The sequence below is a fragment of the Anolis sagrei genome, chromosome 5, assembly GCF_037176765.1.
Source record: "Anolis sagrei isolate rAnoSag1 chromosome 5, rAnoSag1.mat, whole genome shotgun sequence".
In the NCBI taxonomy this organism is placed as follows: domain Eukaryota; kingdom Metazoa; phylum Chordata; class Lepidosauria; order Squamata; family Dactyloidae; genus Anolis; species Anolis sagrei.
Genome location: NC_090025.1, coordinates 138,349,171 through 138,493,349, shown reverse-complemented (window position 1 = coordinate 138,493,349; position 144,179 = coordinate 138,349,171). Strand labels below are relative to the sequence as shown.

The 144,179-nt window shown below is 39.1% G+C and overlaps 1 protein-coding gene across 2 annotated transcripts; it reads left to right on the top strand.

Moving 5' to 3' along the window:
• The first annotated feature begins 93,433 nt into the window (after positions 1-93,433).
• SLC38A4 (solute carrier family 38 member 4) lies at positions 93,434-137,935 on the top strand. Of its 2 annotated transcripts, none has more exons than XM_060777562.2 (16): positions 93,434-93,539; positions 119,538-119,785; positions 120,730-120,820; positions 120,913-121,028; positions 123,817-123,890; positions 124,880-124,972; positions 126,045-126,126; positions 126,223-126,305; positions 126,399-126,457; positions 127,613-127,891; positions 129,946-130,025; positions 130,918-131,018; positions 133,390-133,514; positions 135,044-135,188; positions 136,631-136,728; positions 137,037-137,935. In XM_060777562.2, the coding sequence occupies exons 2-16, from the start codon at positions 119,667-119,669 to the stop codon at positions 137,136-137,138; spliced, it is 1,647 nt and encodes a 548-aa protein (XP_060633545.2). In that variant the 5' UTR covers positions 93,434-93,539; positions 119,538-119,666; the 3' UTR covers positions 137,139-137,935. The 2 variants fall into 2 exon arrangements, with proteins under 2 accessions (XP_060633545.2, XP_060633546.2); XM_060777563.2 differs by lacking the exon at positions 93,434-93,539 and adding an exon at positions 109,333-109,441.
• Positions 137,936-144,179: the final 6,244 nt, after the last annotated feature.

The window sequence follows — 144,179 nt, the reverse complement described above, 5'->3', positions numbered from 1 at the left end:
CTTTAAGAGCAGAGGTTATAGCCTCTCCATCACATCTTGGCCTGGGGATTTGGTGTTCAAACATTAACAGAGTAGCAATGATAGGTGAACAATGAAAATCCAGCTCTCCAACATGACTTTGGACATCATCAGATTTGGAAATTTACTCATCATAGAACACTTCACCAACACAGTCAGCACAGAGCTCATCGGACCTCATCACATGAAGCACAGCTACTTATGGAGGGGCTCCGTGCTGGCTGCATCAGTGAGATGTTCTACAATGGGAAATTCTGAACATGGGCTGACTATCTGTGTTCAGATTAAAAATCATGGGGAAAGCATGGGTGCTCTTCAGAAAGGTATGCTTTCTATGTGATAGGCAAGTGGGTGATGCAGGCCATGCAGGGCACTGGGTGACTAATTTGCTCTGCTGCCCCATTATTTGCCCTGCTGCCCTTCAGATTCTCCAAGTGAGAATCTGAAGGGGTCGTGCTTAAAGGGGTCATTAGAGAAATCTGCATAGGAGTTTGGAAGATTTGGAAGGTGGTAATTTGTGATACTCGTTTATAAAGCATTGTTTCAATCCTCAAGGTTTACCAAAGTCTTGTCTAAATGTGAAATGCCTCAGAATGAAAACTTTGCTTCTCTAGGTAGGAATGGAATTCTGTGTGGAACCCATAATATATTACAAGTCAGTGTAGACAATAGGAATGTGTATTTTTTTCATATCTCATCATAAGTTGGAACTAATTAGTTTTCTACTTATGACACAATATCCAACATGGCTCTTGTAGTTGTTTTTTTTAAAGGGTTTTGGTAAAAACCAAAAAATTAATCCCTAAAATCAAGCTGCCCTGAGTCCCCATTGGGTGTTGAGAAGGACGGGGTATAAATCTTGAAAATAAGTAAATAAATAAATAAATGGGTGAAATGTTCTGAATCTTGGGGGCTACAGTGCTAAACATATTCCACCTATGTAGCAAGTTTCAGCCCAATAGCCATAAAAAATTAGGGAGAAAGGAGCCCTGGAAGCCCTCCCACATGCACAATTATGTCAATGAAATCATAAGGAAATTTCGTTACTCTCATATAGTAACAAAAGTTTTACTAATACTTTAGAAACACTTTAAAAATGAAACACCGGTGGCCCCTAATTTTGCAATGACTTTTGAAAGATTTTTTTATTTATTACACAGTGAACAATAGTAGACAATAGTGAACTCAAAGGATCAATGGTCTCACTCAGTGGAAGGCAGATTTCTATCTTTCTAAAGAGGCAAAACTATTCCTAAGGAGCCAAAACTCTGTCTTTCTGTGCATAGCTTCAAGATAGTGAAACTTAGTCAGCTGAAATTTGGCATGGATACTAAGAAGACCTGTCAGTGTTTTCCTTTTGAGATCCTCGGTGTTTTTTAAGCTAGACATTTATTTTAATGAAGTAGATTCTGCCTGTAGCTTGCAGTACCATCTTGAGATACCAAATATCCTTAGTCTGTCCTCAAGAGAAGGCAAAGCTAGGAGACATGTTTCTTCATAGCACCTCTTCTCCAGAGAGCACCATATGTTAGCACACTTTTCTGGGCTCTGAATTATCCAAGCAGTTTGTAAGACAGGGAGGAGAGGGAAAGGATGCATGAACATTGGAGTGGGATAGGTGTAAAAGGCAAAAAAGAGAATAGTGAGAAAGAAAATGAAAAAAAAGCACTTGTAGGGAAAAACAGAGGGGAAAAACATGGAGAGGAGCAATAACAGATTTCTAGGTCTGATGAAAACAGCACTTCTGCTAATAATATATAAAATAAAATAAAATATCCTTTCATTCATCTACCGCAGAGCTTTCTAAATTGGGTGTTGTGACACATTAGTGCATTGTCTGCAGTATGTTACGCAAATGTAATCAGAAATGAGAAACACCTTAGAAACATATGTTATTACCTTGCAAATCATATATTTTTTTAAAATACAAATGAAAGGTTTTCATAAGATATTTTCTGTTTCTATATGTTTCATTATTACAATTCATGTATGTATCTCCTGTAAGGAGTTGGTTAACCTTCGGTTTGTCAATAAAACTGAATTATTGTGTCACAAAATGATGCATGGCTAAAAGTGTGTCACCAACATGAAGTGTTGGAAAACTCTCATCTATAGATCTACCTTCTGACTTTCTATCCTGCAAGCTGAAGAAATAGGTTGCAGTATAGCATATTTTAGATAACTTGTAATTATGTGTAAATATCACCAAAATAGCATCCATCTAAACTAGTTAGAAACCATGTAGTCCTCTTGATAATCTCTAAAGCTTCTAGTATTCATAGCCATTGATGGAATATTCCTTTCTAAGAACATCTGTAAGACTGTCTAATTCCCACCTCTGTGCTAGATGTTGCCATCTGCCAGTCAAAAATAGTTTGCCACTTTCAAATGTCAGGAGGTTGGATTGGATGGCCCCAGTGATCTCTTCCAACTATATGATTCTATGAATGTAGATTTCACTTGCGCAACTTCATAAAAAAATCCATTTTCTCCTTTAACTTACTATAAACAAATTTGGAGAGAGACTAACTTCATCAGTATGTCATAGAAGAAAAGCTGCACACGTGATTAGTTAATCTATTTATTCCCTAGTGGATATTACAACTATATAGTACTGTACTCCTCTGTGTGCTGGGTTTTTCATCTGAATCTCATATTTAGCAAGGACATGTGCGAAAATTAATGTAAGCTGACAGCCTCTTATTAAATGCATAACGAAAGAGTCTCAGGTGGATTAATTATTCCATCCTGATTAAGTCTGAACCTATGCTGTCTAAATTTGTCATAGTCATGCCTATTGCCGAGTAAGATCCAAAAAAGACATAACCTAATGGAAGCACACAATATATTCCACAGCTCTCCCACCTATCCACCCACCATCACTCTCCACATAGTGAAATCCATAACAGTTCTGATTTGCAGCATAAATCTCTAACTATTATGATGTGATTTTTTTCTCTTTCTCTTTCACACACACACATGCATAGATAAAACCCCAAAGTACATACCATTGTGTCACAAATAAACCTCCTCTGAAAGTGATATGGCATGGATGGGAAACGACGTATTGGTTTTGTGATGGCTTTTGCAAACTCAAGAGAGAGAAGGGTGTTGGGAAGCAGGAGAGGTTGGTATATAGGGCATAGAGGCCTAAAGCAGCAAGTGTCAATGCTGTGGAATAACAGGAGTTGCAGTTGTACAAGGTCTTTAGGCTCCTCTAACAAAAAGTGCTGTTACCGCACCAAACTACAAATTCCAAGATTCTAAAACATTGAGCTATGGCAGCTAAAGTAGTTTTCAAACTGCATAAATTCTACAGTGTAGAAGCATCTCTAGTTGCTTGGCCGGATGTATGTGAACTCTCAGTGGGCCATATTTAACCTGTGGACCAGAGGTTCTGCAGAACCAAACCCTACATAAGGCTTCACAAACCAGTATATAGTTTTGGAACCTTCTATTGACATAACCGCTGTAGAATAGCCTTAGAATTATCTTTCATGATGGAGCCCCCGGTGGTGCAATGGGTTAAACCCTTGTGACGGCAGGACTGAAGATCAACAGGTCAGAGGTTCGAATCTGGGGAGAGCACAGATGAGGTTTCTCTGTCAGCTCCAGCTCCCCATGCGGGGACATGAGAGAAGCCTCCCACAAGGATGGTAAAACATCAAAACGTCCAGGCATCCCCTGGGTAAAGTCCTTGCCAATTCTCTCACACCAGAAGTTTCTCAAGTTGCTCCTGACATACAGACAAAAAAAATCTTCCATGACAACTTTAGGATTTTCATCCTAATTGCCATGCTAAATAAAAACAAAAGTCCATTTTGTCCAGTAATTTATTTCCACTGACAAGGACAGTCCGCCAGATGACTGGAAGATTTTCAAGCAGCACAAATCAGAGATAAGTGTTCCGTATTTGCCCCCAGCATGTGGTATGTCTATGTCTGATGCTTTTACATATGAAAATTCTATTCTTAGCTAATCTCCATTGCTAGCCATATTTTCCATGAATTCTTTAGATAAACTATTTATGCTTCTGGTCATCGTCACATCGTGACTTCTGGCAATATCTGCCATCAAGCTGCATGAATGCTCAGGTGTCCCATTAGGCATAGCCTTTCTAGGACGCTATGACTCTGGTTCATGTAAAATTCATTGTAGCTGCAGAGGATTAGATCCTAGGCAGATTTTATTGTTCATATCTGGAAATGGAAACTAGTCATCACCACTGTGAGCTTGGCTTTCTACTTGAATCATCTTAGGGAGGGGTTTTTTTTGGTACACAATATAGTACATATGATGGAGCACTGAAAGTTAGCAAGAATATAGAATAAAGTTCCAAAAACCCTTTGGAGGCATACGTAAAGCCTGATTAGCTATTAAGCAAGGTGATAATAATATGAGAAAGAACAATTTATGAATTTTACATGTATATTGTTACAAAATATGTAAATTGGTTGCAAGGCATATAAAGAGAATGGGGGGGGGGGGGAGTGGAACAACATTAGAATTAGCCTATGGTGCACTTTTTGTATACAGTTAGACTCCAGAACCAAAGAACCCATATATACATGGCTGGGGGAAAGGTATCTCTCTGGGAATTTGCTAGATACTCCAGGTAATTCTATGGTATGCATCCTCCAGATATTACCATAGTCACCCTGGAGGACCTTGCACTGTAGAATTAATGTAGCTTGACACTTCTTTTACAGCCATGGCTCAGTGCCAGTTAATCATAGGAGCTGAAGTTTGGTGAAGCACCATCACCCTCTGTCAGGGAAGACTAAAGCCCATTCCATAGGATTGAGATGTGGCAAACTGAATTAATTCTACAATGAGGATGCACATTCTATAATATGCTAGGACTGGAAGTCTGGTAATTTAATGGTGTTTGGTCATATTAGTGGTTACAGATTTGTCCAAGAACATATCTCCCATGGGTAACAAGTCTTACTGTACCATTAACTACCCAATGATGCCATCTTTCTGTGTATTTGAAAATTAAAACAGTTAGTGATAAGTAGACAAAATGAGTAACTGCAGTAAATTAGACATACTTCAGCACTTGAACAGCACACCATGCAATTATGCAGGCCACATGACCTTGGAGGTGTCTATGGACAATGCCAGCTTTTCGGCTTAGAAATGGAGATGAGCACCAACCCCCAGAGTTAGACACAACTGGACTTAATGTCAGGGGAAAACCTTTACTTTTTTACAGCACTTGAAAGCCTCAACTCTCTCAATCAGCTTGTGTTTCCCACGTTAGCACAAGTGTAATTTTAACCAAAATTATTCAAAGCAGCTGAAAATGGAAAAAAGGAAAGCTATTTGATTCAATTTAACTAGTGTCTGCCGCTCTATATATTGGGGGTCATGGTACATTTTAACGGAATCATCTAGTTCATGATCCATAAGGTGATTACAGCAATATGAAATATATATATAGTTTGTTTTTGTTTGTTTTCTTGAGTGAAAAACACACACACATATACACACACACTTTTCTTTTCAAATGTTATACAATAAATTGTCCACAACTATTCAGAAATCCACCTTAAATTGCTTTCATCTTTGAAGGAAAATGTGTACAATGGTTCCATTTGGGGACATGCATATCAAAATATGCACAAATTTCTGTTCAGGAAAGGAGAAAAGGTGTAAGAACTTAATACCAAATTAGAATTTGTCGATAATGTTAATGAGAGTCAAATATGAAGGAGAGGGTGACAGATTTTCACAATCCAAGTCTGCTTGAATAATGATGATGATGATGATGATGACTATTATTATTATTATTATTATTATTTGATTCACAACAAGATTAGTACACAGCAAACAAGATCACTATGCTGGCTTTTGTATTTGTACTTCCCAAGTGTCTAGGACTGTGTGATGTATCAGTGAATAATGTGTGCAGATTCAAGTAGGGTGGCCTTTTGTAGTTGACAGATGGTAATTTTGTCAGCGCCAATTGTTTTTAAGTGCTGACCAAGGTCTTTAGGCACTGCACCCAGTGTGCTGATTACCACTGAGATCACCTATACTGGCTTGTGCCAGAGTCTTTACAATTCTATCTTTAAATCCTCATATCATGTAAATTTTTCCAATTGCTTCTCTTCAATTCTGTTGTCACCTGGGATTGCAACATCAATGATTCATACTTTTTAATCCCAACAATCGTGAGGTCAAGAGTATTGTGCTGCAAAACTCTGTCAGTCTGAATTCAGAAGTCTCAGACCAAGCTGACATGTTCATTTTGTGTAACATTTTCAGGCTTGTGATCCCACCAATTTTTTGTCACAGGCAGATGGTATTTGTGACACAAGTTCCAGTGGATCATCTGAGCAACGGTATTATGCCTCTGCTTATACTCCATCTGTGGATCTTCTTGCAACAGTTGAGTATGTGATCCATCGTTTCGTCTGTTGTTGTCCCATCTCTCCTTGTGTCTTGAGGTAGAATACAACAGAGATAAAACACAACACTTATTAAAATACATATAACAACATACACACAAGACCACACCAATGAAATGCAGGTTACAATTCATAACCTACAAAGCCCTAAACGGTTCCGGCCCAAAATACCTTGAGAACCGCATCTCGGCCTACGAGCCCACGAGGACCTTGAGATCATCTGGGGAGGCCCTTCTCTCGGTCCCGCCTGCCTCACAGGCACGCCTGGCGGGGACAAGAGAGCGGGCCTTCTCGGTGGTGGCCCCCCGGCTATGGAACTCCCTCCCTGCTGAAATCAGACAGGCGCCTTCCCTCATGGCCTTCCGCAAGGGCCTGAAAACCTGGCTCTTCGATAAGGCCTTCAACTAATTGCTATGTTTTTGGAATGACCACCGGAATGGACTATGACTATGAGATTGTTTATGACCCAAACAAGACGAAGCGGATTTTTAGTTTAATTAGCTGTGTATTAGTAGGATGTGTGTTGTGGTCCTGATCCATTGTAAACTGTTGTCTTCTATGTTCTATGTTCTGTACACCGCCACGAGTCGCCCTCGGGCTGAGAGTGGCGGTTAACAAGTGCAAATAATAAATAAATAAATAAATAAATAATAAATAAGCTAAAATTGACAGGGTAAGCCTGCCAGAAGAGAAAGGTCTTCAGTTGCATCTTGAATGATCCATGTCTGGTTGATATTTATTTTCTCCAATCCAGAAGTGCATTTTCCCTGATATTTACCAGGAATCCAAATGTCTCTGTGCATTCATGTAGACATTTGTTTTAAATGTACTTATAACTGAAGTATCTAGATACATCATTGTTTACATTGAATTGAGCAGATAGTATGAGCTAATAAGCAGAAAAATGCTGGAAAATATGACACAATTCATGGGAAATCCATCTGAGGAAAAGCAGTATTGCAAAGATTACAATAATACTTTAAGCAGGGCAGGATAAGATATATTGAAGCCTTACACTATGAACAGTTTAACAACATAATCCTGTTTTAAATTTTGGGTTTCTAATAGAAAATTAAATGCTCCTCATAATCTGAGCCCCTAAACTTTGTGGTATTTATATATTTTGCATAAATCTAATAGGAAACACGGGCTATCAAATAATGAGAAACAGAATATACAATGAAAATGAAAGAATATCCCCAAAAACCGAATGCTAGATTTTTATCTTAAGAGATATTAGGGAGCCTTGAAACCAATCGATATTGTAATGAAGCTGGAGACACTTCATGGAGAATCATTGTTCAGTGACAGAATAAAAAATGAAAAACTGGAAATGTTTTGTATCTCACCAAACTAGCACAGAAAATTGCTAATGAAATTACAAATCCCGATGAACAAACTACATAGGAGGAAAACATGTTGGTTAACATGTAATCAAACTGCTACAGAAATTAAGGGACCATAGAATATTTATTTCTCAGCATTTCAGCCCCACAGACTATTACAGAAAGATTGAACTGTGTTGTTTTTCAGGGTGCAAACTGAAGATTTTTCCCTAACTGTATTTTTTCAGGCAATTAATCTAAAATTGTTTTGTTCCTTGTTTTTTTTAACTTTTGGTTTTTGTTCTGTACAAATTATACATGATTGCAATCTGTAAACAAAAAAAACACATTTGCGTTATTTAGACAGTGTGCTTAAATAGCCCAGGAGAGTTCCAAAACATCTGGAGACTCAAAGCTTCAGACAAACATTAAAACTATCGCCTGATCCTCAGACGTATTTGGCTAATGCATTCTACTTTACCTGTGTGCAGTCACACCTAGGCACTTTAAGGTTGAAACTATGATGTGCTTCTTTCTTTAGCCGGGTGGACTGCGGGGGCCTTACTTTGAAGCTCAGGAGTCCCAGCAACTAAGACATCTCCAGATTGAACATCAAACAAGATTTTTATTTTCTCAACGTCCTTGACAGGCTTGGCACAACTTGTTGAGGTTACAAATACAAACAGTCAACTTATAAAATCATGTGGATGTTCCTTTCTTACTTTTCCCTTCAGCTGCTGAGTTAACTTCTTCCAATGGTGGAGAAATTCTGGAATACTCTCTACCCTAGCCCTGAGTTGCTATACCAGAAAGAGCAGGTCTTTCCCTATCTAAACTCAAAGCTAGCTTGGAGGTGAAGTAGTTAGAGCTTCTTCCAATGGCAGAGAAATCCTGGGATATTCTCTGCCCTAGTGCTGAGTTGCTATTTTAGAAAGAGCAGGTATTCCCTATCTAAACTCAGAACTAGTTTTAAAGGCAAGAGGTTAGTACTTACGATGGCTTGTCTGAGCTGGCCTGACTTGACCCCAAGCACATCTGAGTCTTTTGCTATACTGTAGAAGGCAGAAGAGCTTCTCAAAATGGAGATTTCATCCCCAGGAAAAGTCTCAAAATCAAAATTATACATTTGCAAGCCAACAGCAGCAAAGGCTTTCCAGGCTGACTTTAAGCCTCTGTTAATGGTTAACTATCAGGGTGTTGCTGAATCTGTAACAACCCTGGAAAAAATGCAAAAGGGGTGCTATTTCCTACAACTATGGGGCAATGCAAATCAAACTCCTGGGAGATGGAACAACCTGCTTTGTCCCAAATGAATGCCCACCACCCTACACAGATTGTTTCAGACCATGCACTGATTTAATATTCAAATTAGAAATCAAATGCTTTTACAACTGTTATTAACTTATGTAAGTCACACCTGAAGGATGGTGCTTGAACCAAAGACAAACTACTTAAAAGGATCACCAACAGATGTTACACTCACTCTGGACCATCAATACTTCTTACACTTCTGCCTACAAACATTAGTTTCCTCTAATTAAAAACAACAATCTGCTGCAGACACAATTTTCTTTCTTGCAAGGCAAATGTGTCATCTTAGATTAACCTTGCCAGCTCATATATGTGTGTAAATTCCCACAAGCATGTCCTCTAGTTGACATCACGCAGCAACACAGAGAGAGTCAAATTCAGATCCATGTATGGGAACTAGTTCCTTTCTGAGAGACATCACTTTGCTTCCTTTTCATCCAAAATTCAAATAACAACATCAATTTTTCAAGATTATTTTTAAGAACTAAGATAGTTGAAGAAAGACAGGAAAGACTGGAGATAGGAATGAAGACACAGGCATGGAAAACTAGCCCAGTTCATTCCAAAATAATTATTACCCAGAAGGTGTTGCTGGGGAACTGCTCGACCTCACAACCATTGTCTTGTGGGGTCCTGCAGGGTTCTATACTGTCCCCCATGTTGTTTAACATCTACATGAAGCCGCTGGGGGAGATCATCCGGAGTTTCGGGGTGCAGTGTTATCTGTACACAGATGATGTCCAACTCCGTTACTCCTTCCCACCTACTACTAAGGAGGCTGTTCAGGTCCTGAACAACTTGGCCGCTGAATCAGACTGGATGAGGGCTAACAAATTGAAATTGAATCCAGACAAGACAGAGGCACTCCTGGTCAGTCGAAAGGCCGAACAGGTCATAGGGTTACAGCCTGTGTTAGACGGGGTTACACTCCCCCTGAAGATGCAGGTTCGCAGCTTGGGTGTGATCCTGGATTCATCGCTGAGCCTGGAACCCCAGGTTTCGGCGGTGACCAGGGGAGCATTTGCACAACTAAAACTTGTGCGCCAGCTGCGCCCATACCTTGGGAAGTCTGACTTGGCCATGGTAGTCCATGCTCTGGTTACATCCCACATAGATTACTGCAACGCACTCTACGTGGGGTTGCCTTTGAAGATGGCCCGGAAGCTTCAAATGGTCCAGCGTGCGGCAGCCAGGTTGCTAACAGGAGCGGCGCTCAGGGAGCACATAACTCCTCTGCTGCATCAGCTCCACTGGCTGCCAGTTTGCTACCGGACCCAATTCAATGTGCTGGCTTTAGCCTATAAAGCCCTAAACGGTTCCGGCTCAGCCTACCTATCCGAACATATCTCTTCCTATGAACCCTCCAGGAAGTTAAGATCATCTGAGGAGGCCCTGCTCTCGATCCCGTCTGCTTCACAAGCACGCTTGGCGGGGACGAGGGACAGGGCCTTCTCTGTGGTGGCCCCTCGGCTGTGGAACTCCCTGCCTAGGGATATTAGATCAGCCCCCTCCCTCCTGACTTTTCAGAAGAGAGCAAAAACATGGTTCTTCGAGCAAGCATTCAGAACCCCAGAATAGATAGTCAAGCTTGAGATGGAGAATGACCCAGGAACGGCCAAGACGATGAAACGGATGAGGATTGGAATGAGAGGATATAGCTCTTTTTAAATTGTTATTGCACTGTCTTTTTTGTCTAAATGCACTTAATTGTTTTTGCTTTTGTATTGTATTGATGGCATCAAATTGTGCCAATATGTAGACCGCCCTGAGTCGCCTGCGGGCTGATATGGGCGGGATATAAGTGATGTAAATAAATAAATATTATCATCCTGCCATTTTTCCAATCTGGCAGTCAAGGCATCTTATAAAAGTTAAACCATATACAACTAAATTTACATCCTAGAAAAATTTACAATATAATTAAGTCATCAATAAAATTAAAAAATATTTGAAATTGGGCTGTTTTTTAAAAAAAAGAACAACAAAGATAAACAAAGCACAAAGCTAAAGAAAGCGCCTTCCCCTTCAATCTAAGCATCCATTTCTCAAAGACCTACTGCAACAACAAAAAAACTCTTAAGCTGTCTATAAATTTAATTAATTAGTTAATTGTCTTAAGTTTGATATGTTTTTAATTATTTGGTTTTAATGTATATGTTTGGTTTTATCCTATGTATGTATATATGGCATCAAATTGTGCCTTTTTTGTGAGCCGCCCTGAGTCCCATTTGGGGTGAGAAGGGCAGGATATAAATGCAGTAAATAAATATAAGAGGGGTGCCAGTCTAACCTCCTCAGAAGAGACGTTTTCTACCTCATCACATGGGCAAAATTGCCCATCCTATGATAGTTCAACCTCGCTTCCCGTGTTCCATAGAGAAGAACAGGGGGAAGCCAGGTGGCAACGCTTTCCCCATGGGATGAAGTAAGGGCAGTGTGAGGTGCAGGGTGACAGTTTCTCCATGCTCCATGCTGGATTCACCATGATCCATGGTAAATCCTCTTGCTATCACCCAGCTTACTGACCTCAATGTGATGAGGTCCCTAGAGTCTGGGAGCAGCCATCAAGAAGACTCTCTTATGTGTTCACAAGAAATGTTTATGTGACGTTGGTGGGACAGTGAGGAGAACTTCTGCAGGAAGATTTCTAGATAGAAGCAGACTCATGTACAAATCTCAGACAGCTAGTTGTTGTTTTGGTCATGAGCAGAGCTATTTATGGTCTCCAGACCCATGAATATATGAAGTTGCCTGAGCTGTGTATAAAGGCATGAAGACAACTTGAATTTCTTTAAGGAGTCAGTCAGACACTATTGACAAGGAATAGAATCATCAAGGGAATTTTCTATTCTCTGCACAATTCTCAAGCTTGAAATAAGCAGAGAACCAATTTGCAAACATATCACCACTCAACCAGACTTTTGCATTACTCTTAATTACTCTTACATTAAGCTGGGAAAACTAAAGTGTGAATAGTTTTGCAGGGGTCTAGAATTCTCTGAAGGACCAATAAGCATTAGCTTTAGCTTGCAGCTACCAGTTGCATTAGGTCCTAGCAGCAGTACATAATGCAAATTGGACCTTGTCTTAAATCTATGAAAACTGCTTTTTCAGTCTTCAGGACATTAAATAGTAGTGGGACATCAGCCTGGATTGTGTCTATGCTAAGAGGAATATTATGACTGATTTGGTCTTGAATCTACAAATTCCATTACAGCATTTTCTAATAACTTCAGTATGCACTCACATCATGTTTTTAATTTCATCTAACATTTCAGATTTATTCTTAATCATTGTTGAGCAAGGTATGTTAGCTTGCAACCTATATAAGTAATGCCCATAGTTTCTCTGTATGGGCCACATAAGACAATGCTGAAGCTTGGATGCTGCCAAATTGCATCCAAGAATTCAATCAACCAAATTTTTCAAATTTAGAAATCAAAAAAGCAAACACTGTGTAGTTCACTATTTTATATAAAGGCACCGTTTTATTGCACCATTGCATAATGGGACATGAGCATCCATAGATTTTGATATTCATGGAAAGTAATGCTGATGCTTGGATGTGTTTCTAGGGATCCATTAAATATTGTTGCTGTTGCTATGTCTTGGTTTCACAATTTAGCAGATCTTACTGACTGGAACTTTGCACAATCAGTGATCCAAACTGTACCCAAATTAAGATTCAGGGAGGTATCACTGGAGAACAGAGCATGTTCTAAGCAGTGTTGTTTTCTGGAATGGTGCTACTATGATCCTATTTATAGCAATTTCATTCAAATGTTTTGCCAATCTGTTCAGCATTGCTCCCACACCCTTACTGCTGCTGGAACCATTGTCCCCCCCCCCCCCCCCCCAAATGCACTGAATGTTAGTTTCCAAGTCTTGATATTTTATCATCTTTTCTGTCTCTTAGTCAAAAATATGAAAGACAGAGAATGACCATAAGGTCAAAGTTAACACAGAGCCATGCTGAAGGTAAAATTATCTCCAAACAGGGAAATTTTATGAATTGCAAGGTTCTTGGATATCAAGGAAAAACAGATTGAGCATTTCCACAGTAACTCCTATTAATTAACTGGTACTTTCTACCAGTAATAATAATAATCTGTAAGGGAAATGTTCTACATGAATAGCTTTCTCTTGGTGCTGGCTTTGTAATTTTTCATTACAGCTTAATGATTGTTGTTTAATTATTTATTACAGCATGCTGTTAGGATTTGCTATATGTTATTAAATACTGCTGCCAAGTACACTTTTCAAAACAGCTGTCAATGTTCAAGCGTATGTTTGCTCTGATATGGGATTGCTCAGCTTTCCTGCTGACATCAGCAACGGTCCTGTGAGATTAGCAAATGATTGTCTTCAATTCACGATGCCTCCATATTTGAACTCTAAAAGAGGTACGTTGCCCCCATAAATGACAAAATTAAAACCAGATTAAGACCTATACATTAAAAGGCTTAAAATCCAAACATTAAAACCTAAATAGTTATAGACAGTGAAGCTATACTGTATCAACTAAAATCCAAACACCTGCTCAAAATTAGTTGTGCCTCTGGTTAACATGGTTTTCAATATACCTTCAGGCTTGTGTATGAGGTGTATATGAAGCATAAATGAATTTAGAATGAATCTCATCTATCTTCAAGATATCTCATTATATGCAAGTATAAGTATTCCAAAATCCCCTGAAAGTCAAACACTTTTGGTCTCAAGTATTTCACATAAAGGATATCTGTAGAGAACTTTGGTTTTAATTGGGACTCCTACTGAGCTCTGCATGAGAAATCAGGCTGCCATTTTTAGATTCTACTGCAGAGAAAGAAACAAACTTCACGTGCTGATCATTTATCTAAAAATGCCCAAAAGAGCTTATTCATCCAATACATGGTCTCTTCTTGTTGGAAAACAGTGCTGTCTGGGATAGAAGATATGAGTGATTGTCAGAAGTCCCACAAATGCAGAAAACCCCTTTTAGAAGGTTTGAGATTGCTATATCCACAGATATATAAACCCCACCTGCCTTGTTTCCAACAGACCTCACAACCTCTGAGAATGCCTCCCACAGATGTGAGTGAAACGTCAGGAGAGAATGCTTCTGGAAAATGGCCATGCAGCCCGGAAAATTCACAGCAACCCAGTGATTCCAGCCATGAAAGCCATCGGCAACACTTTGAGATTGCTATTGGCCATATATGGGGCAGAAAAAAAATTGAACCCAAAATTTGAGGGCCACAAGGGACCCTTTGAGGGACTACATAAAGGAATTTGGGGTGGCAAATGTCATAAACTCATACCTTTTCCGTAGACCGCAGCCTGGTAGACAGTAGGCTGGCATCCATGTTAGGACAGGCAGAGAGGCAAGAGGAGGAGTCAACTCTCTTCTGATTGGGTCTGACTCAAGGGGGAGGAGTCGTAGGAGAAATAAGTAGCTTGCCAGCTCTGACAGGGGGAGAAGGAATGTAATCTTGAATGAAGCAAGATTAGAGAGTGAAAGGAGAGAGATTAGGATTGCAGTAAGGGAATAGTGGGTATGTTTTCTAAGTGAGCTAGCCTGAATGTGCCGTCGTGCTTGGGGGCTATTAGTCTTAATGAAGGAGGGATGGACGTGGCACCTTTCCCCCAAGGGATTGCTTCTTGCCCTCCTTTAGGAAACTGGAACTCCCAAAAACCCAAAACGCTGTAAATAGCTCAAGATAAGTTTTATTTATCACGAAGTCATTTCTTCAAAGCAATGAGCTGGAAAACTTTAGAGGGGTGAAGGAAAACATACGTTACAGTCTCAATTTGTCCTGGGTTCAAGGGGTTTGAAGCTGAGAAGCCTCACCAAGTTTCCTCCTTCCTCAATGGCTGTGAATGCCGGAGCAAATCACAACCCCAGTTCAGATGGCCTATGTTTTGAAGACTCAGGATCTTCCTTTGGTGCCAAAAGAACCGGCTTGAAGGCGCCTGGGTCTCCTCAATAATTGTCCAGGACGATCTGGACATAAAGCATGAGTCCCAGGGATAAAAAACCTCAGAACTGTTGCTAAGAGGTAACTTAAATCAGGGTACTTTAGAATCAAGTCTTTTACTCACGTCCATCTGGTACGAACTTTGATGGCAGAATGAAGAAGAAAAAGGAAGTTCTCCCCTCTTGCAGGAAGAGGTGGAGCCAAACAGTACTGATTGACAGCTACAAGCAACCAATCCATACAACTATACATAATCAGGGTAAAAAGGGGCAGGATTAAGCATGATACAACAGTTTAAATCTTACAACTAACAGTTCTATACATAGGTGGCACCACTTGCACCGTCACACTGAAAGAGATTGGTTTAGAACAGGGGTCTTCACAGGAATCTGACTAGAGAAGTCAGAGTGAGAGACTGTTTGCTTGTGCTAAGGCAGAGTACAAGTGGGAATTATCTCTCAGGTGCCAGAGTAGAGACTCTGTGACAGCCAGGGGAAACTGGCTGGTGAAACTCACTGCTACATAATATTAAAGGGTAGGGTGAGGAGAAATTAGCTCTAGTTATAGAAAAGTAACCTTCCTGAAGAATCTGTTTGTTTAAGAATAAGATTGTGCTTTAGAAACCAATTAAGCTTATGTGCCTCGTAGTAGTCTGTTGTTTACCTCATGTTCTTCAATAAACTCATTCTATATTTTCATCGTTAACTAGCCTCCGCCGTGATTCCTTATATAGCCTCAGCTCTGACAATTCTATACACTTTTACAGCCCAGTCCCATTTCACAGGGAGCCAGAAGAAAGAAGCAGTGTATTGGGAGAATTCACCTCAAGGACATCTATCAAACAATTCCTCATAGTTTAACATTGAGGTGGTGGCAGCTTACCAAACATTACACACGCACGTTACAACAACACACGTGTTGAATCGCTTTTGGTTGGACAGCAGGGAATAGAGACGGTGTTTTGTCCCCCTGCCTGTAATAACACATGATCCTCATTACATTGGTAGCAGCGGTGGGATAGAAAAGAAAAATCTCCCCTGCCACCGGTAATTCTCATTCCTCGTTACAGCAAGCAACCCACAATGGTTATTTCTCTCATCTTTGCTCTACAGTCTTCAATGCTTTGGCATTTTTTCCTATTGTATTATATTTATAACAGGTAATAATGACAAATAATGCTTCAGGATTTCCATATTTTGTTGTCTCCTACTAGTGACAGTATTTACCCAGCCAAATGCAGGTTGCATGAAAAACTGAGTTTTTCGGTCTCATGGTTCTTGCTGACAGGTAAAGGATTTTCAATAAACAGTTTGAAGACTTTAATTTGGTAATTCATTCGGTCCAATTTTTGAAACATAATTTGAAGTCCATTTTTTTAAATAGCAAAGAGCCTCAGCCTTTGCCAATGGAACAGGGAGCTGGAACATTTTCCATTACATTAGTCTAGGCACCACAAGTCCATCCCTTTTAATCAGCTTTGGGATTAAAATCCAGTGTGTCATATAAAAAGTCCTATCTTGAAGCTGAACATCATTGTAAAAGCATCTTTAGCTAAAATGAGCAATGGTTTGGTAAATGACTCAAAAGCACCAAATCAATCTTCTCCTGTTACCATCAAAAATGCTGAACTATGGTTCCCATCATCAGGTTAAGCCTTATCCTCCCACAGTCAATCAAGGTACTATTAATGTTTACCTACTATTTTTTGTTTCTACGCCATGACAAAAGACAGATTCAAAATCATTCTTAACAGGCCCGTAGCCAGGATTTTGTTTCAGGGGGAGCTGAGTTTGATTCGGGGGGGAGGGGGGGTTGAGTCTGAGTGAAAGAGGGTCTACCCTAGCAAACCTTTTGTATCGTTACCCCAATACTCCCATGTATATGGGATATATTGAGCATGGTGATCAGATCATGATATGAATATACATAACAGTTTAAATAATGTACCAGTAAGGCCTTCTCGCAGACCACAATGAGAATTTCGGGGGGGAGGCTAAAGCCCCCAAGCGCCCCCCCCCCCCCCCCCCCGGCTACATGCCTGATTCTTAACTATCTTTCCTTGGGGTTTTATCTGTTCGGCCTCATACTTATGCCATTAGTAAATAAGATCTAACAGAAAATCATTGCCATCATTATCATCATCATGATCTAATTAATTTCAGCAGTAGAGTTAAAGAAATCACACCACCATACACTTGAAATCAACTTTATTGTGATGCTAGATTTGAAGAGAACCATCAGTTTTGTGCATTCGGTCACGAGAGATGGAAATCAGCTCATAAAATTTCAGTACATAACAAGGGGAAAGAAATTATACACAGAACTATAAGCTAATTCTGTAATCCCAGGAGAACTGTGTGCAATTCTATTGTACCTGGGAAGATTGCACTACTGTCTGAAAATGTCTGAACTGTCTGGGACTGTTTTGAAAGTAAACCAGAAATGACAATTTGGAAGATGAAAGATAGTCAAGCATTTTGTTTAAATGTAATAATTCAATGTTTTCAAGATTCTTCTTTACATGGAATTCATGTGAAATAGATAAAAGTTTCAACTGGATTTTTTTCCAGTTTGGGTATCTGTGTGAAGTCCATAATAGCTGTATTGGTTTATTAGGTTGCTGAGAGCTTTCCAGGCTGTATGGCCATGTTCCAGAAGCATTATCTCCTGATGTTTTGCCCACATCTATAGCAGGCATCCTCAAGAGTTGTGAGGTCTGTTGGAAACTAGGCAAGTGGGGTTTATATAACTGTTGAAAGTTCAGGATGGGAAAAAAAACTATTGTCTGCTTGATGCAAATTTGAAGGTTGCAACTGGCCACCTTGATTAGCACTGAATGGCCTTTCAGCTTCAAAGCATTGCTGCTTCCTGCCTGGGGGAATCCTTTGTTGGGAAGTGTTAACTGGCCCTGATTTTTTCCTGTCTGGAATTCCTCTGTTTTTCTGAGTGTTGTTCTTTATTTACTGTCCTGATTTTAGTGGGTTTTTTTTAAATACTGGTAGCCAAATTTTATTCGTTTTCATGGTTTCTTCCTTTCTGTTGAAATTGTCCACATGCTTGTGGTTTTCAGTGGCTTCTCTGTGTAGTCTGACATGGTTGTTAGAGTGGTCCAGCATTTCTGTGTCCTCAAATAATATGCTGTGTCCAGGTTGGTTCATCAGGTGCTCTGCTATGGCTGACTTCTCTCGAATTAGTCTGCAGTGCCTTTCATGTTCCTTGATTTGTGTTTGGGCAATGCTGCATTTGGTGGTCCCTATGTAAACTTGTTCACAGTTTCATGGTATACGGTAGACTCCTGCAGAGGTCAGAGGACCTCTCTTATCTTGTATTGGTTTTTTTTTTTTGCATGCAAATAATTGTGAGGAGAAAATTTATTTCAATGCCAATATAACAAAAGAAGAAGTAACCGTAATATCTCTCATAGCAATTCATCAGGACAATGGGCCCCATTCCATTATTTCTCCCACATAAACACCATATGGGTCCAAACAATTATTTTCCTCTCTTTCTCAGTTTGCAGATACTATTATTCTTATCTAAACAAGTAATTTTGACACAGTAGGCTTTTCTGAAGTCAAGCAAAGTGTAACCTGCCACAAAACCTCTGACAAATTAAAAGTGTTTTAATTAAAGTAACCAGAAAATGCAATTTGAAGAAAAGATACAGTCTGTGGAATCTCTAAATATATCAGTTGAGGAATCTATTGAATTTAATGACCAATGTCTATGTTCCTTCAAGTTGCCTGCCAATTTATGTGACTCCATGAATTCCATAGGGTTGTCATAAATCCATTATATACAATAGAATAATAAAATTGTGTACCTTTTATCAAATTGTAAAAATTAGGTTTTTAAAAGTATTTTCAGTCAATGGAAGATTGAATCTATTGGATACAGAGGGTCAACTGTACTTTATAAAAGACAAAGGAAGGGGCTGGGCATGGAGATAGAAATAGCAGGTGAATTATTTTCATTTGTGTCAGATAAAATGGAACAGCAAGTCATTTAGTCCATGCTTGATTCGTGAGAACTGTCTTCAGAGTTCTTTGGGTTCTCTTCAGATCGGAACAGAAAATCAAGATACATTTTCTTTCAGAAGTGCTAGAAGCTGCTGTGAAATCTTTTAATACCTTTTTATAGGAAATCAGAACAACTATACGATAGACTGGACAATGTTTTAATGAGGATTTATTGACTTATGTTTTATTGCTGTTGTTATGATTTTGTTAATGTTAATGTTATGATTTTGTTAATGTTTTTGAATTGTACTTGTGCTTTTGTGGCATTGAATTTTGCCTTGCAAACTGCCTCAAGTCACCGGAAGGCTGAGAGGGGCGGTATACAAATACAGTAAATAAATAAATACCGTGCCTCCAGGTTTAGTTTAGTAAAGGTAAAGGATGGTGAAGACCTGGCTGTGAGACCAAGTCTTTGGGGCACTGCAATGAGGCAATAATAGAATGGTGTCCTGAGATGGTTTTTAAGCAACTGATTTTAAAGTAGATATAAGTTGGGTTGTTGTAGGTTTTTTCGGGCTATATGGCCATGGTCTAGAGGCATTCTCTCCTGACGTTTTGCCTGCATCAATGGCAAGCATCCTCACTACCTCTGAGGATGCTTGCCATAGATGCAGGCGAAACGTCAGGAGAGAATGCCTCTAGACCATGGCCATATAGCCCGAATAAACCTACAGCAACCCAGTGATTCCGGCCATGAAAGCCTTCGACAATACATTACATATAAGTTATTTTAATGTTTGTGTATATTTATGGTTTTATATTCCAGCATTAAATGTTTGCCGTATATATGTTATGCTTTGCCCTGAGTCCTCTGCAGGGTGAGAAGGGCGGAATATAAAAGTTTCAAATAATAATAATTTAAATAAGAAAACAACAATAGATTTCTAATTTTGACTTTACAGATATAGATTATCACTTTGTATAAGGCAAACTGGGATCCTCCTTCAGGCTGACCTCTAAATGGCTACCATTTCCCCCATTAATAAGAGTTCTGCCATTGTAGAAAGCCCTTGAGATGTGAAATTGAGCAATGCAGAGGTTGAGCAGAGACGGATCTCATGCTCAGGACCATTTTTTCAGATAGAAACATTCAGGAGGTGAAGTCACACAGTGTTCCTTTCTGTAAACAATAGGGTTGAGAATTTTATATCAGCTTCAGGATGGCATGACAACATAAACCATCCAATATAAATTCCATGGTATAAACTCCCATAAATAACACTAGATGAAAAAGATGAGTAAACAACAATACTTTTCACCATGGCCAGCATTGTTGAACAATGCATTTATCTCACATGCAGACATTTGATGCACTGAGATAAAGCTGCTCACTCCAGAAGGCACACATAAGAATAGTATAAGTGGGTTTGCACATTCAGTGCCACCCAATCACAACATCCTAGATATATTCACTGGCTTCTGTCTTGTGGCATCATTCTGAGGTTTACAGCTGCCAACATTCACTGGCTTCCATTATGGTTTAGATTATTCATTTTTCAACTAGAAGCCAATCTCTAACAGCTTCTGCATGCTTACCTCAGCCATGCTAATTCTTGTTGCCAACATCTACCTACATGTCAGAACACACATATATCAACAGTCAATGTGACTAACATGCCTCTATGCATACATGCAAACACACCCCAGGCAAAATCCGCAATGTGGGATCCACTCTGGCTATAATGCACCCTATCTGGAATTATTTCATTTTTATATATGCCTCAATTTCCATCCACAAATATTCAACAAGCTTCCATCAGCTGGCTTCAGAAGGCAAACTTATCCCATCTTAGATTCATAAATATTCATCAGCTGCTGTCATGTGACATCCACTAGCTTCTGGATGTGAACTGCACCAGCTTTCATCAGCCAACATCTACTGCCATCTGCCAAATACATCCGTTAAGTTCTGGCTCTGGATATATGTTGGCTTTGGATAGCAAAGTTGCCTACTACCTAGTAAGTCTGTGTGCTTTTGCTAGTAAAAATGCTTTCTTATGCCATGCATCACATAACAGACTTCACTTTGTTGGATTTGCCTTCTTCCCGTCTGTCAACTCTCCTTGTCCACCTGACCTCCATGTTGCTCAGTGCTTGACTTAGGGCTCATCTCCACTTACCAATTATTCCACAGCCAGTTCAAAGCAGAAATACTCTGGACTGACCCCGGAGGACATAGAGACACTCAGACCCATGGCAGTGGCAGGGTGCTGTTTTCACAATACAGGTAGACTGAAATCAATTCACTCCATCTGAATGGTCACCCATACTTTTCCTGTCTCCTCCCCTACACCACAGCATATGGCCACAAAGCACTGGAGTGTCCCTGGCCATTGTTGGGTACCTTCGTCGACATCAGCAAAGGTACTCACATGACCAGGGATAAATAAGAAGAAAATGGATGGTTTGAAAGAAGAAAAAGAATGTTCTATGCTGAGTTCTGTTGGAGAATAGAAAATGTAAACTTGGGACTGGGTAGCTAAGAGTGTTCTAGATCTCTCATTGGCATCACACCCATCATTACTAAGATCACTATAGCATTATGTACTTTCCAGCCATCTTGACCTGATAGCTGATCATCCAGATCCATGGGGATTTTTTCAACTTTAATGGGCATAGATATCATATCACTGTGCTCCTACTTTTATGAAATGATGTTTTGCTTGATTTCCTCTTTCTTGTTGCATCTCAATTATTCAGCTTGATTTTTTTGATCCCCTTATATTTTCCATAGATAAATGCAGCTGTTTCTGCTCTGCTGTCACTGCTATTCCTGCTAAAGGCCTCTAACTGTTTCTTTTTCTGAAGCCTCTGCTGATCCAAGTAAGTCTTTTTGACACCATAAATACATGACAGCCAATGGCTAAAGAGGAAGTTGATTTTAGGTGTTGACTGTGATGGCTCTATGATTTCAAAGAGGTCCAATAGGTATCATAATATGCAAACTTTTTTAAAATGAAAAAGAAAAATATTCAATAGGAACATGTATTAATTTAACACAAGGCTCGAGGATTGGTAAACTCCAACAATATCAACTAGTTCCACAACCAATATCTAGTGGTGTCCACAATAGAAAACAGGGGCTGTTTTAATCACAGAACTTTACTATGGATAAGCAGCAAAAACATTCAAAAGAATGGGAAGAACAATTGCACAATCTTTGAATAAAAGAAAGATTTTCAGATTACCAGTCGCAAAAATACCTTTTTCTGTCAATTGCCATATGTTTCTCAGAGTCTTTCTGGTTTGAGTGTTGTTTTGGGGTCTGTGTAGAGTTTGCCATGCAAGCAAGAACACATACAAAATATCCAGTCAGTTGTGTCAAGCATGAAATGACATAACAATATTGTCTCTCTGATTCTGGGCCCAGTTCAATGTACACTATGTCCTACACATAGCTCAGAATTAACCTGCTCCCAAAATCATAGTCGTACAAATCGCCACGAGCTGAAAAAATCTTGATATACTTTTATGTAAAGTGGCAGTAATGCTTTTGGAAGAAATACCTTTTTTAAGTAACATAGTTGCCAAAAAGGCATTCCTATGGGGAAGCAGGACTTGAAAAATTGCAACATTCACACTTGCCTCAAGCAGACAAGACTTCTTTCTCCCACCCTGGACATTCCACAGATATACAAACATCACTTGCCTAGTTTGCAACAGACTTCACAACTTCTGAGGATGCCTGCTATGGATGTGGGTGAAACATCAGGAGAGAATGCTTCTGGGACATGGCCATACAGCCCAGAAAACTCACAGCAACCCAGGACTTGTAAAGTTAATGTTTGGGCTACAGCTCTGAACTTGTGCTGGCTGAAGAATTCTAAAGGATATGAAATGTTTTTCTAAGCTGTGCAGCAAAGCAATCTGTCATAAACTGCATGCTGGCAGTAAACAGGAGCCAGAGCCAAAAAGTGAATGAAGCAAAACCCAAAAATTGGGAAGAGTCACTTCTTTCTTGCTGCCTTATTCTTTTCTTACCCTCTCCTTTCCTGAACTCTTTTCCCCCATTCAGTAGAGATCACCCATGTCAGTGATCTGAATGGATCACTTGCAGAGTGTTCCTCCCCTTTTTTCATCACTGTCCACTTCCATTCACCCAACCTTGTTTTCCCTTTCTTGCCAACAGTTTGCATCAACCATAGAAGTATTTTACTTTCACCGCTCCATCTATTTTGTCTTTCCCTACTTCTCCGTCTATTTCTTACTCTCAAGGTTCCTTCCATTGGCATGAATTTACGTCAACAGTTACTTGAAAGAGCATGGGAAAGTATCATGGGAAATATACAACCAGATAACATTCAAAGCACAATATTTATCATGCCATGCTCAGCTTGTTCTTGAATGACTGTACAAACTTTGGATCAGCCTTAGATATGGCTGGGAAGTAAAAACTTGTTAAAACCATTTGAACTTTGGAGACTTTTCTGGAACTTGTCACTCGGATGTCAATTTTTTTGCCACAAACACAACACAGACAGATGGTATAGTTCCTGCCTGAGTGATTTGTTTGCCTTGAGATTCAGTTGCAGCTGGATAATCTGAACAATATTTAGATCGGCATAATATTTCCTAATATGTTTCAGAATGCCAGAGGCTGACAGAGAGTTCCTCATTTTCCTGACCCAGTTAACCACAAATAGGCAAGAAAATACATGTCATTGTTAAAATATACTATAATGACTAAAGTATTTTCAGACACGCCACTTGATTCATATTTAAAGCAAGCATAGTGAAATATTCATAGCAGCTATGCTTGCTTAGTTAACATGGCCGTTCCATATGAAAACGAGTGTGTGTGTTGATTTGAAGGTATCAAAGTTAGCTGTAACACAATAATCCTAAACTTGCTGTTGCTAGAGCGTGCCCTTAGTTTGACTCAAATCATAAGGATCCTGTCATATGGTTTTCTTAGCAAGAGTTAGTCAGAGGGGATTTGCCATTATGTTCCACTCAGGCTCGGAATATGTGACTTACACAATTGAATTTTCATGGCCAATATTCAAACCCCTGTCTCCCAATATCTTAGTTGGTTTGAGCCCCGTCTATCTTCACGATCGCATCTCCCTCTATGAACCAGTGCAAACTTTAAGATCTTCCAGGGAGAGCCTCCTCTTGCTCCCACCACCGTCACAAGCACAGTTGGTGGGGATGAGAGAGAGGGCCTTCTTGGTGGTGGCCCCCTGCCTCTGGAATGCACTTCCTAGAGAAATAAAACAGGTCCCATCCCTCCCCTCCTTTCGTAAGAGCTTGAAGACTTGGTTGTTTAAACAAGCCTTTGAGAATGACTAGTTCTAGCTCAGCCCCAGATATTGTTGAATATGGCCATATCTTTTTCAGCAACTTATCCAGGTCACTTCCTCCTATTAGGCCCTGGATATGAACAGCCATAGGCTATACCTATTATTGTTGTTGCCTGCTATAGCATTGCACCTAATTTCCCAGGCCCTCTAGAAATTGCACTAGCCTCAGCCTGGCCTTTTTAAATTGCCTTGAACAGGCAGGATTATTTTAAATATGTATGTGCTATTGTGATTTTTTATGCTTATATTGCTTTGTTAATTTTATGTTTATGTTGTTTACTCTGTATGTGTTGATGATGTTACTTGGAAACCACTCCCCTTGGGGAGACAGAGCAGTATATAAATAAAGTTTTGCTGTTGTTGTTGTTGCAGTCCAACACTCAAGTTGTTACATCACACTGGCTAGCATGGAATCCTTAATTAAATGGAATTTGAATTTGGCTATCATTGGAAAGTTTTAGCTGTTTCTACACTTAACTTTATGTACACATCTGCTTAAAAGGGGGCTTGGAGCCTCATACACAATGGAGACAGCTTAGATTTCAAATAGGGACGGAAATTTATTCACTGCCTTACACTACCCTTGTTTTCAGTTCCTCCATGTCCAACCTAAACAAAAATCTCAAACAAGATTTATTTATTTATCGTATCAGAAGCGAACCAAGGGTACAGTTGTAATGTATTTTTAAAACTTGGCATTGCAGTAAATCTCCTTTGACCAGTAGCTGGCCACTTGAAGTGCCTCTGGTGTTGCTGTAAGGAGGTCCTTCATTGTGCATATGGCAGGGCTCAGACTGCATTGTAATAGGTGGTCTGTGGTTTGCTCTTCTCCACACTCGCATGTCATGGACTCCACTTTGTTGGATCTGCATCTTGTGGTGCCAGAGTTCAACCTGTTCAGCACCTTCCAAGGGGGACATGAGATAAACCTCCCCAAAGGATTGCAACACATCTGTGTGTCCCCTGGACGTCTTTGTAGACAGCTGATTCTCTCACACCAGAAGCAACTTGCAACATCAAACAAGATGCAACTTGATGACTCTGAAACCATCACTTTTCCAATCCTGGATTATTTTCTTTTTTAATGAAAATGTAAGTGCCCTTTGAAAACTAGTATAATGTATTTTTTAACCTTTTCATTGGCCTAATAAAGATATTGCCATGATGTATATTGTGTATTTTGTTATATATTGCTGTGTGGCCGACATAACTGCCGCTGAATATAAGTGGAATTATGACTAACTTAAATACTGTTTAGTGGATATCCTCTTATCATAGAATCAAAGAGTTGGAAGAGACCTCATGGGCCATCCAGTCCAACCCCCTGCCAAGAAGCAGGAATATTGCATTCAAATCACCCCTGACAGATGGCCATCCAGCCTCTGTTTAAAAGCTTCCAAAGAAGGAGCCTCCACCACACTCTTATTATGATTAAGTCTGGTCATCACACACAGGACTACATGACTCCCAGTGGCAGCTGGAATTGGATCCAGTGACAGCTACGCTTTTTTATGAACTATATTTAAGATAGGCATAGTACCTGCAACCTGGTTCATAGTAAAACATGTCTGTCATGGTCTGTGGTTCAACCTATTATATTATAATTTGTGATATATTATTTTAGTGAAAGGGGTACATATTAGGTATCACAAATGAAATATTCATACAACAAAGCAGCAGAGCTTGTGGAAATTCCCTTTGGAATAAAACTGCAAGTTGACCACTGATATTTACAGAGTGGAAAGTTGAAGAATTTAGGGAACTGGGTACATCTTTATCTAGAACTCTATTCTAGTAGCTTTCATTTCCAGAAGGAGCTCTTTTATAAAGGTAACAGGAGTTAATGACCTGATAAGAATCAAGCCATGCAAAATCTTTTTGCATTGCAATGGGGATAAATCACAAAGGTTTTTGTTCATTTTTGCTAAGAAAATCGACTTCTGCTCCCAAATACACTAGTGTGAAGATTGCACACAGGGGGTGGTAAAAGGGGTAATCCCCAGAGTTATAATGCAGCAAGCCCTGGCTCTGTTGTAATACTGACCCATCAGTAAACAAATTCTTACAGAGCAATCTTTACTGACAAAAATACTTTTCTACTTCCCAAAATAATTCCATTCTGACTGCCTAATTCAGTGATGGAGGGAAGCTGACAGAATAAGATCAAGTGTGACAAATCGTGTAGGTATGACTCAGGCAGTACCAAGGGTTTGTTCACAGCCTCTGGTGGGGGCTGGTCAGCCAAGGAGGAGGAGGAGAGCCTTCTTCTATCCAAATGAGGTGAGATGTCTGCTTCAGATATTAGTTCACTGGCCTAGTTGTTGCCAAGCCAGACTAAATATGTGTCTGCCTTTTACTCAGATGCTCCTTTGAAGTGCTGCCTGTTGTAAAAATGCTGATTTTTCTTCCAGGTCAGTTAAACTGTTGTCTTGGTTTCACTTCAAATTGTACTCTGTTAAGGAGGGATATTTCTTCCTTTCCTTTTCTGCTAGCAAACATAGGCGTGAAGTGAAGTTTTCCTCACTTTAAAAAGACTTTAAAAGTGGGTTTCCTTCTTTCTTCTTTTCCCTCCCTCCTCTCCTGGGTGTTCAAACTGCAAGCCAGCCTTCTCTTTCATAAAACTCTTTAAAGGAGTGCCATTTCTCTGTATATACAAATCAGTCCTTCTACTATTCTAAGGCAAACTTCTTCATTGTATATCCGTTTTACCAGGTATTTGTGTTCTTCCTACTTGTTTCCAGCAAAAGCAGGTCTAACAGAACAAGAAGCGCAGAGAAAAATAGGCTTCCCTCTGTTTGTAGCTTGGTTCTTCAACATTCATGTTGAGCAGCAGCAGCTAATTAACTGCTGGTTGTTTGCTCTCCATTTGTTTTCCCAATTACCCAAGGAAGCGAAGCAAAGGCATATGATCTGCTCTAAAACAAATCTGCTGACAGGAAGGTGCACAAACGAATGAAGCTCTTCCTTCCACCTGATATGAATGTTTTCCCTTCCTTGTGACCATTTCTCCTAATTTCCAAATACACAGATTATAATTTTAAAGGATACTCAGCGAATGTATGCACTGTAGAGTTAACTAACACCCATTTTATGAGCCCCAGAACCTAATATTCTAACAGACCAAAAGTCTTTTACCTAGACAAGGCACAAATGCAGTTCCTTGTAGTTCACAGTCTGGCAAGCCATCAGCTAGAATGCCATGTTGAACTTTGGACTTCATTGTTTCTGTCAGCAAACAAGGAAAATTCTCAACATGCTCCAAACCAAGCTGAATGCATTAGGCACACAAAATTCTTGTTCTTGCCATCTTTCTTCAGCAACACCATCATGGCAGGTGCCTTTCTTCTGTCTGTGTTTCTATTCTGTTGCTTCTTCAGGTGCCCCTTCATCTCCTTCTTCTGAGAATTCTGAGAGCAGTCCCAAATCAGGTGATTTGCAGCACACACTTGAAACAGCATCTCACAGTGAACAGCTTTGAGCAATCAGCTGAGAGTTTGAAGCAGTTAGCTTTTCCCTGTCAGCACAGTGAAGGTCAAATTTCTTATTTTTCTCTTGTTTGAGCAATCTTTTACATTCTACATTATAAAAACAAACCTATCCCAGGAACTGTCCAAGGAAGAGAGAAGAATGTACACTTTTTGCTGCTCTGAGAAAGTAATTTGTCTATCTTCTATCTCCATAAACACCTTTCACAGTTGTTGGAGATAGATACACTTTCTCTCTCACACACTTCAGATTATACTGCATCTCATCAATATTATCTTGATTCCTGCTGTCTCTGTCTGATAGACATCTCTGAGCTTTTTCCAACATTCAGCAGCCATCTCGGCATTCTGAAGATGAATTATTTGGGAGTAATCTACACCTAACATTATGGTTGCCTTGGCTATTGGGTCAGCTCTTATCTCTGCACAAGTTTTGTTCCAAAATCAGAAAGGCAGTTCAGTAACACAAACATGAACAGCTCTGTAAAAGAAATCACATTCTATCCTTCTGTTACTCTAAGAATATTATCCAAAGTAAATCTCTCACTCCAACATCCATCAACTACCAGCAACAGCACCAACAACCATGTTGGTTTTCCTGCTTTTATACAAGACCCAGCCAATCATATATTGCATTGCATCATCCCTGGTGCTTTGGCATAACCTCATGGTTTCCACAGACACTTAAACTTGCATTGTCATTTTGACCTTGCAATTAGCCACCAAGATAGGCTGTCATACCTGGTTTCTTGCCAAATCCTGACTGAATTAACTACCAGTTCTATACAAGGAGGTACAGGCAAAAGAAAGTATGGAAGAGGAAGATTATTATTATTAGTAGTAGTAGTAGTAGTAGTAGTATTTGTATCCCAATTTATCTGTCCAAAGTGGACTTTAGAAGGAGAGATGTGGAAATAGGAGTAAGAAAGATATCCAGGAAGTAGACAGAAATTAGAAGAAGGAATGAGACAGAAGGAGAAAGAGGATGAACAGAGAAATAGAAAATCTGAAGACAATTAGCCAGGAGTGATGAGAGAATGGGGCAAAGGGATGAAAAAGAGATAAAAATGAAATCAAAAATTAAAAAAGAAAGGAGTGAAATACTTCAGCAGAGCTGAAGCAGGAAGGTCTTCATACCAGGCTTAGGACTTCATCATCCGAGCAGAGGGAAAGAAGGAGGAAAGAGGGAGAAAGTGGAGGGAACTGTTCTCCCCCATTCCCTACTGTCTTTCCCTGTCAGCTGGGATGACCACCCATCCCATGTGGTTTCCCATTCTTTCCCTGTCCTTTCCCCCTTCCTCTAGTGTTCTTCAATTAGGAGTTGGATAACCCTCAACTCCTCCAAACCACGCTGGGCTCCATTTCACAATGCTGCTGAAACAGAGCCTCATGGAGTCCTGCCGGAAGTTTTCTTACGTCATGTGATGGGCTCCATGGGACTCCATTTTAGCAACGTGGAGAAATGGGGAAAAGATGCAGAACAGACTGCATATGAAAAGATCCTTAGTGCCCATGTGGACTTCAGCCCAAGAAAGAAAACTGCACTGTATTTTGGATACGGTGGAAAAAGCTGGAACATAACTGGAAAGTGAACAAAAAGACAGGAAAAGACACAATGCTATAATACTATGCAATTAGATTGAGTGCTACTGAATTTTTTAAGCCAACTAACAATGCTATGATCCTTGATGCCAGGTGTGTTGTTGTTTTTAAACAACCTGCAACATTGGGGAAGTGGGCAGAAGCACATGGTATTTTTTAGAATCAAAATCACTACTTCCCCCCTAGTTTCCTCTCCTAGATTGGAGACTCAGATAGAATCATAGAATCATAGAATCAAAGAGTTGGAAGAGACCTCATGGGCCATCCAGTCCAACCCCCTGCCAAGAAGCAGGAATATTGCATTCAAATCACCCCTGACAAATGGCCATCCAGCCTCTGCTTAAAAGCTTCCAAAGAAGGAGCCTTCCAAAGAAGGAGGCAAAAAGAGGCCCTGAAATTCATGACCAAGCCCTGATATGTTAGAAGCCTATCATGAAGCCACTAAGTCCAGATTTTAAAACTACCCAATTGACAATGTGGAGGTCTTTCAGTGATACAACCATGTAACTAGGAGTAAATGTGTTGTATAGAATCATAGAGTTGGAAGAGACCTCATGGGCCATCCAGTCCAACCCCCTGCCAAGAAGCAGGGAAATTGTATTCAAAACAAAGTATAATATTCACTTCAAAGTGTGTCTGAAGAAAACATGTGAAATGCATGAAAGCTCATGCCAGAAAGGTCATGTTTGTCTTAACAGTACTACTAGATTCATTCCCTCCCCACCTCACCCAACTTTTTATTTTCAGTGAGAAGCTAGATCAAGACTCACACCTGGGATCCTGCATTAGGAGACATAGCTACAATGCTGGAACTCCATTATTGTACAAAGCTCCAATGCAACTCTTCAAAATCTACTGTAGAAGCCAGGCAGTCACACCAACATAGAGGTTTCAGAGGCAGGGTGGTGGGTAAAGAAATGTCTACCTTTCTCCTAGCAACAAGGTACTTTCTGACATGCAGCCACAGGACTTCTACTGACTCCTATCTCAAATGCTTGTTGCAATTTGCCTTAATGTCCTGCCCTTCAGCATTTTGGAAAATCCTAAGTTGGTGTGTCTACCTGGCTTACACTATCAGTAATTGCACTGGTGCAACAAGCATAAACATCATTTCCAATATTTACAATGTTGTAAGTTGAGCTCAATAGTGAACTCAATGCCAGATTCCCATCATTAATGGGTCCAGTTTCCTGCCAGTTCAGTTCACAGTCTTGTAAGGAGAGGGGATGAAATCATCATTTTATTGCATAGAATGGTCAGGTTGCTATGGTAGCAAGTGATGTTTCCTAGCAGCTTAAAAGGCCTTCCTTGTAGACTCAGCTCTGGCAACCACAAATCGAATAATGGTAAAATAATAATAATAAAAAGAGCCTAGATACCAGGAAAACCACAGAAGCATTAACAGCAATGTAGTCTGATTTAGTATTTGAAACAGAGATTGCCATGGAATGCTAGGGGACAAATATTCACAAACGTTTGAAAATGTTTGACAAACATGCTTTTGAGTGTTGAGAAATCCTGAGAAGAATCCTGAACTGATGAGAATCTTCATCGTTTGGGATGTGATATTTTCTGTGCAAGAAACAGCATTTTACATACAAATTATGAATAGGCTTTGAAAACTATATGGTTTGCAAAGACATTCTGGTAATGGGGGAGAAAATTGCTAAAATTGTTTGTTTCTTCCTTTGAGAAAAAAACTCAGTGAAGAATTACATCCATAAACAAGCATGTCTTCTCCTTTGTTTCACTGCCTATAGTAGATACTGCAGTATTTATGGATGCTTTTTTATTTTCTGCTCATGATAGGAAAAGAAGCATCTCTTCAATGTCTCTCTGTTGTACTGCTGACAGATACAGTGTACCTAACTATATACGTAAGATCGCTACCCATTTCTTGACAGAGACAACATGCCTATATGCCAGGCAGATGTTCAGAAATTCTAATCATGAGAGAAAAATTGATGGCTGAAAAAAATGTCTGTAATCTAACCTGACAGGGTGAAGAGTGATTGAATTATGACTAGAGTTATACTAAAATGCAGTCATAATTTATTGATAAAAACAACACAATGTCAAGTAAGGTAAGACAAAATAGGTGTAATAAATAATATCAGCAAATGCACTCAGTGCAAACCTCAAGGATTAAAAAACACGTCAAAATGTTTCATCTGACTTTTTATTCCACTGTTATTGTAAGAGGCCTAGTCAATAACTATGCTGCTTTTCACTGCAGTCAGATCAGAATGTTTTAAACAATGTCTATAGACAGGTGAGTATTTTGTTGTCACTGAGTTTCTCTACAAAAAAAAATCATCACACCTCCTATTCTGAGACAAAATACAAATGTTCACATTTGTAAGGTTTGCTGTGCATGTTGGAGAATTAAAATCCAAAATTATGCTTAAATTTGTATTGTATCTATGCCTATAAATTAATACAATGAAGGTCAAACAAATACAGGAACTTTCTTCCACCTTTGGTGGATGTGCGAGAGAGCCAAAAAATTCTGGAAGAAGATCCACACCACAATACAATCAATTCTAGATGTAAAAATGGAACTAAAACCAGAGTTTTATCTTCTAGGCATATTAGATCTTGAAATTGACAAAAATAAGGGCATACTCTTCTTCCATATGGCTACTACAGCGAGAATAGTCTACACGAAGAAATTGAAATCTAAAGACTTCCCAACAATTGAGAAATGGTCACTTAAAATATCTGATACCATAAATATGGACAGTTTAACACAACATCATAGGGCAAGGATGGATTGGTCTTCAATTAGACGTTACCTCAACGCACACCAACCACAAAGTAATGAAAATAAGCCTCGTCACAGAAGGAGGAAGATGAGTAGACACCAGGGGTTAATGGGAAGATCATACAACACATACCTACATCTCAATGCGCCTTTTTTCTTTCAATTTTATTATATGTAAAGTAAATTTCACAAATAATCTTCACAACCCCTTAATAAAGATTATTCAATCTTGACCAAAAACTCATTCATAACCCTTTCAGTACTAATGTTGAAGAGTAGTCCTGGTCAAAGTCATCCCAGGTCAAAAGGAGGTTGGAAATAACTGGTTTAGAAAATTGACCTTTTTTTTTGTCCAAAACAGAGCTACCCAGAAAACTACCCTGAAATAAAGTCATGTGCAATCCATTCTATAATCAGGCACAGCATTAAAGTTCAGCTTGTTAAGAAATATTGAAGATTATCTTAAAATGGACCTGTTGGAAACTTTGGGAAAACAAACTTGGGTGAGTCTTAAAAGCAATTGCAATTAAATTCAATGGACAATTCTGCCAAGTAATTGTGCACAGTATTGCAACCTCTTTGCCTAAAACAAAATACACATAGCAAACCTGTAAAGATGGAATTTTCCAGTTTTGTGGGGATTAGGAGTCAGCTGCCCTAAAAGTGGAAAAATCCCAAATATCTCAGAAAGGGAAGATGGATGCCACCACTGCGGTCTCTACGAAGGACACCCCCCCACACGCATGATCCTAGGGGTCTCCTTTGCTCCCCTACCTTTTTCTATGCTGTCCACTCATCCTTCACCTGCTCATCCATTCTCCCCACCTTTCTCTACTCACTCATTGCCTCTTTCTTTTTCCACCTGGCCAATTGCTCACTGCCTTTTCCACACCGCTTGTTCATGTTTTTACACAAACTTCTTCAACTGGAGGGGAAAATGTGGCAAAAAATACCCCCACACCCCCTAGAGAGAATTTGGGGCCAAAATGTTTAGTTCCTAAACATTTTTTATGTTATAAAACATGGTTGTGCCATGATACAAACAAGCAATAATCACCTAAGGTGGGAGATGCTGGAGGATAGCAGTACCAACTCCGTCTTCTCTCTCTCTGCCCTTAGAACAGTTTGCCTTTGTGTCTGAAATTAGACAGCTGTCACTGTGTCATGAAGATGAAATAACACCCAATTGCAAGACCAGTCAGCCTCTTTGTGTGAAAATAGTGATCTGACACCATTTTGTCCTTTCCATCAAATAGCAAAATGCCTGGCTCCAGCTTTGATAAACCCTGTATTCTTTTGTGGTGCTGCCTTGCTACAAATCCTTCTCTTTACATTTTGTAAGAAACAGATATATTGGCCCTTGTGTCATTCTTGATGAAGCAGAATTCAGTCTGACAAGAGGGACATGGTAGCATTCAGGCTGCCAAAAGGAACCAGTTATGTCCATGAGCCATAACAATAGCATCAGCCGCTCTGAGGCTCGGCAAACCTTTCTGCTTTCATCATTTCTGATTAGTTTCCACACTGTCTGTTTTTAGGGGAAAGCTGGAGATGCCACATTGTATCCCCTGGCAAAGCATGTTATCTTGTCTCAAGTTCTCCCTCTGGAGCTGCTGTACCACAAAAAAAGCTGGCACTAACAAATCATCTGCTACACCAAAGCTGTTTATGCCTCAAAGAGCCTGAAATCTTGTGCTCTCCTACCAGCAAAATGGAAAAACAACATCACACACACACCAACACACACACATCCTGGCATTTCACATCCCTTGCTTACTGTGTCAACATAATATTCATTCTCATTTGACAGGGGCAAAATATAACCAGCAAGGCAGTGGAGGGATACAGTTAAATAGAAACTCTGCATAAAAGTCATGGGGCAGAGGAGAGAAAACATAATTGTAATTGTCTCAAAAGGGAAAAGCAGAAGGAAGATCTAGCTCAGTGGTTCTCAACCTGTGGGTCCCCAGATGTTTTGGCCTACAACTCCCAAAATTCCCAGCCAGTTTACCAGCTGTTAGGATTTCTGGGAGATGAAGGCAAAAACAACCGGGGACCTACAGGTTGAGAACCACTGATCTAGCTCTTCAGCCTGAGAGTTGCAGCTCCCAACAGCTACAAAACTTGGAGCTGAAAGTACCAGCTTCTGAGCCTGAGAGTAGCTACCCTCAACAGCCTCAATACAAAGTCACAGAGGTACCTACTTTATTGGGATGCAAGCAAGACAGATCCCAATGCCTTTATTGGAAATACTTGGCTATCAGGATACAGTTGTGGAATGCTGCTGGATTAGGAATCTAACAGCTGTAGCTCTGGGAGTTTTGTTGTTGAAAACTAACCTTTGTGGTGGCAGCAACTACATGGCTCTCAATCTTTGGCTCGTGTATCTTGTATGATCCGACCTTGGCTTCATTATAGAACTACTCTTTCAGACTTTCCCAGAAATATTCCTTTGACTAATTTTCTTTCATGTGGATCTCCTTATACATTGCCATATATTGGATTGAACTGCATTTAATGAGTCTACACTGATCATATAATGTCATGTGGATCTCCTTGGACATCACCATATATTAGATTGAATTGCATTAAATGAGTCTACACTGACCATATAATGTTACGTCGATCTCCTTGTATATTGGTATATATTGGATTGAACTGCATTTAATGAGTCTACACTGATCATATAATGTCATGTGGATCTCCTTGGACATCACCATATATTAGATTGAATTGCATTAAATGAGTCTACACTGACCATATAATGTTACGTCGATCTCCTTGTATATTGGCATATATTGGATTGAACTGCATTTAATGAGTCTACACTGACCATATAATGTGGTTTCAAACTCAATAGGGTCCTCAACTGCTTGACTTAGCAAACACACACTTCTGCTCTGCTGGTAATTCTGAGTTGGATTTTTGGGGAAACATATTATTGACTCTGGCTGCTTGGCAATTTTTGCAAAAAGCCCTGCCTTGTCCCCTAGAATAGGACAGTGATGCCTGTAAGTAAAGTTCAATGCTTCAAAAAAAAAAACCCAAAATGCAGAATACAAATAGAAAACCTGCAAAGTTGGGACTTTTTATATCATACCAGGTGTACCCTTAATACAGCACAATACAGCAGTTCCTAAAAACATACAGTTGAATGAAGACAAGTCATAATCATTAAATTCTCAATAAGCTCATTAAAGTAAATGGAACTTAGTAAGACATGATTAACAAGAATCCCATGTGTTTTCATGGGCCCATCCAGACAGCCATTAACCCAAGACCTGCCTCAGCTTTACTGGGGGTGTCCAAATGACACTCTGGTAAAGCTGAATTAATTTGTAACAAAGCGGGATTTCCCTACTTTGTTCCAAATTAATTAGATACCTGATAAGACCAAGATCTCAGGTAATATCTGTGCCTTACCAGGTGTGGGCCCTGTATGGATTGGGCCCGGAGATCGCATCACGCAATCCCTGAGCCCAATTCACACAGCCCTCTCAGTTTTTTGGGGAAAAAATGAGAGGGCACCCACCCCACCTTCAAAACCCCAAATTTATATCCTGAAAGATTTTTTTTACTTATCAGGCTGCCATTAAGGTGGTCCTTTTGTCCTCCTGACACATAGAAATGATGCACCAGGAGATGGGGTGAGGAACAATTTTCCTCCTTGTGCCACTCCCCAGTCTCCTGATGCATCCCTTCTACACACCAGGAAGACTAAAGGACCACCATAATGGCAGCCCAGTGAGTTTTTATTAATTTTAAGTCCTCTTTTTTTGCGAGGGGGGGGGGCGGACTTCAGGTTGGCTGGATGTTATCCAGGTAGTTACCAGGACGGCATCTAGACACACACCCATGGGAAAGCCTGGCTTTGGTAGGGGCACCAAAGCATGTTTTAAAAACCTATTTTGGCATGCATTCCTCTCATGTGTGGAATCACCCCATGTGGCTGCTCTAGATCCAACTATGGACATATCTACACATACAATATAAACAGGGCCAGGCAACAATCTACATCATAGTATCCATATATTGTAGAGTCTCACTTCCAGCACAAGATAAGGCCAAGTGAAATAGTTTTGTCACAAGTTAGGTAAAGTCAATGAATGTTTGAGAGCTTCCCCAAAGTTCAGGAACAGCCCTACACTTCAGGATAGTATAAACCAGGGATCCCCAAACTCCAAGGTTATTTGCCCATCCCCTGCCCTATACTTTAGACTTAGGATTGTCCTAAGTCTGAAACAACTTGAAGGCACACAACAATAATCCTAATTAACTTGACTATCTCATCAGCCTAAGTCCACACTTCCCATTGGTGTCACCAAAGCACGTTTTAAAAACCTGCTTTGGCGCACATTCCTCTCTGTGTGGAACAGGATGACACCTACCTTGGTAGCTCTGTCACCATTATTGCAGTGACTATAGAACTCCAAAAGATGTGTGACTCAGAGGGAGTTCAGCCCCATCAGACTGTCAGGGATCTGTCCCACCGCTGCAGCGGAATGGAGACAGACAGCAAAGTGTGGAGCCCCAGAATTTCCTGTCTGTGTAGATATGCCCAAAGAGGGGATCCAACTCTTTGAAAAAATGTACTCATTCCTATTTCTTCATACCTGTTTTTCTAACAGGGAAAGTTCATGAACCTTCATTTCATTTTAATAAGCATTTACTTGTCTTTTTTCTTTTTATCATTCATCAAGCATAACTGAAATGAAATGAAAATCAAATACAGGCTGAATATCCCTCAACTGAAATGCTTGAGACTAAAATATTTGGGGGGGTTGTATTTTTTTCCCATATTTTGGAAGAACTGTATTTGCTGTATAAAAATGAAATATCTTGGAGATGAGAAGTCGAAACACTAAATTCATTTATGTTTCATATAAACCTTATACATATAGCCTGGAGATAATTTTCTACAATATTTTAAATAATTTGGTGCATGAAATAAAGTTTGTGTACCTCTAACCTTCAGGAGGCAGAGGTGTCATTATCTCAGCCCTCTCTTTCATGTAGACAATGTAAGATTGAGGAGAGGGATTTCAGATTTCTGGATTAGGAATGCAAAATATGATGTTCTTATACAACACAACATGAATGACAACACTTTAGGGCAAGGCTGCCTTGAACAACTGTATTAATACAATTGAAGGGGAGAGGATTACATGAACCAGAAAATAATGAGTACTTGGCATTTTAGTCCTTCTAACCTGACTTCAGTTACACAATCATTGCTTTTTTCTCCAGTGTTATTTAATGTTATACTTCAAGCTGCATCTCATATTTGGTAAGTCAGACATAGGAGGGCAACTAGGAGGAAGGGAAAAACCTTTATTTTACATAAGGTCTTTGAAAACACCACCATGAGACACAAAGTGTTTTAGAAGGGGTTTAGGTCCCTCTAGTGGTAGCATACAATTAGAAATACACATAAAGCTAAAGCATTACGAAGAGTATTATGAAATCAACTTTGGCAATTACAATTCCTGTACTTGCTGCCAGATTCTGGGAGCTATGGCCAAATGCTCTGACCACAAAGTTGGCCAATGTGATTATGTTACTGTAAGTGGTGAGGCTGGTATAGGTATTGGCACAGTGGCAGAGACAAGAGGAAGTGTCATGGTGATGGGAGAAAGAGCAGAGGAAGCAGACTCAAGGTGGCTTTATATTGTGGCCCCATCCATACTGCCATATAATTCAATTTGAAAAGATGGCTCCATCTACACTAACACACACAGAGAGAGAGAGAGAGAGAGAGGTGTAGACTCATATAATTCAATTTAATCCCATTGAACTGCATTATATGAGTCTGTACTGACTGTAGAATGCAATTTCAAACTGTGTTATATGACAGTGTAGATGGGGCCTGCATAATATGGTCAATGTAGACTCATGTAAAGCAGTTAAACTGCATTATATGAGTCAATAGTCAATGTAGACTCATATAATGAAGTTCAAACTTTTGTCTGTTCTTCTTGCTCATGAGGCTCACTGTAGACTATTTGTACGTATATATGTTCTATCAAGACTTGCCTATGGAAAAAGCAGACTGCTCTTTGAATCACTTTTAAATGCATGCAAGAGGGGTTTTTTTTAGCTTTCAATGGTGATACATAGTGTGTTATTTATGTTTTTCAATGACCAAAATTCACCTGAAAGCTGAAATAACCTGAGTTCCACTTTTCAACTGATTCAACTTTCTCAGTGTTCCTAACCCATCAGATAAGTGGAGGCTTCCTGTACAAAACTTTCTCATAGAATTGCATTATATAAAATTATAATGAAAAACTTTATTTATATTCCACCCTATCTCCCCAGAGGGACTCACGGTGGATTCCTTAAAAGGGCTCTACAAGTGCATTATACGTGCATCTCAGTAGTACAGCAATCTTGGGGAAAACATTAAAGCCCTACAAGGCTGTATTAAAGTCCTAAATAGTGCCTCTTAAATCCACTTTGAGAAATTTACTCTTTTCTTCCAACCCTAATTCATAAATGACTATCCACTATCATGTTCAAAGTGAAAGGGGCCTAATCCTTATCTCTAACAAATGGAGCTCATCTCTTGAGAAACTTCCCACTTATTCCCATCTGAATAAGAACAGGCTCTGCTTTGTGATTTCCCTACCCTCTGGGTCAAAACTTACCACCAGCGATTTTATAGGAATATTTAGCCATATTTGTGGCTACTTGTGTCACATGATGTGTTTCTTTTTGTGTATTGGATCACTCAAAAGATATACAATCGTTGCTCACAGATTTTACTACCCATAGCTTGAGAATATTCTCCCCAAAGGAATTTCAAACAGCAAACCTTAATTTGCTATTTCATATAAGGGACATCATTTTACTACACCATTGTATAAAATGGGACTTGAGCATCCATTGATTTTGCAGAGCCCAAGGACCAAATCCCAGGGTATATCAAAGCCTCACTGTAACTTACATAGGTGTATATGTAAAATTAATAATAATAAAAGGGAGGCTTTTTCCTTCTATAAATAATTGGATATATAACTGTGTTGTTGTTTATTCATTCAGTCGCTTCCAACTCTTCATGACCTCATGGACCAGCCCATGCCAGAGCTCCCTGTTGGCCGTTACCACCCCAGCCCCTTCAAGGTCAAGCCAACATAACTGTGTAGGCATGTTTATATGTGCACATGCATCTAAAATGCATGTACCATGCTTGTGATCATATAATCATAGAATATTAGAATAGGAAGACCAATATAACCCAGCATACACACACATACTGTCATATAGGAATATACAAGTAAAGGATTCCTGAAAGATGGCCATTCAGCCTCTGTTTAAAGAAATTCAAAAATCTTAGTGAAGAAGTTTTAGGTGAAATCATTTTTTTCAATTAGAATCCACAGCTTCATCATCTAGTCTCTGTTGTTGTTGTTTATTCATGAAGTTGCTTCCAACTCTTCGTGACCTCATGGACCAACCCATGCTAGAGCTCCCTGTCGCCCGTGGCCATCCCCAGCTCCTTCAAAGTCAAGCCAGTCACTACAAGGATACCATCCATCCATCTTGCCCTTAGTCAGTTCCTCTTCCTTTGTCCTTCCTTTTTCCTCAGCATCATTGTCTTCTCTAAGCTTTCCTGTCTTCTCATTATGTGGCCAAAGTACTTCATCTTTGCCTGTAATAACTTGATTACAATGAGCAGTCAAGCTTTATTTCCTGAAGTATGGACTGGTTGGATCTTCTTGTGGTCCAAGAAGTTTCTGGGGTGGCAGAAAACAAGCTTTCTTGATCTTCCAGGTGACACATATTCAAATACTAAAAGATTGCTATCATGGTACATCTCAGTCTTCTTTTCTCCAAAGTAAACATACCCAGCTTCCTAAGTCATTACTCCTGAGATGTAGTGTCTAGACTTTTGGTTATTACTGTTCTCTGAACACATTCCAGATTTTTGGTATTCTTGAATGGTTGTATCCAGAACTGAGCACAGTATTTCAGGTAAGGTCTAAACTAAAGCAGAATAGAGTGGCACCACTGCTTTCTCTTTCTGGACCTCATATCCCTGTTGTTGTAGAATCACTGTTTTTGGACACAGATATGAGATTGGGGGAAAACAAAGATGTGAGAAGAAGAATTCATTACATTTCTCTGGAAATAAACAGAACAATCTATTTTGGAGAAAATGTCCCAGAAAGAAAAAGTACAATTCAAAATAAGTGATGAGAAAAATGCCATGATAGTACATATGCATAAGCCTTTCCCAGACCACAATTGTTATTTCTCTGCTTCTATTCTTGCTCTGGCCATTTACTCTTTTTAGGGTTAGGGTGTTATAGAGTGGAGCTATTATCTGCTAATCATCCTAGTTGCTCCAGCAGAATTCTGGGAAATGTAGTTCAGGTAATTCTCAGCTAGAGAGGTCCTTGGCTTCCCTAAACTACATTTCCCAGAATTCTGCAGGAGCAGATCAGATTAGCCTCCATTCTATAATGCTGGGGAAACCGTCCCAAGTCTTCTATATTTTTATAGTGTAAGAAGTGTCCTTTGTTGTGTCAACCATTAGAGATGTTGTTATATCAGGTGATGAATTAGCCTCCATTCTATAATGCTGGGGAAACCGTCCCAAGTCTTCTATATTTTTATAGTGTAAGAAGTGTCCTTTGTTGTGTCAACCATTAGAGATGTTGTTATATCAGGTGATGAATAAGAATCACACATAAATAAATAAAAAGGGCAATTTACAGCTGACTAGCTAAAACTTTGGTTTAATAATGTAATTGTTTGCCAGATTGAATTTATGAAGCCTCTCAGTAGACACCTTCATCTTGCAATTAGTTTCCAAACATCTGACAGAAAACAATATGTATTTGGTTGGAGGAGCAGCACAGAAATGCTAGTGTAGCTGTTGTTCGGGAAGGTGTACATCACTGGTGTGTCTTTGAAACTACAGATGTAAATGAGAGACTACAGCTCACTGTTTGAGAATGGAAAATTGAGCCCACTGTGACCAATTTTCCAAAGAATGCATGTTGCTTGGATCCATTCCAGCTGAGACTGTAGTTCTAAAACTGACAGCGCTTATTCTTCTGCCTCCTTTTTGTTTGGTTTTGCTGGTCACCTTTCTCTTTGTAGATGCTATTGTTGTTATCGCTCTCATTGTTGTTAATATTTTCTACCTGCCTCTCTCTCTTGGATCAAGGCAGGGATCAGAAAATGATCAAAACACTAGAACATGTAACTAGAACATAAAATTATTACAGTACATATTCCAGGCAGCATGATCAACTCCAGCTTTAATTCAAAATGTCAACAATAATAGGTTCAAAAGTAGAGGTAGATTGCAAACCTCTTATAAAAAAAATAATGGCAGAGGAGAGAATTAATTACAATGGAGAGTGAGCAACTTTAATTTAACAGGGAAAATCCCAGTCCATTTCTATTGTCCCATTTCTTCTGATGTTTATAAAATCTCAATTTTTTTTCTCCTCCTAACACTTTCCCCCTTTATCTGTGAATTGCTTAAATTTTGACAAAGTGGGCTCAAACTGCAAAATTGTTTGCACTCAATTCAGTAGAGAGAGTTCTATGTGTTTCCTTGTTTTCAGAGGCATATTAAATACAATTTTAAAACCTGATGAAATTTCTTCCTTCAGGAATCCATATATCTCATTTGTTGTAACCAATGCTTTTTGCCAGTTACCACTTTTCCAGTTTGACAAGGCTTGAAATCATGCCAGTGGCACAATGGTTAAGCCCTTGTGCCAGCAGTTCGAATCTGGGGAGCAGGGTGAGCTGTCATCTGTCAGCTCTAGCTTCTCATGCAGGGACATGAGAGAAGCCTCCCACAGGATGGTAAAACATCCAGGTGTCCCCTGGGCAATAACCTTGCAGACAGCCAATTCTCTCATGCCAGAAGCAACTTGCAGTTTCTCAAGTCGCTCCTGACATGAAAAAAACATCATGACAAATGCTTAAGAAGAAAAATTAGAATCTTTTTCTATAGTCCAATCAAACTGATTTTGTATATAGAAGCATGAATCAATGTCATATCCAGAACACATGTGTACAGCACTCTGGTATCTTGGAAAGCTCTTTTCTGATATTTGGGTACTTCATCCAAATTAAAACAACAGTTCAAGACATTAAGTCTGTGCCATTAGAGTTCTAAAACCTTTTTCAAATCAGAGCTTCATAAAGGCACAAGAGTGCCTTTGTTGAATGCTGGCCCAATCAATAAAATGAGATTGTAAGAAATCTGTGAAATCTATTTTCCTTTGCTAAATCCATGATAAACTAGAGAGAACAGCACATTCAGAAGTCCCCTTTAATAATGAGCAATATTTGTTTTCTTCGTTTTACTTTTTTTTTTAGCCAGGAGGCTGTCAGGACTCCCAGTCCAGTGCTAAATGTTTGCTGCTATTCCTTTCTTACTTGCTCTCAGCCAAGAAAAGAAAGAACAGAACCTAATGATGTATTTGTGTAGTTTTCAGTGGTCTGCTGCCTACTATAACAGATGAGATTTAGATGTACCGAGAGGCCAAGATCATTGTGTATTACCTTTCTCCCAATCACAAGCAGCAATTGGGTTTCCGGATAGACCTGATGTACAAAGTATTCCCTTCCAGATGTCTGTGCCAAGAGTGCAAGAGCAGCAGCCTTCCAATATGCCCCTTTCCCAGTACCATTTGTTCTTTTCTCCTCAGTGTCCTGTGCATTCCAAAAGGAATTGCCATGTTTCATGTATAAGCCAAGTATTACGCTTTCAATATCTCCCCCTATCCTCATTTATTTTAGGAAAACAAGCTTATTTGAACTGAGAGTGCAGAGCAAATTCCCTATGGGAAATTGTTCATTCCCTTCCTTTCTTCTTTTATGGAGCTCCAGCATTGTCTTACTACAAATAAACTCTTCTAACAACTCAGATGCAAGGGCAATTTCACATATAATGAGTGGTCAAAGATTTGGTTTGAAAAGGAAGGAAGAGAAGACACATATGTGTGTCTTCGAAGCAACTATGACTATTTTTGACATTACTATTCCAAGTGCTGTATCTGGATTAATTCTTATGAGGAGAACTAACATACCTCAGTTAACAATGCCTAGACAAAAAAACCCTCCAGTGTTGCATTCAAACTCTAAAATGTAAAAGGGGTTTTCTTTAACCACAACACACACACATGATTAAGGTAATCCAAACGAAGAGCTTCTGGAGTTTAGTTTGATTTTTCCAGCATGCTGTAAGAATTTGAGTATTGCCATCTCATCAGACGGGCCTTTTTCCCCATCATACACTGGTTCTCCTCCCTTTTCGGCATGGAGCCCTTCGCACAATGTAAAAGAACTTCTTGCTGGGCTCCATGCCAAAAGGCGAGGTGAACCAGCAGGCACAGCAGCCGAAGCAACACTGGAACCTTCTTATGTTTCCTTCAATGGGAGGAAGCCAGGAGGCGATATTTTCCCCCATGAGATGAAAAAGGAGGTAAGATGGGCGATGTGGGGCATGGAGCAGCAGCTTCTCCATGCCCCCCATTAGGAGCCCATGGATTCACCCTGAGGTGGGGTGAATCCATGGGCATTTGTGATAAAGTTGTTGGACTGTGACTCTGGAAGACCAGTGTTCAAACTCTTATTCAGCAATTCACTGGGTGACCTTGGGAAAATCATACTTTCTCAGCCTCCAAAGAAGGCAAGGGCAACACCCCCTCCCCAATAACACTAGCCAAAAAAGCATTAAGATAGACTCACCATAAGTCAGAAATGATTGAAAGCAGGCAACAAACAAAACATTATTGTGAATTTTGGCTATCCAGAGGATTCAAACATGGCAGCTGTCTCCATTTGTATTCACTATCTGTTCTACATATGTTCGTCATAACCAGGAAGCAATTTTTCATCAAGCGAATGGCTCTTGATTCTTATGGAAGATCAAGTCACCCTAAAATACTTTACATTGCAAGAGAGGTAGTTCACAACAATATATTGTGTAGGTGGAAAAACCGACTCCTTCTCCTGTGCCCAGCTACAATATGGAATCCCCTTCAGAAAGAACAAGGGAGTGAAGCAGGGTGGGAATGGGGACTGATTATCCATCATCATTCCTACTCAAAATGGCCCAGGAAAAAATCCCCCCCCCCCCAAAAAAATGGCCCAGAAAGTAGATGCTAAGAGTCCTGGTTTCCCTACACAGATTGCATGGATTTATTTTTTAGCCAAATTGTTCTCATTGACTGTGGATATGTCGTCCCCACTTTAAAAGGCAAGGGTTTACCTTAAGGAATTGACTTTGAGGTGAAATTATCTCAGAGTACCTCTGAGGAAAATTATCTGAGCTATCCATAAGGATAGCTGTTTGAGAAACCTCAATGCTGTTTTGTGCTATTTGCTTAAAAGCAATCTAACTTTTGACTGAGCTCCTGAATAAAACAAATATGAAAAAGGCATGCTAAATCTCCAGTGGTTTCTCATCTAAAGGAATCAGAACCCTGCAGCATTGTCTCTGGAACAATAGAGAATGCATAATAAAATGATTATTTTAAACAAATAGCATACTATCTCCACAATTGTGTGGAAACCCACTGGGCGACCTAGGGCAAGTGGCAATTTCTCAGCATCAGAGAAAGGCAAAGTCATACTTTCTTTGAACAAATCCTGCCAAGAAAGCCCTGTGATAGATTTACCTTAGGGCAGGCCTGCATAACCTGTGGCCCTCCGGATGTTTGTACCTCCAACTTCCAGAAGCCAGGAATTCTGGGACCTAAAGTCCAAAACACCTGGAGGGTCATAAGTTGTGGAGTCCTGTCTTAGGGTCACCTTAAGTCAGAAATGATTTGAAGGCCCAAAATAAACTCACCCAAAAGTATTCCTTGATTGCCTATACATGCCTTTCACCTCCTCGTTTGATTACTTTGCCCATTTAACATTTTGAGCCCCTCTTCCCTCTGACTTTTCTTTATCCACTTGAGCTCCCTCTATCTCTATGAGTTTTGGCCGAGGCATGTAGACCAACATGACACAGAAGTCTATAAACCTGCTCTCATAAGTATATTGTTTATTTATTTACTTATTTTTGTCCCACTTTTCTCCTACAAAATAAAGATAACTACTTAGTACAAAAAACAGTCATTCCGCCCACATCCAACATAGATTTTTTAAATTTATTTTTTGCAGTACTTATATTCTGCTCTTCTCACCCATAAGGGGACTCAGGGTGGACCACAGAACACATATACAGCAAACATTGAATGCTGATTATACAATGACGAGACAGACAACAGATAAAGATATATTTAGGCTTTTTCTCATCATTCAGCATTTTTTGGAGGCTGTGCTCCATCTCCTTCAGCAAGGAGATGCTATTGCTCCATCTCCTTGCTGAAGATCTTCATCAATTTTCCTACAAAATGCTGTGCCTAAAATACCTCCCAACGTAATGCAGTTCCTATTCATCCACTCACATTGCTGTTTTCGATCCGCTGGGCAGGGGAGCTGGGCTGAAGGTCAGGAACTCGCTCTGACCTGGCTTCAAACTGTCAGCCTTTCGGTTGGCAAGATTTACTGCAGCTATTTATTTATTTATCGTGTCAGGAGCAACCAGACATGTGTATTACATTTTTAACAAAACAAACAAACAAACAAAACACAAAGTTTGCAAGCTTGGTAGTTGATTCAATGTCCTTTGACCAGTAGCTGGCCACTTGGAGTGCCTCTGGTGTTGCCGCAAGGAGGTCCTCCATTGTGCATATGGCAGGGCTCAGGTTGCAGTGAAGCAGGTGGTCTGTGGTTTGCTCTTCTCCGCACTCGCATGTCGTGGATTCCTCTTTGTAGCCCCATTTCTTAAAATTGACTCTGCATCTCGTGGTACAGCTGCAGCTGGTGATTAACCTGCTGTGCTAAAGCCAGCCCCTCTGTACTAGAATATAAACAATAAATCTAGACATTGCATAAAAATGCAAGTCACATAAATATAAATAAGCATTAAAATAATCACATAAATAATTGTCATTAAAATCCCTCTGCCTCAGACCACTGTCCTAATCCCTATCTATTTCTTAGAATATTTGTTCTATGGATTTTATTTGGTGGAAGAGTTGTGTACTGGAATTCAGTCATGCCCATCTTTAGCTATAGTAGCTTAAACATGGATGATCATTGGCTCCATACCTCTTTTCGGCAACCAAAAATCAAGATATTTGGAGTATCTTGCTTCTTATGCCACTAGATGGCACACTAATGGTTCTATAGTCCTTGTTTTCAAGAAGATATACTGTAGTATTGTAAAAGGCTGGTGGAACATGAAAGGGGAATACACATTCACACACACACACACACATGTTCTTCATCTAGTACTTGCCAAGCATGCGTTGACATAGCTTTCATGATGAAACATTAGCATGAAACTAAAAATACAGTCAGTAGCAATATGTTCTCTGTCCTTTTTAAAATTATAGCCTTATTGACAATCTTTATGTAATTCATTTATTGGAATTATTGGAAAAAAGAAGCCAAGCTAGATGTGTGAATTACATCATTATGTACTGAGCAAAATGAAACTTTACAGCATTGCTGAATTTTCCTGACCAGTTGCACAAAATTTTCTGAGGCTATAGCTTGTTGCCATGGATTTCAGATGGAAAATTAAACTTAAAGACCAGCTTTTTATCATGTATAAATCATGCTTCATGTTTAAAAAAATGTATGCCAGCATAAATTAATACCACATAAAGAAATCACATTTCTATTTTACAAAAGTGTTCACCTTACGCTGTAATGCCTTGTGATGTTCCATAAAAGCAAGATGATAACACTTCCGTTTTATGAATTTTTGAGCAACACAGTTAAGGATAGTGTCCCATGTGTCTTACAATCATATTTTAAATCACAAGAAGCATGATAGCCCTCTGTTCATACGTGCCCTTAATGACATGGTTATTCTCTGACAGTACCATTTGGCAAAGTGAGATGGCCAACTCAGATTTGCCAGGTAAAGATAGCAAGTTGTTATGTACATTGTTATTGTTATCCTGTTACTGCCACAGATGGAAAGAGGCATTTGGGGAGAATATTTTGGTCTCATGTGCCAAAATATCTTGACTGCTTACCTCAGGGTGGTGTAGGTTTGGAACTGTCATTTATTGCACCACCTCAGAAAAATATCTAGGGCCTATGTTGAATTTGAAAGTCTTCTTTGATCCATCTGTCACCTGAGGTTCAGATACCTACAGTGCTTTTCATTAGCTTTAACTGGTATACCAGTTGCAGCCTACCATAGCTAAGAAATGCTTCACTTCCAGTGGTCCCTATGTTCAGGTGATATCCTACTTAAATACTGTTGTGGGTTCTATGTGATCTTCGCATGAAGATCTTTCACATGAAGATCTTTCAGGAGTTTCAACCTATTCCTAAATGCAGCAGCCAAGATTTTGATCAGGATAGGTCACTGGAGACTATGTTAGTTTTGAACTAGTTGCAAGGTGGTTTCAAGTTGAATTGAAAGTGATTACTTTGACCTATAACATTCTTCTCAGTTTCAATCCAGACATCTTAAGGACTAGCTACTCCCACTTGAGTTTTCTTACATATTAAGATCATCCACTGAGGCACATTAGGTGCTCTAAACGTCAGAAATAAGGCAGGTAATAACTAAACAAAGTCAGATCCGTGCCCACCCCCACCCCCACCACCCCATTGACATGCAATAAGTTATGAAAGAGCCTCTCCAAAGCAACATGCCAGCTGAGAATATATTGTGTCTTAAATGGCAAGCTAAGATGCTTTTATTTTCTGTACAGCATTTCAGTAACGTTTATGTTTCGCTATTGATAGTGTTGATGTTTTGAATGCTAATGTGTTGATATTTTAAAAAGAAGGCTGGTACACAAATAGCTTGAAAGCAATACTAAACTGTTCTTCAGAAAGGGCTATATAAAACTTTATATGCATTTTTTTAAATCTTGCAAGTAAACATTAGGAAGAAACAGATCCCATGCAATAATGTCATGTTCTCACTTCAGCATCCCTTGTTATAATGAAGGGAGCAACCATCTACCTGAGAGGAGCCCTTTCGAAATCCATGGGAGATGTTTGCAAGCTAGGACTGGTGGACTGCACCAGAAGTGAGTAACACTGTGTTTCCAAGTTCATTGCCCTTGTCTTCTTCAAAAACTCCGGGAATCTATGTTCTTAGTGTCCACTGGGTTTGGTTCCAGGTCCCCCATGCATACAAAAAATGTGGATCTTCAAATCCCATTATAATACAATGGTGCAGTAAAATGTCATCCCTTATATAAAATGGTAAAATCAAAGTTTCAATTTTTTGGAATTTTTAATGCTGTGGATGGTTGAATCCATGGAATTGGACAGCCAACTGTTTTCCAAAGATGGAATAATCTGTCATTTGAAAAAGGGGGAAAAATTAGCCGTACAGTTAACTACAGCCCTATTACCCAATAAATGAATGTTGCCTAACATAATATCTTTGTCTTATATATGATCTCGCAGGCAATGCACAGAATTATGAAAACAACATCTCAAATCAATGGAAAATTCCATGACCCTTGTCCCAAACTCTGTGTTTCTTTCCCTTTTTTTAACTTTGCTTCTCTTCTGTTCTGTGATTTGCCAGTGTGATGTTTGCAAACAGTCCTCTCACCAAGTGGAATAGTTCCAAAGCGCTCGGTAGGCTTTCGGCAATCTTTTATCGTATGGGAATGAAGAATTCAAAGGAAACAAGTAATCACAAAAGTAGTATTTAGAGATAGGGACTAAATGCTAGCCCTGAGACTTGGTTTGGATTACAGTAAATGTATGATAATATTCTGTTTCCCAGATTTTTTTGCCTATGTTTCAAGTTTATAAGACAAATCAATTTTATCCAATAACACAAGATAACATGAGAAAATAATAAATAATTCTAATGTTGAATGCTTCTTAAAACTTGCTGCTAAATTAGAGAACTACACCCAACAGTAATTCCACACAAGTAAAATGGGGTCTGCACTGCCATATAATGCAGTTCATGATTAATTACATTGATGATATGACTCTACACTGCCATATATTGCAGTTCAATCCAGTTAAACTGGATTCTGAAATTCCATTATATGGCAGTGTAGATAGTGCCTTAGTTATGAAAAGATGGCTGCATTCCCAATTTCCTTAGTGTAACATTAATATGCACATGTGTAAATACATTACACCAGCACTGTGTCACTTGCATGCAGAATAGCAACATGTTGCACAACCAGACACAAAGCACTGGAATCAAATTACAGAAAAGGAGATTTCATCTGAACATTACGAAGAATGGTTAGAGCTGTTCATCAGTGGAATATACTGCCTCTGACTGTGGCGGGGTATCCTTCGTTGGAAGTTTTAAACCCAGGTTGTATAACCATTTGTTGAGGTTGTTTTGATTGTGTATTCCTTCATAGCAGGGAGTTGGATGGGATGATGATGATGATGATGATGATAATGTCCTCTGGTGGCACACTGGGTTAAACTGCTGAGCTGCTGAACTTGCTAACCAAAAGGTTGGTGGTTCGAATCCAGGGAGCAGGGTGAGCTCCCACAGTTAGCCCCAGATTCTGCCAGTTTGGCAGTTCGAAAACATGCAAATGTGAGAAGATCAATAGATACTGCTTCTGCGAGAAGGTAACGGTGCTCCATGCCATCGTGCTGGCCACATGACCTTGGAGGCATCTACAGACAACTCCAGCTCTTCAGCTTAGAAATGGAGTACCATCCCCAGAGCCAGGCACAACTAGACTTAATGTCAGGGGAAACCTTTAAATTTACTTTAATAATAATAATAATAATCATAATAATAATAATTCCCTGCCTCTCCTCACAACTTGAGGCAGGTTGCAACATTGCTAAAATATATCATCATTTTAAAAATACACATATTAATATTGAAGCATATTTCCACAGAAACACACATTAAAATACACAAACAAAATGTAGACATAACATGGAAGTTTAAAATTGGCAAGGATGGCCCTTGCAGTCTATTCCCTCTGTGTTTCTATATCAATGACTGGATGCCTTTGTAAAATGCATAACCACAATGTATAATGTGCAGCCACAACGCATGGCATTGTTGTATGAACAACACCAGTTCTGAAACTGTCAGCAGAATATTTGCTGAATAATTGATCCCACATGTATAACATGTCTTACATATGTATATGTTAGGAACAGGATGCCAGTCAATATCATATTCGTTTCAATAGATTTACTCTAAGCAGAACTAACACAAGAATTCAGTAGAAAGCCAGTGTGACTACAGAAAATAACTGAAATATTCTTTCAACCCTATAGGATGGGGAAAGCTACAGTAATTATTAAGATTGAAATTATAGAGGACTTACATGCCTAATAGAATATATATTAGACATGTAAGCTATAGATACAGATACACATATAGACAGAAATAGAAATATATAGGAATGAAATATATCTATATGCATCACACACAAGGGTGATTTAGCCAAAATGGCAGCAGGCTGATGCAAGAAGACATGCTTGGAGGAAACTCAAACATGTAGAAATCTTGAAAATCAGGAAGAAAAATATGAGGAGTAACCTTTAATTCCAGGCAGCTTTTTGAGGACTGAACATCTGCAGTAGTCATAGAATTCTGACTATAATACACTTTATTATAATATATATAGTGTATTATATTATCCCAATATAATACACTATTGGGAAAGCAGAAACAAAAAGAGGGGAGGTGTAGCACACTGAAGAAGAGTGGTTGGATTCTTGAACTGGTGCACAATTTTCTTGTAAATCCCATTAGCATGTGAGTGGGTAGCTGAACAAATTAAATCAGAGGATGAGACCCTGTCATCACCATTTCAGCAGGACTACTCTTTCCTCTATCTCAGCACTTCTCAGCCCTTTTGAACTACAACTTGGCTTTCTTCCCAATTTTATATTACCTCCTAGGGTCACCCACACACCGTCATGTATTTGTTCCAGAGCTGAATGTACACAGATTTTTTGCAAGTGTGCAACTCTTAGTACTGCTGCTGCTATGTGTGTGAAGTAATCTATAAGGGTGTTAGGAAATGAGTGGAGCCTTCGTAAAGATAAATGCAGAGAAAGGCAAACAAAAAAAATCTTTTCTGAATTTCTTTCCTCCAAAAACGAATTGGTATAAGGAGTCAGTATGAGTGCCCGAAACATCATAATCAGCACTTAGAACTGTACTAAGAAACAGACTAGCAACCTGCTGAAGCCATTGTAACAAACTACAACAATGTATGCTCTCTGTAAATATAGTACTATGGGTTTCTTGATGGGGGAGAATAGTTATGGTGTGATTAGGAGGAAGGAAATCAAGGGTAATTAATCTGGATAATAGGAATTACAGTCAAGAAATTAAAAGAAGACGAGGACATGGAAGGATAGCTATAAAGAAACTATAAAAGATCTTAAAGGTGAAGTATATATCACTGAATAGTAAAGTTATTTATTTATTTATTTATGCCATATTTATACCCCACCTTTCTCTACCCCAGCAGGGGAACTCAAGTAGGCTTGAAATGGCACATACACAGTGCATCAAAACAACAAATTCACCTTGAAATAGTTTAGAATTACAACATATTAGACATGGTTAAAATACATTCAAAGTTAAAAATATTCCATCCAAAGTTCAAGGTATAAGGCCATTCCAAAGTAAAATTGCACATAATTATATATTCAGCATACTGCATTGCCCTAATTTTCAAAAGCCTGCTCCCAGAGGCAGGTTTTGATGCTCTTCCTGAAGGCTAGTAGGGAGGGGGCTGATCTGATGTCACCAGAAAGGGAGTTCCACAACCAAGAGGCCACCACTAAGAAGGCCCTGTCTCTCATCCCCACCAGCCATGGTGGTGGCAGGCGAGACCGAGAGCAGGGCCTCCCCAGATGATCTTAGTTTCCGAGCTAGTTCATAGGGGAAGATATGTTCGGACAGGTAGCCTGTGTCAGACCATTTAGGGCTTTATAGGCTAAGGCCAGTGCTTTGAATTGTGCTCAGTAGCAGACTGGCAGCCAGTGGAGCTGACACAACAGTTAGGATTACTCATTCCATCCTAGCTGCAGTTTCGATGTATGGTTGAGAAAGATGGAATGGAGAGCCAATAGGAAGAGAATCAACTCACTTGAAATGTGGTGCTAGAAGACTGTTTCGGGGATGCCATGGACCAAATCTATACTCTCCCTAGATGCCATGATGACTAATCCAAGACTGTCCTAGTTCAGATATATCATAAGAAGCCATGACTCACTAGAAGAAGAAGAAAGAAAGCAATAAGATATATTACAGGTGACTAGGTTCAATCAAGGAAGCTATGGTGCTGAATCTGCAAGACATAAAGCATGCTTGTTGATTATAGGAGGAAGTCAACTTGAAAGGAGTAAACAGCAACATTTCTTTTCCTGTCATCTGCAACATGTACACATGTTCTTTAAGAAGCATGGTGAGTTGACCAGAGAGAAAAGTATCTGTCAGAACTATACTAGGAAATCAGCACAACAGTGATCAGTGCTAATACTAACATCTTGAGTGAATGGTAGAATTTTGAAATAATTGCTTTTCTCTTTCCAATTGATTGCAATCAGACTGCTGCAATTAACAAAGCAGAATGGTTGTATTGTCTTTTTTAACTAAAGCAATCAAGTTCTATTATTTCAGGATGTCATTCGAACTACTTTGTGACTCATAAGAAAATATCTTTTCACAACTAAACCACTAATGAAAGATATCAATTAAAAATCATTTATTTTCTTCCATAGGCTCAATTAAGTGGAACAATCAAGAGAATATTGTATGGATCCATTCATGGTGACATTTTTGGAAAGAGGTATGTTGAGTAGACACTGAAAGTCCCTCTCCACTCCCATTCACAAAACATTTTAAGAATGAATAAGTTAGTGTGGATATCTATATTTTGTGATCAATTCTTCAATTCACACTTTTTTAAAAAAAAAAAGACAATTCTAAAACATTTTTAAAATCCTGTAAATTTTGGGTCAATAATGAAATACAAGAATAACAAGCAAATCAATGTCTTATTTCAAATGGAAAGAGAGAGAAAACACAATATAACCAAGCTGAGGTGCAGATTGAATGTTTTACTTGTATGTGGTAGAAAGGTCTTAACTGTTTGTCTGAAGAGGATAAGTTCTTCAGCCTCATGGATCTCAAATAGTAAAGTCAGGGAAACCATTTACAATGCTCTATTAGGTATCAGAAAAATAAATTTGCCCACCTACCATGGAAGAACAAAAACAGTAACAGAAAATTGGGTTGAAATGGGTCACTTTATTTTAACTGAGTTGACCCCGGAAAAGAGCAAGAGAGAGGAGCAACCTAGCACAAGATCAGCTGAAAGTAATGTCACTCCATTACTTCCTTCTCAGTCTTCTCCTTGCTGCATCACCTTAGTTTCCCATCATGACATCTTCTGAAAGGCAGACCCAAGGAAACCCACACTCAAGTCTCAGGACTTACATGAGAGCAAATCCCCCAGGCTAGCCACAAGGGTAGTCTCCATTCCACTCCCTCCAGGTCACAGGACCCAAAGAGTCCCAGTTCTGGAGCCCTTCCCTTCATCAAAAGGTTGCCAACTCTTATGACCTCATCAGACTCTTTTCACCGTCATACACCTCTTGCTCTCCCCTTTCCCAACAGAGTTCATTACATGACTCATGTGTACTTCCAACCGGCCTCTTTCAGGAAAGGGGAGAGCAAGTGGTATTTGCCTCCACCATAGCAACACAGGAAGCTTCCCATGTTGCCTTCAGAACAACGGTGGGAAGTTGGGTGGTGGTGCTTCCGCCTCATGTGATTTGGTCCTGTACAATGCGGGGCATGGAGCAACAGGTTCTCTAATACCTGCTGAGACCCCACAGATTTGCTACAATGCTTGGTGAATCCATGGACCTTTGTGATGAGATTCTAACCCCACCCCACCCCGCCTCCAAACATACACATGCACACATAGACTAATTGCTAAGTGATCACCTATTAAGGACACCGCCCTAAGCCAATTGTCAAAATCACCCTAATGTTCATTAAACACTGACTTGGCAATCCACATTGATTAAATGTTCTTTTTTTTCTTTCTATTCTATGTTTTTGCTAATACGTTTCTCCTGCTTGACTTGACAAGTGCTCGAGCATTATACGTTTAGTAGATAGCAAAGCAAATTGCAACATTAAGAGCTGGCATAATTCCTCAAGGCCTTGCTCCTTGTGCTGAATATTGACATTGCACTGTATAGCTGTCCTGAAATTACCCCTCATTCAATTTTAAAATCTTGGGGAATGGGGGGAAATTTTAAAATGTTCCCAGCATGAAAGTCTACAAAGGAAAACAAGGCCATATTCCGTTTTGGCACAAGATTTTGCTGTGATTCAGCTCTGCAATTAACACTCCAAATGTTGATGTTGTTCAGTCTAGCTAAGAATCCCTCTCATTTGGAGATAATTGAGATATTTTTACAGATATGATTTGCTAAACATAATGCAGAATGATTTATTATTAATAATATTATTCAGGACTCATATGGTGATACATTGACTAAATGATGTTTGTGTGTCTGTGTCTAAATCAGGGAATCATGAACTTTGAAAGGACAAAAAGACTTTCAGCAAGAATACACAACTAACGCACACGGCAAAGATTCTCATCCAGCCCCTATTTAAAGTTTTTGAGTCCACCATTCTCCAGTTGAGCTGATTACATTGTCGAACAGTGCTATCAAGAAATCCTTCTAATGGTTAGGTGGATTTGTATTGTCAAAGGCTTTCATGGTTGGAATCACTGGGTTGTTGTGGATTTTCTGGGCTGTGTGGCCATGTTCCAGAAGCATTCTCTCCTGAAATGTTGCCTGCATCTTTGGCAGGCATCCTCAGAGGTTGTGAGGTCTGTTGGAAACTAGGAAAATGTGGTTTATATGTCTGTGGAATGTCCAGGGTGGGAGAAAGAACTCGTCTGTTCAAGGTAGGTGGGAATGTTTCAACTGGCCACCTTGATTAGCATTTAATGACCCAGCAGTTTTGAGATCTGGCTTCTTACTGCCTGTTAGGTGGATTATTTTAATTCGTATGCATTGACTCATATCCTGTTTTTTTTGGAGGGGCAGAATACAGGCTCATCTTCTGCATGAGATCCCTTCAAATGTTTAAAGATGATTATAAGATCACATCTCGGTCTCTTTTTGTCCAAAGTAAATGAGACAGAGTAATTAACACATTTCTGATACAGATAGTTGCTTCTGTTCAGTATTTAATAATGTTCACTGCGAAAAGTCAATTACATACAATGATAATATTATTTGGGGGGAGGATTTTGAAATGCCTGCATTTATATGCAGCTTGGATATGGGACCCAACCCAAGTCTAAACAAGACATTCATTTATGTTTCATATACTCTTTATAGCCTAGATGTTTCTAAGGATTTTGTGCATGAAACAAAATTAGGGTACATTGAACATCAGGTAGCAAAGGTGTCACAATCTCAGCCATCCTGTGAACAATTCTGGATTTTGGAGTATTTCAAAAATTGGCTCAACCTTATGGTGTGTTTATTAGTTGTTTACTTAGCAATTAAATCCCACTCTTCAGCTGATAAGCCTTCCTAGAGCTAAAAAAATTGCAGATAACGTATGTGGCACATAACATCTTATTATTTCTCGCTATGCAAATCAACATTCCTTCTGGAAACTCCTAATTCGGTTAGATATATGAACCTGGATTATGACCTGGATTATATGATTTTAATTGTTGTTTTAATGCTATGTTGTAATTGGCTGGTTTTAATGTTTTGTTTATTTATTGATGATATGTATACACACCGCATCGAATTGTTGCCTTTGTAAGGTCACCCTGAGTCCCCTTCAGGGTTGAGAATAAGTGCAGTAAATAATAAATTATAAGTGCAGTAAATAAATAAATAAATGCATACATACATTTTGGAGTGACACTTTTTGACAGACAATAATTCTTATAGATCTTGAAGCTAATGACAACTATTCCATGGGCTGCATCCATTCAATCTTTTTGCTCATATTTTTTTATTTATATTCTAAATATGGCTTTTAAAAGTTCCCAGAACATATTATAGATTAATTAAAATATATTTGCAATCTCAAAAGACATGAAATGAAATGGACAATAGAAAATAAGAACTTTGACACTGTTTCTGAATGTTAAGGAATTTTGAGAATGGCTCGATATAAGGTTAGCTTATAAGGGCAACTTCAAAGAAACAGAAATGTTAGTTTTTATTGATATACAGAGGAATTGTGTTAGCATCTTCGAGACTGGGAACTGAAGGGTCTGGAAATATCATTCCCTATCTGCACAAATTCTTTCATGAAAATGTGTTGTTGAAGGCTTTCATGATCAGAATCACTGGGTTGCTATGAGATTTCCAGGCTGTATGGCAATGTCCCAGAAGCATTCTCTCCTGATGTTTTGCCCATATCTATGGCAGGCATCCTCAGAGGTTGTGTGGTCTGTTGGAAACTAGGCAAGGTCTATATATCTGTGGAATGTCCAGGGTGGGAGTGGCAAGTGTGAGTGGGCCAGCTAATACCTCCCAACAAAGGATTACCTAATGCAGCCACCAGCCGGGCTTTGAAGCTGCAAGACCATTAAATGCTAATCAAGCTGGCCAATTGCAACATTGCAACTGGGTGAAAAATTGAGGAGCCAACAATCACATCAAAGAAAAAATACAAAGACTTTATCAGTGGCTAGATCTCCAAGATTAGAAGAAGTATACTGTGGTTGAGGAGGGAGGGAGAGGGAGGGAGGGAAAATATAGAAAGATTTGGAAGGTAAAAAATATATACAAGAGGATTTTAATTGGTCAGTTTTCAATTTCCTGTGAAACGGAGGGTATCCAACTTTATACAGGTATATCAGCATTTCGGATCATCCAGTAATCATTAACTGTTCTTTCCCAAACTGGTACTTCTGATATTTGTCTTTGTTTCAAAAAGGGGAACTAAGATCAAACAATTCAAAGACAATCTTATATAACTGCCAGGAAAGATGGGGGGAGGGATTTCCGACAACTGTATTTTTTCAAGCGACTATTTTAAGGGGGGGGGGAGTGGAAGGGAGCAGTAGAAGGAAGGTAAGACATGTGTAGTAACAGCTTTGTTTTTTGTTAATTCTAAATATGCTCACCAATGTTCATTCATTCCTTATTTGTGCCCTTTGGGACAATGAAGTTGCCACAAGTAAGACTTGCATCTTTCCATGCTAGCTAAACTGTACAGTCATCTGCCATCAATACATTAACATGTGAGGCATTTATTTCTGATAATGGGCAAATACTGGGATAAAATTATTCTGTGGACTTCACTCTGAAAGTGATTGTGTTAATTGAACAGCTTGAAAACATACCTGCAGTGAATGAAAAGCTGGCGCAAGACTGGTGGAAACTAAAAGATGAGCTTTAAAAAACCACAAACATTTATAGATTTATGTTTAGAGGTACTAAAACAGACAAGTTTCCACAAATCAATGTATATGTTGATTGTTTTAAAACTTTTTTTTAGAAAGCTTCACATAATTGTTGCACCCACTTTTTTGCCAAAAAAAAAAAAAGGCACAAAATCTGTAAAAATCATGCTGTGGAATATGGTATACACTGCAACTTCATCCGAAGCATATATCTCTAGGTAGTGGATATTTTTAAAATAAATAAATATACAGTACAGTTCAAATTCTATGCAGCAGCTATGCATAAGAATGACAAGATATGTTAAAATATTTCTCTAAATTTCAGGCTTCTACACCATATACAGAACTACACTCATTTTCCTACACTCTAACGCTAGCTAGTAATTCAGGCACTGTGCACATTGCCAGTTGCTAACATATTTAATTGCTTTGGCCAAATCATTACTGCAGCATGAATATCTCAAGCTGCCAGAATAGCTTTGGGGAACCATGAAAACTCACACAGGAACAATCTTTGCTAAGCCTGGTCAAAAATGTTTTTTCATGAGAGCTTGTGCCTATTATCAAAAGTCAGAACAATTCAGACTGCATGAGCAGAACCGGATGCTAAAAACAATAATAAGTCTTCTATTTCCTAATCATGTCAAAGCCAAGAGCATACATTGAATGAATGAGAATTGTGCAAGGAATGACATTTAAAGGCTGATAGAAGGAAACACTAAAACTGTTGGTCACATTTTAGCTGTCATTTGGATCTAGCAATCAAACCTGGCTTCTGTATTCCATCTGTAGCTTCTAAACGTAATCTGAAATAATTTCAGTTCTGTAGCCATCCTGTTGTTACTGAATATTGGTCAAAAAATCCCATGCCAGCCTTTCCTTGCAGCAACAGGATTAACCTCTGAGGATGCCTGCCATAGATGCAGGTGAAACATCAGGAGAGAATGCTTCTGGAACATGGCCATACAGCCTGACAAATTTACACACAAGCTTTTGTCAGTGAGAAAATGTACACAAGGATGAGCGCTTTAGAAAAATGAATAGAAAAATATGGGCATTCTGGGGGAAATGTACAAAAATATGCACAAATACACACGTGTGTGTGTGTGTGTGTGTGTGTGTGTGTGTGTGAACCCAGTGCAACCCATTATAAAACTAAGACAGAAGACAAATGCTATGGGGTTCTGAGGAATATGACAATGAGACTGACAGCTTTTCTTATTCCAGATTTGTTATGCCTGGCATTCAGCTAAGCTCTTTCCACTAGTATTTTTATTCATTGTGTCAGAAGCGAATTGAGGATACAGTTGTAATGTATTTAAAAACACAAACAAAGTTAAAAAACTTGGCATTCTATTAAATGTCCTTTGAACAGTAGCTGGCCACTTGGCTCCCATTCGGTACCAGCCATGGCTTGAGGATTTCCACTCGTTAGATCATTTCAGTGATATTTCCCCATGCATTTTCAGTTTCACCCCAAAGCAACAACAAGGAAGTATCATGTGCTACTACTCAATTTCTAAGAGAGAAAGAGAGAAAGAAAGTCATTATGGAGATTAAATCATATGCCCCAACTAATCATAGATGTTGCAGGAGACAATTATTGGTGGTTACACAGGAATGACAACATGATATCCATTTCTTACTTATAAGTACAGGTTAAGGGCTAGGGCCGCACCTTTATGTTGTTGTTGTTCATTCGTTCAGTCGTCTCCGACTCTTCGTGACCTCATGGACCAGCCCACGCCAGAGCTCCCTGTCGGCTGTTACCACCCCCAGCTCCCTCAAGGTCAGTCCAGTCACTTCAAGGATGCCATCCATCCATCTTGCCCTTGGTCGGCCCCTCTTCCTTTTGCCTTCCACTTTCCCCAGCATAATTGTCTTCTCTAGGCTTTCCTGTCTCCTCATGATGTGACCAAAGTACTTCAACTTTGTCTCTAGTATCTTTCCCTCCAGTGAGCAGTCGGGCTTTATTTCCTGGAGGATGGACTGGTTGGATCTTCTCGCAGTCCAAGGCACTCTCAGAACTTTCCTCCAACACCACAGCTCAAAAGCATCAATCTTCCTTCGCTCAGCCTTCCCTAAGGTCCAGCTCTCACATCCGTAGGTGACTACAGGGAATACCATGGCTTTGACTAGGCGGATCTTTGTTGCCAATCTGATGTCTCGACTCTTTACTATTTTATCGAGATTGGACATTGCTCTCCTCCCAAGAAGTAAGCGTCTTCTGATTTCCTGGCCACAGTCTGCATCTGCAGTAATCTTTGCACCTAGAAATACAAAGTCTGTCACGGCCTCCACGGTTTCTCCCTCTATTTTCCAGTTGTCAATCATTCTTGTTGCCATAATCTTGGTTTTTTTGACGTTTAGCTGCAACCCGGCTTTTGCGCTTTCTTCTTTCACCTTGATTAGAAGGCTCCTCAGCTCCTCCTCGCTTTCGGCCATCAGAGTGGTGTCATCTGCATATCTGAGGTTGTTAATGTTTCTTCCAGCAATTTTCACCCCAGCTTTGCATTCATCCAGCCCCACACATCGCATGATGTGTTCTGCATACAAGTTAAAAAGGTTGGGTGAGAGTATGCAGCCTTGCCGGACACCTTTCCCAATCTTGAACCAGTCTGTTGTTCCGTGGTCAGTTCTGACTGTTGCTACTTGGTCCTTGTACAGATTCCTCAGGAGAGAGACAAGGTGGCTTGGGATGCCCATCCCACTAAGAACTTGCCACAATTTATTATGATCCACACAGTCAAAGGCTTTAGAATAGTCAATGAAGCAGAAGTAGATGTTTTTCTGAAACTCCCTGCCTTTCTCCATTATCCAGCGGATATTGGCAATTTGGTCTCTCGTTCCTCTGCCTTTTCTAAACCCAGCTTGAACATCTGGCAACTCTCGCTCCATGTATTGCTGGAGTCTTCCTTGCAGGATCTTGAGCATTACCTTACTGGCATGAGAAATAAGGGCCACTGTACGGAAGTTTGAGCAGTCTTTCGCATTTCCCTTTTTTGGTATGGGGATATAAGTTGATTTTTTCCAGTCTGATGGCCATTCTTGTGTTTTCCATATTTGCTGGCAAATGGCATGCATCACCTTGACAGCATCATCTTTTAAGATTTTAAACAGTTCAGCTGGGATCCCGTCGTCTCCTGCTGCCTTGTTGTTAGCAATGCTTCTTAAGGCCCATTCAACCTCACTCCTCAGGATGTCTGGTTCTAACTCATTCACCACACCGTCAAAACTATCCTCAATATTATTATCCTTCCTATACAGATCTTCTGTATAGTCTCGCCACCTTCTCTTGATCTCTTCAGCTTCTGTTAGGTCCCTGCCATCTTTGTTTCTTATCATACCAATTTTTGCCTGAAATTTACCTCCAATGTTTCTAATTTTCTGGAAAAGGTCTCTTGTCCTTCCTATTCTGTTGTCTTCTTCCACTTCCATGCATTGCTTATTTAAAAATAGTTCCTTATCTCTTCTGGCTAACCTCTGGAATTGCGCATTTAACTGGGCATATCTCCCCTTATCCCTGTTTCCTTTTGCTTTCCTCCTTTCTTGGGCTACTTCCAGTGTCTCAGCAGACAACCATTTTGCCTTCTTGGTTTTCTTTTTCTTTGGGACGTACTTTGTTGCTGCCTCCTGAACAATGTCTCGGACTTCTGTCCATAATTCTTCTGGGACTCTGTTTACTAAATCTAGTCCTTCAAATCTGTTCTTCACTTCCACTGTATATTCGCTAGGAATGTTAGTGAGATCATATCTAACTGGTCTGTGTATTTTCCCTGATCTCTTTAGTTTTATTCTAAATTGGGCAATAAGAAGTTCGTGATCTGAGCTACAGTCAGCCCCAGGTCTTGTTTTCACCGACTGGATGGATGTCCGCCACCTTTGGCTGCAAAGGATGTAGTCAATCTGATTTCGGTGTTGACCGTCTGGAGAGGTCCATGTGTAAAGCCGTCTTTTAGGTTGTTGGAAGAGAGTATTCGTTATACACAGCGAGTTTTCCTGGCAAAATTCTATCAGCCTGCGTCCCGCTTCATTTTGTTCTCCCAGACCATGCTTGCCTGTGATCCCTGTTGTCATTTGACTTCCCACCTTGGCATTCCAGTCTCCTGTAATGAAAATAATGTCTCTTTTTGGTGTATTATCCAGTAGGTCCTGCAGATCCTCATAGAACTGATCTACTTCTTCTTCTTCAGCAGCTGTGGTTGGGGCATATATTTGGATCACTGTAATGTTGAAAGGCTTTCCTTGCACTCGAATTGAGATCATTCTGTCATTTTTTGGGTTGTATCCAAGCACCGCTTTAGCGAATTTCTTATTAATTATGAAGGCTACTCCATTTCTTCGATGTTCCTCTTGTCCGCAGTAGTAGATCTGGTGGTCATCTGATGTGAAGTGGCCCATTCCAGTCCATTTCAGTTCGCTGACCCCCAGAATGTCTATCTTTAGTCTTGACATCTCACCAATAACAACATCCAATTTGCCCTGGCTCATAGATCTTACATTCCAGGTTCCTATGGTGTGTTGATCTTTAGAGCATCGGATTCGTCGTTCACCTCCAGTACCGTCGGCCGCTAGCCTTCCTTTCGGCTTTGAGCTAGCTGCGTCATCACATCTGGGGCTAGTTGAACTTATCCTCTGCTCCTCCCCAGTAGCATTTTGGCCATCTTCCGACCTGGGAGTCCCATCTTCCAATGGCATACCGACATATCTCTGGTTGTACTGGTCCATTTAGTTTTCTTGGCAAGGATACTGGAGTGGTTTGCCATTGCCTTCCCCAGGGATCACGCTTGGTCTGACCTCTCTGCCACAACCGTCCCGTCTTGGGTGTCCCTTCACGGTTTCGCTCATGACATCATTGAGGTGCTCAAGCTCCAGCGCCCCGACAAGGCGGTGATCCTTTGCTGGAGGCACCTTTATAAGGTCAGTCTATTTGACTGATTTATTTTATTCCAAGAAAGAGAGAGAGATGGATGTGTGTGTGTGTGTCTTTCTAAGAACACCATTAGTTGTATAAAACCAACTCAAGCATGAATTCAATTAGATATGTGATGAAAATATATTCTATTAGTATCAGTGTGGGACTAAAATGTGATCACTATAAACTGGGACCAATCCCTGTGTGTTAGTGTAACATTATTGTGATTGTAGGTCTGTAAAATGGCAAACTAATTTTTAAAACTACATTTTAAATCAATAATTTTTATTTATTAAAAAAAACTATTCCCACAAAAGTTCACATGTACCTTTTTATCTGTCTGTATATTTCATTGAGGGGCCCTGGTTGCGCAGCAGTTTAAACCACTGAGCTGTTGAACTTGCTGACTGAAAGGTTGATTATTCAAATCTGGGGAGTGGGGTGAGCTCCCACTGTTAGCCCCAACTTCTGCAAACCTAACAGTTTGAAAACATCCAAATGTGAGTAGATCAGTAGGTACCGTTTCTGCAGACAGGTAACAGCATTCCATGCCATCATGCTGGTGACATGACCCTGGAAGCGTCTATGGACAATGCCAGGTCTTTGGCTTAAAAGTGGAGATGAGCACCAACCCCCATAGTTGGACACAACTTAATGTCAGGGGAAACCTTAACCTTTACACTTAATTGATCCATCCTTAATATCTTACTATATATCAGGATATACAATAATATAATATAAAACTTTATTATGGTCACTGACCAGCACAAAGCGGGGCACAAGTGCCCTGGGAGGGGAAGGACAACTCCCCAGTGAGGCAGTTATTTAAAAGGATATAATCATTCGTAGAATATACAGATGAAAATCTTCAAGATTGTCTTTATTGTCTTTTCACATTGCTCAAAGTGTGTTTAATCTCATTTGGTAAAAGAGAATTTTGAGATACAAAAAAACAGATACTGTTTTCTTATTCTATGTTATCCTTTTTTTTATTTCCCTTTTCCCATGACTGTAGAGGTTCAGGATTGTTCCTGTATCAGGGTCGTCACTATTCAAATAAGATTGTTTAATGGCCATGCTAAAATCTTGGGTAATATATGCATTGACCACCCATCATCAAAGGATTCATTTTACTAAAGAAATCTCAGTTCTAATTTTTTATGTTGGTAAATTAACTTATTTTTTCATATATATTCTAATAAAATAATTAAATTGACAGGAGGAGAAAAATGAATTTTTAAAAATCTTGGCAATAAGCCATATTTTTACCATACAAATCCTATTAACATTATGCTTATGGAGTTAGAGTTAGTAGCATTGAATTTATAGAGTTATACACTTTGTGGTAAGTAGACATGGAACTTGTGTCTAGGTAAGTTTCAATGAATGCTAGATCCAGTTTTAACATCTTAATGGGTATACCTTAATGGGCAAATAAAAACAGAATTGAGCAAATGGAGTATCAAAACAACCTACTACATATTTCTTAAAGTGCAGCTTTAATTGCTTATAGCCAGCAGTCATCACAAAGTGAGATCAAGGAAGTTATATAAATAAGTTTTTCAACAATTTATGTTACTACTGATCTTACTATTAAGCATTAAAATACCCAAAATAAAACAATAGGGTGGAAAGGGATCATAAAAAATTTCTCAGGCAGAAAATGGCTGCAAGTAAAAAAAAATAAACCCTGATCTACTGCCACAGTGACTTAGACACGACCCTTCTACACTGCTATATAAAATCCAGATTATCAGTTTTGAACTGGATTATATAACAGTGTTGACTGATATAATCCATTTCAAAGATGATAATCTGGATTATATGGCAGTATAGAAGGGGGCTCACTGAGACAAACAAGGGGAAATTGCACTATACCACTGGATCTGATGCTAAATCCATCAACCAGTGGTGTTCTGAATCTGAGATTCTTGAATCCAAGATCTCTTAGGCAGGAAGCCACCCATCCTTACCATAACCTTAACATGGAAAGCAATTTGAAGAAATGTTTTTCCAAGCTCCCTGTGTAATGGCAGCCCTAAGTTAAACCCAGTTTACTAGTCACTGTCATTCTTAATGTCCTTCATTTTTAAATATGCTATTTCATTTAATGTGTTAGCTTTAAAATACTGCTGCTGCAAATTGAGTTTGATGTTTCATAAGACACCCCTGAGCTATTCTTAGTTTCTGGCATCTCCTGGAGAGATGAAGTTATTTCAACGGAAGATCTTATCTGTTCTTATAGCCAGGTTCTTACCGTACAAATACCTTGCATAGTTGTGTAACTATTTTGTGGATATGCTTATCTACATACACACTGTACAAGTACTAAATTGCACAAGTACTTCATTCTCCTGTCTGTTCCACCCCCGTCCCAAGCATAGCTGGTGGGAATGACAAAAAAGGCCTTCTCCATGGCTGTCCCCCACCTCTGGAGCTCTCTTCCTAAGGAGTTAAAGATGGCCCCCTCCCTCCCCACTTTCAAGAAACAGCTGAAGACATACCTTTGCTCACTGGCTTATAAGGAGGAGGAATAGTAGCTGGTAATGCTACCATTATACCTCTGATTAATAGTTGCCATACGTATCTGTGCCCTGCCCGCCCACCCCTCCAGCTCAATAGATATCTTGAGCTGCCCCAAGGAAATGGGAAATAATTGTTTCCATTCAATGTTTGATGTTTTGTCTTATGTCTGTTATAACAGGCTGTACTTTTTATTTTATTTTAGTTGTTAAGTTATAATTTGTGTTTATATGTTGGGTTGTTTAAATTTTGTTAGTATGGATGTTTGCCTTTTATGTTTGGAATCCACTCTGAATCCCTTTGGGAAGATAGAGTGGAATATAAATAAAGTATTATTATTATTATTATTATTATTATTATTATTATTCTGCCCAGGTTTATTTAGAAAAGTAAACAACAGCACTCAGAATTCATATCTAGGACTATGTGAATTAATATCTAGATCTCTCATTCATACTGATCATCTGTAAAATGCTACATGATCTACAGTATTATCAGACCTTGGGGACCAGATGTAAGTTTTAGAGCCTTGGATTTCTCTGGTTTTCAAAGAAAATCTCAGAAAAAAAGGACTGATTTGCAATATGTGTGTGTGCACCTGTGTGTATGCTGATGATTACTATTGCTACACTAGACATTTTTGCAATCTACCTAGTAGCTGCTAGACTTGGTTGATCCCAAAAAAATGGTTCAAACCCCATTTCGGATGTAGGAGGCGCTGATAGTTTGATTCTAAAGTCACTTCCTTTAAAAAAAAACTCAAAACTTTCTGAAACTTCGGAATCACTTTGTTAATGGCAGACACACATGCACAGTAGGAAAAAAAAACAGCACTATCCAACCCTAGTAGCTACCTCCTTCCCTTCCCTCATGTCAACAAAAACATTAGTCAGTATCCTACTGATTACTCCCAACCTTAGACTCGTTCATTGAATTCTGAGTCAAAATTTGGATAAGTCATATTGATTCATTTAATTGGGAATAATACTTTCATTCAGATCATTGTGTGGTGTCCTTACATTTTACACTTTAGGAATCCTGTGGTGTGGTTTCATTAAAGTTTTTTTTTCTAAGTATAATGGCAAAAAAGCTAAGTTCCAGCAAGTGTATCCTAATTTCAACAAATATATGCACAAGCCTTTACACTTTGTCACTTCCCTCTTCTATTCTCAGCCAACAGGCAGGCAAGAGTCCAAGAAAGTTAATGCCACAGGAAAGTTAAAAATGTACGGGCCATATTCAATTATTAATCCCAACTAGTATGGATCCACTCGAGCAATGGGAATTTTGTAGGTTTTCTTTGATCCAATGGTTCTACTCTTGTTGGGACTAAAAATTAATATAGGTCTAAGATGTCACAGAGCTCTTTGTTGGTTTTTCTGTAACAGAATAACACAACAAACTTTTCTTTCTCTCAAATATTGTAGCAATTAACCCAGCACATTTTCAGTCAATTTTCTATAACACTGGAACTGAGAAACTACAGCTAACAATAGCAAAACAAGCCAAGATCTTAAGAACATAATTTGAATTCCATTTAAAATCCTAGTGTGGTCAGAGAAAATGTTTACTTTTTAAAAAAATATGAGAGCCAACTGATTAATTGAAGACTTTATACATTAATTACAACAAACTGACAATAGAAATCTAGAAACAAGTGACTGCCCATAGAGTACTAGGGCCTGGACTTTGAAAATGAACCTATGGTTAAAAACAATGGTATTCAATAAAGCTATGGTTAAGAACAATTGAATTCAAGATCAAATAAAGATATGGAAACAAAGTGATTTTGATGATGTATGGGGGAAATTTATTGAAAAGGATTCCAAAAGAAAGACTGAAAGTTACCTCCACAAGAGGAAATGACATCTTGGACAGATGATATATAAAAGCAGTGGCTCAGGGGGAGGGGAGTGCAGTGGTGAGGAATAGAAAATATGTATAAGCATAAAACTAACAGTAGATGCCAAAAGTTAATGTATGGTAGGCTGTATTGAATATTATGCATCTCCTCTAAAGCAAACGGTCTATAGCAAATGTATTGAATTATGATAAAATAAATAAAAAAAATTAAATGGTATTCAAACTGGGAACAGGTTTACTACATCACCTCCCTTATGAAGCCTCCAAACCCCTTTGGGTGTGGAGGACTGGATGAAAAGTAGCCTCAATTGGACTATCCGCATCCCTTCCACTCCATCTGGGACTCAAAATGGTGAAAGAATCCTTGAAGCAAAGGTTGTGGGACATTGACTTGGGAGAGCTTAGATCCCACTCAAATTTACCATATTCTCCCAGAGTCTTAAGTTTACCACACAGGGAGCCATTTAAGACATGTGAATACCTAAAAAGTGTTAGAGTGACTAAATATCACAGACTCTTTACAAAGGCGAGATTAAACGTATTTCCCTCAGAGCAGCTAAGAGGCAAAATGTCTGGAATTCCTTACTCCCAAAGACTATGTCCCTGTGGAAGAAATGAAATAGAAACAATATAACACATTTTATTACAATGTCGCTACTACACAGTGCAACGTAGTATTACTTTAAACATTTCTTGCATATATGAATACAATCTTAGCTGGTATCAGTTTATTTACAGAAAATGCTGGGCATTTGTAATCATTCTAGAAAATGAATGCTACTTGACGATATAACCAAATGGTATGTTACTTCACCATAGTAGAGTATAACATCCTTAAAGACACAAAGACATTCTTTATGAGTTGTTCTACTGAAGGAGAAAACAACCAGGGGTGGAATTTCAGGAACTCTGTGTTAATATCTTGTCATTTAGTAGCAGAACAATCCTAAAGAGATATTTCTGCTGCAACAGAGTAATAACCCCTTGCCTGCAACCATCGCCATATAACTTTGACCTTCTTGCCATGGAAAACTACTAGGTAACCACTTTTGTACTTTACTGCTCTAAACAGATAACACTAGAAGTGTAATGGAGATCAAAGGCCTTTTCAAGGGTCTTTTGGATCAGTGTTGACCTTTTGATGTTTGATTCTCCATGCCATTGACTTTCAAGGGAAAAAAATAACAAAACAAAACATAAAGACAACCTTTGCTATGTATAGTACACTCTATATTGGGTTTTTTTCTTTTGTTGTTGTTGAAATTATAGTCAATTGCTTCTAACAGACTCTCAGGAGATGAATTATCACATACAGGTTTTATGCAAATTTGTTTTTCTTTGTCCTCTTTTTGAAGATGTGTGCTTTAAGCCACATTTCAAATAAAAAAGTAACTTATTCAAAATTTGGCTGGCATATTATTTGAAGGCACATTCCGGTTCATCATTAGTTGCAGCACTTTTTCCGATTCCTCTCTTGTGATTGTTTTCAGTATCTGCAAGCTGCATCATCTCTGATTTCTTGAGACTGGGGGTTCAGCCAATGCTCTCAGTCAGGGATCAAGAAAGCAAATAAGCACTTTCATCAACCATCTGGGATGTTATTAAAATGAAAGAAAACCAAGTCTCATCACTGTACTGAAAGTGTTGCAAACCAAATCATATCATCTCTCCTAGAAACCTTGGATCCATGCTGTGAAGGAATGGTGACAGGCTAGAACCCTGCTGAATTCTATACAAAGAATGTGTTTGCTTGAACTGTCCTTCCCCCAGGATCCTTCTATGAAGGTAGAGAACCTCATAAAAGCACATCTGGCTATCCAAGAAAGGTTCTACTGGTGTGTTAACAAACAATTAATGATCAAAGAGTTCCTGATGTTGCTGATGAAGCTAACAGAAATCAGGGGGAATTATTAAGCTTTGCCCGTTATAAAATTAGATCTAATTTAGACCCCCATGCATGCCCAAATATCAAAATCAAAATGATAAAGGACAAAGCAACATGGAGAGGTTATGTCAAAGCTTGAGTTCAACACAGCACAAATGAGAAACAAAGGCTTGATAGTTGTATACAAGTAATGACAATGATTGGATATGGGATTTCAAGAGAGACATCATGATGTTTTGTGACAATTGGACAGGAGTTGTTACTATCTTCTTTTTATGTATATGTGTTAAAACCTATCAGAACTTATCACTGTCATTGTTGTTTTGGGGAAAAACACCTGGAAAGGTACAACTGGTATTACAGTAATTTGTGGGAGTAGTAATATGCACATGAATCCCAAGGATATAAAGCTATTTCTGGGCCATAAGCTAACAGGTAAAGGTAAAGATTTTCCCCTGATATTAAGTCCAGTCGTATCCATCTCTGGGGGTTGGTGCTCATCTCCATTTCTAAGCCGAAGAGCCAGCGTTGTCCTTAGACACCTCCAAGGTCATGTGGCCAGCATGAATCTTCCCACTGGAGCAGTACCTATTGATCTACTCACATTTGCATGTTTTTGAACTGCTAGGTTGGCAGAAGCTGGAGCTTCCTGGACTTGGTAAGAATGTGCAAATGTGAAAGAATGTGCAGATTATAGTGAATGTTTTTTACATGACTTACTTCTGGCCCTTAAATATCGTACAGGAGGACCTAGAAAATGCCCACAGAGGGCACATTTTGTAAAATATGGATAAAAGTCAGTTTGGATACTGATCCTGCAGATAAGAGAGTTGTACTGTGTACAGAAGTGTTTATTATAAAGTGTTTATTATAATGTGTTTAAAACTGTATTTGTGTTTTACATTGGTGGCCTATGGCCCAGCTGGGAGAGATAGGTTGCCATGGAGACAAGGCTGAAGAGGAGGTGGGCGGAGCTTAGAGAGAAAAAGGTTTAGAAAGTGCCAGTTAGTTTCAGTCAGGAGGAAGAGACCCTGAGAAGAGGAGCAGAGTCAGATAAGGACTCTGGGAGAGTAGCAGAGTCAGATAAGGACTCTGGGAGAGTAGCAGAGTCAGGAAGGGACTCTGAGAAGTGAAGCAGTGTAGACTCAGTTAGTTTTTAGTGTTTGTGAATATTTCTTCAGCAAGGGAGCTGAAGGGAAAACCTCGTTAGATTACTTTGAGTAAAAAGAATCTAACAGAGGCGTTTTAGGATCGCCAGTAGTGGAAGACTGGAGATCAGTGGTTTGATCCAGTATAGGACAAACAGTGAGAGTATTCACAACAGGGAACACTGAAATAATAAAGCGCTTCACTAAAGAAAGAGTTTATAAGTTGTAGCATCAAAAGCCTGAATTGTATCTCAACCAAGCCATATTGTAACCATCAAGCATATGCCAAGCTCAACATCTTCATATTGCAACATAAGCTTTGTTCAACAATAAACTTGTTCTCTTTGTTATTTTAAAACTGCCTCATCTCCATTGATTTTACGTTCGGTGCAGTCCACTCTACCAAAATCACCTCACAACGCAAATAGGGACAAACAGAGACTTTAATACCAGCGTCTCTATACATATTGGTGGCAGTTTAATTTAGCATTCTCGGAACTTCTTTACAATATTTGGTGGCATTAATACTTCTTCGCATATTTTTGGTGGCAGACGACGGGATTCGTTTAACAACTGATCGAGTGCCTTAAGATTAATTTAGGAATAAGTTGTGAGGTAAAAGTTGTTGAAATATGGCTACCAGGAGACAGAGAAAGCTTGCTGAGGAAACAGAGGGAGACCAAGAAGGAAGTTCGGGCTCTGAGGCAGAAACAGAGCCAGTGCCTATGTCAGTAATGGCTTATAAGTACAAACTAGAGATGAAACGATTGGAAATAGAGGCAAAAGAAAGACAAAGAGAGAGAGAATTGGAGATGGAGAGAGAGGCGAAACAAAGAGAATTTGAAGAAAAACAAATGGAAATAGAGGCGAAAGAAAGACAAAGAGAGAGAGAATTGGAGATGGAGAGAGAGGCGAAACAAAGAGAATTTGAAGAAAGACAAAGAGAGAGAGAATTGGAACAGGAGTTAGAATTGAAGAGAATGGAGTTTGAGCTGCAGAAGCAAAGATTAGCTTTGTCTCAAACATCCAGTGACATCCAGGAAGGGAGATCTGGAGTGGATTTGATGAAGAAATTCCCTAAATTTACCAAGGACGATGATCCAGAGAAATTCCTAATCTCTTTTGAGAGATGTTGTAGAGATTTTGGGGTGGCTAAGGAAAAATGGATGACATACCTTAGGCCTCAGATAAGTGGGAAACTCTTACAGATTTATGGACAATTGCCTGAGGAGTCTTATAGAGATTATGATCTGTTTAAGAAACAGATTCAACAAGAGTTTAGATTGGCTCCTGAATATTACAGATTTAAGTTCAGGACATTAAAGAGAGATAAAGCCCAAAGTTTTGCTCAGGTGGCCTCAAAATTGTTTCAACTGTTCGATAGTTGGCTAAGGACGTCTGAGGTGGAAGATTACCAACAGCTGAGAGAACTTTTAAAGCTGGAACAATTTTTCCAATTAGTGCCTTATGATATTCGCTGGGTGATTCAGGATCGCAAACCATCCACTATTGTAGAGGCAGCGGTTATGGCAGATCAAATAACAACCCTAAAAGAAGGATTCAAAAGGGAAGATCTGCCAAGTGACAAAAGAACAAACAGGCAGCCATTTTATCAACAACAAACGCGCCCACAGCTAGAAAAGGGTTCTGACATAGAAAACACCATCTATAGGAGGCAGGGTGTAACAAGACAAACTGCTCCTGAGGTAAAAAGAAGGTGCTTTCAATGTGGAGAATGGGACCATATAAAGTATCAATGTCCCCTGTTAAGGAAAGAGAAAACAACCCTATTTGTGAATAAAATAAAAGAAACACCAAAGGCAGAACCAGATACTGTGTCAAAGGAGAGTTCAGGCTCAAAGCCTCAAGAGAAACAATGTTTGTTCATCTTGTCAAACAGCCCATCTAAAGATTACTTAGAAACCATTTCTATTGACAACAAAGTCATGAAAGGACTTCGAGATACAGGCTCCGAAGTATGTATAGTGCACCCAGAAATAATACCTCAGAAATTTCAGCAGCCAACCTCTGAAATAAGATTAAAAGGTTTGGGACCTGCGATACCAACAGCAGTAGTGACTTTGCCAATAGAATATGGAGGATGTAAGGGTATGTGGGATTTTGCAGTCAGTCCTGACATACCATACAGATGTTTAATTGGAAATGATCTGGCTAAGGAGATTGAAAACTGGAGGATGGCGTGTGAGGAGAAAGAATATAACAACGAAAGCCCTGATCAAAAAGCCATGTGCTTTGCCATACAACAGGATGGGGATGAGAGTCCGGAATCCAGCGCTACGGTTGCTGAGCTTGTTAAGAAGACGGGAGGAGTTGAGGAGATTCGGCAGGAACAAGGAGCCGATGAATCTCTTAAACCTCTATTCGCTTTGGCTCAAAACCCCACAATATCGGCAAAAGAACAGCCCTCCGAGTTTGTGTTAAAGAATGGTGTCTTATATAGAGAAACCAGAAATGTGAAGTCGACAGAAGGATCAGTGACATGTAGTCAAATTGTAGTGCCTCAAAGTTTTAGAGAACAGCTGATGAGGGTGGCACACGAAAACCCTCAAGGTGGACATTTGGGTGTGAGGAAAACCACAAAGAGAATCACTAAGAACTTTTATTGGCCTGGCATGTTCCAGAAGATCAAAGAGTTTTGCCAGTCTTGTGACATCTGCCAGAGATTAAGTACTGGAAGGGATAAAATTAAAGCTCCTATGATCCCTATGCCAATAATTGGAGAACCATTTTACAGAGTAGGCATTGACATAGTGGGTCCTCTTTGTAAACCAAGCAGACGTGGTTACAGATACATTTTGACCATGATTGACTACGCCACAAGATATCCAGAGGCTGTAGCTCTAACTAACATCGAGACAACAACGATTGCAAATGCACTGTTATCCATTTGGGGAAGAACTGGTTATCCTAGAGAATTGGTTTCGGATTTGGGAACCCAATTCACTTCCAGACTTATGTCGAAATTGCTTGAGTTATGTGGAATCAGACACCTGACTTCAACAGCTTATCATCCACAGACAAATGGACTAGTTGAAAATATGAACAAGACTTTAGTCAAAATGATAAAGTCTTACAGTCAAGAGAAGCCATACGACTGGGACGTCAAATTGCAACAACTGTTATTCGCCTACAGGACCGTCCCTCATGACAGTACTGGCTACAGTCCATTTGAATTGCTATATGGAAGGAAAGCTCGTGGTCCATTAGACCTGATAAGAGAATATTGGGAGGAAAGTCCAGTAACAGATCCAGTTCCAGTGTCGGAGTATTTAAAGGATCTTCAAGCAACAATGCAGCTGGCGAGGGACATTGCTCAAGAACATTTGCTTGCGGCTCAGCAGAGACAAAAAGACTATTATGATTCTACTGCTAAACCAAAGATCTTCAACATCGGAGATGAAGATTTATTTTTATCTCCCAACAAAACCAACAAACTTCAATTGGATTGGTTGGGACCCTGGAAGATCACCAGGAAGTACAACCACATAAACTATGATATTTATGATGAACATTCCAATGTAGAAAGAAGAGTTCATGTAAACATGTTAAAGCCTTATGTTAAAAGGTCTGCTAATGTATGTTTTGTTGTTTCGGAAGAGGAATCCGGTCCCTTTTCTTTTTGGGAGGGTGATCATGAACAGTACAAAAATTTAGATCGAGTAGATATGAACATAGAATTGTCCCAACCACAGCATAGAGAGGTTGTGAAAGTTTTGAATAAATATAAAGACATATTTTCGGATTTGCCAGGAAAGGTCCAGGGAGTCCAGCATCAAATAAACACCGGTGATGCAACTCCTATAGTATCTCCACCCTACAGGGTCACGGGGAGAATTAATGAGTGTATTGAAAAGGAGATTAAAGAAATGTTGGACCTAGGTATTATTGTTCCATCAGTTAGCTCTTTGGCTTCACCCATAGTGTTAGTACAGAAGCCAAATGGTTAGATAATGTGAAAGGTACGAATAACAAGTTGTTGAGATGGAGTTTATGTTTACAGGATTTTATATTTGAAATTAAACATGTTTCAGGTAAACGGAACATAGTTGCGGACGCCTTATCTAGAATTTCGTAGGTTAAAGGTTTGTATATATGTGTAATTGAAATGTATTTAACCATAATATGTTTGCCTTCCAGAGATGTTGTATATATATATTGTTGGATAATATGTGGAATTATTTTTGCCATTCTGGGATTGAGAATGGTCCAAAAATAATTTTTCTGGGGGGGGGGGGGAAGGTGTACAGAAGTGTTTATTATAAAGTGTTTATTATAATGTGTTTAAAACTGTATTTGTGTTTTACATTGGTGGCCTATGGCCCAGCTGGGAGAGATAGGTTGCCATGGAGACAAGGCTGAAGAGGAGGTGGGCGGAGCTTAGAGAGAAAAAGGTTTAGAAAGTGCCAGTTAGTTTCAGTCAGGAGGAAGAGACCCTGAGAAGAGGAGCAGAGTCAGATAAGGACTCTGGGAGAGTAGCAGAGTCAGATAAGGACTCTGGGAGAGTAGCAGAGTCAGGAAGGGACCAAGCCATATTGTAACCATCAAGCATATGCCAAGCTCAACATCTTCATATTGCAACATAAGCTTTGTTCAACAATAAACTTGTTCTCTTTGTTATTTTAAAACTGCCTCATCTCCATTGATTTTACGTTCGGTGCAGTCCACTCTACCAAAATCACCTCACAACGCAAATAGGGACAAACAGAAACTTTAATACCAGCGTCTCTATACATATTGGTGGCAGTTTAATTTAGCATTCTCGGAACTTCTTTACATACTGTAATTCAGTTAAAAGACAAAGCCAGAAGGAAGAAAAATACTGTTGCAGGGTGGAGTATCCCATACTGCATGTACCAGTGCTTCAAAGAAGCCAACAACAGAGGTTACAGCCAATCTTCTGACATAAAAAGCCACCATCATTCTAGGCGATTATGGCATACAAAACTGAGTACCTCAAGTTTCAATCAGCCCTTAGCTTTAGGCTCTTTGTCAAGAGTTTTCCATATGAGGAGGGGTCTTGTTCCTAATGAATTGTTCCATTGGAATCTTCCTTTGCAATGTGCATATTGTTGAATAAACAGAAACATTGCTTCCACATGCCACTATTTTAAGGACTGGGTGATATTCCTGAATTTGGGCTCCCCATCTCTTGGAAAGGGGATTCTGCCACTTCCTCTCCAAGGGTCCAAGATCTTCAGGAGTGTGCGGCTCTGTGGTATCATACAACTCAGATGGTGTCATAGAGGTCTTCCTCAAAAGAGGCTTTGTTCAGCAAAAACTGATAATAAACTTAGAAATTCAAATATTCCTTGCTGCACTTTTCACATTTCTGGTGATAGCTGTATGTCAATCTACTTGCAGTTGTCTAATTTTTTTAGTTTTTATTGAGAATTTTTAATACAATGATAAAAAGTAGGTAAGGGAGAAAAGAAGGGGAAAGAGTAAGGGATGAAGTGGGTGGGGTGAAGGTGAATGGGAGTAAGGTTAGGATAAAAAGATGAAGAAGAAGGGGGAAAGGGGGGTGGGATAAAAAGCAAAAAAGAAAAAAAATAGAAGGAAAAATAAACCACCGCTGAAAAGGAGAAGACAAAGTGGGAAGGGAGAATAAGGACAATAAGGGAAAAAATAATCAAACCACTTGTAGAGAAAAATTGAAGCAGTTGTCTATTTTGAATGTGGTTTCTCTTTCTCCACAATCTGCCCTTGAAGATAGATTTACAAAATGCTCTAGAATATGTTGATCATTTTTTAAACAATAGGCTAGAGATCTGTGACTCTCCTTTGGATGTTTTTAGTGTTTCCCTCTTTCTCTGTGTCACTCTCTTTTCCTCTGCATGTAGAGAAACTGGCTATGTTAGCTCAAGCAGCTGTCTGGGGATGGGGATGCTATGCAAAAGCAACAGATGGTTATTTCATGAATGGTATGGTTATTATGCAGAAACGTTACTTGTGAAATTTTCTGCCTCAGGTGCCAAATAATATAACCATCTTTACAGTGATTTGGGGGAAGGAGGGCATCATTTTCTGTTCCACTTCAGTTAACTAAGTATCTTGATCCAGGTCTGGCCATTTTCATGAAGAACAAGGGTGGGCAATTGTAGAAGATTAGGAGTACTTCATTAGCCCCCAGAAGTTGTAGGGACACTGCACCACCCATTATAACTGATCTTCCCCCCACCTTCTCTCTCTCTCTCTCTCTCTCTCTCTCTTTCTCTCTCTCTCCCTCCCTCCCTCACACACACACACACACACACACACACATCCATTTTGCCTTTAAAATCTGCAAACCATTCCAAATGAATTGAAGGCATATTTGGAGTCCTCGTGAGACCTTAGAAAGCATTTGGGAGCAACTAAGTGAAAAACAAATAATTGTGCAAAATATCATTATCACCCCTGGGAATCTAGAAGGATTCAAATATGGTGTCATCCTTGTCAGAAAGACTGCTGAACTAAATTCAGTATAGGTGGTAGGATGGGATCCCCCCAACACCACCAGCAGAAATAGCAGGTGTGCTTAGCCATCTCAGGTTAATATGCCATATGCAGTTCCTGTTGTAGCAGAAGGGAACAGTCAGAAAGTCCAGTGGAAGCATCAAAACGGCTGTGTTGCTCTCCTCCTAGTACCTGATACCTGAGATCAGGTACCAGGTACTAGGAGGAGAGCAATACAGCCTTTTTAATCATCACCAGTCTGCCTAATGGTAAGGGCTGTCCCGACAGAATTAAAGCCTTAATTCTTATACAGTGTTCTCAAACTACCACAAATGAATAAAGAGATTACAAGTGTGTGGGCCCACTACATATAACCTGATAGACTGTGCTTCCAAGTTCCAGATCGGAATTAAGATCTAAGAACTGGAACTACTCCACTGTAGCAACAGAATCAACATGTGAGAAAGGACACATTTTGAGAATATGGAATCCCACGCATTTTGCAGCAGTTCCAAAAGCAAATCTGAAACTTCCTGCACCGTGTTTTCATCACTCCACTACATGCCATCTGCTACTATATTTTCTTTTCAGTCACTATTTTGTTCCAGTCCACCATTCCATCATTCTCTTCATCCATTTCTCTGGACTATCATGGTAGAATTCTGAGTAATGTAGTCATTCTGCCATTTACAAAGATAAAGATCCAAGTGGATGTTACACAAGTGAGACATGCCAATTTACAATGTTCAATTGGCACTTCCGCGACCTTTTTTTTTTTTTTTTACACAATGACGCATTTGCAATGGTTATAGACTTCATTTGGGGTGCTGCTCACTAATACTCCTGCCCAGACTTTTACATTTATTGGACGAACATAATGGGAAGATCACACTTTTATTCAAAAATAATTTATGGTCACAAAGAAACTGGAAGCCTATCTTGGACTTAGTTGGAATGTCAAATGCTGGATTCTATAGCTTCCTAGTTGTTCATTGAAACTGAACAATTCCTGGTTGCACTGTAGCCTACAAGATCAATTTCCAGAGTCAACCATCTATAAATAAATGTCTTGCTGGTTTTCTTTTATAACCCATCATCCCAAAGGTAGCATATAAGTGTAAATGTAAAATTCAGGTGGAAAAATATAAAAAAATTTAAAGCGTTCCTTGCCTCAACTCAGTTATTTTACACACCAATACATTCTATGCAAAATAATGAGGCTTGTTTGATACAAGGATTACGTTGCTTCTTTGGTTTTGTTCTTTTACATAAGAATACTTATCCCATCTATGTTTACTCAGAAGCAAGCTTCACAGTATTAAGTGTACAATATACTTAGTACTATGAGCTGTAGTGGCGCAATAGGTTAAACCCTTGTGCTGGTTGGACTGCTGACCTGAAGGTTGCTGATTTGAATCTGTGAGATGGGGTGAGCTCCCATCTATCAGCTCTAGCTTGCAGCAACATGAGAGAAGCCTCCCAGCAGAATGGTAACACATCCAAGCATACTCTGGGCAACATCTCTGTAGACGGCCAATTCTCTCACCCCAGAAGCAACTTGCAGTATGTTCTCAAGTCACTTCTGACATGATAAAAAATAGCCTAAAGAAATGTCAGGATTCTAGAAGGAATTTAGCTATTTTTTTAAAAAAAGAATCAAATTGGATGGCTCACCACTAGAGTAAACATGTGGCATACAAAATCTTGTCCATTGACCTTTTGCACCCATTTTAAAGGAGATCCTGTAAAAAAAAATATGTATTCTCCCTCTAGTATTTTATCTCTCTTAAAAACAGGCAAAACCAGTAATTCAAGATGGCACTTTGTTTACCATTTCAAGAATGGGGAAGGGGAAGTGACAACTCAGCTTATAATCATATGTTGAAGTATGACATTCATGATAAATTAGGACTTTGGCATATAAGATGTGAAGTGCAGTTTGTAGGCTAATCCCCAATCATTTGAAAAGTTGACCAATATGCCTGCAAGAGCTAAAGCATTATGGGAAGGGCGGCACAACTGTCTGCGCCTTTTCAATAAGTAATTTCCCAAGGAACACCCTTACTCTAAGATTGCTCTAAGGATCTACTCAAAGTTTGGTATTAAAGTGATAGGTAGCTCAGGTATCTGAAAGAGTGTGTGTACCAGGTGGCCTCCCTTTCTTTCTATTTCTCCATCACCATATTTCACATTACAAAATTTGCATCCACCTTGCAGCCTGCGGCATATGGTTGCTTGAATTACCATAAGGTGCATCACACCTCTAGAATATTCACTTCTGCAGCATCATTTCACATTTGAAGTGGTATCCGGGGAGAAGCAACCTTTCAAATCATCACCCATCACATTAATGCTTCAACACTGAGAAGTGACAGCTTGCAGCTTTTCTCATTCAGACTTGTCCAAACACAAGGTCAGTGTTGCAGATTATATAAACAGGCATGCTGGTTGTTTTGAAGAAGTCCCTCATTAAAAAATAAATACTTGGCCATCCTGCTGGCTGTGCGCTGTGCATTAAATACAATCTGAAGTTATGACAGCTGTTGCTCTCAACAAGTACATTTACCCTTCTCGTGAAGATGTGTTACACATTGTACTTGTAAACTAGTACCAAGTGACTATGGGTATGTTTTGAGGGGTTTGATACCTCTTTATCATAGTGGTCATGATTTCCCTGTCAAAATCCAACCTGCATTAGGTCCCATTTCAGAATCATGATTATGTTTCCACCAAATTCTAGCAGCAAACTGGACATAAAAGGTAAAGGTTTTCTCGCCTTAAATGGGTTTTCCTTAGAAATATGTGCCTCTGTAAACAGGCTTATACATTATGCCTGTGTTTATCTTCCAATGAACAATCACAAATAAAAACAAAGATGATAAAATGCAATATAGAGGCAGTCCCCAAATTACGAACAAGATACGTTCTGTAGATTTGTTCTTGAGTTGAATTTGTATGTAAGTCAGATAACTGACATTTTTAAAGTCATATATCCATTCTTACTTAGATGCCAGTACTGATGCAGTCCCTGTGGATGTGACTGCTCTTGCCTGCCATGTTTTAATTGATTATTTTCCATTTATACAGCCTGATGACGTGAACCAGATCTTGGGAGAAATGAAAGCGACCACCTGTTCTCTGGACCCTTGCCCATCCTGGCTAATTAAACAGGCCAGAGGAAGACTGGCAGGGTGGGTGAAGGTGCTAGTGAACACCTCCTTGGCACAAAGCTCAATGCCAGTTAGGCTTAAGGAGGCCACAGTAAAATATCTATTAGAGAAATCAGCAATGAATCCCACTCAATTAGACAACTACCAGCCAATTTCAAATCTCCCCTTTTGGGGCAAGGTTCTGAAGAAGGTGGTGATCTCGTAACTCCAAAGTTTCTTGGATGAAACCAATTATCTGGATCCATTTCAATCTGGTTTCAAACCCAGCCATGGAACAGAAACAGCATTGGTCTCCTCGGTAGATGATCTATGAAGAGAGCTAGACAGGGGGAGTGTGTCTCTGTTGGTTCTCTGAGACCTCGCAGCAGTGCTCAATATCTTCAAGCTTGGTATCCTTCTGGGCCGTCTCTCTAGGACGGGGCTAAGAGGCACCACTCTACAGTGGCTCCGGTCCTTTCTGGAGGACCATACCCAGAAAGTGATGCTGGGTGACTCCTGTCCAACACCCTGGCCTGTGGGGTACATCAGGGTTCAGTTTTGTCCCCCATGTTGTTTAACATCTACATGAAACCATTGAAGGAGATCATCCAGAGTTTTGGAGTTCAGTGTCATATATATGCACTCAACTCTATTACTCCTTTCCACCAAAAGCCAAGGATGCCATCCTGACCCTCAACCACTGCCTATTGTCAGTAATGGACTGAATGAGGGCTAATAAATTGAAATTAAATCCTGACAAGACAGAGATGCTCCTGGTCAGTCAGAAGGCAGATCAGGGTATAGAGATACAACCTGTGTTAGATAGGGTTACACTGCCCCTAAAGACACAGGTACACAGCTTGGGGGTGATCCTGGACTCATCGCTGAACCTGGAGGTCCAGGCATCAGTGGTGGTCAGGAGTGCCTTTGTACCATCAAAGCGTGCGCACCAGCTGCACCCGTAACTTGAGGTGCCAGATCTGGCCATGGTAGTCCACACCTTAGTTGCATCCCATTTGGAAGTTTGTAATGTTCTCTACATGAAGCTGCCTTTGAAAATAGTTCAGAAGCTTCAGTTGGTGCAGAGATCTGCAGCCAGATTAATACTTGGGCTCCGTACAGAGAGAGAACCACTCCCATTCCACGGCAGCTCTACTGGCTGCTAGTTTGCTTCCATGCTAAATACAAAGTGTTGGTCATTACCTTTATAGCCTGAAATGGTTCAGGCCCAGACTATTTGGCTAACCACATCTCCACATACAAGCCTGCCCAGGCACATCAATCGGCGGATGGGGCCCTGTTCTTGGTTTCACCCCCATCTCAAGCATAGCTGGTGGAAATGTGAGAGGGGACCTTCTCCAGAGGCTGTTGCCCTCCACCTCTAGAATTCCCTCCCAAGGAGATGAAACTAGACCCTTTCTTACTCTTTTTAAAGAAACAATTAAAAACTTTTTATGCCTTCATGTCCATAGAGATGAGAATGCATAGAATTTCTAGCACAGGCACTATGGAAAGGAAATGGCTTGATATTTTGGCAATGCTGACTTTTAAATTTTATACCTTTTAATAGTTTTAATCTTAATGCTTTATCCCTTTAAGTGTTTTATGTGTGATAATGTACATCTGTTGTGTTATTGTTTAATTTGTGGTAATGCTTTTATTGTCACTTTGATGTGAATGTTGGATATCTTTTCTTATTTGAGTGGTTTTGGTTGTTTTGGTTTTGTTAACACATTACGGCATAGAATGTTTGCTGTAGCTTGTTGTTATCTGCCCTGAGTCCCCACGGGAAGATAGGATGGGATATAAATAAAGTTTTATAATTATTATAGTCTTGTTATATTGCCCAGTCTGAACTTCAGAAATAAATGTATTTGGGTTATTTCAAACATCAAATGCTGCAAGCCACAATGATTCAATGAATAAGATGAAGCTTAGAGCTAAAATTTCTGAGGCCAGATATTTATAAATATGTTAATATTTATGAATAAGTAAATGTGAAAAATATGAGTTTATGAATAACTCACTTGAACATAACAAGGCACCATATGCTGAGTCAGACCATTGGTCCATTTAGCTCATTACTGTGTAAACTGACCAGCACCCTGACATCTGCAGACAGGGGTGAAAGTTTCTTGTATGAAAACCTAAAAGAAAGGAATCTCCAGAACTTCAGGATGAACTTGGAGGGCACAACCCATTGTAATGTACATAGGCAACACAATGTCAGTTACAATACATCCTTACATTCTGGGTGTGAGGCTCAACAAATGGCAATTGAGATTATGTTACTGTTGCCATTGCTATTCCTTTGCGGCTACTACTATTACAAGGTAAGAAACTGATAAAAAACACAATTATTTATTTATTTTGTTATGCAGTGTCATTTGCAATCTTTCCTCCAATGAACTCAAGGCAACAGACATAACTTTCTTTCTATCCACTTTATCATCACAACAACCTTACGAAATAAGTCAGACTAAGTGTCAGTAAGTCCTGAGATCTTCCAGAAGAAATTCATGGGATTTGAATTTCCTCCAGACTTCCTCCAGAGTTTGGGCACAGTGTTCAGGGATTATGGACACTGTAGTCTAACATGTATGGCCCTTAGCACAATTAGTATTTCTACCTCACTTACATCATTCAGCAAAGTTAACATGAGCTAATATTCTCACCATATTGTGAAGAAAAGGTCTGAAAGAATAATGGCATAATTATTATTGCGAAGTAAGGTTTGAAACCCATCCTTTGAAACTCATTGTTCTTACAAAAAAACACTAAAGCAACTCACTGTGTTCTTAAAGAAATGAGACATTCGTTTTTCTATTTTTCAGCCTCAAAACCTGAAATAATGTAAAGCAGGAGTGGCAATTATATGGCTCTCTAGATATTGTTGGACCATAATTCTCAAGATCTCATTGCCTACACTGTATAGGACTAATGAGACTTGTAGTCCAACAACATCTGAAGAGCTGCACAACTCCCATCATTAAAACTAGGCAGCTAAAAATCAAAATAGAATTAGCCTATTTCCAGGTATTGTGTTTTTCCAGAGCTGATCCAAAACCCTGTGTTCTTGAGGTGAAGAATAAGATAGTATTCATATATAAAAACCTTCCAGATGGTCAGTTAACTCTTACTTCAACATGACAACAGGGAAGCATTTATACACTGAACCTGAAAGCAGCATGTTAGCTTAGACGGTGCATATGGCATACACGGCTCAATCCTACAATATTCCATTGGCCATTCCCTATCCTACCTCTGCCTGAGACAGCCAATGCATTCTGCCTTCTGGTTGGACTGGTCCTCAAAGGTATGTTCCCTAAAAATACAGAACATTCCCATTTCGGTCCTTTGTTTGCTACCTGTAGACAGATCACTATTTTTAACTTGTTTATAGATGGCAACTCAACCATGTTATCTTGATTGTGTCTGTCTTCTGCATACTTTGAGGTTAGTATGATAAGGTTATTGCATGTATTTAGACATTTTCCCTGCTGTGAAAGCAGACTCTTCTGCATCACTGACATTGCTGCACATATGGCTGTTCCACATTATTTCTAGTAGTTGTCAGTCATAGGCTGTGACCACCACACCTTACCAATGACATCACAATTCACATAGTGGGTGTAATTACAGCTGGTATAGCCACTGACTACTAGGAGGGATAGCATGCAATTTTTGTTATAATACTAGGTTAAGGGGGGAGCAGGGTGTGAGGAAGGCTGCATGCAGGCCATATGTTGTCTAGCTTTACGACCGCAGTGAAATGCTTCTGAGTACCATTCTGAATCAGACTCTCTTCTGTCCTATAGGAACTCCAAACCACTAAGCACCTGCCTCAGAAGGAATGTCTTATGTGAAATGTGAGAAACATAGTTATTTCTTGTCTCTGTTTTCAGTAAATCTACCTCTGAAGTATGCTCAAAGAATCAGTATTCTAAACTGGCAGTAATGGATATGAAACTAACAACAAAAGTGTACTACATGTATTATTTACATTGCTGGAGAGCAATGTGTTTACACTCCTATAATGCAATCCTATGCAGGTTTTCTTTAAAAAAAACCCACTGCATTTGATAAGATAAGATACGATAAGATTTTTGTGCATTGTGGATTGTTCCTTGCCCAATATTAAAATCTCAGTCAATATCTAGAAATCTCTTTCAAGGTTATCAACATTTCCTTTTTTATGGTGCTTTTCGTGTACCTGCAATCGTAAAGATATTACAGATATGCCATATTTTGTTTGTTTAAGTGTTCTCTTTAGTCAGATAAAATGCTATCATTGTCTGCTATTCCTTCTAAATTAGGAGAAAGGGCAGGTAGCTCAGAAACTCAGCATATTGTGATAAAAAAGTAAGTAGGATGTCGACAATTTTTTTCTCCCCTCTTTCTTTTTCCCCCTACTTTACTATATTGTCAATGTTCTCCCACTTTCAATGTAAATTGAGTTTTTTCCTTTTCTTTCACAAACATTATTTTCTTTCAACAAAACTTGAATAAAAATATCAAATCAGAAAAAGATAACACCTTAGCAGTAAAAATGTAGACAAATTTAAAGCTACAGTCCTTGTCAACTTGGGGCGCTTCCACACAGCCCATTATCGCAGGAGCATTCACATTTTTAAAAAGCAAATGTTCCTGGGCCCCTTTCTGAGGTGGGTATCCAAATGTTCTCCTGGAACTTCCCACTCTAACCCCCTCCCCAAAAGACCCCAAAAAGCCCTTTAAAAAAGAAAAGTACTTACCCAGCCTCCATTGGAGAGCTACCACAGCTCTCCTGACATGTAGAAATGATGTGCCAGGAGAAGGGGGAGCAGGAGCGATTTTCCTCCCTCTACCCCCCCTTTCAAGGTTTGACCAAATGTTATCAATAAAACTTCATAGAACACCTATCAATGGTGCTATAATCCGAGTTTATTATTCAACTATAGAGGCAGAAGAGAAAGAATTTTAAAGATTCTACACTGCAAATCTGGAAGAAATTGGTCACATAGGAAAAAAGACATATTGATAAACTCAAGCAATTGAATACAAAAGCAATAAAATAAAGTATTTTTATCTAGGATAAACAAATGAGGCAAAAGAGCAACTGATTGAATTTTATGAAGCCAAGTTTGTTTGTTGCAAACACATTCTTCAGGCAACCAAAGAGGTGATTGTATATATGGACATCACATGATGGCCTATATAGAAATCAGATAAACTACAAAATGGAAGCAGAAGATGGAGAAGCTCCATTCTCTCTGCAAACAAGAAAACCAGGAGCAGGTTTTGGCGCAGACCATGAACTGCTAAGGCTAGAGTTACACAGAATACTAGATCTATCATAATGCAGGGATGAGACTACAGGAAGTGAGAGAAATCTACCTCTAGGAAGAGAAATTTACTCATGAAAGAGTTATCGTAAGGAAAAGGTGTCTCCACTGAAGCTTTATCACCAATCCATGTTTCCACAACAAACTCATTTTCTTCAAAATCCAATTATCACAGGGGGGGGGGGGAATAAGGGGGTGGTTTCTGAACAGGGGCACAAACAGCAAAACAAACACCACAGGAGTGTTAACCTTTCCCAATGCTATCCAAAGGGTGTGTGTGTGTGCGCACACACATGTGTGTATGGTTGGAGTTACTTTTAAAATGTACATGTTCCAACTTGCATACAAATTTAACTTAAGGGCAAGTTTACAGAACACATTTTGTTTGTACCTTGGGGACTACCTGTATACATTTTATCAACATTAATGGAGTAAGAAGAAGAGTCTATTAATTTATAAGTTGAGGTTCCTTTACACAGAAATCTAAAATTCTCCACATGTGCAGCTGATATAGTGACATCTTAGCTTCCGGGTACACAATTTTGTTTAACCACAGAATTATTTAAAAAGCATTGTATATACAATTAGCTTCAGGCTATGTGTATAAGGTGTATCTGAAACAAAAATGGATTTTATGTTCAGGCTTGGATCTATCCCCAAGATATCACATTATACATCTACAAATTTTCCAAAATTAAAAAAAACTGAAATCCAAAACACTTCTGGTTCCAAGTATTTGGGATGACATTCAACCTATACTCCTTCTAGTGTGCAAAGAGCAATATGTTGTCATTATTATCTGAAATAGTGTTGTTGTTTTACAAAATGAATCTTAGAAGAGGTGGTTTACAAAATCCCCAGAAAATGCATGAAAATGTCTAAAATGGTCTTTAAAGTTGCTGCACATCACTTTGAATGTAACTAGAAACTTATTAGACAGATAATGTAACTTTCTTTCTATTCACTATGATCCTTTCATAATGTAAAAAGAACATGTAAAATTTTAACTTTTATGTGAGGCCATTTCTACTTCCTAGTATTTTAAGGTACGTGTTTCTATGGGATACTATTTTGTACCATTTCTTTTTAAATGTTTTGTACACTGGCAAAGTTCACCAACGAGCACGGCAGAATCAGAGATCCTCCTTCCTAAGTGCAACAATGTTGCTTACTATGTTAAAAAATTCAATTGTTTTTACTACTAAATCCTGCAGAAACAATACAGCTTTATAAGACTAAATTGATAGTGATTCGCCATCATATATTGTTTCTGGCATGAGTTCAAAAAAACAAAAACATATCACTGTTGACTTTCCAAACTCAGGGTGAATTTGTAAGGACAGCAGTCATGGAAACAACTTTTTGCTTGTAAATAGCAAAGAGCTGAGACAGAGAATTAGGTAACTAAAAGAAAATAAAAAGACCAGGCAGCTTTTAAAGCATTTCTTAACAAAACTGCATTCTTCACAACATTCAAATTGTTCATTTTATGCATTTCTATTACATCTTCACTTCAGAAAATAGTTCTGTTTGAAAGCCTTGAAAATAACTTTATTCCACAGTCACATTAGCATTACATTTGAAAATATACTGCACTATTCTAGGGTCCCGTCCCCCCCCCCCCCCCAAATTATAGTTAACCAAGTCAAGGAGCAAATGGAAAGAATCTATTTTAAATATTCAAAGTAGCTAAAAAATTGAGCTGAATCTAAAAATTATTTCAATTGATTGAACTTGTCATTAAGTATAGACGGTGACAGTCAATTATTTTCCTTTCTGTGATGTTGAGCACACTGTACAAAGTTGTTACTGAAACTGCTATTTCTTGACAAAATGTCCCATATTCTGAATCTTTACATAAAATATTTTATTTTTGGAATTCAATATATATTATACGTTGAACAGATTTTTATTTTTATTTAGCATCTTTTTTTCCACAAAATCTTTTTAAACTCCATGTACATATGCATGGGTATTGTCCTTCTTTAATCAGTTGACAGTGGACTTTGATTTATTATTATTCTTTCCCATTGGCTTTGCAGTTTGGCTTCTTCATTCTGGCTCAGAATTGTAGTGAAGAATCAAAAAGTAATTATCTCTTTTCTCATTACTCAGACTGTGATTTTTTAAAGAAAAGTATATTCATAATGCTACAAGCTATTTTGTTGTGGTACAATACATACCAAGAGGTCAGACATACATTATAGTCAAAAGAATAGTACAATTGTGTTATGATCAAGCCTTAGTTACTGTGAAAATATCCAACAACTTCAACAAATGCTACATTCAGCAATGGACAAGAGGGATCCTCTCACCTCTGCAGGAGTCTACCGTATACCATGCAACTGTGGACAAGTCTACATAGGCCCCACCAAATGCAGCGCCCAGACACAAATCAAGGAACATAAAAGGCAATGCAGACTAACTCAACCAGAGAAGTCAGCCATAGCAGAGCACTTGATGAACCAACCTGGACACAACATATTAATGCTTGACCACTCTAACAACCACCATGTCAGACTACACAGAGAAGCCATTGAAACACACAAGCATGTGGACAATTTCAGCAGAAAAGGAGGAAACCATGAAAATGAACAAAATCTGGCTACCAGTATTAAAAAGTTCTAAAATCAAGACAGTAAATAAAAAGCAATACTAAAAAAAGGGAAATTCCAAACAGGAAACAATCAGCACCAGCTAACACCTCCCAACAAAGAATTCATCCAAGCAGGAGGCAGCCAGGCTATGTAGCTGCAAGGCCATTCAATGCTAATCAAGGTGGCCAGTTGCAATATTCACACTTGCCTCAAACAGACAAGAGTTCTTTCTCCCATCCTGAACATTCACAGATATATAAGCCTCACTTGCCTAGTTTCCAACAGACCTCACAACCTTTGAGGATGCCCGCCATGGATGTGTGTGAAAAGTCAGGAGAGAATGCTTTTGGAACATGGCCATACAGCCTGGAAAACTCACAGCAACCCACTGTGAAAATGATTATTTGCAAGAAATATAATATTTCTAACTTGATACTTTCTGGATGTTTGGACCACTGCTGTTTCATCTTTAAAAAACTTAAGGCAGGTTAGAAGAAAATGGAGTGCAAGACAAATGTCAGAAAACAGATGACAGGGGAACAGATGACACAATCAAGATATAATAAACCACCAAAGCAAGGTTAGTTAGAAGTAAACATCAAAAAAGATACTATACGAACAAATGTAGAACACAAACCAGAATTCACTAAAGTTATAATCTTATTCCCATTTACCTCAGGATTAAGAATAATTTAATTTAATAGGTCTAAACTCTGGGTAAACATCTATAGGTTGCACAATGCTATTCTTTACTATTTGAGTTGCATAGAAAGCATTGTCTTTAAAAGAAACTATAGCTTTTATGATATACTTCTGTATATTGGGTTTTTCCTGCTTTAATGGATTTTCTGTTTGCTCACCTTGAAATACAGAAAAACTAGTAGGATTAATAGTGTCATAAACCCAGGAGACTTTTGGAAAAACACCAATAAAAGGTCAATAAAGGTTTGGAACCTTTCCTAAAGCTGACAGTCATTCTGTCTAAGCAGTGAAAGAAAACATAAGAACAGGATATATAGATAGAAAAAGAGAAACAGACAGATGGTCCAATGTTAAGATTTTGTGTTTGGCAATGGATGGAATGGAAGGTATTTTTCAAAAAAAGGGAAAACATTGAACCAAACTAATTTGAGCATTCTGTCACAATGATACTGAAACTGTCTAGGAAAAAAACAAAGCCTGCTATCCACACAGTGAAAAAGCCATAAAGTAAATTCATGCCTTCAGAACTTCCAAAGGAATTTAGACTTCCACGATGGTAAGTTTAATCATCTAACAAGAATGAATTAGGTGCATGCTTGGGCAACCCCTAGCTTCCTGAAACAGAGGCTGTGGACAGTGAATCATCCTGTTCAATTGCCGAGCGGGATTCAAGTGTGACATGGAAAAAAACAAAGGCTGGATCTAGTCTTCACTGCTCTTGGGCAAGCAGAAAACACGGGACAAAAGTGACGGGGAGAAAGATTAAGGAGATCATGTGGAAATAGGCACAGAAACACATACATGGGTAATTTTTTCCACCTTCATAGGAAACAGTTTTGATGATTGCTCCTTGAGTGTCAAAGCTGGTGACTACCAGAATTGGGAAGCTGTTGAACCATTTTGTACTAACAGAAGTAACTTTCCTAAGGAATGGTAACTTGACATAAGAAGAATGATAAGACGTAGCATGTTAGTCTGGAATATAAATATCCAAATTGATCATGTAGCACCTTAAAGGCTGAGAAAATGAAATTGGGAGCATAAACTTTCATACAGCATGCTTCTGAAGAAGTACCCAGGCTATGAAAATGTATGCTACTAACTCCATTCCTTACACACTCACAAGTCTAAATAACATTTTGTGATTAGGAATTGATATAAATCGAACCCTACATGTTTTATTATTACGATGTTTGTTCGATTCTAAATACCAGAAATCAAGAAAAAAACAATGCTTTATAGCATCCCTGTGAGGGATTTGAACCCATGTCCTCTTAGTCTAAGTCCAACATTCATCCACTGTGCATTAGGAATTGAAATTTTGTTTTAAAAAGAATGGTGAAAAACAGGTTTCTTGGATGTCAAGAGCTCTTGTGAATGTAATCCTAGACAAGTCAAGGAATTTGAAAATTTGGGACTTAGGGTGTACAAAAATGTACACCTTTTTGTAGAAACTGGTAGCTTTTATGCTGAAAATAGCTCAAAATTAATATTTCTGCACAAAATAATATTTTTAAACAAGGATATTTTTATTGTGTGAGAAATGAATTGAAAGAATAGTTAATATGTATTTAAAAACACAGAGTTAAATATTTGGCATTATACTAATTGTCCTTTGACCAGAAGCTAGCCACTTGGAGTGCCTCTGGTGTTGCTGTAAGAAGGTCCTCCATTGTGCATGTGGCAGGGCTCAGGCTGCATTGTAGTAAGTGGCCTGTGGTTTGCTCTTCTCCACACTCGTATGTCATGGACTCCACTTTGTAGCCCACCTTGTGGTGCCAGAGTGCAGTCTGTTCAGTGCCTTCCAAATTGCCCAGTCTTCTGTGGGCCCAGGGAGGAGTCTCTCATCCAGTATCAGCCATGGATTTAGGTTCTAGGTTTTAGCCTGCCACTTTTGGACTCTCACTTGCTGAAGTGTTCCTGCAAGTATCTTTGTAGATCGTAGAAAGGTATTTCTTGACTTAAGGCATCGACATGCTGGCTGATATCCAAACAGAGGATGGGCCGGAGATATCACTGCCTTATACAAGAATAAGCTTCTTGTACAAAAAGCAGCATTTTATGCTCATAGATTAACTTTTCTGGGCAGAAAATGCCCTTTTGTGATTGGAAAACATGTTTTTTTACACAGCAGATATTGCACTCCTTTTTTGCACGTAACAAGTCCCAAACTGTATTTGAAAACTATACAAATATAATTATTTTCTTGCACTGAAGAGAAAGATAAAAACTATTAATTCTTGCCAAGAAGAATGAAAAATATGGAGATAGGCATCCCAATTTTGCATCCACTTAATTTTAGGGACAATTGCCATAATAATTCAGCCAACTGCTCCTCATAATCTCCTGATATAATAAACCTGCTTACTCATAGGTTCCACTTCTCTTGGGTTACTAGACATCCAGTAGTTTTCCTCAGAGTAGTGGTGTTACTGCCACGACCTGCTACATAAATGCAAAAGAGATTTCTCAATAATGAGCATGTAAGATTCTGTTTCAGACACTTTCAGAAGAATGTTTGGAGACAACAACAAAGAAAAGCAACCATGTGATTTTAACCAGTTTCAGGAGCTTTCTGTGTTCATTCTCGGTGGCCGCAGTCACTGGAGATGCCCTCACTTCAAACAACAGCATTCCACTGAGAATGGAAGAAACCTGGAAAAGAAAGCATACAGGAAGTGCTTGCAACATGAAGTGCCTGCAGCTGAAGAAGCATATGATCACCACCGCAAGCCTATTTGGACTTGCATCTAAACTATGTGAGCATAAAACAAAACAGAAATGCAACCTTAAAACCTTTTCATAGAAGTATTTCTGATCCACTCGCTTCACACAGAACAAAGGCTTTGCTTGGAACAGCATTTAAACTTGGAATACTTATAATGGGTAGCTGCAGGTAGCAAAATACTTGTTTCAACAAAACCATGATGAGCTGCACCAGCTCCTCATATTCACTGAAGCATTGCAGTTCTCACAGTTTCCCTTTTTATAGGAAGACCACAATAACAGAGTATTCCAGATGTGGTTTAAAGTAGCCTAGACATGGGTTCTCAAGACTGTGGGTGTTAACACCCTCCACTGCTAGGTGACAGAGGAACAACTGCAATTAAACCTTGTCATCCCTTTTTTCAACTGTTTTTAAAATGTCAGTTTCTTTCTCCTCATCCCACTTTCTTCCTCTAATAGTTTGTACTTGATTCACTCAAGCGTGCAGGACACAATTGTGCTCTTCCCAATAGGCTCTGGCAAAAGAAATCTGCTACAGTCTCTTCTATCTTGTATGATCTTCCTCGTTAATATCTTTTGTTGTCTTAACCATACTCTGATGTTGCCTGTCTGCATATGTATAAAGTTTTCATCTACCAAATATTGAAGAGTTTCATCTCCAAGGGTCTGATTGCAGAGGTTGGTCGTCTGGATGACAAGTAGTGCTTGTTGACAAGTAGTGCTTGTTGTCTCTCTTTCTCTCCAGCTTGGGGAAGCAGTAATAGCAGAGAGGAGAATGTGGTGTCATTGTTCCCAGGGAAACAAAGCAAATATCCTAGAGATGCCATTAGGAATATTAGAGAGGGCAGGAGAGAGAGAAAATACAACTCATTTCAAATTTGGTTAACATGCCATATTTGCCATCAGAAGTATAGTCACGGTTTCACTCATGACATCATCAAAGGCACTCAAACTCCAGCACCACAACAAGGCAATGACCCTTTGTTGGAGACAGTCACATATCCCACAGAATATCCAGCCATATTGTCTGTACATCAGTTTTGGCATTAGTTCTACAGGAGCCCTGGAAAGTTAAATAAGTTTGACTGGGAAAGGTGAGAAAATGCCAATGCCATTTAGGTCCCTTGCACACAGCTGAATAAAATCTCACATTCTCTGCTTTGAACTGGAATATATGACAGTGAGGACTCAGATAATCCAGTTCAAAGCAAATATTGTGGGATTTTCTGTATGGAAGGGATGTGATCTTATAGGGCCCCTCCACACAGTCATATGTAAGATGACAGGAATAAGAAATCAAAAGAAAACAACACATGTAAGTTGCTATCTTTCCCTTTCTTATTCCTGTCATCTTCATTTCAGCCTGGACCAACTGTTTTATATAACAACATCACAGATGAAAAGTTTATATATATATATATATATATATATATATATATATATATATTATTTCTGTGAGTTATGGCAACAACACACTGTTTGTGTGTTGGCTGGAAGTTATATGGAGGGCATCAAGTTTGGAAAGATTGCAAGCAATGATGTGATTTTTCTCAAAGTCTTGTTAGGGCCCTTCCACACAGCCCTATATCCCAGAATATCAGGGCAGAAAATTCCGCAATATCTGCTTTAAACTGGGTTATCTAAATCCACAGTGCCATATATTCCAGTTCAAAACAGAAAATGTGAGATTTTATTCAGCAGTGTTAAAGGGGCCTAAAGGATCTTCCACACGGCCATATAACCCGAAATATCAAGGCAGATAATCCTGCTTTGAACTGGGTTATCTGACAGGCACTATATCATAAGATCTGATCCAAAGTTTTCTGTTTATCCCAGATTATCCGGCAGTGTGGACTCATAGAATCCAGTTTAAAGCAGACAATCTGGGATCAGATCCGGGGATAGAGGCCCTGTCTGGAAGATCCCTGAGTCCACGCTGCCATATAATCCAGTTCAATGTGGATTTTATACAGCTGTGTGGAAGGAGCCTAAGATTGCTTTTGAAACTGCCCATTCTTTGGGGGGCCTTCTGGATTTTCCCCTTAAGAAAGAGATGTATGCATTGGCTGGACAGAAGATGGATTCATAAATGCCTCCATTGATTGCATTAATTCCTCATAATTAATACAGAATTTGAGATAACCTATGCAGGAAGGCATTATTGTATGTTGGTGACGATGGGTTTCTATCCCGCTTTAAAGAGACCCAAAAGAGGAGGACTGCATGCTGGCAGATTCCCCCTCCTGAGGGGCAAGTGAGCCCCGCACCTGAGCCAAGGCCTCTCCTCCTTCTCCGCGTCCTTTCCTGGGCTTGCCTGCCCTCCTCTCTTGGGTCGCCCTCTCTTTGCCATGGGCGGGTGGCCGCTTCCTCCACGGGAGGGCTGGCTCTGGACGGCGAGGCGGCGAGGGGAGATGCATGCGGCCCCTGGTCACATGATGGAAATTTCCACTCTCTTCCTCCTTCGGGGCAGGCTGAGGCAAGGAAGGAGCCCAGGCTGGCCGGGCCAGAGCCCACACTTTCTCCTCAGCCCTTCACGAAGACACAGCCACCGCGACAGAGACCGCCTCATGCCTCCCGCGCCTCGCAGTGGCCCCAAGCCCAGGTGAGTCAGTGTGTGAGGGAGTGGGCCTTGCCCTTTCCTCCCTTCGGATTTGAGATTGTGCCTCGCACGTTGACTGCGGCATCCCCTTTCAAACCCTCCCGCTCTGAGGAGGGACGGGCCAGGCTTCGAAGCCAATGAAGGCGAGGCGGAGGGAAGCCCCGACGGAGCCCTGCTCTCCCTTTGCCAAGCCTGCCCGTCCCGTCCCGTCTTTCAAAGGATGTCCCAGGCTGATCTGCTGCTGCTTTATTTGTTTATTTGTCGTGTCAGAACAACCAGTCTAACAGAACAAAGCAAACAAACAGAAAAATACACAACTTGTGAGTTTGGTAGCTGTTTAAATGTCCTTTAACCAGTATCTGGCCACTTGGAGTGCTTCCGGTGTTGCTGCGAGAAGGTCCTCCATTGTGCATGTGGCAGGGCTCAGGTTGCATTGCAGCAGGTGGTCAGTGGTTTGTTCTTCTCCACACTCGCATGTCGAGGATTCTACTTTGTAGCCCCATTTCTGAAGGTTGGCTCTGCATCTCGTGGTGCCAGAGCGCAGTCTGTTCAATGCCTTCCAAGTCGCCCAGTCTTCTGTGTGCCCAGGAGGGAGTCTCTCATTTGGTATCAGCCATTGGTTGAGGTGCTGGGTTTGAGCCTGCCACTTTTGGACTCTCGCTTGCTGAGGTGTTCCAGCGAGTGTCTCTGTAGATCTTAGAAAACTATGTCTAGATTTAAGTCGTTGGCATGCTGGCTGATACCCAAACAGGGGATGAGCTGGAGATGTCTCCGGCGGATGCCAGGTGGTGCAATACCGGATAAGCAGTGTAATTTCTCCAGTGGTTTAGGGCGCAGACACCCCGTGATAATGCGGCATGTCTCATTAAGAGCCACATCCACTGTTTTAGTATGGTGAGATGTGTTCCACGCTGGGCATGCATACTCTGCTGCTGCTAACAATGGAGCAATGGGTTCCAGCTGCAGGAAAGAGATCCCACCTCAACGTTAGGGCCCCTTCTGCACTGCCATACAAAATCCATTGCCTACTTTGAACTGGTGAACAGTGTAGACTCATATAATCCAGTTCAAAGCAGATGGTTTGCGTTATCTGCTTTGATAATGTGAATTATATAACAGCATAGACTCATAAAATCCATATATTGTCGAAGGCTTTCATGGCTGGAATCACTGGGTTGTTGTAGGTTTTGTCGAAGGCTTTCATGGCTGGAATCACTGGGTTGTTGTAAGTTTTCCGGGCTACCTCTGAGGTTGTTGTAGGTTTTTCGGGCTATATGTCCATGTTCTAGAGGCATTCTCTCCTGACGTTTCACCTGCATCTTTGGCAAGCATCCTCAGAGGTTGTGAGGCTTCACAACCTCTGAGGATGCTTGCCATAGATGCAGGCAAAATGTCAGGAGAGAATGCCTCTAGAACAGTGGTTCTCAACCTGGGGCCCGCAGATGATGTTGGCCTACAGCTCCCAGAAATCCCAGCCAGTTTACCAGCTGTTAGGATTTCTGGGAGTTGAAGGCCAAAAATATCTGGGGAACCCAGATTGAGAACCACTGCTCTAGAACATGGCCATATAGCCTGAAAAAACCTACAACAACTCATATAATCCAGTTCAAAGCAGATGATGTGGGCTATCTGAATTATATGGCAGTGTAGACTCATGTGATCCAGTTCAAAACAGATGATGTGGGTTATGTTTGATAACCTGAATTATATGCTTGTGTAAAAAGGTCAAGGTTTTCCTTTGATATTAAGTCTAGTCATGTCCCACTCTGGGGGTGGTGCTCACCTCCATTTCTAAGCCAAAGAGTCAGCATTGTCCACAGACACCAACCAAGGTCATGTGACCAGCATGACTGCATGGAGTGCTGTTACCTTACTGCCTAAGCAGTACCTATTGATCTACTCACATTTGCATGTTTTCAAACTGCTAGGTTGGCAGAAGCTGGGGCTAACAACAGGAGCTCACCCTCCTCCCCAGATTCGAACCGCCGATCTTTTGGTCAGCAAGTTCAGCCACTCAGCAGTTTAACTCACTGCACCACTGGGGGCTGCATGCTACACAAGCCAGTGTAGACTCATATAATCCAATTCAAAACAGATTATGCAGGTTATCTGCTTTGATAATCTGAATTATATACCAGTATAGATCCAGTCTAGGAAAAACTTCCTGGCAATCACTGAAATGTGCTGTCATAGGGCCCTTCCAGACAGGCCCTCTATCCCTGTATCCAATCCCAGATTTTATTTATTTATTTATTTATTTATTTATTTATTTCAGATTTATTTATTTATTCAAATAGACATACATTTGTAAGTGTTTGTTGCATACAGTGCAATACTTTCCAGTTATTAACATTCCAGAATCATTTCTCAGATAATATATTTTCTTTAAAGGGTCACAGTCTTCTATTTAAATAGTACATATGAAGGTACATATATATGTATGTAGTACATATAAAGGTACATACATGTACATAGATGTGTATTTAGTACATATAAGTATGTATGTTGTTCATTTAAAGGTACATATATATGTATGTATGTATGTAGTACATATAAATGTACATATATGTGTGTTGTACATATAAAGGTTTTCTGATTTCAACTGGATTATATGAGTCCGCATTGCCATATAATCTAGGATAAACAGAAAGCCTTGGATCGGATGCTGGGATATAGGACCTGTCTGGAAAGGCCCTTAGAGTGTGGTGAACTCTTCTTTCTCTGGAGGCTTTTAAGGAGAGGCTAAATGGCCATCTGTCAAGAGTGCTTTGATTGTCTTTTCCTGCCAGGCAGAATGAGGTTGGACCTTGAGGTCTCTTCCAATGATTCTATGAAAGTGGCAGAATGAGTTCTTTCTTTTGGACTGTGATCCCTAGTCAACCTGGCTAGGGATCGCCAGGTTGACTCTGGGAGTTCCAAGCTTCATCTACATCAGTGTTTCTCAAACTCTGCTCCTCCAGATGTTTTGGATTTCGGCTGCCACAATTCATAACAGCTGGATAGCTGGCTAGGATTTCTGGGAGCTGAAGTCCAAAACACCTGGAGGAGCAGAGCTTGAGAAATACGGATGAACATAATCTATAGATTGTTTGGACTTCAGCTCCCAGAGGTCCTGGGCATTGGCCAAGGCAGCTGAGGTTTCTGGGAGTTGAAGTCCAAAGCACCTGGATGAATGGCGTTTGGGCCTCACTGATCAATGCTGAAGAATGAATGAGGTTGGACTGCACTTCCCCTGGCTCAATGCTATGGAACCCTATGAGTTGTAGTTGGTGAGGCACCTGCCCTCGTTGACAGAGAAGGCTAAAGAGCTTCTAAAACCACAGCTCCCTTAGCATTGAACCAGGGCAGTTAAAGTGACATCAAACTGCATTCATTCTACTATGTAGATGCTCTCCCTCCCTGTTCACTTGGGTTCGATGGTCTTTTTCGGGGAGCAGGCCGGTAGCCAGGATTTTGATTTGGGGGGGGGGGGGGCTGAGTTTGATTCCGGGGGGGGGGCTGAATTTGATTGGGGGGGGGGGGCTGAGGATCTAGCCTAGCAAACCTTTTGTATTGTTATCCTAATACTCCCATGCATATGGGATATATTGAGCATGGTGATCAGATCATGATATGAATAAACATAACAGTTTAAATAATGTACCAGTAAGGCCTTCTCGCAGACCACCCTGAGAATTTCGGGGGGGGGGGGCTGAAGCCCCTCAAGCTCCCCTCCCCGGCTACAAGCCTGTGCAAGGGGGGTATGTGTGTGAGCTAGCTGTCAAAGAGGATTTTGGCTTTGAGCAACAGCCTACTGCCCCCTTTTTGCTGCTCTATTGCTTTTCGGAGCTCAGTGCCAGGCAAACCTGCCTTGGCACGCCTCCCGCTGTTTAGCCTTAGTTTGACGCCCCTCAGACGAATGAAATGGGGAGGGGGCCACCCACCTTCCCACCTTCACCGTCCCCTTTCCTGCGTTTCCTCCAGGGAGACGCTCCTCCCTCCTGGGTTTGCTGAGCAGATGCTGCTTCCACACAAAGCATGAGCCTAGAAAGGAAAGGAGATCTCCCTCCTCCTCCTGGTTCATCTACACTGACCATATAATCTTCGTTTTGAATGCAGATTATCAGATTTAAACTGGATTATATGAGTCTACGCTACCATATAATCCAGTCTAAAGCACATAATCTGCATTTTACTGGATCGGTTTATTTATTTATTTATTTATTTTATTGTGATGTTATTTTGTTGTTTATATTTTATGTTGATGTAATGTATCATTGGGCTTGGCGTCATGTAAGCCTCTCCGAGTCCCATTTGGGGAGATGGTGGTGGGGCATAAATAAAGATTATTATTAATAATAATAATAATAATAATAATATGCCTCTAGAACATGGCCCTATAGCCCGAAAAAACCCACAAGAACCTAGTGATTCCAGCCATGAAAGCCTTCGACAATACATCATCATTATTATTATTATTATTATTATTATAGAATCATAGAGTTGGAAGAGACCTCATGAGCCATCCAGTCCAACCCCCTGCCAAGAAGCAGGAAAATCGCATTCAAAGCACCCCCAACAGATGGCCACCCAGCCTCTGTTTAAAAGCTTCCAAAGAAGGAGCCTCCACCACACTCCAGGGCAGATTGTCCCACTGCTAAACAGCACTCACAGTCAGGAAGTTTTTCCTAATGTTCAGATGGAATCTCCTTTACTGTAGTTTGAAGCCATTGTTCCACGCCCCAGTCTCCAAGGCAGCAGAAAACAAGCTTGCTCCCTCCTCCCTATGACTTCTTCTCACATATTTATACATGGCTATCATGTCTCCTCGCAGTCTTCTCTTCTTCAGGCTCAACATGCCCAGCTCTTTAAGCTGCTCTTCATAGGGCTTGTTCTCCAGACCCTTGATCATTTTAGTCGCTTTCCTCTGGACACATTCCAGCTTGTCACTATCTCTTCATTTGTGGTGCCCAGAATTGGACACAATATTCCAGGGGTTGTCTAACCAAGCACGACTTCCCTGGATCTAGACGTTATATTCCTATTGATGCAGGCCAAAATCATATTGGCTTTTTTGCCACCAATGGGATTATTATTATTATTATTATTATTATTATTATTATTATTATTATTTGTACACTGGATTATGTGACAGTGTAGCTGGGACCTAAGTCACTGATTTCCCCAATTGCTGTTAATGTCATTTACCTAGTCTCAGTTCTTTCATCAAAGAGAGTCCCCAAGGCCCCTTCCACACGGCTGAATAAAATCCCACATTATCTGCTTTGAACTGGATTATATGGTAGTGTGGATTCAAATAAACCAGTTCAAAGCGGATATTGTGGATTATATGCCTTGATTTTCCTGGTTAGATGGCTGTGTGGAGGGGCTCTAAGACATCCCTTGAGTTCAATGATCTCAGATACTAGGGCCCTTCCACATAGCCCTATATACCAGAATATCAAGGCAGAAAACCCCACATTATCTGAGTATAGACTCAGATAACCCAGTTCAAAGCAGATATTGTGGGATTTTCGACCTTGATATTCTGGGATATAGGGCTATGTGGAAGGGTCCTTACACTGCCATATTAAATCCAGATTATCTGATCACATAATGCAGTTCAAAGTAGAGAATGTGGATTATCTGATTTGATAACCTGGATTATAGGCAGTGTAGAAGGGGCCTTGGATTTTCAAGATCACATGAAGTCATCTTACAGAAAGTTATATCAGAGCTCAGAAAAATAATACGTTTTTCCTACTTCTTCTAGTGTGTTACTGCAACTCCTGTTATCTAACCAAACTTTTAAATCAAGCCATTGATCTTTCAAGTCTAGTCTTGTGGATTTTGAGCAACAGGAGCCTTCTGGAGTCTTTTATTCATCAGATACTGATCCTTACTATTCAGGTCTGCTAGAGTCTAGAGTCTTTCAAGTTTCGTCTTGCTCATCAGGATGGTTTTCATGTAGGAATCAAGGAGAGTGCTCTTGTACCTGTTAATAGCATCAATGTCTTTCTGTTTGGTATAGAAAAGCACCAGCAGGCCCAGCATAGCTGGAACCAGCCTGCATATAAAGCATGGACTGTAAGATTGAACTATGACATCTTTGGCCCCTTCTACACAGCTGTATAAAAATCCACATTATCTGCATTGAACTGGATTATATGGCAGTGTAGACAAAGTTAATCCAGTTCAAATCAGATAATGTGGATTTTCTGCTTCGATAACCTGGATTATCTGGCAGTGTAGAAAGGGCCTTTGAGAAGAGCTGGAATCTTGTGCCCTCCAGTTGTTTCCAATTTATAGCAATCCTAAAGTGAACTTATCATGTGGTTTTCCTGGAAAGCTTTGTTTAGAGGGCCTTTGCCTTTAATGCTGAGAGAGCTGACCTCCATGACTGAGGGCCCTTCCACACAACCATATAACTCAGAATATAAATGCAGAAAATCCCACAATATCTGCTTTGAACTGCATTATCTGAGTCCACACTGCCATATAGTCCAATCAAAGCAGAAAATGTGGTGTTTTATACATCTGTGTGGAAAGAAGGAGCCTGAGTGAGAATTCAAACCCTTGTTTCCAGAGTTGTAGTACTGTGTTCATACCAATGTACCACACTGACCAGCTATCTTGGAATAAAGTTGTATGAGTATTTTCATTGTATTTTTAGGTATCAGAACTGGTGCATTCAAACAAACCTAATTTTAAAGCACAGTTTTCCAGGGCTTTGTGAGCAATACAGTGGTACCTTTTTAATTAATATGGTGTGCATAGTAGTTGTTTCCCTTGAAACTCTTTGTCTGGCTTGCAGGAGGATTTTCTCTCCCTCTTGTAAACAGAGGCATCCTGTAGAGAGGAACACAGGAAGCTGTTCAATAATGAACCATACCAGCGGCCATCAGTCTAGCTCTGTACTAGCTGCAGTCCAATTGTTCTCTGGGCTTCAGGGAAGAGTCTTTCTCATCCCAGCCCATTGACTGATCCTTGGACATATAAAGTATGGGCTCTGCCCTTTAAGCAAAGCACTGACATGTGGCTGTGCTGGCTGGGGGATTTAGGAAGTTGAGGTGCAAAAAAGGTAACCTCTCCAAGCTCTGTACAGAACTATGGCTCATACTCCATACAAGGGGCCTGCCTGTCAATTGCTTAATTTCTAGAAAACGAGAAGCCACAACTTTGTCAGGAAACAACTATCTCTGCTCTGTAAGTGTTCTCCCAAAATAAAGTTTCAGAAAAGTTACTGTAAAAGGAAAATGAAAAGGTGCTTTGTTGTGCTTTATTTAAATTACTACTGTTTTGTAATCTAAAAATTATAGGAAGTCGCCCCAAATCCCCCAAAACATTTTAAGTAATGGATATTTAAAAATAACTTAATGTTGGTAGTAGTTGTAAGAAACAATCATAATAACCATAGAAGATGTATATAATTTTAAAGTGGGCGATGATGACATAAGAATTGGTGAACATTTATGGTAGTCATAAACAAAAATAGGGACTGAAGTCAAGAAGTCAGAAAAAACTAAGACTTGGAAAAAATCTGTGGAATTCTGTAATGCTGCTTGTGTTTACTTCTATTTTAATGTTTACATTTTTGTATATTTTAAATGGTATATTCATGCTTTTATGTCAAGTCACTTTGAGTCCACTTTGGAGAGAGAAAAAGGTAAAGGTTTCCCTTTGACATTAAGCCTAGTCGTGTCTGACCTTGGGGGTATAACAACAACTGGAGTATAACAACAACTGTCAAAGTTAAGTACTGCACAATTAAACAGGAAAGAACGCTATCAAACCAGGAACAGAACATCTCCATTTCTAAGCCAAAGAGCCAGCGTTGTCCGTAGACGCCTCCAAGGTCATGTGGCCAGCATGACTGCATGGAGTGCTGTTACCTTCCCACCAAGGTGGTACCTACTGATCTACTCAGATTTGCATGTTTTCAAGCTGCTAGTTTGGCAGAAGCTGGGGCTTACAGCAGGAGCTCACCTCACTGACCTTTCGGTCAGCAAGTTCAGCAGCTCAGCGGTTTAACCCACTGTGCCACCAGAAGGCCCCTGGGGAGATAAAGTGGAGTATAATAATAATAATAATAATAATAATAGATACTCAAGTGTTAATCTATACTATTAAATATCAGAATCGGAACCACCCCATTCCATTCCATTTTCAATTTCTGTGTATGGACGTGAAAGCTAGACAAGAAGCAAACTGACAGGAAGAAAATCAATTAATTTGAAATGTGGTACTCGAGGAGAGTTCTGTGGATAGCACAGACTGCTTAACAAAAATAAAAGGAGTCCAAGAGCAAATCAAGCTTGAACACTCCTAGAAGCCTAAATAATAAACTGAGGTTGTTACATTTTGGACACATCACGAGACAACATGACTTACTGGAAAAGTTCATAAAGATTGGCAAAGTGGAAGTCAGTAGGAAAAAAGCAAGGCCACATTACAGAAGTGACTTCACCAAGGAAAACACACCCCTGAGTTGCAAGATCTGTCTGTTAATAATAGGATCTCTTGGAGGTCTCTCCTTTGTAGGGTTGCCATAAGTCAAAGCTGACTTGATATCACATAACAATAACAACAATATTATTTTGGCCATTGTTAAGTCCCCACAATGTGCTATGCACAGTGATATTACACCTAATGTGGTATTCAAAATTCAGTTCTGTAGTTACACAGTTGGGAGTAAGGTGCTTTGTATTTTTTTACAGATACTTCATACCCAGTATTAACTAAAAAGCACTCAATTACAGGACTATGTCATGGCACTTAACAATGAGGCAGGGGTGAGCTTAGAGTGTAATTGAGAGGCACCCAATCATGGGGGAAAGTTCAGTGCAAATATCATGGTAGCCATAGTTCCCTAGCAAGTGTACTTTGGATTGCAGACCGCCTTGACTTTAAGTCACCTCAGAGTCAGAACTATATGAAAATTAAGAGCCCATTACAGGTTGGTTAAATTAAAGTAACTAGTCTGTGCTTATTGGTGGTAGTAGCACATTCCCATAGTTGAAATCCATCATATTACAATGTATAACATTATTTTTGTTCCTGGGTTATAAATGTCATTTCCTAATTGGTTCTATCATTTTAAAAGTATATTAAATTGTAGAAACTTTTTTGTGGGATATTCTGCAGCAGGTTTTGCTATAGTTTTTCAATGATTATCTCATAGACTCAGCCAATTCAACATAGTTTGTGGCAGGCCAAATATTAAGTTTCTGGAGTATAACAACAACTGTCAAAGTTAAGTACTGCACAATTAAACAGGAAAGAACGCTATCAAACCAGGAACAGATTTTTTTTTTCAAATTTAGTTACATAGTGTTATAGTTGGCTTTTTAATGTTAGAGTTTCTTCTCCAGAAGAGAGCCCTAGTGGATTCTGAGAGTTATAGTTCAACAAAGCAGCTTTCTAAGTGCCAGCTAGATTAGTACACCTTGCCTGATGCAAGCAGAATCTGAATCTCTAGCTACTTTTAGAGTAATAAAGAAACAAAGACGGCAGCAAGTTCCTGTAATATTCTAATAGCCTACTTTTGTGGACACAAGTTAGAGCCGAGACGAAAGAAAAAAGAAGGCTCCACTGTGTATTGTAAAGGATTGTGACCTCGGGCAGAAAACTATAAACCTGATTTTCAGTTTTGTTGATCATTGTGGTCCGTAATCATGTCAACAGGAGTGTTTTCCCCCTTTTATGATACGATTGTTTTAACTATAAGCTACCTTTTTCAGTTGTAGTGTGATTTTTTTAAAACCCAGATCACTGTTAAAAATGAGGAGAGGCTAGGTACTTAGGAATATTCCATCCAAGTATGCAATAAGCCCATATGACCAGAATTTAATAGCATTGTGAGGGCATATCTAAGAGTTTCTATGTATTCTGTAGGCTTTTTGACTCTTTTTCTTAAAACAAAATATCTCTGATTTCAATAGCAGTTGGCTGCATGACACACATGAACATCCTCTTTGAAAATGTCCCCTTCTTCCCCGAAGTACACAAAATGAATAATATATTCTTTGGATCTTGCTTTTGTGTAATGGATAGAGGAGAGCAGAGTTAGACGATCCCTTGTGGAGAATTGTAAAACCCAATAGAAGGTAGAAATTGCTGAGTTTTACAGCCCATTGATTTGAGATTTTAAGCCTGCCTTCACCATTAGGTCTCATCCCTGCTCTTCACACAGCCTTGTAAACAAAGTCTTCAAAAGGACCAGCCACCAACATTTTTATAAGGCAGCTTATTGAAGACCTGCAAAAAATATACTTGCACTCTAGTGTTTTTCCAGTGTGCAAAAACACCCTTTCTGTTTGACTGGAGTAATTTCAGATACATAGCTTCTAAGCATCCTTTTTTAAAAAAAATGCATGAGTGGGGATATTTCCTGTTGTAAAGTTTTACAGGAATAAGGCCCTTCCACGCAGCTGAATAAAATCCATCAGTATCTGCTTTGAACTGGGTTATATGGCAGTGTGGACTCAAACAACCAAGTCCAAAGCATATATTGTGGGATGTTCTGCCTTGATATTCTGGGATATATGGTTGTGTGGAAGATCCCTAAGAGGACTTTGAGAAAAATCACATCATTGCTTGCAATCCTTTCAAACTTGAAGCCCTCCATATAACTTCCAGCCAACACACAAACAGTGTGTGTTGTTGTTGCCATAACTCACAGAAATGAAATAAAATATTTTTTTAAATGAACTTTTCATCTGTGGTGTTGTTATATAAAACAGTTGGTCCAAGCTGAAAAGAAGATGACAAGAATCAGAAATGGAAATACAGCAAATTACATTTGTCTTGTAATATGTAGCTGTTGAACTTGGAAAAAAAATGAACTACTACTCCCACAATCCTGCAGCCAAACTCTGAAAAAGAAAGACAGCCAGAGGATGGAGATTCAGGAAGCATTAATTTATGTCTCTGAAAGGTTTGCTGTTTCTTAAAAGCAGCATGACAGCTATGTGATGCAGAGGTTGCTATGGTGAGTTCACATCCCTTATTTAATGCTGTACCAAAGTAAACAGCCAAGCCATCACAGCCAGCTCTGTTAGGGCTGTTTTTCAGGAAAGCTGTCAACACTCCTGTCACTCATTCCCCCTCTCTCCTCTTGTTTTGATGTAGAACTTGGCTTCTGGGAATGTCTGAGCAAAAAAGAGGGTAAAAACAGAGTACAGATTGAGTAGTCCTTATCTGAAATGCTTGCAACCGAGAGCATTTTGAATTTTATATTTTTTTCATAGTTTGGAATATTTGTATTTGTATATATGTGTCTAATGAGATATCTTAGAGATTAAATCCAAGGCTAAATACAAAATTCATTTATGTTTCCTATACACCTTATATATAGGTAATTTTATTTTGTGCTTGAAACAAAGTTTGTGTACAGCCACCCATGCAGATAATTTTAGAATAGTTTGGATTTTGGAATTCCAGACAAGGGATGGTCAACCTATGGTACTGCTGACCATGAAAAGCAGCACTTGTTCTTAATTGTGCTGTTATTTCATAGACATATTTTAGACATCCAGCAGCATCCATGGACTCAAGTGTGGGGACCATTAACCTAAAAGAATGTACTTTACTTGGCATTCTTGCACAGTTTCTGTTATATTCAGGGCAGCTTTGTTCACCTAACATCAGTGCCCTATTCAGATCAACAGATTAAGTTAGCAATATTTGTTCTGATTACAGACATTTATGAAATTGGGTTCACTGCCTCTGTGGCTCCCTTAATAAATGGCAGTGGCTTTAAAATAAATTGACGAGTTTGTTCATTTGTAAGAATAACATGTATCCCATCCACAGAGAACTGGAGAAAAGTGGGATGAAATGAAGAGTCCACTATCCTTTCACTGCTTCTCCTAAATGTTCTTTGGAGAGTTTTGTTATTGTTAATTATGCAGACTTTTAAAAACTTTTTAGACATATTTTCATTTATGGTGGGAATGCCCCCAGCTGAAGAGTTTTTGGAACAATATTTTTATGGAAATTGGTAACATTATAGGATTAAACATTGCCCCAAAGCTGAACTTAGAAATGAAAAAAAAAGAACTGATAGTTATTTTACTCACAATGGCGAGACTTATAATTGCAAGGAATTGTGCATGTTATTGCATAACCAGTGTGTGGTGTTACTTCACAGAGTTTACATCACCTTTGAACTAACCGCTTATCCTTTTAACCGTTAATGCTAAAGGCAAAGCTCATGCTTTGTTGTTTATATACCTCTGGCTGTTCTGTATTCAGGAGGCTGTCCACAGACTTTCTCATTGTGGGTTTCTTCCCTCTGTTTACTGGGGGAGGGGGAATTATTTTCCTTCTTCATTTTGAACAAGTGTTTTGGACATGTCCTGAAGGAATGTGGAATACCTGAAGCTTAGCCTTGAGCTTTCTGAATAGGCAAGTCACAGACTTGTTATCAACATGGCCTCTTGGCAACTTTGAGACCTGGCTAGATATTTGTATTCCCTGAGCCATATTAGCGAGCACATCAATTAAGCATTAACTTTTTGTCTATGCCTTTCCATTAATTCAGAATGTCAGGTCATATTCAAGTATCAAAGAACATTGCACTGTGCCTATTTCTTCCATTAGATCTGGTTGGAATTCTTAATGTTCAGCATACCAGAAGTTACTTCTTTTGCTTCAGAGATAGTGCATTTGTTTATCTGGTGAAGTAAGAAAGGTTAAAGGTATAACTGGGCACTCACTAGATTTCATGATTAAGTAGGGCTGTAAACATGAATCACCCACATCCTAATCCAATATTGTAACTATCATGTTCCCCCTTGCAGAATTGGCAAAATGCTGTACATTTTTAGACAGTAGCAAATATCACTGACTAACTTAAGACAAGGTGCATAGCATCTAGCAATCCAGAGCCCACATTTTACAGAATTGGGAAAACAATTAAGTTCTAGAACTGGTATTGTTATGTTCACATATTTGAGCATGTGAGACAGAAATCCACAAACCTATTTCCTCTATCTTCCTGACTCTCTGTCTTGTTCACTTGTTTAATAAATGGATGGAAAGCAACAGCAAGAAAGGGGGACTGGTGCTAGAGGTTCACCCAATGAGATAATGGCAGTTGTGCAGTAATGCCTATCCTTAATTTGTTTTTGAGTAGATTTGTTCTCAATATGTAGTATTAAAATAAATATGTGGTCAATGAAGGCCAAGCAAGAAAAGGCAGAGTTTGGGAAAAAATATTGGTGGGAGAGCATGTTCAGGGAGTTGTAATTCAAAAATAAGGTCCTTTCTCTGTTTGGAAGGCAATATACTGGACAAAACCAGAAACAAGACTTAGGTTTACATTCTCCCAATCACATATAAAGAATTCTCCCAATCACATATAAAGAATTCTTGAAGAAAGTCCAATGTTAGGCATGATTTTTGATTGGGGTGGTTTGCTTCTGATTATGCAAATATATTGGGATCTTGGAATTTTAGACCCAAAAGGAATCTTGGGGGTCATCTAGTGTAGCTTCCAATTCCACATTCAAGATCTGCAATGCAAGAAAATAGGTATGGCTGCCTGATCTTTGCCAGAATATTTCTAGCAAAAAAAGAAGCCACCTACTTCCAAGGCAGGCCACTCTACTCTTGAACCACTCCTACCAACAGAGTATTTAGTTAATATTTAGCAAAACATATTTTCCTCTTCAGATCTCAGTGGTCTAGTCCTACCTTCTGGTACAAAAGGGTACAAATCTCTTTGTGGAAAACTTTTCACATATGAGAAGACATGTCTCTTCTTAATGTTCTCAGCTCCTGGCATGCAGAGCAAACCAGTGAACTTAGCATGAGGAGGTCCATGCAGCTTTTTCGCTCTTCCTCTCCTTTTCTTCATTTTTTCATTCCCCTCCCCACCCCAATGATTTCAATAACAATGCCAGCTCTAGAATTTAATTGTTTTTCCATGTTCTGGATTCTAGGACATGAAAAAGATAAGAGGGGTTTTGATCCTTGTAGATCCACAGTCTTCCTCAAACTACACTCAATAGGTTCCTGAGATTTGTCCTTTCCATCCAGTCGCCAGTGTTGGAGTTTTCCCGAGTCAGTGGAGCCTCTCCAATTAACTTACGACAACCAAGGCCATCCCTACCATTGGGCAGACTGAAGGAACCATCTCAGAGAATGTATACTAAATGGAGTCCCATAGCCTCTTGTCTGTCCTACTGGAACCTCCTGACCATTCCTTGGTGTTGGAAGTCAGTGTTCCATGGACAAAACAGTGTGTTTTGATCTTCTAAAATGAACAGCAGCCCTCAGATGTTATGGAAGATATTATCTCAATACTAGTATTGAAGTAGAATTCCATGCATTTCAGTGCTTGTATGTGGAATGAGAAAAAAAGATACAATCTTAGTTGACATCTCAGCTAGGAAATATTGTGACCTTGACCTTCTGGCCATGGGTCAACCTTTACACTTTGCCTGGAGGGAGCACGGTCCACATTGCTACATGACTTCTGAGATATTCTCAGGGTTGAGTTGTATTTCTTCACTAAATTGACTACAAAATATTTTCGTTCATTCCAGCTTGGTTTCTTTTCCCTCATAACAGTACTTGAAGATGAGAAAATATATTTGTGAAGGGAATTGTGATATCTTGCTGTTTTCCTGCATTCCAAAGAAATTAGTATTGTTTTCTCATTATAGGGGGATAATGAACAACAGGGAAAGCTTATCTTCCAACGCTGTCATTTATCATATTTTCCATGTTAACGGAGATCCACTTTCATCTCAGTATGTCAGGATTTGCTTGGCTTTGCATTTTGCCCGTCAGTTTCTCTTTTAGCAAACATTTTTGTGTGGGTGATTCGACTCACACAACTTGACTTGTTTCACTAGTTCTTCAGTTGCTTGTTTGTACTGGCCCTACCATTAGATAGAATGAGGTGGCAGCCTCAGGAGTGACATGGTTGCACTACTGTGCAAAAATGCTACCCACACTGATCACATTATGACCCACTAAATTTCTCTTTTAATTAGTTCCAAAGTAGATTGCAGAGAACTGTCAAATAATCAGCTCTCTTGCACATTTTGGAATTGAGAACTCCTGTGTTCAAATAAGAGTAATTAATTCAGGATCATCATTCCAAAATGAGAGTAGCACAGGAAGCTCGAGACAAGGAGCCTTCTTTGGAGGCTTCTACGCTCAGGCTGGATGGCTATCAGTCAGGACTACTTTAATTGTGCTTTTCCTGCATGGCATGGGGTTGGACTGGATAGCCCATGTGGTCTCTTCCAACTCTATGATTCTAGGGCTTGGGGGAAAATATCTTTTTGAACGGAGATTCTGATAGACATTAGCTATTTCACTATATATTCTCTTTGGAAGAGAAATAGTTTGTTGGAATTCCTAGTGAAGGATCAGGGCATATCTCTTTAATTAGAAAGTAGGAGGGATGGAGAAAAAATAACATAGTTATTGCCACTAAGCCCATCTAATACTTGGTCAATACACCACAAAAAATTAAATTTAGAGGGCAGGTATCAAACAATTATTATGCCTCTTCTATAAAACAAAATAGGCTCTCTGCTGTGTCCGAACAGCATGGAAGAAGTTTAAGTCAGACCTTCTACAGATGTCCAGTTTGTCCTATTGCCAGGTTCAAAAAGCAAATAGCTCCACTAACAGTGATGTTTACTTTGAATGTGCACGAAAAAAATTATCTTTTTTTCTTCCCCCTTTTTTTTCAAGAGCTGACGCAAGTCTGACCAAGGGAGGTGTTGGGTCATCTTCATTGATGATTGGTTTACCTGATACACTCCCATTTGCCTTTAAATAATTGTCTCTAGATGTATGCGGTCTTTCTTGAGGAAACTCTGAAAGGTAGCTGCCATTTTCAAATTAATTTTACAGTTTAATGTGGCAAGGGGGACCAAAAACAAACGAACAACTACACAGAGGTAATTTCTTTTGCAACATGTGTTTTATTGTTAGGTGAAAGTGAATTATACTTAATTATTAAATATCTATAGCAGTTAAGGGTTGGTGTGGTGGACTTCATTTCTAAATTTCTTCAATAACTAGGTTTATTTTTTTGTGGGAATTCAATATTGTATTTTATTTTATATTTGAAGAGATAATATAGCTATGTTTCATATTTATTTGACTAATTACTGCATTAATAACTGACACATGAAAGTTATACATCGAATACATCATAGATCTTTTCATAATGCTAGCACTGCAATTCTCTAAATGAATTATTTCTGTGATTTTCTTTTAAAATCTTGTCTGCAAACTCATAGTTTGGGAACATTAATTTTTAACCAGAAACCCCTGAACAGAATAGGTATTCTTGAAGTTGTAGTAAAAAAAGATTAGCTTTTGCGCTCTGGAAAAATTGTACAATATCAATTAAAGTTCCGTTGATCTAGAATTAAGGGATTTTAGTTCAATTCCTTTTAGTTACTTGTTTCATTACTATCCTATGTTTTGTTAATGGAGCTCAAGGCAAAATGGGAGACTCGGTAGGCTCTCATTAAAACACCAGTTTGAACTAGGCCTGTTGAAATTCCATGAAATTGTTTTATTATGTGTCATCCAATTATACCCAGAGAGCATGGAATTTAATTCATTGCAATTCCATGTTTATTTTAGGTTATCATGGCATACAAGTCATGTAACCTGAAAACAAGAAAGTTGCCAAGTTTATGGTCTTGAAGATTCTGCACATTCTTCAAATCATAAGGAACCAACTCTGGGGTTTTTTTTTAAAAGAATGTATTATTAATATGGATGTGGAAGCAATTTATTATTTCAGAACATATGCTTCCCATAAGATCTTAGAACTGAATCCTCCTCTGGTGCCTTCTGTTTTGGATTGCAGCTTCCACATGTCCATGGTTATTCTTTGGTTATGGAAGTTGTAGTTCAAGACGTCTGGAAGATACCTGGTTCGGCAAGCTATCCTAGAATATGTAGGTACAATATAGGTCTGCACAATCCTTCTCTTTCCTTAAAAACTAGAAAAATGGAAACTACTACAAGTGATGAATCTAAAAGGACATCAGGAATTCTCCCCCACAGACAAAACTGTATTTCACACTAGCATTGCTTTCTGATTATATCTATATGCCTGTGGCAGGTAATACGCAATTGTGCTGGTAACAGACATGCCTGTGATTTAGATCTACAGCATTGGTACCTAAATATCAATACATACATGTAAAATGCATTTAATGTGTTTCAGTTATTTTTAAATCAGTGTTTTAATTAGATTGATTATTTAATGTTTTTCCAAATTTGTATCACATATCAGCCTAAATCTCATTGGCAGTCCTGGCCTATAATAGGGCTTGAACCAGTAAGGCAATCCAATTTGCCCATTGTATGCCATTTGCTCTCCCCTTTTGCCATGGAGTCCATTACACAATCCACATCTACTTCCAATCGGGCTCCATGGTGAAAGGGGAGAACAACAAGTGTACGCCACTGCCATGGCAACACAAGAGGGTTCCCTTGTTGCCTTTGAAACAATGGGGGGAAGCCAGGTGGCAGACCCTTCCCCCTGTGGGCTGTGGCCAGTGGTGTGTTGGGTGATGTGGAGCATGAGGCAGTGGGTTCTCCACACACCCCACTGGGACCCCATGGATTCGCCATGTGATAAGGTCCTAAATCCATGTGTTGACTTAACTGTAAATGATTGAAAGGGTCTCCTCCAGCTAAAAGTCACCAACAGGATGTCAGCAACATTTTTTGGTAATGCTGTTTTAGTACCATTGTAAGCTGCTTTGGTTCTGCGTTGGGGAAAATGTGGTATACAAATCAAATAAACAAATTCATCTTACAGAGGTAGCAATGCCAATGGCACTACCAGGCTCATTGGTGGGCCCACCCCATGGGAACAACAAATCTCATGATTTTGCTGTCACTCCTCCCGTGACTGCTCCAAGATGAACAGAATCTCTGGTAGTGCAGAATCTCTCAATTAGGACCACACTAAACCACCTCAGAACAGCTGAGGTTTCCCCTTTAGGTCAGAGCAACTGAGAGAATAGCAGTAAAACCAGGAATGTCAAGGAGTTAGACTAGATGGCCCATGTGGTTTCTTGCAGTTCTATGATTCTATGACCATAGATCCACTGGTTAGCCCAGGCACTGCATGCACCATCAGTGGAAAGTAAATTAGAAATTTTAACTCAAGTTTGCTTTGGATCCATTTAGCTAACTAAATTGTAGAAAGCAAATTGAGTAAAAAGTATGTCCTAATTCATGTCAATAGGACTGACTTCTGAATCTTTAGAACCATAGCCTTAAAGCAAAATTATATAACTACCAACTCAAAAAGAACTCCTGCTAATTGAAATAAGGCTTACTCTAAAGTACTGAGATTCAAGATTTCAGCCTTAGTCACGTTGATTCAACCTGATGTTCCTGTGTGCCTGCTATGAAATTTGAACTTTGCCACACGTACTGGCCTTGGTTCAGTTTATCAGGGTCATATATTATGTGAAGAACAGAGGGCAGTCAAGTGAACTTGATCCAAAGAAAAATATGGCAGTAGTAGCACATTGATTTTTTGTTGTGTGGTTTGTCGGTGGTGGGAGCAATTTCAAGTATGACCAATGGAGAATGCAGAAATAGTTGGGCAAGGATTCATATGTTTCTAACCCCTGATGTATAACAAATCTGGTGCCCGGTTGCTTTCCAGCCTTTATTCAAGGTCTCGATTTAGCACAAACAGTTCTAATTAAGACTTTGTTGTCCCAGTTTTCAGTTACTTTTAAAATATCCTAATTTCTCTTTCCTGTTCCTATTTTCCCCTTTGTCAGTAGCTTACTTCAGTTGCTGCATACTGAATTCATTGTAAAACAGTCAATGCTATGGGATTCTTAGATTTGTCATTTGGTGAGGCACCCGCATTCTTTGGTTGAAAAATCTAAAGACCTTTTTTTGTTTTTTGTTAATGATGAATTGTGGATTTTTATATTGTGTCTTGTATTTTGTACCTTGTTCTTTCTATGTTGTACACCGCTGTGAGTCGCCCCTGGGCTGAGAACAGCATTATATAAGCAAAGTAAATTAATTAATTAATTAATAATAAATACAACACCCATGATTCCATAGCATTGGGCTATGCATTATGAAGAAACTTTCTGTCTCATTTCAAATCAGTAGAGATGTTGACGTATTTTGGGGAGACCATCTTGAAAATTTGATGGCTGCAAAATTGTATAAATAGAGGACTTTACCTTGTGATGCTCCTAGATGGTGACCCCTCCCCTCCATTTCTGATCGGTTCTCAATTATTGTTGTTTTTAGACAGGATACGGTGGTCTGTCTCTTTAAACTGGGCTTTTCACTGTTTTGATATTTACTGAATATTGATAAATGTAATTGCTTTCCTTTAAAATTTGTGCTCAGTAGTATTCTTCATTTTCTTGAGTTCTGTTTTTTAATGTGGTTCTCATCATAATGAGTGGAATATAATAAATAACATGGATGTAGATGCCCTCCAAATTGGCTCCACTCCAGCTTTGATTTTTTTTAACTAGAAATAATAATAATAATAATAATAATAATAATAATAATAATACCTATAGACCGCCCTATCTCCCCAAAGGGGCTCAGGGTGGTTTCCAAAATATAGGGTAAACATTCAATGCCAAAAAATACAACCTCATCCCATTTAGGACAGAAAGCAAGGGGAATCATCTTAATGTAGTGTTTCATGCATTTCCATTTTAAAGAAAAACTGATAATTTATTCACTGCCATCACACGAGATGGACTCTTTCTGTTTCTATATAAATCCTCCACTTATTGAACAAATACTCTGCATACTGAACAAATCTTATGCTCATCATACAGGGAAGTGTGGTTTCCATCCATGTCATTTTCCTTTTTTTATATATCTATAAAAAGGAAACATCATTATTGCTATTAGAAATATATCAAAATTGCACATTTTCTGAAAAAAAATAAAGTTGCATGGAAGATGATAATGGCAACAAAAGGAGCATCAAGGAACATTTAAAGACCACCCACAGAACACCCACACTTTCATGTCCCTAAGATGATCTAAATTTGACAGTTGCCATCCCACCTTAAAATAAGTACCTGTAGCCAGTTCTGCATGAATAGTGAGCTCTGGAGTTGATTGCTCCTTGACTCCAAAAACTTCAGTTTCTACACACTTTACAAACTGAGTCTCATGAGCAACTGACAAACGTACTCTTGCATCATTGGATGGGTCCTGTGGGACAAATCTTTCAAATGTCTTTAAAGTGTGTAGAAACGGGAAAATCAACGTATGATGAGATCCATAAACAGAGAGCCAGCATTATGGCTTGAGCATGCCTCTGCAGACCAGATTTCAAATCCACACTTAGCCACTGAAACTCAGCAGGTGATTTTTGTCAAAACCTCAGAGAAAAGCAGATAACCCCCCTCCCCCACTAAATAAATATTTCCATGAAAACCCTGTCATAGGCTTGCCATATGTTGGAAATGACTTGAAGGCACATAACAAGCAAACAAGCACATACAAAAGTACTGGCCTCAGACAGGTTCCACAATTGCATCTGCATTGAAAAATGCATTGCAACCATACAAAGAGCCCAGTGTGATATAGGGGCTTGAGTGTTGGACTAGAACTGTCGAAGTTCTAGGTTTGATTTTTCCCCCAGTTATGGAAGCCTGCCAAGTCACGTTGGGCAGGTCACAGTCTCATAGTGTTAAAGGAAGACAATGGTTAAATATCCCTTCCGGGCAAATCATGCTATTAAAAACCCAAATGAGAACATCATAATAAGCCCAAGTCAATTTGAAGACACATAAAAACAACCCACACAGCCACTAACATGCTGATGCACCTTTGCACAATACTGATTGTGCAGTGTAACGATTTCCCTTATTGGATCGTGGAGATTTTGTTTTTATCCTAATGCATTTTCTAATCCCAAATCCCATCTGAAAATGAACAGGAAGCACAAATTATAAATCTTACAGGAATAGACAACTGTATGTTAAATTAAACCTGAGAAAGAGAGATACATACAAATCCTGAAATCATTTTTTCTGAGTTGGAAGGAGAGTTTCTAACCTTTCTCAGTCTTCTTTTTAGCTTATTTTCAAGGAAGCATCCAACTTTCATTTATAGTTGCTATCTTTTTCAGTTCAAACCTAAATTTATGTGTGCTGGCCTTATAAATCAGTTTGACAGAAGAGAAAATACCTGTTATTATTCCCACTAGAACAAAGAAGGCAAAGCAGTCTTGTGTTCCTTTAACTAGAGTCCCATCTATCTCAGGAGACAAGATCCCTGCAGGGTAACTCTAACTAACTTTCCCTGACCTAATGACAGATTAGATCACTCCCATTTGCAAGACCAGAGTAATCACAGAGAAGATTATGCAGTTTGGCGATCACTGGTAGGAAACTCTATTGAGAAGTTTGATCATTTTTTTTGTCTTTTAAAACATTTTAGGCTACAGAGTTTAAATAATTATTTTGGCTATCTGCCTTTCCACCTAAAATCTGCTTTAACTTCTAGCTGGTGTTTTGGTACTGAAGACGAGTTTAGTATTTTATGTACATCTATGGAGCTCATATGCCTGTGCTGTCGTGCTATAAATAAATACATGACTGAATGTTTGTTGGGAAGGGAATAGCATGCTTGCACCCAAATGAACAGTGGTCATTTTGTAGTGATCTAGAAATTAAATTTCTTGTGTTAAAGAGTTAGGAAATACTTGTCAAATAATCTAAATATGAAGCTGAAGAAAGAGGAAGAAATGACAGCTTTTCTATGGCAGATTCTGTTACTAGTTTTAGTTCTACAGTATTTGGGTCATCTTTCTGAATACCACCAGGAATTGCTCTCTAGTAAGTGTACACAGGGTTGTAATTTAAATGTATACATGGTGTTTTCAAGATGTATTTTCTGTTATGTAGCATGATAGCAGCAGATACTGAACTAAATGTAATGTGCTGTTAATTCTTTGACAACTGCTATATTTGAGTTACTTTTCTTTCCTTTGAAAATTGGCTATTCTTATCAATAGTCTTTGTTGTGAAAATTACAATCATTCTTGAGCCACTAAACTATATAAGTGAACTCTTAGTGTTTCATGCATACTGTAGGAATCGAAGGGAATTAATTCATCATGTATCTGTGCATTTGGGTCATAGATGTGAACTGTTGTTAATCTAATGGGCCAATTAAATGCTAATTAAAGCTTATGTAATGCACCAGGGCTCCATTTCATCCAATAGAAAACAGGAATTTATGCTCATGCGTCCCTAAGGGATACATTGGCAATAAGTCTAAGCAGGCCCGTAGCCAGGATTTCATTTGGGGGGGGGGGGCTAAAAAAATTTCAGGGGGGGATTCGGGGGGGCTGAATTTGGGGGGGGGCTGAGTCTGAGTGAAAGAGGGTCTACCCTCGCAAACCTTTTGTTATATTACCCCAATACCCCCATGCATATGAGATATATTGAGTATGGTGATCAGATCATGATATGAATAAACATAACAGATTAAATAATGCACCAGTAAGGCCTTTTCGCGAACCACCATGAGAATTTCGGGGGGGGGGGCTGAAGCCCCCCAAACCTCCCCCCCCCCCAGCTACATGCCTGAGTCTAAGAGAGTGAGACACAGATTTGTCATTGGAATTACATCAGTGCAATTCACACTTAGGAACATTTGCATACATTCTGTCTCATTTTTGTCTGGTCATTGGAATTGCATACCAGTGTAAATGAATTACAGTTAATCCATTAGTCAGACATAGTGGTATCTGTGACCAACTGATGATGAATGAGATTTTCATTACTGTTCTCATTCTGTATAGAACAATGGTTCTCAACCTGTGATTCCCCAAATGATTTGGCCTTCAATTCCCAGAAAACTTAAGAGCTGGTAAACTGGCTGGGATTTCTGGGAGTTGTAGGCCAAAATACCTGGGGACCCACAGATTGAGAACCATTGTTATAGCGGAAAAAAACTGTAGCCCTCCTGATATTGTTGCACTACACTTCCTACCACCATTAGCCATGATGTCTGGGAGTGATGGAAGTCCAACAAGAGTCCAACAATATCTGGAGAGTCACATGTTCCACAACCCTGCTGTATAGATCAAACAAAAAAAATGCTGCTAGGTGGAGACTGTAGAGTTCTGTTCTCAACCAGGGAAAAATGGCAAAAACTGTGATGACATTGAGAAAGCATGAACCAGTGGGTCAATGCAATTTCTAGACAATTGAGGTCATCTCTTTGAAGGTCCTTACAGCCCTAGCCTCCTCCTCTTCTCTCTTTCTCTATAGGCCTCTTCTCTTTTTCTCTCAGCCCCTACAATTAATGTAAAATTAATAGTATTTTTTTAAAAAAAAACCTGGAGATGGAGCAAATGTCTATGAACTTTCATGAAAGAAAATGACAGAGATAATAATGATGGGAAGGAAAAAGGAATACTGGATAAGCCAATAATTGGTGATACTCTTGACAGGACATTTAGATCAAGGAAAGGTTTGTTGAACCTATTATAACTCAATACTAAGGAAACCTCCTGAGAATCAAGCATTTCCTGGAAATCTCCAGGTTGAGGTGGGGGCTATTAATAATTGGGGATTTGAACTAATCATACAGTTTAAAAATGAAGGGACAGGATATCCCTATGAGGAAAAAGGTAGGAGTTTGATTGATGCTGTGGTCCTTGAGACAAAGGGGGAAATTAATTAAATAGACTGCATATTTTGCCCCCTTTGGGCTTGGTATATTGCTTGTGGATCTTCACTTTACTGATTCCACATTGTTGAACTTATTTTTGCATAAAACCTGGAATCAGGAGGGCTTTGGCCTCCCATAATGTTAGATGTTCAGTTCACACACACATACATAATGATCTGGAAAATTGGATCATCAATGTAGTTGAGCCTTCTCAGGAACTATCAGTCATAATTGTACTGAATGATTAAGCATTAAGAGATATTAAGGTAGCCATTCTGATGAGCAATCCTAGGAATAGTAAGACTGCCTGCAATCTATCCTTTGCATGCTTACTTGAACACAGCTTACTTGAACACTGAACACATAGAAATCATTTCCAAGTACACATTGTGCTTGTCAGAGTCCTCATATTTAACATTTCAGTGATCATATATGAGAAGAGTAATCTGCCTTCACCTTACAAGTCCCCACAAATAGCCGACATTAATAACCACTTGTCTGTCAGTGTTGAGCCTTCCTTCCTCACACAGACCTTAAAAACAGTCCAGGATCGCTGTGTCTTAGCAATAACATTTTAAGGGAAAGTATTGCTCAATTGTTTGACACTGCATATTCTTTACCTTGAGTAGTAGGACACCCAGAGTATCTTCATAGTCAAATACCAGAAAGAAGACATTATTTAAAATAAATGTAATCTGTAAGTTAAAATATAAAATCACAGTTGGCACATGTTAGACCAGCAGATTTTATAATATTCACTGTACTTCTTTTTGAAGGATGTTGTTACAAGTGATACTAAAAATACTTTCCCATATGGAATTCATTATATATGATCACAGTCAGGTTTAGGTAGACAATATAATCAAAACATATTCTACTTATATCAAATGTATATTCTATCAAGCATGTCTCATGCATCTTAATTAATTATTTTATTTTATTTTATTTTATTTACGATATTTATATACTGCCTTTCTCACCCCAGGGGAGAACTCAAGGCAGTTTACAACATACTAATGGCAAAAATGTGATGCCGACATATATGTAGAAAGAAAATATCATGATAACTAAACACTAACACATAACTATAAATTAAAATCATTAAAACCATTAAACATAAGACATAAACAACATTTCGACATCAAGACAAGCATTAAAAACATCCAAGTATAAATGTTAAAATCACATGATCCAAAAATCTTACACCATAGTCATTCTGGTGGTAATTGCACACATTTCGTTAATTATTCTTGCACTGCATTATTTTACTGGCCAAAGGCTTGGTCACAACCAAGTCTTAATTTTCTTTCTATATGTCAGGAGGGAGGATGCTGATCTAATTTCACTGGGGAGAGTTCTAGAGCCAAGTAGCCATCACTGAGAAGGCCCTGTCTCTTGTCCCCACCAACTGCACTTGCTACGGGGGTGGGGCCGAGAACAGGACTTCCCCAAAAGATCTTAGCCTCCTAAATCTTCAAGACAGATTTCAAAAAAATTATTTTCCTTCAAAAAATAATGTTATTAAAATGTGAACATTATTCTTCATATTTGTGTGCATTCTACCACGTGAATCATCTCAGAGCCAATGTAGTGTGGTAGTTTGAGCATGGTACTCTGACCAGGGTTTGAATCCTCATTCAGCCATGGAACCCCACCGTTGGGTTTAAATGACTTGAAGGTACATAACAACAAATATACTTCATTCATCTCTGGTTTTTATTTAACTCTTTATTTCAGGTGAATGGGAAAATGACCTTAACAAAAGCTTCCAATCAAGCTTCCTAGTCTATCCATTAAATTGGTATACTTTTATAAATGTAGTATTGCTTATCAGCTGTAAATACTGTTATGGAAAGGCCTAGTTATAATACTGTAAGGCTTTATTTTTTCAGGCATGCATTTACTGTTTATCTTTCCTTTTGGGTTTTATTTTAATAGTGATTTAAGAAATATTTTTAATAATTTTTAAGGTCATCTTTAACAAATATATTTGTGTTATATTGTCTTATTTCTAATTGTCATTATATTTCTTTTCACTCCTATCTGCCTTTTAAATTCTTTTAAAAAATAAAATTTTGTAAGGAAAGATTGTGTGCAAGAAATCAAATAATGAATTATATTGGAAGTAACAGCTTGATTATTATAAAGTTGAAATAGTTCCTTTTTACTTTTATTGGAGAAGAATATCTAGGCAGCAGTTTAATCTATACATTATTTTGCCAGGAAGGGAAACTAGTTCCGAGAAAACAATGAACTGAGTGATGCTCACACATTCACTGACTTTTGAGAATATTTCTAATGAGCCCTTTTCTGCCCTGTTTATAGAACAGAGTGTTCAGAGAGTCAACATATTGTGTCGGCAGACCCTTTAACGCAGAAGGTACAGTTCTGTTGACACTGAAGACGCCTCAGAGTGTGTCCGTGTGTGTGTACTGGAAATTGCTGATAGCTCAAATGGATCGCATGGAACTGAAAAAAGTCAACACAGAACTTGATGAGGAGAGCAACAGCGGGGAAAGCACTGAAGACACCTACACAGACATGGGAGATCCAGAGAAGTCCACCATTAGCAGGTACCAAAGGATTTTCATTGCAGGGACACCAAAACCAATGTAAGAAAAGCGAAGTAATTTTCCTTGAGAAGACCAAGAGGATTCAAGATTTGGTCCTACTCAAGAAAATATGCCTGTTTGTTCTGTGTATTGAGAACAGTTTGCATTTTTACATAGATTCATTCTGGAAAGTCTCACTTATCCATGATTACTGGTGATTTGGTTTCTTAGTTCTGAGTTAGTTCTGAGTAATAATTTATTTTACTTCAATTTTCATTTTATTGCTGCCTGAAAGGCTCTTAGAACTGTTATTTATTAAGTGATTATATGTGTATTTTTACAATGGGTATTTTATATTTGTATTTTATGTTACTATGTTCCAGTTATTCTTTGTTTTTCCCCTTGTAAACAAATTCAATCCTTAAAGACTGGCTTGAAATTTGCTAATAAATGCATACATATATATCATATTCTTCCTAGTTTACATGGTCCTGCTTCCCATTTGAACCTTTAGGGCAGTGGTTCTCAACCTGTGGGTCCCCAGATGTTTTGGCCTTCAACACCCAGCAATCCCAACAGCCAAAACGCCTGGGGATCCACAGCTTTATAACTACTGCTTTAGGGTCATCAAGAGGCGGAAATGACTCGAAGGCACATATATTGCACCAAGTTTTGTTGTTGTGCTTGTTTGCCTTGAGGTTGTTTCCAACTTATGATGACCCTAAGGCAAACCTATCATGAGGTTTTCTTGGCAACATTTATTCAGAAGGGCTTTGCCTTTGCCTTCCTCCCAGGCAAATCTGACAAGCTGTGTTCATTTTTAATTGATTGGTTTTCCCCAAATTCGTTTCATTAATTTATCTGGTATCATAATGTTTCAAAGCATAAAGATCAAAATGGCCTATTGAAGTGCTATAGCATTTATTTTTCCTTTTTTTTGTTTCTTCTCCCCCTCTCCATTTCAGTCAGTTTGTTGGTGACGATGCAGAAAGTCAGAAATTCCTTTCCAATGGCTTTCTGGGTAAAAAGAAATTGGAAAACTATACAGAGGAATATGTAAGTTTATTAGCAATGGGTGAGTTGTACAGCTGTTATTGCACACATACAGTATAACTAATGATCCACTTTCATTGTTGTTTTTCCAACAGCATCCAGGAAATATTTCATTTGGGATCTCATCATTTAACCTGAGCAATGCCATCATGGGCAGTGGCATCTTAGGGTTGTCCTATGCCATGGCCAACACTGGAATTATACTTTTCATGTAGGTATCCAAGGTGTAGTATAGGAAAAAAAATGGCTTAAAGAAATGGGGGAAATCAATTTGGTTCTAAAATATCTGGAAATAAGAAATTCTCATTCTATTCTATGCAGAGTTCAAATAGGTTAGTTTTTTTCGACTACAACTCCCAGAATCCCCCAGCCACCATGGTCACTTTTACAAACTATCATTTTGTATATAATATCTCTCCTATCTCTTTACAATATATGTATATCCTATCTGTTTCTATTCAGTCTCAGAATGTCCTGGATATTGGTTCATGTATGCATTATTTACGGCTTTTCCCTTTCAGATAAGAATGGTACTAGCGAAAAAGAATAGTGTATTGAAAGAAGAAGCCAAGAGACATGCACAGTTCATATATTGTGTAATTTCCATTTTATATATATATTGTAATACACTAAGTAGCATTCAGAAACAGCACAATTCCCAACTTTGGTCAGAGCTTGGAAGTAATTCATCACAAATAGCAAGTTATTTGTTATGAATCCATCTCCCAAACAACAAGGGTATTACTATATTATAAAACAATTGTAACTTGTAGTATTATAGTAACTTTTAGTGCCTCGTTATAGTTTTTTGGATAAGACTTCTGCTGTGCCTCTCTCTGTTCAGTTGGCCTTGACAGCCACTTCCCAGTTGTCCAATCAATGTACAAAATGTAAAACATGCAGGCATGCAGGCTTCCATGTTATTTTTCCAATGATTGGGAGGAGAAAGAGTTGAACTGTGCCATGTCCTCTAGCACAGTCTAACTATAATTTAAGTGTCTTCACATATAGGATATCCAAATATCCTGAGCATTCACATATAAGTGAAAGAGATCCCTGTAAATAGATGGTATGTCTTAAATATTTCAACATGGGTCTATTTTACACATATATTATTGATCAACTATCGTCCCTAAGTCTCAGCTGTGAATTTTTTTTTCAGTGATAGTATGTAATAATAACAACAGATCTCTTTGGCTTCCATTGTATACTGTCAAGTGAAACAGGGTCATTCTTAACTGTGACAAATCTGCGAACGGACTAAACAGCCCAACCTAATTATGTATCTCTGTAACAAGGCAAATGCCACTCCTCCTGTGATGAGAATGTTTTCTGTCCATATGGCACTAAATCTGACACTGGGTAACTTGAAATGTGGCTACAGACTTACAGTCCCTCTCACATCTGACCGTGCCAAATATTCTTGCAGTGCTGACAGTAATGACATGTAGCTGACCTACACTATCTATACTGCATACACTTTGACAGGCAACAGCAGATGCTTTAGATAGTTAAATTCCTTCGGAAGACAACTTTTAAAACCAGATCAACAAATGGTTTTTGCACCTGAAACCTGGAATACTGCTTTCCACTTCAGAGAAAAGTGACAATGAAATATGTATTTTGGTTTTGCATTGTCAAAAGAAAATGTTAACACTCAGCATTCTTCAAACAATCTACTTTCCATTCAGAAGTAAAGAGCTCAATGGAATATCTAGCTGTTTGGCAAGAGAAATGTTTTGATCAAAATCTAAATGCTAGTCCCAATTAAGATGAGACCAGTTGAAGCAGTGAGATTTACATGTGTGTTGATATACCTTTCCGCAACTGATTTTGTGAATCTACTTCAGTTAAAATTAGCAATTGCATTTAAACCAGGATTGGAGTTGTGCGACCCTCCAGATAAGAACTTTGTCTATTAAAAAAATAAAAATAAAAAAGAACTTTGTCGTATTTATTTTATGCCAAAAGCATTGCATAAATAAGTATTAAACTGATAGAGAAAGCGCAAGTGGCTAAATAATTTTAGACCAGAAATGGGCAACAGCAACCACATTTTTCCCAGTTCCAACAGACCTCACCTCTGAGGATGCAGGCGAAACGTCAGGAGAAATGCCTCTAGAACATGGCCATATAGCCCAAAAAAACCCACAAGAACTTAGTGATTCCAGCCATGAAAGCCTTCGACAATACATAGCAACCACATTGTCTGTAGCTTTAAACAATTCTTCCTCTGTGCATGAGGCAGGACATTGTGGGCAAGCATAGAGATGCGAAGTTGTTTGTTATGCTCCACAGTCATACAAGGCAGATAAGAGCTGATGGAGAGTTACAGTCCAACAAAAGCTGGAACATTGAAAAAGTCTTTGTGAGCATATTGCTGTCATATGTATAAAAGCATTTGGAAAGATGCTTGATCCCTGTATTATTTACATTGTTCAAAGTTAACAGGAATCATCATGTATCCTTTTTATTTTAAAAAAATTGGTCATGTAATGAGGCCACTCCTTTACTCACTGAAAAGTGGATATGAGCACAATTTCACTGGGAACAGGGCTAGAATCACTAAAAATATGGGCTGAAGTTGTGGTGGTACCATGGGCAACAGTCCTTAGACATTGTTTAAACCATGTTTACTTGTTGCTTGATATGTTTTATTTGGATGTTTTATCTGGAGCTTGGAAGAATTATTTGGCTGGTCAAGGATTCTGGGAGTTGTAGTCTAATAAAGCAAATGTGCCAATCTCTGTCTTATTTCATGGTATTATAAGATATCAAGGTAACCATCACAAATGATCTTAAAATATCAAGGTAGGGAGTGGCTTTCTGGGCCTTTAAAAGCTTGTGAATCTTTGTATTCTTCCTACAGAATGCCTTTCTTTGTTACTGAAGCTTAAAATGACACTGCTGTGTTGATGTCTGTATACATAACAGATAACCAATATATAACTCACTTTTATTCTCTAGTGCAGATGTCTCATATCTGTTATCCCTTTCAGAATTTTACTGCTCAGCGTAGCCATAATGTCTCTGTATTCGGTTCATCTACTACTGAAGACATCCAAAGAAGGAGGTACGATATGTTTCCAAATCTGGAGTGGGGCAGGTTCATTTTCCAGGCTGGCTCACAATATTTTCATGATGGAATGGGATTCCCAAAAGTAAATTTTCCCAGACTCTGGTCATAACTCATAGTTTGTTGCCATTTCATGACACTCCCCAAAGCTATTGCTTGAAGAGGTCATTCTGCTCTTGCTAATGGTGGGTTTGGCCCTCTCATTTTGGTTGGGCATATCCTAAAGGGGAGGACAAAAATGCAAGAGCCAGTAGGAACCAAACAGGAAGGAAGCCAGATATCTATTGCTGAACTATATTACTGTGGTGATGTCACACCATAATCACAGCACAGTTAAAGTTAAATCATTTTCTCTCCTGATGACTTCAATAGAATGGACTTGGGAATATGCCTAACCTTTTTATTGGAATTAGTTTTCAAAATCAATAGATCTTTATTTTGGTATAGATCACAGGTGGCAAAATGTTTTTTGTAGGCCTCATGTGGACACAAATATGTATTTGTGGTCCCAGGGCCTCCAACTGTCCAATTTTCTCAAGAAATTTTTCAAAAGAAGAACATGCCCCCAAAGCAGTGGGGGAACATGTTGATAGGTGTTTGGCTGCATTTGGCCCAGGTGTAGCCCTTTTGCCAAAAGTGACCTAGAGATAGTTTTTCATAGGCCTAAAATGACCTGGAGGGGGTCCAGGTTTATTCGATGCTTAGACCATATGTCTTTCACATATAAAGCAAACAAATAAGTACATGACCCAAGGGTAAAACATGGCACAAAAGGATATTTGGGTGGGGGGACTTGGATGGTATGGCCCTCCAAGGGCCTCTGGGTGGGTAATTTGACACCGTTATCTCCAGTAATTGCTCATCCCTGGTTTAGACCATATCTATTCATCCTAGTAACCATCTGAAGATGCCATTTTAAAGGATCCTGTAAACTTACATAAATTAAAACATCTGTAATAGAACATTTTATCTTCTGTTGTTCTTAGGATCCCTAATATATGAAAAATTAGGCGAAAAGGCATTTGGATGGCCTGGAAAAATTAGTGCTTTCATTTCTCTTACAATGCAGAACATTGGAGGTAAGCAGGAAATGACCTTTTTCATCTGTCTCACAATAACCACAGGATATGTTGTGTATTGTTGATGCCATAATGGTCATAGCTACTGTGTGGTCGATAGAAATTCACAATTATGTGTTCAATATTGTACATGGCTAGTTGAATGAAATAGATACTACATTGAAAGCTAATTTTAGTTACCGTACAAGGAAAAACTAAAAAGGATATTCCTTGTATGTTTAAAGGCTTAAACTGGATATAAAATGTGTTGTCTTGTAACATTTTTCAGGCTTATGATGTTGCTGTAGTATTTTATATTTTGCATTCTTAGCGTGTTTTTATTCATACATGTTTGGTGTTAAGAAGTAGGGTTAGATCCACACTAATATTGGCTTAGCTTCCATTGAAGTTAATGTATTCTGATCATGACTGCATTTTCACATGGATTTCAGTGGGACTTAAAATTGTAACTAGCTTGCATTGCCATTGCATGCATGCCTATTGAGAAGTAGGCCTTACTGGATTCAATGGGTGTTGTTCCCATGTGTGCATCACAGTGTCTACATTCTCAAACACACTTATTAGAAGATGAATTTAATTCTGCTCCCTGGTATCCACATCCGAGAAAACATTTATACTATGTAAGTGTAAACTTCATAGGCAAAAATAGGACAATATAGTGAAATTACATTTTTTTAAAAGAGACATCTGGATTCTCCATTACACAATATAATATGCAATAATGAAGGATTCAGGTTTAACCAAGAATCAAAACCAAATAGGAAGCAAAGATTAGGATAAACTGAATTGAGATTAGATATTGGGTCAGTGTAGGAAAAACAAAGCACAATAATTTGATCCATCTTTTCTTAATTCCACTAGAATATACCCCTTATTTCCAATATTTATTTATATCCTGGTTTTTTCTCCCTCAGAATTGAAAGGTGGCTAGAGGATTATGAATGTTTGGAATCAAAACTGATATGAATACAATTTTCATATAACTGAATAGAAAATTCATTTTTATTGAAAATGGAATGTAGTGCCTTTGGATGTGCCTTTACATCCTAAATTAATATATTTGTCTTTTCAGCAATGTCGAGCTACCTCTTTATCATTAAGTATGAACTCCCCGAAGTTATCAGAACATTTTTAGGCCTTGAAGAGAATTCTGGGTAAGATTTTGTTTATGTATATATATGATATCACCCACCCAATGGTAAACTTAACAGAACTGATTAATACGTGGTTATTTTATTTTTGCATTCTAGGGAATGGTATCTTAATGGAAACTACCTCGTAATATTTGTGAGCATTGGAGTTATCCTTCCACTTTCCCTTCTAAAGAACTTAGGTAGATATATTTCTAACAAAATGCATTATAGTTTATCTGTATTGGACATTTTTGCATGTTTATTAATTGTGCATTCTCTTACTGTTTTTGAAGGATACCTTGGCTATACAAGTGGATTTTCGCTAATGTGTATGGTGTTCTTTCTGAGTGTGGTAAGTAATATTAACATATGCATGACATTATACTGTAAATGCAAAATATGCTTGATGTGTATGGACAGTAGCTCCATCTTCCAACAGAAGCTGCTTATATTTTTATATATATTAATAAATAACAATCCCATCCTATTGCCAGCTTAAACTTTAAAAGAACCAAGTAATCATGTGTGCCATAGCAGAATAACAGATCAGGAAGGGCATTATTAATGTACTGTATATACTCAAGTATAAGCCAAATTTTCAGCCCTTTTTTTAGGCTGAAAAAGCCCCCCTCAACTTATACCTGAATCAAGGTTATTTATTATTTTATTCTGTTGTTATTATTTTTATTTTTATTATTATTACATTTCTTATTTTACTCTATTTATTATTATTATTACATTTACATTATTTTACTCTGATTATTATTACATTTATTATTTTACTCTATTATTACATTTTCATTTTTTTACTCTCTTTATTATTATTGGAGGGATGTGTAAGCACATGAGTCGCCCTCGGGCTGAGAATTGCGGTATATAAGCGTAGTAAATAAATAAATAAATAAATAGTAAATTTACATTGAAGAAGGTTAGAAAAATTGTTTAATCAGAATTGGACAGTCTTATCTTAAATTACAGTTTTATGTAAATATTCATAAACCTTTAACCTACTGGTGCCTCAATTAATGTAATGTTATTGGTATCTATTTTCATTTTGAATTTACCAGTAGCTGCTGCATTTCCCACCCTCAGCTTATACTTGAGTCAATATGTTTTCCCAGTTTCTTGTGGTAAAATTAAGCATCTCAGCTTATATTTGGATCGGCTAATACTCAAATATATATGGTATATCAAAGTGGTAAAGGGATGGGTAATTACTCCAAGTTTAGACAACACGATGCAAAGATATTGGAATGGTTCCTGTTCCCAACCCACCATAAGTGGAGCCTCATTGAATTTTTTATCATTTGGCTGTGCAATAACTGAGCAAAAAAGCATGATAGCGTAATTGTGATCAAGATGATATTCACTGCAGGATAGAGCATCACCAATAACCTATTCAGGTACATCATTTAAGATGAATGGTAGTAATACCTATATAGAGATTGAAAGTGTTGCTGACTTTAGCTTTGCAATCTCCTGATGCATGTTTCTAATCTTATTTTAGGTGATCTACAAGAAATCCCAAATCCCTTGTCCATTCCCACACTTGGACAATAGCATTGGTAACTGGTCCTCCAATGGCTCCACAGTTCCATTACATATAGTAACGCTACCCAATGACTCTGCTAATTCGGACCTCAACTTGATGATGGATAATGCCCACAAGCAGTATTCAAGTTTTGAAGAAAACAGCAATAAACTCCACCAAAGTGGGGTCAAATATGAAGCCCACGAAGAGGAGGATGACATGTGCCGACCCAAGTATTTTGTATTTAACTCACGGGTAAGATTCTAAATTTACATAGCAAAAAAAATGCCTACCAGCCTCCTTTGAAAGTTTTTGAGCATGTGTGGTCAATCTATCCCAAATACTGTTTCAGCTTGAAACATACAAGTCTTGTTGAATACCCTGTCCAAAACCCTAGACATCCTGTTTTATACAGGACATCCTGCATTTGGGGGTTTAAAGTCTAGTCTCATATTGTGGTTTTACAGGATGCTCCAACTCCCATATCCTTAGACATACAACAGCTATTAGATATGCTCCCAGCATACTGACTCCTGAACATTTGGTACACAGCAACCAGACCAAATGCTGTAGTCTGTCTCCTAGAATTATGACAGCATGGCATTGCTCTTCCTTCTCCTCTCTGGGCAGCCACATGAGTGGGTATAGTCATTGGCAGCTACACCCACAACTGACCAAACCCATAGTATTTGGTACAAATCAAAATAGCCTCAAATTATATGTCAACTATTTTGGGCAAGGCTCATTTGTTGTGCATGTGATTGGCATGTGCTCTCCCACTGAAATCTCCAAGGGTAGATCTACACTGCCATATAAAATTCAGATTATCTGCTTTGAACTGGATTATATGGCAGTGTAGACTCATATAATCCAGTTCAAAGCCAATAACGTGGATTATCTGATTTAATAACATGGATTATATGACAGTGTAGATTCAGCTCAAGACCATTCAATAAAAGTGAGTGGTGACGCAGGTCATACCTCAAATCATACAAGATTTTTTTACATGACACTTGAGTAACTAGTGTTACTCTACCAACTAGTTTAGCAACAGAGAGTACTGTCTTGTCATTCCAGTTTGGAAATCTAGCATACCTGGTCTTTTACAAGGCAGTGGGCCCTGTCTCATTTTTACATGAAGCACCCAAACGACACCTCAGGTAAAAGCGAATTAATGCAGAGTAAACCAGGTTTTCACAGTTCATGCCGCATTAATTAAGCACCTCTAAAGATCTGGACCATAACCTAGGGTCCAGGTCTTTAGAGGTGAGGGTCTTGTGGGGACGGACTCCCGGGACTGTTTTTGCAGTCCCGGAGTTCAGTCCCCACAGCCATCCTGCATCTTTAGGCTCTCAAAAGGCCAGAGGAGCAGGATGGTGCCCCCTTCCCCACCCAGCCCCCCATTTAGCCCCCTACACCTCCTGATGCATAATTTTCTTGCATTAGGTGGGCGTTATAGAGAGAGCCCTGCACTGTCTGCAGGCCCCTGCAGTAGGTTTGGGAGGCGAAATGAAAGTCTGGAGAGGATTCCGTCTAGCCACCCCGCCCAGGAAAGCCTGGGTTTGCGTTGGGTGTGGGGACTGAAACCTGAGAGGAAGCATGTCGTTTTAACACACTTCCTCTCAGGTTTTAGTATAGTGTAGAAGGACCTTGTGGGGAGCCCCTGGTGGCACAGTGGGTTAAACCACTGAGCTGCTAAATTTACTGACCGAAAGGTCAGTGGTTCGAATCTGGGGAGCAGGGTGAGCTCCTGCTGTTAGCCCCAGCTTCTGCCAGCCTAGCAGTTTGAAAACATGCAAATATGATAGATAAATAGTTACAGCTTCTGCAGGAAGGTAATGGTGCTCCATGCAGTCATGCCAGCCACATTACTTTGGAGGTATCTACAAGCAATGCCAGCTCTTTGGCTTTGAAATGGAGATGAGCACCACCCCCCAGAGTCGGACATGACTAGACTTAATGTCAAGGGGAAATTTTTACCTTTTAGAAGGGCCCTGTGTCTTCTCTTTTTCCTTCTTGCATAGTGATTAGTGGTTTGCAGAAGCAGCACACAGTAACTATTCCCAGAAAATTATTTCTTTATAAGGTTCTCGGCTATGAAAAGAGAAGATAGTATTAATTAATTATTAGTTAATTAGTTATCATTCAGTTATTTCCATAGCTTCTCATGCAGTACTTCTGTCTTAGCCAGAGCTTTGTCTGGACTAATTGCAACATTGAGCCAGTCATAAAATGCAGTAAACAGAATTGATATTCTCCAGTGAGAAATAAAAACGCTAACCAGGGCTGGTGCCCATTTTTCCTTTTAGACTGCCTATACAATACCAATCCTCGCATTTGCATTTGTGTGCCACCCTGAAGTACTACCCATATACAGTGAACTAAAAAAGTAAGTCTGTTTCTTTTATTTTTTCTGCATAGAGAGCATGGAAATTTTACTGCTTTGAACTACCACTCCCAGAATCCTACAAGCTAAGCTGACTGAGGGATTCTAAGAATTATAGTCCAGGACAGAAACATTTTCACATTTTGTTTTGTATATTACTCAGTTTTTTCAGTTGTCTGGCATTAGCACATAATTCACAAATGTACAGTATTTCGTCTTTATAAATCAGTTATCGCTAAGCTGTCCTATTTAGTGATTGCATTTGCTATTCTCTTCATATTTTTTTACTCTTTAGATGTTTCTGTTTTATACTCTGTACCAGCTGATAGGGTTTTCTTAGGTTTTTCTTTCTTTTGCTTGATTTGTTCTTTCTGGAGAAAATCGGGTAATACATTCTGTGGGTGTGTAATGGGAGATGCCAAAGAAGAGAACAGCTTTGGTGTGAAAAATAACCATACATCCATTTTCCTTGTCCATTTATTTAGCTATATGCAAGAATAGTGGACAAACAGCATTTTCAATTTTTTAAATGTAAGAAATAGATAAATTTCTGAATCCCCCAAAAAGGATACATGTTTTTTGTATATCAGGGTACCATAGTTTTGTGAGGGATAAACCATTTTCTACCACCTCATAGAATTACAGTTCCCAGAATTCTTTGCAAGACATCTTAGTTTAAAACACATACCAGTAATGGGTAGTGATTGCCTCTCAATTTAGAACTAGAAGTAACTGGAAACTGAAATATGTACACAGAAGAAATGATCAGGAATACATTCTCTATAAAGGCCTTTGAGTCGCCTGAAGCTGGTTGGTCTTTTGGGAAATGTCCTTGCTTTTTTGTTCATGTCACAAATACAGGTAATAGTTAACTGTACTGCATTTTTTTTTCCAGCCGATCTCGAAAACGGATGCAAAATGTTTCTAACGTCTCCATCACTGGCATGCTTATTATGTATCTACTGGCTGCTCTATTTGGCTATCTTACTTTCTATGGTGAGTTGAAGCTGATCTCCAGATCACTACAGAACTCAATTACTCCTAATTTTCACATATTTTCCATTGAAATATACTTCCCCATGCTGAAGCAAAAATTCGAGTTCCTCCAGAACTGCAAACACTATCTGTCAAAAACAGTCAAGGAACAATATTATCTGTGTGCAATTTCTTCAGAGTATCATCCATCAGATAGAAATTGTAGAAGAAAAATATAAAATAATGTTTCCTTGATTCAAGAACAAACAACCTGTTGCTACTTTGTGAAAGCTATTGGGTTGAGCGTCATGAGACAGCTTTCCATTTTGTTGAACTGTACAGTGCAGGCCTGTAGCGAGGGGGGGGGGGGTTTAGGGGTTCAACCCCCCCCCCCCGAAATGTTTCAGATTTTTTTAAAAAACCTGGTTTACTCATGAATTTTAACTGCTTAACCAAATCCCCATGCTAAGTCTATGAGATACAAAAAATTAAGAGTCCCTCCAGAACTGCAAGCACTATCTCGGGCAAATATTGACAATTTATTCACACTGTTTGGGCCTCGCCTACCTGCGTGACCGCATCTCTGTGTATGAACTCACACGATCTCTTCGTTCATCTGGAGAGGCCCTACTCACGATCCCATCTGCATCGCATGCGCAAGTGGCGAGGACAAGGGATAGGGCTTTCTCGGTGGTGGCCCCTCGACTCTGGAACTCTCTCCCTAAGGACATCAGGCAAGCCCCAGCCAGGATAACTGCATGCCCATGCCCATGCCCCTCCAAACACCTACCTTTTTCACCTGGTCATGCTCAGCACTTTTTAATTTTAATTATTACATTTGGCCCTGCCATAGATTTTAATTGCAGCATGGTGTGTTGTTAATGTTATTGCCTTGTTTTTGAGTTATTTTGCTGTATTGTTGTTGTTGTTTTTACTGTTGTATTTGGGCTCGGCCTCTTGTAAGCCGCACCGAGTCCTCCGGGAGATGGTAGCGGGGTACAAATAAAGGATTATTATTATTATTATTATTATTATTATTATTATTACTGTCATTGCGGGGTGTGTGTGTTGAATGTGCTTATTAAGGAGGCCAGACTTGGTGGAGGTGGTTGACAGGGGCGAAGCTGCAGACTATTGAAGGCTGCTCTGCCCCCTGCTGTGCTCTTTGCTTCAGCGTGAGCTTGGAGGCAGGTTTCAACCCCCCCTCCCCCTCCCCGAAAATTTAAACCCCTCCCGAATTTTTTTTCTGGCTACGGCCCTGGTACAGTGTATGCTGAATTTATAGCAACCATATACATTCTCAGAAAGCTTATATTATCATCCCTTCGGGTTAGCAAAAACAATACAAAGAGTAGATATAGACATTTTCTGTAGTCTTCAGCATGTCAACATGTCAACAGCATGTCAACAAAAACCAAGAAGATGTGCACAGAATCTGTGAAAGAATTTCAGGAAATCTTTGACACAGCAAGATCGGTGGTGGAATCTATGGGTGGACAAGTGAAGGTTCCTTGCATCTATTCAAGGCAAACTTATAAAAGCAATATCCAGGCAACTTCACCAACACCAATGGAATATTATAGGCTATATATGTACATCCCATTTCTGGACTTTTTCTACAATCAGCTTCAAGAAAAGTTTATAAGGTTCTGAGAAGTAGTTCAGGAAAGATTTTTTTCAAATTTCTCCAACATTGTCAGTGTCAACATCTACAAACGAAAGGTTGTTTTCAACTCTTATACATTTGAAAACATACTTAAGAAACACCATGGGACAAGAAAATCTGTCTGAACTTGCACTCTTGAGTGTCCACTGAAGTTTATTGATGGAGCCTGATTTTCTGGCTATGGGCCTGTGCAAAATGTCTTGGAAAAGACATTTTACTCTATGAAGAAATGAAAATATAGTACCTCCTCCTCCCCTTCTCACATAGGGGTGCTGGACTGCAAGTTGTATCCTGTTTCAGTAGAACATTGTACTCTACCATTTCTTAAAGCAGTATACTTAGTATCAAGAATATTCTTCACCATCTCATTGTCATTCCTTAGCATTGCCATTCCTCAGCATCTGTTCTATCTTCTGTAAAATGGCAGGAAGGAAGCTGATATATTTAAATTCGGCCATGATTCCACTTAGCTTAACCAAAGTTAGGGCATGTTATGCAAGTAAACACTGCCAACTATGGTTAGACATTATTTTCAAACTACTTCTAACTCCCTTAGAATTGCTGAAAAGTGTATTTGAATTTTCTGGTTGGTTAAACTAAAATGTGTTTATTCTGTTACTGTTATGAATGTCTTTATGAATGCATTGTTATGACTCTGAGAATGAGCAAACATAAGATTGCCTGAAAAAACTCACTTTGATCTTTTCTTTCTTCTTTTTTGTGCAGGTGAGGTGGAAGATGAGCTGCTTCACACATACACCAAAGTGTATAAGTTTGACACTCTGCTTTTGATGGTCCGCCTTGCTGTACTTGTAGCTGTGACCCTGACTGTACCTATTGTCTTATTTCCAGTAAGTTGAAAGGCAATGTATTGTGTTTTCTTCAAACAACCCATATTTGAGAATGCTGAAGAAGAAAAAAGCAGAAAGACAAGAGTAATAAGGACAGTGACCAAGCTTCAGACAAAAGGCTGAATGCCACATTTTGCAACCAATATATCTTTTTATCTGCTTTAAAATAGAATTTGAAAGTGCTGTGTTATTAAAATATCTATTATAAAAGATGTTGGGTTGCTGTGAGTTTTCCAGGCTGTATGGCCATGTTCCAGAAGCATTCTCTCCTGATTTTGTTAATTAAGGGAAAGGAATGTCAGTTCTCTATTTTCATCCCTCTTTTGAAGTGTCCTATAATCAACCAAATCATCCACTCACCTTCTGTTAGTCTAATAGCAAAGAATTCTGACATTCCCCAGTTTTGGAGCAACTCAGAAGTATGCACCTACCAGTTGCCTATACAGCCAGACATGGCACTTACTTCTGTATATTATGTTCACAGAGGTGATTAAGTAGGAAACCTGATTTGCTGACAGATGCCCAACAATGCATGTCAGATTCCCAACAATGCTTGCATCTTGTATTATCACACCTTTCAGCAGCTCTGGGTTTCTCAAGTTATGCTTACATGGACTATCACTTTTGCAGTCCTCCTGTTCAATAATTATAATCTCCAAATGTCTCCCTTACAAATACTGTGTTTGTGGACAACTCCCAGAATCTAAGGTGCTGGCTATTAGGTTCAGGAAAACAGTAAGATTCCTATACTTTACTCATAATGGAAACATTATGGGAATGATTTGAAGTAGAGCTGCAATTCGCAAAACTTCCACAGATTTCTGAAAGTTCTGATTCGACCCAGACATGCTCACAAAGGTGCCATTTTTGCCGCTTGCCTTCTGCACATTTTTCTTTAGCTCCTCGGAGGCCTTCAGTGTAACACTATCCCTTCTTGCCTAGTGGATCTGCTATTGACCTTTTACCCACTTATCTCTGCAAGTAAAAAGGCTGGAGAAATACTGTTCAAGCCTGGAATGTTTACATGAATTCAGCAAAGAGACTTGAATATTTCAACATTTGTAGATCAAATGATTGATTGAGTGAAATTTACACTGTCCCTTTTTAACACTGACAGCAAACATGTCTTCTTTTTTAATAGCTCACCACTTTTTCAGAAAGTTTATCTATTTATGTATTGCTGAATATGTATAGCTGCTCTGTAAGAGAAGTTTCTATCATTGCTTTCACAAATGCATTAATTAAAAAACAGAAATAAGGAAGGTATTCTGGTTTTCTGAGTGGACAACTTGTAGCCATCCAGATGTTGTTGGATTGCTGCTCCCATCATGCCTCACCATGCACTATGCTAGATGGGACTGATGGAAAGTGTAATCCAGCAAAATCTGGAAGAATGCAAGTTTCTCACTGCTGAGATACATAGATATACATATAGATATATAATATATAATATTTTGTAGGAAATTCTTAATTTACTTAATTTAACTGATAAAAAAATATTGAGATACAATTTTGTTCATTCTTTACAGATCCGTACATCAGTTATTGCACTTTTGTTCCCTGGAAGGCCTTTCAGTTGGATAAGACACTTTCTAATTGCTGCTGTTATACTTATATTCAATAATATTTTAGTCATCTTTGTCCCTACTATTAAAGACATCTTTGGATTCATAGGTATGTATTAATAGTGGGGAATCCTCATTCATTTTCTTATTTTTGCATTGGCAAGAAAAATGTTTATTTGAAAAACCTGGTTTTGTTATTTACAAAGACAATTTTGATTCAGTTTACAATGCTCAGTGGAAAAAAAAGAATAATTTCCCAATTTCAGTCTCAACAAGCATTATTTTCCATATTGACACAAGTGTGTGTTTTTACCCCTGGTGGTCCTTAACAGGGGAGAGTAAAAAGAGGGAAGATAAGAATCCCATCCCCCATGTTTTCCTTTATTCCCCAAATTTCTAGCATAATAGTAGCTTTGAAACTTCAGCATAAAAATATTGTTTAGGCATTCATAGATGAGGTGTAGCCAAAATTATCAAGGAAATGTAAGCATTGTGTGAACAATGTTCAGTGTTTCATTCTTTGCAATACTAGAAATTTGTGGAATGAAGGAACATTTCATTTTGCCACCCTCAACGGGAGAGATAAGGAAGATAAATCCTCCTACAATCCCAATCCAGACTGGGTCTCTAAATTCTGAGCTATAAATTTGTTTTAAAGTATCTCCTAAGCTATATATTGTCTATTTAAAGTAATACATTGTTTGACCCTTCTGGTCAGTTTCAGATATGATCACTATTAGGTTCCAGTCTTGTTCCAGAATCTGTAGATGAGGTGGTAAACCTGTTTTGCTTCTTGCAGTTGCATCAAGATAACAAAGCAAGCCCTGTGCATGCAAAATGAGATACCAAAGGAAGATACTTTGTGTCTGACATGTTAGCTGGAATCCTATTGGTGACAGAAATGCATGCATCTTGGGGGTTATATGTGTGAACAGTGCACAAGGAGGTATTCACTAGTCCCTTGTGTACTGCCCAAGCCCTACCCCCAGGACAAAATCTAACATTTACTGATAAAAAAATCAGAATTTGCAAGGCTTGCTAAACAGGCTGATTTTCTTTTTTATTAAGTACAGCTGAAGCATTTTCTGCAGAGTCTACTGCACATTGTTGCTAACAGTTGCATGTAAATGTCTAAAACCTCCACTAGGTGACATTCAGAAACTTTTTTATTGTTACCATTTTTATTTTATTTTTTGCAATCCCAACATTGAAATAATGGAGCCCCATTTGGGGTCAGGACCCGTAGATTAAAAAGCTGCACTCTAGATCAGCTAAGTACCTGCTACCTTAGTCCTGATCCAACCCATCTCAGTCTTGATTTGCCAAGTAGCTGTTGCTTATAACAGCAGTGTGTTCTCCTGTCAATCATTACATCAGGATTTGTGGACTTTTCTGGGCCATGAACACAAACTAGTCACAAATGTGTAACTCTAGGTTATGATTCTGCAATTGCGGTTGTGAATTCCATTGAACAACTATAACCCACAGATTCTTTTTTTAAGACTTTCCTCTTTTAAATTAAGGAGTAATTACATGTTTTTCTTCTGGCAGGTGCTTCTGCTGCCACTATGCTGATCTTTATTCTTCCTGCTGCCTTCTATCTCCGAATTGTCAAAAAGGAGCCTTTCAGGTCACCTCAGAAGATTGGAGTAAGTAGACTAGAAGTTATTCGTGTTGTCCTGTCCCTTATCCACAGCTTTTATATCCATGGATTCACATATCAAGACTCCCTAAAATATACTCTCCACCCAAGTGTTGGTGGACCTTTCTAAATCCTCTGGTGCATGTCTATGCTTTTAACTTAAGTATGGTCACCAAAATAGAATGTTTGCTTTTCTCCAGTTTCAGATATTCATGGGGATGGGGACAGAGAGATATGGGGCTGTATTGTAGTATCTTAAAATTTCATCACTACCAACTGGGAGTTTTTATTGTTGTTGTGTCTTCTCAATTACAGGCCTTGGTTTTCCTGATTGTCGGCATCATCTTCATGATTGGGAGCATGACTCTAATTGTCCTGGACTGGATATACAATTCTTCTGATTCCAATCAGCATTAATCAGAAAGAAAATAGATGCTTCTTCTTTTTTTTCTGGAAATGGTTGAATGCCATCATCCAAAAAGAAAAAAAACTTTTGACATACAGAAGAGGACATTACTTCTAGTTGATCTCTGCAAAATTCCAAAGACTTTGCTAGTAATACCACTAGGAGGAACCTATGGAATATTCAAACTTCCTTTAATAAGGGAGAGTTATTTATGCATCGAAGCCTGAGCCACACCTTTCTGGACCAGGTTAGGATAAAGAAAGTGTGCTAGTGGATGCACAAAGCTCATTATGTATATAGTCCTCAGCACAGACCGCTCCTGTTAATGTTTTTCCAAGAAGTAACCTGTTGTTCCTTCTTGTTAAAAAAGGGAGTACCACAGTTTTTAGAATTTTGAAAGACAACAGAGCTTACCTTCGTGCCTTTTTAACTTGCCAATGGGTAGGCTGTCTATCATATTTTGTACCCTTTTTGAGAAAAAAGACTGGAATATTTATTACTTGTTCAGAATTGGAAAGTCTCAAAATCTCAAGCCCAGTTGCCAAACCATGTATATATGTATGTATAGTGTATACACATAGATACAAAAGGGAAGAGAAAATCAATGGAAAAATATTCTGTAAATGGTTGTCCATGAGGTTAATGGGTACAATCTAAGTAGAATTTGTAAGCCTAAATCCAGTTGTTAGTCCCATGTTCTTTAGTCCTGGAACTCACATTAATGTTGATCTCCCAAGTTCCCGTTGGTTAATTGGGACTCATGAAACTAACAATCGCTTTAAGCCATAAACAATACAGTGAAGCCCAACATTTCTCATTTTCTTTGTAAGCCAAAAAGTGGTAACAAGAATGCCTACCATCACATGGTATGTTGTCATGTTCACTTTCAGAAATCTTATAGAATCATATAGTTGGAAGAGACTTTGTGGACCATCCAGTCCAACCCCCTGCCAAGAAGCAGGAAAATCTCATTCAAAGCACCCCTTTTATACTGCTTCTTTGCAGTATAAATGTGGCAGCACGGATTAGTCACAACTGGTTTGGTTAACAGGGCTTTTCAGTTCAATCATCTTGCAGATTAGGAAAATGTTGCCAGGTCAATAAAATCATTTTTTGCCACATTTGACTTTTAGAACCTTACCATTTGACATGGCAGTGCTTAAAAGTGAAAAAAAAAAAGGATATTGGCCAGTCACTTATTAAATCTGGCCATGCTCTTTAAATGTATTCATAGCTGCAAAGCTAGCACTTGAACTCACTTTTTAAGTGGATGCCCATGTTGTAGTGTTGCAAATATTCTTTTCAGGTATAATCTCTAGTTGTAAGATTTAGAAGTGCTCAGAGTTTGGAAAGTTTATTTTAAAAACCCCAAGAATGTTCCATCTGACTGTTTTGTATTCTGCAACATATGACACAGGGCAAACAAGCACTTAAACCATATGATATACTCTTATTTTTTAGTGAGAACTCACACCCCACATAACAGTAACAGTTACTAAAATACTATGGTTTCACAGCAGATACAGGCTATCTCCCATTAAGTTACAATTGTCATGTAATGTATCAACACCCCATGTATTGAGGACAGGAATTAATTACAAGTAATTTGTTACTTGTAAATATTTCCTGCCAAGCTACTGGAGCACTTACATGGTAGCTATGATCAATGTGTTGGCAACCTATACGTCCCTGCTTAATATTGCTGGTGCTTAACATCATGATGAGAATCCCATGATAATCATATCTCATGGTAGCTTTCTTCAACAAAACTGCCTCTAGATATTTTGAACTGGTACTGATAGGCATTGCAACACAAAGTATCTGGAAAGCACTGTGCTGAGGAAGCCTGAGCTATGACAATATTTCAGGGATTTTTATAGTGAGCAAACCCAAACCTTTGAAAGTTGCTTTACAAAGTGCACATACATATACATGTGTGCACACACATACAGCCCCTAGTTAGTTATAGAATAAGTTATTTTCAATATACAGGGTTAGTCAAAATGCATAGGCCAATAAGCCATTCAATTGAATGGCTTATTGGCCTATGCATTTTGACTAACCCTGTATTTTAAAATCAGGATACAATGAACCACTAGCTTGTGGTTCAACACACTTTCTCCCATCCACTTTATTGTCATCATAGCACTCGCAAATGAGCACAAGTTGCAGCTCAAGCCAGCACTTGAACAATGTGATTTTTTTCCTTCACCACTATAAATGAGGACACATCAGCACATAACTATAACAATAATATTAAATGGCTAAAGTTATCCCTTACTAAGCTGTCATATAGTTATACTATACTGAATGAATTTCAAATATCTAGTTGTTTTATGTAACCATTTCCAAGTTCTGAGCAAAATATATATAGGTTGAGCATCACTTGTCCAGAGTTTCAAAGTCTAAAACTGTTCAGAATCTGAAATTGTCCACAATTGTGGCTGAGATGATAATTCTCTTGATTTTTGGTGGTTCAGTGTACACAAACTTTGTTCCATGCCCCAAATCATTAAAAATACTAGATATAGTTACCTCCAGGCTATGTGTATAAGATATATATTAAACATAAATGAATTTTATCTTTAGACCTGGATCCCAACTCCAAGATATCTCACTATGCATGTTTATGCAAATACAAGTTTTTCCGAAATCTGGAAAATCTGAAATCCAAAACACTTCTGTCCCAAGCATTTTGGATAAGGGATACACAACCTGTACATCCAACCTGAAACATGGTTCTATAAATGTCATTCTATTTTGACTGAAAATACTGAATAAACTGGATCCCTGTTTGTAGTTTGTCTTCCACTTTAGCTCGGATATAAGGAGATCACAAGAAATGTGAAAGCACATTAACCAGTATTGTTCAATGCATTTTTATTTGATAGAAAGGTCAGTGCAGGAAACTGTGATCATTGCTATGTATGTACTATATAAATATTTATGTATATAATCTTATTCTATCAAATGTCACATTATGATACAGTGTTTTAATTTTTATATATCTATTGTGTAGTTGTTTTCACAAGATTTGTAGCATTTTGAAGAAAAAGCTGTTTCGATGGACTCAGAAAGGTTTGACATATAACTGCTTGAAATTTCACTTATGAAAGTCCAAAAGGTTGTCCAAGCAGAATGAAATGGCCAAACATGTTGTTAAAGAGAGTTACAACAATAAATTTCAAGAATTCAGGGTTGCTATCTGTGTTTGCCATTTTCTTGTACTAGATCAGTTATTCCCAATCTGTGGTCTATGGACCACCAGTAGTCCACAAGAAGAAAAATATAGTCCATAGCCTAACCTTTATTACACCGTTGCCTCAAAACCACATGGCAATGATAGCGACTGGTCTCGCGAAACCATCTTATAGTGCCAAGGCAACGTGGATGTCGGGAGGGGAGAGGCTGACTACCTACGAAAGATTACAACTACTGCATCATCTATAGATTATGAAATATAGTTTTATGTGGGCGAGCAGATGGTGGCTACTGGATGGCATGTGTTCTGTATCAGAAACTGGAGCTGATGTGATCTATCCAATGCAATTTTCTGAATTGGCACCAAACCGAATCTAAATAACCAAACCGAATCTAAAATTGACCAAAAACTGTGATTCGTAACCCTTTTGATACTGATATTGGAGAGTGGTCCCTGGGCAAAGTGGTCTCTGATCAGATGGTCCCTGGTCAAAAAAAGTTGTGAACAACTTTACTAGATTCTACTTTATACTGAGATAGGCCACACCTACTGACCAACACTGACCTCTAATTCCATTTGCTGCCAAGTATTGCTAAGTCTGCCATTAAACCACAGATAGGCAGCGGTGTTTCCTAGAGCTTTTTACTTGCTCACCCGGAATCACACCACATAACCTTGTTCTATTAAGCCATACCACCCCAAAAAAATCACCAAAAAAAAAACCCACAGAGTTTTGAACATTATTTCTGGCTCCATTTTCACCTGATTTTTGAGTAAGCCCACTGTCAAGCATGGGGGTGAAAACTGATCTTTCCACACATAGCTCCCCCCACCCCCGGTTATTGCCCCTCTATTACACTAAGGGGAAACATAAGCACATGCCAATGATACATTGACATGGCTGATATATCTTTTGCAATTCACTGCCTTGCATTATCAAATTATGGTCAGATGGGTCTGTTGGTAGATTTGTCATGTCTCTAGACATATGATCCTGCCAAATTTAAGCACATTTCAACCCCATAGAGACTGTGTTCATGTCTGTATTGTGGGAAAGACTGAAGCATGGGGATCACTGGGTGGTCTTTGGACAGTCATGTTTTTCAGCCTCATTTGGCTCACAGCCATGGAAAGCCATATCACAGACCCTCAGCGTTAGAGGAAATCAACGATGGATGCCTTCTTGCCATAAGTAGTGCCAAATTCACTGATACGTCAGTCTGACCTTACATTATGAATAGCTCTGTCCATGAAACCCTAAGATGGGGTTACCATAAACCAGAGTCTAATCGAAGGGACATAGAAACAATGGTGAACAAAACCTGCATCAGGAGATGTAGCTATGATGATATAGCTATTTCTGTAACTACCCTGCCTGGTGAATCTGAGGTCACTCGAGCAGAAATGCTCCAAACTAACCTCAGAGATGACCACTCTTTCAGTCTACAGCAATGAGGGGTTGGAGTCTACACAGTCTAGTCTGGCTAAGTCCACATTAGCCCCACTGCATCATCACCTCTCTGTCTGCACTGTCTGCACTCTGTCTGCCACTCCCAGCCAGCCACTAAGCTCCATGAAAATTAGCTGTCATGGTTGCCCAATGCAGATATCAGCAGAGGTTCCTGTGTGACCAATAAGGAGAAAGCCTTCTTCCCCCACCTTCTTCCTGGTTTTGTGGGCATCTCTGCTGATGTCACTGCCCTGGAGTTATGGGGATACTGTGGAGTTTCAAAAGAACTAGAGCATCCCATGACTTCTACTAATGTGGGACTAAGTCAGATGCTTCCCAGAAATTGAGAAATGTCATGAGGATAGCCCAGAGCCTGCTCAGGGCCCTTCCACACAGCCATATAACCCAGAATATCAAGGCAGAAAATCCCACAATATCTGCTTTAAACTGGGTTATCTGAGTCCACACTGCCATACATTCCACTTCAAATCAGATAATATGGGATTTTCTTCAGCTGTGTGGAAGGGGCCTTAGAGTGAATCTGGGTTATAATGCCTGCGTAGACGAGCCCTATGTCTCCCAGTGCTACATTCCCAAATCTATCATTTAGGCATATCACCTCTCCCTTTCTTGTGGACTTTGTTTATTGAAGAATAAGTAAGAATGTGTTCAGTTCTTTGGCTGCAGCTGTCTGCACTGTGAAAGGCAACTTCAAGGGGTACAGCATACTGTTGCGGGACATCCAGCTCCAAGAAAAGAGCTGGACACATCTCCACTCATCTACTCATTCTCTGGCAACATGAAAACCCCTATGTTGGAGGTTTTATTGCCTAAAAGTTAATTTTGAAGGGACTTTAGGCTGTCCATAGCTGAAAGAGGCCTTTGCCTGGCACAACTTTTAGTGAACTGTGACAGTGGGAGTCAAACTTAGCATGAACAGAATGCCAACCAATATTTAAATTTCAAGTAATTCTAATCTTTTTATATCTATTTTTAAATATAAATAGCCTTGAAGAAAGCCAAGGTTTGGCCTCTGAACACTTGGCCAATGTGAAAAATGGACTCTAGTCCTATGACATTTGCCCTCCTGTACTCGATGCATTGCATATTCCTTGTGAATCGCACCACTCTCAGAGGTGGACTGTTAAGCGGACTGACACTTCAAATGCTCCAATAACAGTTTATTTAATATCCTGCCACCACAAAGAATCAACCAGTTTGAGTAATCAGATCAGTTTGACTCAAGGCGACTTACAACATAGGCAAAAATTCAATGCCTTAAAACAATTCAACAATAAATAAACATTCAGTTAAAAATCTAAACAAGATTAAGCACAATTAAAATATAAACATTACCACTAACTGCTATAAATACTACATTATCCACAACCAAGATAGGGCCATTTCAATTATCGTTACACATAAATCCAAATCCTCCATTGCACTACATTAGTTGCCAAAGGCTTAATCCCAGAGTCATGTTTTAGCCTTTTTTCTGAATATCGGGAGGGAAGGGGCTTATCTGATATCGTTAGGGAAGGAGTTCCACAGTCAAGGAGCCATCACTGAGAAGGCCCTGTTTCTCATCCCCACTAACTGCGCCTGCGAAGGAGGCGGGACTAAGAGCAGGGCCTCCCCAGATGATCTCAATCTCCAAGATGATTCACAGGGGGATATACGTTCAGACAGGTAAGCTGGGCCAGAACCTTTTAGGGCTTTATAGTTAAAGCCAGCACTTTGAATTGTGCTTGATAGCAGATTGGCAGCCAGTGTAGCTGACGCAACAGGTGGCTTGTATGCTCCCTGTGCGCTGATCCAGTGAGCAATCTGGCTGCCACCTGTTGGACCATTTGGAGCTTCTGATCAGTCTTCAAGGGCAACCCCACACAGAGCGCGTTGCAGTAATCTAACCAGGATGTAATCAGAGCTTGGACCACACTGGCCAAGTCTGATTTTAATTGTGCAAAAGCTCCCCTGACTACCGCTGAAACCTGGGGCTCCAGGCTCAGTGATGAGTCCAGGAGAACTCCCAGACTGTGAACCTGTGTCTTCAGGGGGAGTGTATAGGGTAACACAGTCTGTTACCCTATACATCGTTCAGCCTCATGGCTGACCAAGAGAACCTCTGTCTGGTCTGGATTCAATTTCAATTTGTTCGCCTTCATCCAGATCGTCACAGCAGCAAAGCATCAGTTCAGCACCTGAACAGCCCCAACAAATTTTAGAAGCCTTTAGCCTTCTCTGCCAAAGAGTGCTGGCGCCTCACAAAGCTACAACTTCCAGTATTCCATAGTATGGAACCATTGCAGGTAAAGTGGTGTCAAAATGCATCCAGCCCACAATGTAGATGCACCCACAGTTGTATGATACATCTTCATCTCTCACTGCAGCATCTCAGCC

What these genes read in the sequence shown, in the direction of transcription:
- SLC38A4 (XM_060777562.2), top strand. Translation starts at nt 119,667, where the DNA reads ATGGATCGCATGGAACTGAAAAAAGTCAACACAGAACTTGATGAGGAG. An exon ending in GGCCTTGAAGAGAATTCTGG is followed by an intron (nt 126,127 to 126,222) that starts GTAAGATTTTGT and finishes TTTGCATTCTAG; the next exon opens with GGAATGGTATCTTAATGGAA. An exon ending in ATATACAGTGAACTAAAAAA is followed by an intron (nt 130,026 to 130,917) that starts GTAAGTCTGTTT and finishes TTTTTTTTCCAG; the next exon opens with CCGATCTCGAAAACGGATGC.